The following is a 144,179-nucleotide window of genomic DNA, read 5'->3' as shown; positions in this document are numbered from 1 at the left end:
TTACTCTACTGTTTGTGTCCGTACTCACATGCCATTTCTCCCTATCTATACTCTAATGCACTAGTATTTGACTGAATGGTGGTGCACAAGAGCTACCTAATAGCCCAAACGAATTAACTTTTTGGGATAGGCAGCCCCAGGCTTTGCAGGCCAATGCCCCTCATTGGAAAAAAAAAGAAAACGTGTTGTGGGGCCGCGGATACCTGCTGCAGACACCTGTATCCTTCTATTAAAAAGGAGCTTTTGGGGGACAGGCACCCCCAGCTGTAGGCCCACACCACCTCATTTAATAAAAAACTAATTTGGCAATGGTGGCAGCAAGTGGTCCCTAATGTAGGCATGTGCCCCCTTCCATTAAACAAATGTTCTTTGGTGGCAGGCTGTTCCAACTGCCTTGCCCATCATTAAAAAGTAACACTCTGTTAAAATAGGCATTGGCCAAGCAAAGGTTGGGCTTTTCTGTAGATATGGAATAGGCATTTACTAAGAATTGCTATAATGTTACTTCCTTGTCACAAGATCACAACAGCTGGAAATCGAGTGATTAACTGGGCATATGAAGCCAGGAACTGGACAATCTGTTGGCTTTATCTTCGCTTCTTTTCAACAGGACTTCAGCGCATGGAAGAGCTACAAATCAAGTGGCTGAAGGCCACTGGTTAAGACATTTTTATTACACCAGTAGTCATTTACATCTGCGATTAAGCCATTAACGCTAGCAGAATGCTTATAAAAACACTGGCTGGCTAAAGCTTGATGTGAATGATTGATAGAGTGAGCTCAAAGAGGATGTGTTTATGGTGGGATAATGGGGGTACAGGTAGTGGGTGGGAATGGCCATTGGGATTAGCATAGCCATGGGCAGTCACTGGGTGGGTAACTAACCAAACAATACCCACAAGCTGTGTGTCCCACCTCACCCATCATCACCGTCCTCCTAGCTATACTAAAAATGCAATAGTTTCAGATTATAGGTCCTCTAATTACCTAAACTAAAAATGTGCCTTTTGGGTCAGGTTGTCCCTGATGCAGGACCATTCCACATCCATTAGAAAAATTACCTTTTGGGCACGAGTTTTCCCAACTGCAGGCCTTCTCATTTAAAACAAGTGTTTTGGTGGGCAGATGGTCCCTGCTGAGGTACCTGCCTCCTCATTTAAAAATGTTGCTTTGCGTGGGAAGTGGTCACTGCGGCAGGTCCCTGTCCTTTCTAGCAAGACAATGCACTTCTGGAGATCAGAAGCCCCTGCTGTAGGTGTGAGGAATTCGGCCATCCACACAGCGAGGTGTGCCTTCGCCTGGGCTTTTCGAAATTGTAAATCAAATTGAATAATGGTAGATCAACCTCTGGAAAATGTGTGGGGCTAATCCGCACACATTTTCCTATGCTCAAAACATGACATACACATAGACCTGTGTACTCTGGGTGGACACAATCCACAGGCGCATCCCCCCCCTGTCATATTTAGTTGGGATATGACAGACGGAGTGCACAATGCATCTCCAGAAGGGGGAGGGCCAAATTAACTAACAAAGGCTCCCTGGATCTGCCCCACTGACTGTTGTTATACCGCAGCTTCTAACGCCGTACGAGACGCCTTGACCAGAGCTTCCAAATCGCCACCCAGCACTGAGATGATTCCTGACGCGAGCTGCCATGTAGCCCAGCCTGCAGCCGTCCGTCCAGCTTCGATCGCCGATCTGTTTGCCGCCTAATACCCACAGCTGTCTCCCATCTTGAACTCTGTCGCAGAAGCTGCAAAGCGCCCTGAAACTGCCTTGACTCTATTGAGCACCAAGAACACCTACAAGCACAAGGTATATCGTGGTTCTGTCCCACTGTTCCTTCTGCGAAGGCCCCTAGTGACATTTTATGACTCATTGCTCCCTTTGTGCTGAAACCAAGTATTCTTGAACTGATGTGATTATTTAATATACTGACTACCCTCCTGTCAGTTTCCAGAGTGCATCCCTTTTCCTTCTTTGAAACCGTCTGTCCTCAGCATTCCTTTACAGCGTGTATTGTATTTCGTAGTGTGCTAGAAATGTCTGTTGTGATAATAATAAAGTAGATATTTTTATAAAACCTTGACTGGACCATCCCTTTTCTCATTGGGTAATCATTGTATTTTCGCTGTTATTCAACTAACCAACGATCCACAACCTTTCAGAGATAAGCCTGACATTCCATCCATGTTACCAAATTTGGACTAGGAGGTTTATAACTTGCTTGTGTTTTCAATCTGTTCAGATCCATTCTGGTGTACTAGAGATGTGGGGCTGATTGATGGTTTAGAAACTGATATTCATCGCTGGACCATTGGTGCCCAGGAAGTTGATTCATCACATTGGTGGCAGGTGGTTGGATCTAGTTGGAGCCTTGCGCACAACTTTGTCACCCAGCAATACAAATACTGTTACAGGCAACATTTAGAGACTACTAAGTATTGTGAAATTATGATGTATCTTGACATTGAGACTGTGAAAGAAATGAGCAAAGATGTCCTGCGCATCCTATGTAAAGAGTGAGTTCTTCCCCACACCACTAAGATTAATAAACCTGAGTAGCTGACCAGCATCCACGCTTGGTTTGAAGCAAGGCAGGTAGGGAGAAGACCCCAGGGGACGGGTTACACCCTGTGTACCCGAATGAAGAAGACATTGCAGAGGGGTAGTGGAAGATGACGAGGAAAACAGCATGAGCAGTGTTTCTCACCAACCATCCCGCCAGGGGCAAGCGTGCTTTCTCAACACTCTAAAGAGTCACGGAGGCCAGGGGCCAGTGAGGCATCCCATAGGTTCCAGGCCTCGGCACAGTCTCTAAGTGGCCCAGTAATTGAATCCGACTGTTAACGATGTAGCGGCTAGAAAACTCCTGTTGGAGGAGAGGACACTAGCGCTGCAGGAACAAAAACAGTAGGACAAGGTTGCAATGGAATGGGACAGACTGGAACTCGATGAGAAGGAGGCCAACAGACCCACCTCTAGCAAAAGCAGCGCTGGTGGCTCAAACCAGAGTGCCCGGGATAAACCCTGGTGCCACATCCCCAAAGAATTAGTGCATGCTTACGAGGTGGAGAGGGATATTTTTGACTGCTTTCAAGAAGTCGAGCTAGCTTTTCAGCTACAGGAGGTGGAAGAGGTACTGTAGGCCTGATAAGTCGCTTACAGACACCAGGGACTGATGCAATTCTTCAGTTAACTCCTGAGGAAAGGCCCGTTTATGGGAGCATGAAGGCGGCCCGCCTAAGGCAGTTCTGTAAAACCCCATAACAGTATCCCAAGAGAGTCAGAGAGCTCGGAAAGAAAAGTGGGCACATTTTTTAAGTGTTCACACACTTGTCGTTGAAGGATCTGAGTGGGTTGTGTCGCTGGAAACAAAGTTGACACATTTAAAGTGATGTACAATTTGATGCGGTGTGAGCATGTATTGAAGAATTATGAGGGTGACCTACAGCAGAATCTTGTGGACAAGACTATCATGGCCCCTAGGGATGTTGCAAGGGCTGCCAACAGGTTTATGAGTACTTCAGTCCAGAAAACGGCTCAGGCAAGCACACCCAAACCAGAAGAGAAATCTTCTGACAAAAAAGTTAACAAAGGTCCAACACAATCCTCTTCGAAGTCAGGTCCCCAAAAGAATGAAGGGAAATTCCAAAACTTTAGTTCAGCCGTGTACCCCGAAATGAAGAGCCCAGGCACCGCTAACACTGGGACACCTACATTCTCATCACCCAAAGGTTGTTTCGTGTGTTAGGAGCTGGGCCATAGGAAAGGAGATCCTGCTTGCAAGGGCTTACCCAAGCAAGCCATAGTGAATGTTGGACTCGTGGAGGAGCCCAACATTAGTGTGGGCCACCTAGAGAAGGACTTCCCACCAGACCAAGAAGTTGCCAAATGTGTATTGATTACACTGAGTGTGAATGGTACAGGGTCTCCAGAAAAGATCCCAGTTCCCAGTAATACTCAACTCTATTTAGAACATGTGTATATCAATGGACACAAAACTCATGCGGTCTGAGACACCCCGGCTAGCCTCACTACTGTCACACGGCAGTGGGTATAACCAGGCCAGTGTATTGATGGGCCTGACTGTAGCATCAGTGGTTTTGACGGAAAGAGTAAGTGCCCCTTGGCGATAGTAGAGTTCAGCTGGTGAGGTGAAACGACCCAGCCCTGTGTAGCAGTGAAAGACTCCATCCCTGTCTCCTGTCTGTTGGGTAATGACCTTCCTGATACCGAGATGGTTGCATCGGCTACACAAACCAGGGTCCAAGAGATTGTCTGATTAAACAATCTCAGAGCCCTAGGGCCTGGAGTGCTTCTTGAGGGCTTGTTGGAGGGACCCGTGTGGCTAGAAGTCCCTGGTTGAGTTCCACAGTCTGCTGACTCACCTACTCCTGTGGGAGAGGAGCCAGTGGCTACTGAGGACCCTACATTGGTAGTAGGGGGCTCAGTGGCTTCAGAGTTGCCTGGCACAGCACAGGCGCTTGAGGTGGATGACCAAGTGAGCTCAGATCTGAAGGGCCTGGCCAAGCTGGATGAATTTGCATCAGCTGGGGGCCCAAATCCGACTGACTTCTTCAAAGCCCAGGGAGCTTGTTCCACTCTGGCAGGTCTGTGGGAGCAGGCGGAGGAGCAGGCTAAGCCCAGCTTATTTTATTTTATTTTTTGGATTTGCAGAGCGAACTACAGTCCACAGGCATTGAGGCGCTATTACAGGAGAATGTAGGTAGGCATGATTCAGAGTTACAATGAATGCGGCCCAACCATAAAGTTACTTAGTTCATGTTACTTAGTTACAATTACAGGTGGTTAGGTAAGATTCATACAGACAAAGGTGGTTTGACTATTTAGCATATAACAATTACATACAGCAAAGGTAGTTTGAGTATGTGGCATATAGCAATTACAGGTGGTTGAATAGAGTTCATACAAACATAGGTAATTTAATTATTTTGCATATAACACAATTTCATGAAGGTTTTCATATTCCATAGGGATAACATCGGCCCACTATGCGAAATCATAAGATGCAAAGGGGTATGTACAAGGTGCAGAGTCATACAAATAGCCTAGTCTTAATTTCTTTGTGGAAGGCTACATGAGAGTTAATCATCCTAATATGAGAAGGGAGGGAGTTCCAGTACGAGGCGGCCATGGTAGGAAAACTGGTACCGCCAGTATGAACTCTGCGGGTCTTAGGCATGGAGATTATGTTGGTGTAGGCCATTCTAGGTCATTGAAGTATAGGTTTACCTGCGTCTCTGAGGTCATCCATTTGATTTTTAAGGTCTAACAGTGTCGTTTTGGTACAGTGTTGTGGCATGCTTCACTTTCCGAACGGATACCAGAAGCTGTCTCCCGTCAAGAAATCGGTCACAGAAGCTGCAAAACACCCTGAAACCGACTCGACCCTGTCGAGCACCAAGAACATCTACAAGCACAAGGTACATTGGGCTTCTGTCCCCCTGGTCCTTATCCGAAAGGCCCATAATGACATTTTATGACTCATTGCTCCCTTTGTGCTGAAACCAAGTGTTCTTGAACTGTTGTGATTATTTACTATACCAACTACCCTCCTGTCAGTATCCAGAGTGCATACCTTTTCCTTCTTTGAAACTGTTTGTCCTTTGCATTCCTTTACAGGGTGGGTTGTAATTCGCAGCATGCTAGAACTGTCTGTTGTGGTAATAATAAAGTAGATATTGTTATACAACCTTGACTGGACAGTCCCTTTTATCATTGGGTAATAATTGTATTTTCGCTCTGTTGCAGCTAACCAACGAGCCACGACCTTTTGGAGATAAGCCTGCCGTTCTGTGCACGATACCAAAATTGAATAAGCAGGTGTATAATTTGCTTGTGTTACCAATCTGCTCGAATCCCTTCTTGCGTACTAGAGGTGGGGGGCTGATTGATGGTTTAGAAACCGATATTCATCCCTGGACCACTGGTGCCCCAGAAGTTCATTCGTCACAGCAAGACCCTACCCAACTCCATTAAAAAAAACATAGGTTCTATCAAACAAGTCTGTCTCAAGCCCTGTATTTGAAAATGTGTTAAAGTTAAAGGTGCAAGCTTCTTATGCCCCAATAACATGATGGTGTCTTTTTCAACAAAATATGCCAGAAATGTGTCTGTAAATGTGTTTTGGGGGCAGGTGGTCCTTCTTTTTTCATTAATATGAAGTGTCTTGGGTCAGACATGCCCTAAAAAGATTGATGGCTATCTCACTGATGCAGAGCCCCTTTTCCCCCATTATAATAGTGGGAATTGTTTTGCTTAATTGGCTGGTTGGGAGTGGAAACCTTGTGTGGCGCCAAAGGCTCATGTACGCTATAACTGGGAGTGTAATATTTCTGTGGCGCGTTCTGACTTTCTGTTCCCTCGTTCTCTTCCTTTTTAAAGTTAACAGTCAATAAACGACTGGTCGCACCAATCTACCTGAAAGGGAGCTGGCGAAAGTAGAAAGCAACGTAAGAATTATTTTATAATGGTGCTGCTTAAGAATCTTGGGCGGATATCTTTGTGGTGGCCTGCAATCCGGGCCAATGAGGGTTTTTTCCTTTGGTGTACTTATACCTGTGACTCATCCAAACAAGTATTCATGTTTAGCATGATAATTTACAAACCCTGCTCTACGCCAATGATATGAAGGTAAATCACTGTTAACAATGTTTACATTTTTGTATCTTAGGTCAGGAACCCATTTTGTGATCGATCACTTCTTTTTGCTCAAAAACAGTACTATGAAAAGGAGGGCAGACACAGGCAGCATGTGTGAAAATTCACAGAGCGCCCATCATACTGCCAGACTGCACAAGGATAGTATGGGAAATAAGATAAAGGAGTTATAATACTTCAATGACGAAAATGTCCCCTTGGTTCTATGTGAAAATTTGCCCTGGGAAAAAGTCACCAGGTAGGTGATTTTATTTTTTATTTTGTTTTTCCTGCTTCCTTAAAAGTCCTCCACACATACTCTAGGACGGTTATAATGTACTATTCTAACTCCAGTCCTAGAATATTTCGGTAAAGTGCTTAATTTTCGTGGGAGTGCAAATATATGGAAATGTCACACCCTAGTGACCTTCTCCAGGCCACTTTAGTTCCTTTGGATATAACAACAACATTTTTGCTTTTTACCTGATATATTGGATTTGAAGGACAATGAAGAAACATTGTTATTGGATGCAACCAGAACATCATCAGATGCAACTTCTAAATTGGGATTTAGACAACATGAGAAGCTCAAGACCTTTTATGAAAGAGTGTTTTTGGAAATTGAAGTTTATGAAAATGCTAGCATGCCCTAGGCCTCCTATTCAACAAAAACAAAATTAAGATTCCTCATTGCAAGCTGAGCAACAGAAAGACGTTTTTGAAATCGAAGAGGATACAACATCAAATGTGATCATTTATCAAAAAGTGAAAACTTCAGCAGAGCGGCAAATCAAAAACTTCAAAGGAAGGATCGCTTTCTCCTGAAAGGAAGAAACACACCGAAATAAAAAAAAACAATAAAAGAACATGATCTGGACTCATGCTAGATGAGGATTTGATACAAAATATAGTGAATTAACAACTATCGAGATTTCAGACTACCAATTAAGGCAATTCGGTTTGTTATCAAATAAAGCTTTTATGTGGCATTTGTCAAGATACATTTTGGATAATGCATGGGATTAAAACAAGTTGAGAATATATGAAAGGACACAGTGAGTGATCAACTACTAATTTTGAATCTAACACGTTTAGAAACATTTCTGGCGGTTGAAGCACGTGTTGATTTTGTATAATGGATAGAACATTTGGCCCTGTACCTTCTTGGGCACATTTCGTTTGTGGCTGCATTTATGTACAATACGTTTGAACTACTATTGATTTCACAGTATTACTTATATACAAGTGTATTCATATGTTTTTATAATGTATTGCACATTTGGTCTCTTGCAATGTATACATCCTGTTAGTGGATGAATTGATACACAATCAATTTGCGCAATTATTGCTTTCACTTGGTTATAAAAGTGTTTGAGGTTATTACTTGTAGCAAAGTGCTTCAATATAAGTTTTGACAGTTTAATTTTATGATCACACACCTCAACAACCATGATCAATATTGTTGGTGACTGAACTTAAATCAGGTGCAATAACTATGAATGAATAATAAATCAAGTTCAAATTGTGTTATAAAAGCCAAATGTATTACAAGTGAATACTTTGACCTGCCTGGTAGTGTAACCAGTTGCTTCATGCTTAAGAGATTTACTTAGTAATTCATAGAATTTAGCGCACAAGTGGCGCACGCGGCTGGCGCACAGTGTGCACGTGCAAATCTCTGCGCCAGCCGCGTGCGCTAAAATCCATTTCCGCGCACAGCGTATTCATGTATTTTAGCTACCAAAACCAGCCATGGTGCACAGTGGCGTAGCGACACTGCAGCAGCGCCAGTTACACCCCCAAGAACGCCCCTCGCGCAGGGAAAAGCCATCAAAATCCCCAATCCAGCGCAAAGGGCTGCGCTAACCCTGTACCAGCACGGCAAGCGGGGAACGTGTATTACTGGGGTTCGCGGGAAGTTTGACACGCGAAAGGGCCTGTGCGAGTCGGGTACGTGTATTACTGGGGTTCGCTGGAAGTTTCACACGCGATTGGCCCTGTGCGAGTGGGGTATGTGTATTACTGGGGTTCGCGGGAAGTTTCACACGCGATTGGCCCTGTGCGAGTGGGGTACGTGTATTACTGGGGTTCGCGGGAAGTTTCACATGCGATTGGCCCTGTGCGAGTGGGGTACATGTATTACTGGGGTTCGCGGGAAGTTTCACATGCGATTGGCCCTGTGTGAGTGGGGTACGTGTATTACTGGGGTTCGCGGGAAGTTTGACACGCGAAAGGGCCTGTGCGAGTCGGGTACGTGTATTACTGGGGTTCGCTGGAAGTTTCACACGCGATTGGCCCTGTGCGAGTGGGGTATGTGTATTACTGGGGTTCGCGGGAAGTTTCACACGCGATTGGCCCTGTGCGAGTGGGGTACGTGTATTACTGGGGTTCGCGGGAAGTTTCACATGCGATTGGCCCTGTGCGAGTGGGGTACATGTATCACTGGGGTTCGCGGGAAGTTTCACATGCGATTGGCCCTGTGTGAGTGGGGTACGTGTATTACTGGGGTTCGTGGGAAGTTTCACACGCGATTGGCCCTGTGCGAGTGGGGTACGTGTATTACTGGGGTTCGCGGGAAGTTTCACACGCGATTGGCCCTGTGCGAGTGGGGTACGTGTATTACTGGGGTTCGTGGGAAGTTTCACACGCGATTGGCCCTGTGCGAGTGGGGTACGTGTATTACTGGGGTTGGCGGGAAGTTTCACACGCGAAAGGGCCTGTGCGAGTGGGTACGTGTATTACTAGGGCTCGCGGGAAGTTTCACACGCGATTGGCCCTGTGCGAGTGGGGTACGTGTATTACTGGGGTTTGCGGGAAGTTTCACACGCGATTGCCCCTGTGCGAGTGGGGTACGTGTATTACTGGGGTTCGCGAGAAGTTTCACACGTGATTGGCCCTGTGCGAGTTGGGTACGTGTATTACTGGGGTTCGCGGGAAGTTTCACACGCGAAAGGGCCTGTGCGAGTGGGGTACATGTATTACTGGGGTTCGCGGGAAGTCTCACACGCGATATGAGCAGGTTACGTGTATTTCGGTGGTGCGCGTGGAGTCCTTCACGTGAATTGGCAGTGTGGGTCCTCCCAGGTGTTCCCTCTACACCCTCCACGGCCCCTGCAGGCAGCCCACACCACAGGGGACTACTCTGCACCCCTGGTCATGTCCCGCAGGCAGCCCATCCACCATGGGCATGCCCCCAGCCAAGCCACATGCCAGCTTGCACTACTGAACACCAACTCATGTCCCCCTGCACTCCCACCCCGCAGCAGTGTGGGGCACCTGCCAGCAGGCCCCCACTCATGTCCCCCTGCACCCCCACCCCCCAGCAGTGCAGGGCAAATGCCAGCAGGCCCCACTCATGTCCCACTCATGTCTCCCTGCACCCCCACCCCCCAGCATTGCAGGGCACCTGCTAGCAGGCCACCACTCATGTCCACCTGCACCCCCACCCCCCAGCAGTGCGGGGCACCTGCCAGCAGGCCCCCACTCATGTCCCACTCATGTCCTCCTGCACCCCCACCCCCCAGCAGTGCAGGGCACCTGCCAGCAGGCCCCCACTCATGTCCCCCTGCACTCCCACCCCCCAGCAGTGCAGGGCACCTGCCAGCAGGCCTCCACTCATGTCCCCCTGCACCCCCAACCCCTAGCAGTGCAGGGCACCTGCCAGCAGGGCCCCACTCATGTCCCCCTGCACCCCCATGCCCCAGCAGTGCGGGGCACCTGCCAGCAGGCCCCCACTCATGTCCCCCTGAACCCCCACCCCCAAGCAGTGCAGAGCACCTGCCAGCAGGCCCCCACTCATGTCCCCCTGCACCCCCACTCCCCAGCAGTGCGGGGCACCTGCCAGCAGGCCCCCACTCATGTCCCCCTGCACCCCCACCCCCCAGCAGTGCAGGGCACCTGCCAGCAGGCCCCCACTCATGTCCCACTCTTGTCCCCCTGCATCCCCACCCCCAGCAGTGCAGGGTACCTGCCAGCAGGCCCCCACTCATGTCCCCCTGCACCCCCACCCCCAGCAGTGCGGGGCACCTGCCAGCAGGCCCCCACTCATGTCCCCCTGCACCCCCCCCAGCAATGCGGGGCACCTGCCAGCAGGCCCCCACTCATATCCCCTGCACCCCCACCCTCCAGCAGTGTGGGGCACCTGCCAGCAGGCCCCCACTCATGTCCCCATGCACCCCCACCCCCCAGCAGTGCGTGACACCTGCCAGAAGGCCCCCACTCATGTCCCACTCATGTCCCCCTGCACCCCTACCCCCCAGCAGTGCGGGGCACCTGCCAGCAGGCCCCCACTCATGTCCCCCTGCACGCCCACCCCCCAGCAGTGTGGGGCACCTGCCAGCAGGCCCCCACTCATGTCCCACTCATGTCCCCCTGCATCCCCACCCCCCAGCAATGCAGGGCACCTGCCAGCAGGCCCCCACTCATGTCCCATTCATGTCCCCCTGCACCCCCACCCCCCAGCAATGCAGGGCACCTGCCAGCAGGCCCCCACTCATGTCCCCATGCACCCCCACCCCCCAGCAGTGCGTGACACCTGCCAGAAGGCCCCCACTCATGTCCCACTCATGTCCCCCTGCACCCCTACCCCCCAGCAGTGCGGGGCACCTGCCAGCAGGCCCCCACTCATGTCCCCCTGCACCCCCACCCCCCAGCAGTGTGGGGCACCTGCCAGCAGGCCCCCACTCATGTCCCACTCATGTCCCCCTGCATCCCCACCCCCCAGCAATGCAGGGCACCTGCCAGCAGGCCCCCACTCATGTCCCCCTGCACCCCCACCCCCAGCAGTGCAGGGCACCTGCCAGCAGGCCCCACTCATGTCCCCCTGCACCCCCACCTCCCAGCAGTGCGGGGCACCTGCCAGCAGGCCCCGACTCATGTCCCACTCATGTCCCCCTGCACCCACACCCCCAGCAGTGCAGGGCACCTGCCAGAAGGCCCCCACTCATGTCCCCCTGCACCCCCACCCCCAGCAGTGCAGGTCACCTGCCAGCAGGCCCCCACTCATGTCCCACTCATGTCCCCCTGCCCCCACGTCGTGACGATCCTCACTCATGGCCCTTATGGCCAGCCTCCCCAGCCCAAAGACCCAACCAAGTATTGCATCCACCCACGTAGAAAAGGCAATTACATGATACAACCCCAAAGGCAAGTATGTAAATTAACACATGTCCGTCACACACACACAATGGGTGCAAGTGAATGTGAAAACCCATATCATGACATGCATGAAACCAATGAGATAATACCAAACATCGAAGTATGAAGAAAAAGATGTATTAAACACAACATGAATGTATTTAAAAGAAAACACACAACAATGGGAATAATTAAAGAAATGCTGCATGTCCGTAAAAGAATAAAAAACAAGAAATCATAATCCAAAGAAATCCAAAAGAAATGGTGTCCAAAGTCACAGTCCAACAAAGAAAATCCAAGGGAAAAAATAAAGTGAAATCCATTGCTCCATGGTGAAAATAAAAAAAATGAGAATAATTCAATGGTGAACTATGTAAAAATGAACAATCCAGGGTCCATGAGCCCAACTGATGAAATGAAACCTACCAAATATACTACCTAATAAAAAACTATATACAAAAACGTGGTGCATTTTCCAAGCGCAACCAAAATAAAAAAGAAAAGGAAAGGAAACCTAACACTATCTAACTATGTACAATGTCGGCGGGCAAGTCCTGCGGCTCACTCTGTGGTGTCCCGGGCCAGGGCATCATCGAATTCCATGTCGATGTCCCGGAGGAGGGCCTCTGCCCTGGCCCCGAGGTCTCGCAGGGAGGCACTCATGGCCTGTTCCAACTCCCTGCGAGTCGTCTCGAGGCAGCCTGCCTGCCTCACCGCCCGACGCATGGAGAACACCGCCCTGACCATGGTGAGCCACGCCTCTTCCGCCCACCGCTGCTTCGCATCTCTAGCATGGCCTAACCGCTGCCACACAGAAGACACTTCCAGTCCTGGGTCCTCCTGCCCTCTGGCCGATGCCTGCCCCTCCGATATTGAAGGCCCCGAGCCATCATGGCTCCCACCTTATTGCTGCTGCTGCTGTGCCTCTGCCTGTGCCCTGGCTCTTGCTGCCTGCACATCCTCCTCCGGCTGGGGTGCAGTTGTTGAGGTGGCCACCCCTGCTGGACGTCCGACACCCGACTGTGGCAGGGATGTGTCCTCCACCAGCCTGGCCGCAGGGTCAGAGGCAGCTCCACAGGGTACCCAGGTGATACATGGGTGGGAAGATGGCATGGAGGACGACTGGCACATAGGGGGTTCAGGTGAGGAGGGGGTCGGAACAAGGTCCAGCAAACGGAGGAATTCCGGCCCTGGTGACACGTCCCAGTAAGTCAATGCGGTCAACGAGGCATTCGAGATGACGTGCAGTGTCCTCACGAAAACACTGCAGGTCACCTCGCATGCCCCGTTGACGCAACGCCATCCCACTCAGGACAGGCTCCACCCGGTCCCGGATAGCCACGTCCGCAGGGAGAGGAAGGCCAGTTGTTGTAAGCGGATCCCCTCCCTGAAAACGGGTATGGACGTAGGCATCCCTGCTGGTGCAGGATGATGCAGTTACAGGATCGGGGACAGGATTAACCACAGGCACCTCCGCGGTGGCCTGTGCTGCCTCCTGTCCCTGCCCCTGCACTGCACCACTAGCACCAGTGGAATCCCTACCTCCAGACCCTGTGTCTGTCCCTTGCATGGCCTCCTCCTCCACCAAACCCCCCACCAACCTGGATGACCCCCTACCATCTTCCTCCGTCGGACCCTGTGTGGTCTAAGCTGCCCCTTCTGCTGCCGAGGAGACCAACTCCGACATCCGCCTCTTGGACCTACCCTCGGCAGCTGCAGCCTGGGACGCGGCACCGGACTCCTCACTCCCTGACGAGATGACAACCTGGGAGGGGAGCCAGGCCTTGCGTCTCCGGCTGGCGGTGCGATCCCTGCCGCTGTGCTCCACAGCACCCTCTCCGCCCTCTTCATCAGTTGACGCTGCAGACAGGGAGAGATAGGACACAAGCATCAGGGCACTGTACAATGGACTGATACACACATCACAGTTGCACATGAGTGGCAGTGTCAAACTTCAGACATGGCATCACAATCCCCAACACACATGTAATTTCAACTCACACACATGAGCAATTCCACAGCCATATCACAACAGCCAGCACCATCCATACACATACAAAAGCATGAGCATCCAAAGGTGAGCCAGACATCACATGAAACACAGGGAGTGCAGTAGACATGCACACACGCCACCACACTTACATGCATGTCTACATCTCCTCCAACTGTTGCAGTGATGAGATCGCCATACATGTCAGATCTGCCATTAAGCCTTCTACATATCAGTGTCACATGCACCCATGCTGCATCACAGTTGCACACTTGTCAAATACACACACATGCACACAGTGCAGATACATGCATTAGGAACCACCATCCATGCCACAAACATGCCAATGTACATACACAGAAATTCAAACATGTGTGCTCCCACACCTGCATTTGTCCAGCATGCTTACCAACACATACACCATCAATGTGTCTCACACATGAGAGGACACACATGTGGCAGCCTCACGCCCATGTTCATACACATCCCTACATGGCCCTACAAAAACACATGTGCAACCTGCACATTACTGGCACACCACAACACGCACAGCGTCCAATCACTCTGCATGTACACTTACCGCTCGACTCCAGACGGGTCTGCCTCTCAAGGATCTGGACGTAGAGCGCTGGGCATATGCGTTCCAGGACCCTCATTTGCTGGTCCGACAGCTGGCCCCGGCACCCCTCAGCATCCGCTGCCTTCGCGAGGCGCCGGGCCTTGTTGAGGGTCCTGGACCTGAAGTCCTCCCAGCGCTTCTTGACATGATGTAAGTCGCGGACTGCCACCCCCTCCGCGTTGATGGCAGTCACGATGTCCATCCAGATCTTGGTCCGTCCTTCATTGTCGGCGTGCGAACTTACAGCCTTGGAGGGCATCATACTGCCCCAGGACTTGGTCCACCAGGACACCAACTTCCCTGGCACTGAAGCTGGTGGCCCTCTGCCTCTCTGGCTGGGGGTTGCCAGTGCTGCCAGATGGTTTTGTGCTGGACATGGCAACCCCAGAGGCAGGAGTGGGTGGGCAACTGGGTGCTGGGGCTGGGCTGTGGAGCTATGGAATCCCAGTCGGGAGTCTTCGGTTCCAGCAGGGGTGGTCACAGCAACTGCACCCCTGGCTGACGTGCAGGCAGCAAATGGCAGGGCACGTGGGCAGCAGGCAGTCATGCATCAGCAGGTGGCAGGTGGGAGCGTGCTTGGGGCTCTGGGGGGCAGTAAATCGGCCTTCTGGGCAGGAGCGTGATCTTCCGTGTGTTGTTGCGTGGTCAGCTTGATACGGAGTGATTTGGCACATGAAAATCTTGCACGTCGGTGTGTAATTCGAGGAAAGGCCCTTCGCGCGTAAGCGCCTCAGCACACGTACGCGGTTTCATTGGACCAAAGGCCCTTAGCGTGTAAGCACGTCTGTGATGTATCGCGCATGGGCGTTGCCCTGGCACGGGTTGAAGATCCCACGTGGCTTTCCATTGCTCTCTACATGCTTTTCGTGGGATGCGTGCGTGTGTTTTCCAGCCGTTGGGGTTCACACGATATTACTTCATAGCGGGTGGGTGTTGGCTACGCGTTCTTCTACACACAAGGCAGACGGTGAGTGGTATCCCGCTCGCCCAGGGCCAATTGTGTGTAAAACTTCCCGCGAACCCCAGGAATACACGTACCCCACTCGCACAGGTCCAATCGCGTGTAAAACTTCCCGCGAACCCCAGGAATACACGTACCCCACTCGCAGAGGGCCCTTTCGCATGTAAAACTTCCCGCGAACCCCAGGAATAGACGTACCCCACTCGCATAGGGCCAATCGCGTGTAAAACTTCCCGCGAACCCCAGGAATACACGTACCCCACTCGCACAGGGCACTTTCGCGTGTAAAACTTCCAGCGAACCCCAGGAATAGACGTACCCCACTCGCATAGGGCCAATCGCGTGTAAAACTTCCCGCGAACCCCAGGAATACACGTACCCCACTCGCACGGGGCCCTTTCGCGTGTGAAACTTCCCGCGCACCCCCGAAATACACGCACACGCTATTTTTCACACAGCGGGTGTCCGTGTTTGTCGCGTACCCCTTTTTTTATGGCCATACTGGCCAGCCTATTGATCGCGTACTTTTTTTTGGGCTCCTGGCTGCCACACTGTACTACGTGTGTCATTTTTGCACGCACGTGGGCTCTTTTTCTTCTTTTTATGGGGTGTCTGTGTGTTGCGTGCACGCTATTTATCCTAGGGGGCCACAGTATGGGACATTCATCATAGCTGTATATACGTGCTTTTTGTTTGCGCACACTTTTGTAATGTGCAGGGACGCTACCGCCTGCCTTTGTGTGGCGGACGTGTTTAGGCCTGTGCGTGTCTTTGCCCGTGCACGGGTTTGCCCTATTCGATTCCATGAATACGTGTGGTTTGCGTGCGTGTGGGCGTTCCGTGTACTTCCCAGCAGTACTTCCCCAGTTACGCCTTCTTTTTCACACGTTGTTCCCCATTCCACGTGTTACGCCCCGTGTCCCGCCCCCTTTTTGGTGTGTGCGCGGACGTTGTGCGCTTTCCCTGTGCGTGTCGCGCACAGCGTTTGAGCTGTTGCAATGACGTGTGCGCCCGTGTGCGCCACGCTCGGGTTTGGCGCACATCCCAAGAAAAACACACGCAGGGACTTCCATGAATCGCACGCGTGCGCATGTGCCTGTTTTTTCATGCTTGCGTCTGCTTGCGCCAAGATTTTCGGCGCACGTTTGTTCCATGAATCGGCTCCCTAATGGCATAGAAGTGAATGTCAAAAATGTGTTTATTTATGCCACAAGTCAGAGATTAGTATCAAAGAAAACTTGTCTATATTTGTTATACAAACTTTTGTGCAAAGAAACATTTGCGTTTACCCAATTACTTTCAAAGACACACACAGACATGGGCACAGAAAAAAAACTTGCAAATCTGATGGCACATATTTAGACTTTGGGTTCACTTCCATTCTGGTCAAAATTCGGTGTGGTATGTGGCGCAACTTTGGCAATTGACAGCCTGAAACTAAACAAATGAAGGCGGCAGTTAGAAACAAAACGTTGGACCCCCTCTTGGCAAAACTAGAGCAAGTTGCGAATGATTAGCCAGCAGAAAATGACAGTTAAAAATATGACTTCTACTCCTGCAAGTGCCCTGAAAGCCTCCTGCGACATTGCCTATCTCCTTGCCAAAAACAAGAAAAGTTCAGGAATGCTGAAGAAGGGGTTCGTCCAGCAGCCAGGGTGATGTGCAGGAGACTGGGCGGTAACAGTCGCAGAGAACATGAAAATAATCCCACTGTCAGACGCCATCATCAGCCGGTGTGTGTCAAAACAATCGGAAAATATCAGTGCGCAGAGGTTAATTGTACAACTGGTGCATGGTTTGTTTGCACTGCAGTAAAATGAGGCAACAAACACCCCAAAGAAACATATTTAATAGCCTATGCCAGGTACTGTGGTGCAACAACAATGAAATAGGATTTTTTGGTTTTGCAAACCAATTAAGACATGGGCAACAGCAGCAAAAATATTCGACATTTATCCTGAGAGACCACAAATTGCAGTGGGAAGCACGTGTGGGAATCTGCACAGATGGTGTAACTTCAGTGTGTGCAGATAGGTCAGCCTTGGAGGCCAAAGTGTTGGCAGTTGATCGACATATCGCATCGGCCAACTGCATTATAAGCTGTGAAGCACTTGCTGCCAAGAACACGGACACTGAACTTTCAGCCTTTCTATGTTCTGGTGTGAACATTCTCAGAGCAATCGAAACCCACTCAACAAGGGCACATCTCTTTGCAATTCCGTGTGCAGAAATAGGGACAGGTCATGATGGTTTGCCCTTTCACACAGAAGTGCCATGTCTATCCAGGGAAAGAGGGGTGCAGCATATGTTTGGAATAAGAAAGGAAGTGCAGCAATCCCTTCTGGATTTGGAAGCCAGGAAAGCAAACCAGCTGTTTCACACCCTCTGGCCTGTGCTCTTTGCAAACATTCTAGACATGTTCGACAAACCATGAACACAAAAAGGTTTTGCATTCAGGATGAAGTTGAATCTCTGGAAAAGGTCACTTAAAACTGGGGTCACTGTTCCATATCGTACACAGGCAATTGAGGAGGAGACAGAATAATATCTTTCAGATTTCTTGGTGACAATCAGTAGTTACTTAACTTCATTGAGGGCCTTTTTCGATAAATACGCCCTGAGGAAAAAGCAGCCATACACAACTGGGTAATACAGTCTTTTCGGGCCGGTTGCAATTGGTTATGAATAAGACGCTAAATACCCAGAGATTTCTAAGCACCGACCTGGGGACCGAACCTGGGATGCTCGACGTCGTCTTGTTTCCAAGGCAAGCGCGTTGCCCCTGAGTTAGCCTCCCGACATGACACATCCAGGCCCGTTTCTTGGCCCGGGTGAGGCGGGCGGCTGCAATAGCCCTGGGCGGCGCAATTGCCCCAGTCCCTGGAGCCTCTGGAGGGGATCAAATTCCCCAGTTTGTGAGGCGGCGCATTTCTGTGGGAAAAGTTCTGCAGGTCAGGTGCTGGCGCTGCCCTGACATTACATGAGTCAGAGGCTCACTCTGACCACTTTAGTGCGTTGAGGGCGGCGGGGGGTGGTGGCGGCATAAGCACAACAATGAAAACACTTGAGGTCCCCCTGCAGGTAAGGGCAGCCCCTCCCATCACAATGCCGACAGGAAACTGCTAATAGTGGGACATTAATCACTGTATGGTTTCTTGCTGGCATCGTGATGGGAGGGGGGGTGCAGTGGGCTGTGGGGAGTGGGCATGCCTTGCAGGGACGCACCGGGGGCCCCGACACGGTACAAACGGAGACCCGTTTCGGCCCATGGTGCGTCCCTGCAAGCCCAGAAAATGGCCAAAATAATATTTTAAACCAGCGCTATTTCTTTCATGCTGCTTCTTTGCCAAACTCTATATCAATAAACTCTATATCAATTACACTTTAAACCACTTCCATGGCACTGGTGATGAGTTACTTCATTATGCTGATAATAGTTTTGACCAGTGTTGCTCAGTAAATATTCTTTAAACCACGACCCGGTTTATTTGTTTATTTATGCAATGTTTGTCGGGTACATGGACAAGGATAATTTATTTATTTATACAATGTTTGTCGGATACCTGCATCTGACAAACATTGCATAAATAAATACACAGGTACCCGACAAATATTGCATGAATAAATAAATAATCCGGGTCCATAACAAGTCAGACTTTACTGTATCAAAGCATACACTTGATTCCCATTCAAAGAATTTGAAAGTGATTGTTTATTGGGTTCAGGTGTCTCCTTGTCATTGCCCTTTTGGCTTCGGTTGCCTTCAAACCCCCTTCAGCATCTTTTGGTCTTTGTTGGTTGTATATATTGCATCCTGTGCCATATTCATGGTCTCTTGCTGTGCCAGTCCTCATTATCTGCAGCCTAAGTGGGACTGGGGCATACAATTGTCTTGAGCTCCAATGAAAAAGTGGCCCACAGTTTCAAATGGCAATTCATTCTTTGTGTGACGGACTGTTTGACTTTGGGTAGGAGTTGCTGAACAGTGTAGTTTGGGAGAGGCGCGTGGGGTGCGGTGGAAGTGGCGCGCGCAGTGTGGTGGGAGTGGTGCGCGAGGTGCGGTGGGAGTGGTGTACGGGGTGCAGTGGGAGTGGCGCGCGGAATGTGGTGTGGGTGGGGCACATTCCTAGAGTTTCGCCCTGGGCACCAAATGGACTAGAAACTGCCCTGGACACATCTCCGAGCTGGCATTCGGGAGGAGCTGATTGAGCTTCAGGCAGACAGTTTATTGGAATCAGAATTTAGGATCATGCCAATGGAAAACCTTTGGTTGGAGGTGAACTCAATCACTGGCGAAATGTGCTATCCAACACCTCTCACCGGAGAGGCAGTCTCAAAAATACAGCCACAGATTGACCGTCTTTCTGCATAGCGATAAGGCATCTTCCGCATTAGAAAGGGTAGCTCCACAAAATCGTACGAGCCATTTCCTCATAACAAATCTATTTGCTATGGGGAAATAAAAATTGCCACAGAATAATTTTTTACATTTGTTTTTTGAGTGGAGGAGCGCTAATGAAATGATTGTTTAACCCCCAAAAATTTCACCAATTCTTTATGGCACCATATTCGCAGCATGCAGCACTTTTTCATGTTTTTTCTTTTTGCCACAGTATGTGAATGGGGGGGCAGATAATTTTATTTGCTGTCTGGGGAGAAGGCTTGGTGGCATAAAATGTTTGAAGACCACTGCTCTAGAACAATCCCAGCACTTTTAGACCATATGCTAAACCTAAAATACATAGTTATGTGATTTGTTAGGTCCCCCAACTCTCGATTTCTCTTCTCATCCCACTGAAATCACTGATTGACCTTCTTTGAAATGCCAATACTGTTTATGCAATGTGTAGGTAAGAAAACTACATTTCTGTCTCTGATGAAAGCATTACATATGAGAGATTAAAGGTCCAGGTGATATAATCTTTTAATTTGAGTAAGTGAATTTTCTTTGTTGTTGTGTCCTGGGGGAGTTGTAACTGAACAATGACGTTTTTGGACAGTCCAACAGTCATATTTTATAGTAGTCTTTGTGGGAAAGGACTAAAGCCAAGGCCAGCACTAGGCATGAGAAGTCTGTGCAATCAACCAGGTATCCACGCTGGTGAGTGCCCTGGAGGCAGCAGCTGCAACTTGCATACTAAATGCCCTCTAGAGTGTAGTCTGGAGAGCTACTTCCCACCACCAGGTGCTTCCTACTGCCCTGTGAGGCGCTCCTGACTTTTCCACACCTCTCCATGTGAAGCGTCCTGCAGACAACTCTCCCACACTCTGCCAAATCTCACAGCGGAAAATGAACACTTTATTTATCATGGGCAGAACATTTAAATGGGAAACTGTATATTAGTTACGGTTCATTAGAGTAACCATTGTTTCTGGCAAGATCGGTATACGCTTCTAACTGTGAAAGGTGCATTTTTCTTATCATCGCTTATGAAAGCCCTCAGATAGCTCCAGTTAGCTACCCACATTGGTGCCTCCTTTCAAGACAATTAAAATGTGTTAAAACCCCGTTTAAACCATCTCCCTTATTTTTTTTTAATTGATTTTCATTAAACAAGGTTAAACAATTCTCCCCCCAACTAACCCCCCACCAAAGGGTCCATGCCAAGCGATCTCTTCTTAACACAGTCACATTATGTCCAGAATCCGAATTCTATGCGGGCACCATTGAAGCATATAGACACTTTGTAGATATTCCAACACGTTGTCCCAGTTCCGCTTGAAGGAGGACTTGGTCCCCTTGGAGCGTATGGGTTACCCACTCAAATAAGACATAGACCCATACCTTTTGTAACCAGTTGATGTTAGTTGGCCCCTGTTTCGGTTTCCACTTACACACTAGTACCACCCTCGCTGCTATCAAGAGAGTCATAAAGCTGCGTTTCTGTCTCTTTGATAGTGATTTGTGTTTCTGGTCCCACAATCTACACCTCCATACCTTTGCGTCTAATGAGTGAATGTTGGAGAAAATCCCACCCATTTGTTCCTATATCTCTGCCCAGTATGGTCTAACACTCCCACCAACTATGTCTTCTGTCACCCCTAGCCTTGCACCTCCTCCAACATGAATCTGATACTTTCAGGAACATTGGGTGGAGTCACTCTGGTGTATAATGCCACTGAAACATCATTTTATACCACATTTCCCTCGTTTGAATGGAGCGGGTGAGTTTCGGAACTGATCCCCATAAATATTCCTATTGTTCTCTTGGTATAGTGTCTACAAGTGAGGTCCCCCATTTTTTCATATAGTTCCATTTTACGAGTGTTGTACCGTCGTTTAATAATGTGTACAAGCTTGCAAATAACCTTTCGAGCCAGTATGGGTCATGATATACTTTTAAAAGGGTGTCAACTGTCACGTGGCCACTGCTTTAATCCGTGGCGTTATTAGCCAGTGTCGCAATTAGATATACCGGAATCTATCCCCCTACCCCAACCCCCCAGATCCCTCTTCCACTCCTCAAAAGTTCTGAGATCTTGGCCCTGATACATGTCTCGAATTTCTAAACAGCCCACTTCCCTCCAAGATCTGAAAGTCCAGGGTTCCACGCCTGAGGGAAATTCTGGGTCCTGTAACATAGGAAGAAACGGGGAGGGGGAAGCAGATAGACCCCTTTTTCAACTGCTGAATCGCACGCCTCTACAACAGAACCCACAATTTTGCTGAATTTACGTTAGCTGGTTTGTAGTTCCGATCTAGCCCTAGAAGGTCTCAAAGAGGTATACCCGCCACTGTCCCTATCCTGTCGCACTGATATATTACCCTCCACCCCTGAAAACCATTCCTTAATAACCCGTAATTGTGCAGCTTCATAATATCTATAAACATGTGGAAGTCCCAAAACGCCCCGTTGTTTTGGTGCAGCGAGGGTGGCCATTGCTACCCTGGGCGATTTATTGTGCCATATGTACAATGTTATTAGTTTCGTAAGTGAGTCAAAGAAGGACCTGGGTACTCGAAGTGGGAATGCCTGAAAAGAATATAGAATTCTGGCCAAAAGCATCATTTTTACCACCGTTATTCTTCCTAGCCATGATGTCGCAAGTGGGTTGCATCTTTGTATATCAGCCTTCACCCTTGTAAGTAGTTGTGGGTAATTCGCCCCCTATAGTTGCTCTGGTGAATTTGTTACGACCACCCCCAAGTATGTAATGCCATTCTCCGCTAGAGACAGCTAGTAAGCGTGCGCAAGCGCTCCAAGGTTACCAGGTCAAAAGATACATTTAACATTTCTGACTCTGTCCTGTTTATTTTCAGCCCAGAGACCACACCAAATTCTTCCAATTCCGCCATCAATGCAGGTAATGATATTTCTGGTTCCACGATCGCTATAAGCATGTTATCTGTGAACGTCATTGTTTTGTGTTCTTCGCCTGCCATTGGTATGCCTCTAATCTGATCTGAATTCCAGAGCCGAGCTAAAAGAGGCTCCAGATAGATAGCATATAGGAAAGGGTGTTGGGGGAATCCTTGTTTAGTACCCCGTGTTATCGCAATATTATTCGATAGTGTCCCATTTATAGCTATTCTAATTTGCTGAGAGTAATCATTTGCCTGCAGCATTTGCACAAACCATGTGCCCATCCCATGTGTTGCATAGTCTGAAACAGGAAGGATGATTCAACTCTATTGAATGCCTTCTCGGCATCCAATGATACCAAAACCGCCAGAATGTGTGTTATGGCAGTTTTTTTCCAATAAATGGCAAACTCTACGGGCGTTATCATGTGTCTGTCTCTGTGTAACATATACAAACTGATCCGGGCCTATTATCCTTGGGAGTATTTCCGTTAGGCGGTTTGCCAATACTTGATAATACATTTTGGCATCTATGTTAATTAACGCAATAGGCTTGTATGAACGGGGATGTCGGGCCCTTGCCCATTTTGGGGAACACCACCAATTTAGCTTCATTCATCGAGTTCGTAACTGCACCCTTCGATATAAATGAATTGTAAAGTTTTGTAAGATATGGGGTTAAAGTGTCTCAAAATTGTTTATAGAAATGTGCGGGGTAACCATCTGGTCCTGAGGCCTTATCTTTGGGTAGCAATTGTATCACTTTCGTCACCTCTTCCTCCAGAATTTCCCTTTCCAACCTTTCCCTGTCCTCGTATGTAATGCTTGTCAGGAGTACCTTCTTCAGATATTCTGCCTGTCTTTTTTCATCTGGGTTGTCGGAGGTATATAATGCGGAATAAAAATCTCTAAATATTCCCTGAATCCCTTCATTGGTAGTCTCATGTGGATGGAACGGATGAAATGGATGGAACGGATGAAGTGGATTGAACAGATGAAGTGGATGGAACAGATGAAGTGGATGGAACGGACAAAGTGGATGGAACGGACGGAGTAGATGGAACGGACGGAGTGGATGGAATGGATGGAGCGGATGGAACGGATGGAGAGGATGGAACGGATGGAGTGGATGGAACAGATAGAGTGGATGGAACAGATGGAAGGATGGAACGAATGGAATGGATAAAACAGATGAGTGAATAGAACGGATGGAGTGGATGGAATGGACGGAGTGGGTAGAATGGATAGAATGAATGGAACCAATGGAATGAATTGAACAAATGAAGTAGATGGAACGGATGGAGTAGATGGAAGAGATGGAGTAGATGGAACGGATGAGGTGGATGGAGTGGATAGAGTGGATGGAACGGATCGAACGGATGGAACGGATGGAGTTGATGAAACCTGACGGATGGAGTAGATGGAATGGATGAAGTGGATAGAGTGAATAGAGTGGATGGAACCGATCGAACGGATGGAACGGATGGAGTTGATGAAACCTGATGGAACGAATGAAGTGGATAGAATGGATGAAGTGGATGGAACGGATGAAGTGGATGGGAAGGATTAAACGGGTGGTGGATTGGATGGAGTAGATTGAGTGAATGGAAGAGATGAGTGGACAGAATGGTGGATTGGATGAGGCAGATGATTGAACGGATGAAGTTGATGGAATGGATGAAGTTGATGGAATGGCTGAAGTAGATGGCACGGATGAAGTGGATGGAACGGATAGAGTGGATGGAACAGATAGAGTGGACGATACGAATAGAGTGAATGAGACTGATAGAGTGGATGGTGCGGATAGAGTAGATGGTACGGATAGAGTGGATGGTATGAATAGAGTGGAAGGTATGGATATAGTGGATGGTATGGATAGAGTGGATGGTTCGGATAGAGTGGGTGGTACGGTTAGAGTGGATGGTACACATAGAGTAGATGGAACGCATAAAGTGAATGGAACAGACAAAGTGAAAGGAACAGACCATGAGAATGGAACTGATGAAGAGAATGGAACCCATGTTACCCTATCCATCCTTTTGCTTTATATATGTGCGCTCCCTGTCCTCTCATCCCTGACTGCTAGTGCTTTACTGATAAACCACCATATCATACTACTACTCCTACTCTCTCCTATACACCATCATTCAACTAGAACACAGCTCTGCAATGACACATTCGGCCTAGCTGTTCCCATACTAACATAACCCCACAAACACATCATCATCCTAATAAAACACAGCTAGTTGAGCACATTCAGCTAGCTTTAGGCATCTCCACAGGCCTAACGCAGCCAGAACTCAGCCTGAGTGTCCACCCTCCAGACTGAACACATCCAACTGATTTCCTCAGCACCACACCTATCGCTATGAAGCAGCTACCATGCAACAACCACACCAGCTGCACACATATCTGGTGTGCCCACACACCATACCACACTCTCTCTCTCTACTGACCTGAACTACAGTTCCCAAGGGCATTCAACCTACCAGCACTTTGAGGTCATACCAATGATACATAAGGCGCTATATAAATGGCAAGTAACATAACATAACATAACATATCCCCCTTCTGCACTTTTTAATTTTATAAATTGTGTGGGCACGAGCCCTTTCTTTTAGCTTTCTGGATAGCAGATGATCCGCTTTATCGTCCTTCACATAATAATATTGTTTCATAAACAGCAATGCCTTCTCAGAATGCTTCGTGCAAAACATTTCAAGTTGCCCCTGAATATGTTTCATTGCCCTCTGAAGTTTCCTAGAGGGGCCTTTTGCCACCTCCCCCTGTATATCTCTTAATTTCTTTTCTAATTCCTCCTCCCATAGCCGCCTCTGCCTGTCCCGTTCTGCTTTCATTGCTATCAGATGTCCCCTTGGGGCAGCTTTGAAGGCATCCCATATCGTTTCCGGGGCTAATTCTTGTGTATCATTTTCAATAAAGTAAGTATCCATTTTGTCTTTAATTGAAGTTACTAGGATCGGATCCACCGGAAATTGCCATTTTCAAACCCGTTCTGGGGCACCCCCCACTCTAATCAACATTGAAAGCGGAGCATAATCCGAAAGGGAAATAGTACCCAGATCCAATTCTGACACTCTAGCCACTAGGCACGTGGAGACCCAAATATAGTCAATTCTCGTTAATGATGTGTACACATGGGAATAATAAGAATATCCCTTGGCCAGCCCCTTGATCGCACACCAAATGTCATGGAGGGCCAGCGTGGTAACTTTCTGCTTAAGCGACTTGGAAGTCTTGGAAGTCGCTAATATGTGATGTTTAGCTAATGTGCTCCTATCCTCCTGGGGGACCCACTCCATATTAAAGTCCCCAGCTAGTATGATATCCCACTTAGAGAACCCCTTTAATCGCAAAATCCTTTTTCAAGAACCCATCCTGTCCCGTGTTTGGTGCATATAACATCGCAAACGCATATATGTATGGTCCCAATTTAACGTTAAGAAAAAGAAATCACCCACCCAGATCTAGTCTACTTTCAAGGACCTGTGCTGCTAGCCCATCTTTTATCACTATAAGGACCCTGGCCGTTTTGTCTACAGCATTGGCTTGGTATAGATGGGAATACCCCCTCAATTTAAGCTTCCATTTGTCCTCCTTCCTAATATGCATCTCCTGAGACATCAGAACATCAGAATATTTGGTTTCATCCTTTTAAAAAATTCCTTGAAATTCCTTAAAACACAACTGGAAGTCCTCTTTCTGCATCGCCATAGTCCCTAACTCAGTTTTGGCCAGTCACTGTGTATTCCATTCAGTGCTTCGCTCCAGCGCCCCTGCAATGGTCTGTCGGGGCATCTCTGGGACCACAATTTCTTAATGCTAATGTCTTTTCCCTCCAAGAGTTCTTCTGCGCCGCGGACGGTGTTTTCCCCCTACCCTTGGACATGAGAGAATCTTTACTGGCTTTTGGTCTATGCACCTTCTCTGCTACAATCCCTCACTCCACATCAATGAGGAGTCTCTATATTGAATCGGAAGTAGGCTGGTTGGGGGAACCCTCTAATACATTACCTTATCCTTTTCTTGCCTTCCCCAACCCTAAATTGTCCACTGGTAAGTCTGATGTGTTAGGAGCCTCGCAGATAGTTAGTTGTACACCCCATAGGCACACGGAGTGGGGGGAACCATCCACCCACTCATTGATACTGCTCACCTTCCAGCCCCGCTTTATCCCGTCTGCCAGATTGCCATATATGGGGAAGAAAGAGTCCCCTTGTGCACACTTTTACTTCCTTTTAGTGGTGTCCCTTGTAGAGTTAAAGCACCTGCTTCTCATGCTGCTTAATATGCGCAATGATGTGCCGGATGTGCGGGGGATCCCATCATCATGCGTTGCTCATGCGGGCTGTCCACTTCTCCCTTCATGGCAACAATGGCATCTCCTCCTCTCCTGGTTCCCGCTTGGTGTCTGCCCAATTGTGTGATCAAGACGTCCCTCAATCCAGTCCCTTTCCTCCTTTCGGATCTCCACAGCTTCCCGAAGGTGTCCACCGTCCTCCACGGAGAGTGAGGGGGATGTTCACCCCTGAACTCGTGGGAAATGCTACCCAGACCTTATTCCTCAAGGCACCGGCCAGCCGTGGATCAGGAAATCCTCTGTAGCTTCCAGTGTGCCATTTGCGAGATGCCCGCACTCAAGATTCCCTATCTGTCATTGTGTGCTGCTCTCAACCCCGGTCCAATTACCCTACAGCTGAGTTGTCTCCTTGCTCACAGCAACTCCGCCACCTTGAAACTCACACTTGCCTCACAATCTGTTCATGATGCGGCCCGATGGGGACAGAGCAGGTCAAACATGTCCTGCACCGCCAGCCGCCAATTTGGAATCCCATCTCCATTATTTTGATATGTGCTCTGTTGACCTACCCAAGGGCATTTTCTTTTTTGTGCAATGTCACATTTCTCTCACATCATATAAGCATGTGTCAAACTATGAGCACAACCACATGACCTGTGGGGTGTAATGAAAGGCCCCAAACCAACAGAGTTTAAGGGGTAACTGGGGAAAGGACCTGCCAGCATTCAGAAACATGCACACTGAAAAAGTGCCTATTTTGGCAGACTATGCAGGTTTTTTTCTGCAGTGGAAATCCAGAGAAAGCTAAAACAAAAATGTAATCCGGGTGCAAATCGGAAAAGCATATCACAATGCTGGCTGAGACATGAATGCAGCATTTTCCACTGACACAGTCACCCATCAGAAGAGGGTGCACTGTGACAATTAAGACACACTTTGCAGCAGAAATAATAACTGCAGATAATTAAAAGTGTATTTTATTAAGGACAGAAAGAAACAGCCCTGTACTTTCAGCTGTCATCTTTAAAAAGAAAAGTAATGCTATGTGAAAAGAAAGAAGAAATCCATCGATGCATAAGTAAAGTGAACCCAGATCAGTAAAACGCACAGTATGTCAAAGAATAAAGGCTGATGTTAGAAAATGCAATAGGTGAGTTCCTCTCAGCCAGGGCAAATGGTGGGTGTCAAGGCAAACTTTACAAAGGACTCCCCCACTGAAATTTGGGTTTGTTCATCCAAACTGTTTACAACTGCAATAAAATGTGACCTGCCTGAAAGGTGTTGAAAACCAAGTGTCCCCCAAATTTGGAGTCTCTGAAAGCTCATTTCTGTGCAGGGAAGATGTCCTAGCTGGTGCATGACCGGAATGTAGGTGCGAGGTGTAAAAGACAGGGGCAGCAATAAAGGCTGAACTCTGAAAAGAATACAGGAAAATAGAAGCTTTTGAGATCAAAAGGTGGTACCCTTCAGATAAGAGGACAAGCTGCCAGATGTCTGCAGTGGGGGATCTTTGTGTTCGCCAGTGCCAGCCAGATATTTACGATCTGTAGCCTACAGTTCAAACAACAAAGAGACTAATTAAACACTTCCCCTTAGAGGCAAATGGCGCTGGAGATAAGAGGGCTCCAATTTGCATACCATGAATACATTAAGATTTGCTATTAATTTGAAAGGACTATTGTTATTTAGGCATTTTACTCAGCAACCATAAATTGTACTTCCTTGATTGATGTGTAATTGTTTACAAATTTCCAAGTGATTTTGTTGAAATAAAATTCATCCACCTGCAACTTAGGGAATTGTAATGTCAAGCTAAAAGGCACTTCTGGCTTCTCTGAACCTGTCTTGGATTTAAGAGTTTAGCTGACTAGTGGAGGGTAATATTAGGAATGTGGAGAGTAAATTACATGTTCATAATTATTATGCTTTTGGTGTAAACGGCAGAAGATTGCCACAGAGCCATGCAACATAGCATGGCCTGGCAGTCGTTTTATTAAATTCCCCATGATTAGCAGAAGCGTAATACATATACATTATGGCAGTTACCAGTAAAGTACAAAAGCTTTGCCACATAACTAGTTTTTGACAAAATGTTGACATGGGAACCAAAGGGGATTGCAAATGGGAATTGCTATATGTCTGCTCCATACTCCTAAACCAATCCTTAGAGGGAGGCTGGACTTGGGGGTGGAGAGAAAGGTAACTGTCCAATCCTGGATGCGAGAATTCTTGCAGGGCATCACCGAGTATTGGAATTTTGATGGTGTCATCACTGGTATATAAAGTGAATGCACTAAGCAGAAATGAAGGAACTGCAAAAACGTACCATCTGACAGCTGCCAGGAAACCCCAAAAGGAGATTTTAATGAAATTGCATCTCGTTGTAGTAGTCTATTGCTGGGAAGGCCTAAATGTTGACTGGGTCCTATGATGAAGAGCCGGGGACCATCCTTGAGAGTGGAGGGACCAGACTCCTTCCCTGTCCTCCCAGAGGGTCCTGAAATGCAGCTGGCTTTCCTGAACTTTAAACAAAGGTTTTAAATGTAAGTAGAATTGTGCCATTTGAAACCATATAGCTTGTCATTTACATGGGCAATCTTTCTGGAAGCGGGTCTGAAATTCTAAATTCTCAAATCATCCCAATTTTTACCATCCAGCTTCCCCAACACAGGACTTTAAATGGAGGGGGGTCTGAAATCCAAAATTCTTAAATCATCCCAATGTTACCATCCAGCTTCCCCAACACAGGCCTTTAAGTGAACGTAGGGACTGAAATCCCAATTTCTTAAATCATCCCAATTTATCTGTCCATCTACCCCAACACAGACCAAAGTAGGGTGTGTCTGAAAAACCCACTGCTAAATCACCCTTTGTTTATTTACTGCTAGCCTTTTAAGCGTGCAGGAAAACCGAAATTGTACAGCATTGCAAATGTAAAGTGATTTTATTCAGGGACTAGGGTTGATGATCATTTATGTTGAAATTTGTATAAAGTAAAATATTGCGATTTGAGTTTTCCCAACCAAATTATGTGAGAGATTTATGCAGAGGGAAGTTTATTGTGCTATGCCACGGATTCAGTGGTATGTGACATTTTAGTGCAAATTTCTATTATGTATCGTCCAAATAAATATATTTCCTATACACCGACCTGGTACTTGGCTCATTGGTAGCTCAGGGGGAGGGATCCAAGGGGTGTGATATGCTTCAGAAATATTGCTGAACATAGATCTGACATTAAACCGTTCATTGTGTGACACCTAGATTGGGGAGAGAATAAACTCCCGATGTTGAGGACGGTTACTCAATAAAAAGTTACAGAACTTATCATACTGTATATCTTTTTGTCTGTATTAAAGTCTTGAAAGTACAATTACAAAAGTCCATTATTGACCTCATGATATTTCTTTGCATTCTGGGACTTGAAGTCTTCCATTCAAGATGGGCAAAAAAAAGCTATGTTTATACTCTTTCTGCTGAACATATTTATACAAGGATTTATACATTTGTCAGTGTTTTTTTGTGATTTTTATACTTTTGAGGTGTTCTCTATAAAACCGGGTATTTTGAACATCTAAACAGCACATATTACTATCAACTAAAATTAGAAAGAAAACTGGTCAAGTGCCTTAGTTGCAGACCGGTCTCAGATCCCGGTTTCACCACTTAACAAAAGTGTTTGATAAAGGCAAATCTTTCTATCTCAGTGCCATACCTGCGAAAATTAGAAATCCCTGCAAGTCAATCAGTTCACACTAATAAAAAACTCACTTGTGGTACTGCTAAAAATATAATAGTAGTAGTAATAATAATAACAACAATATTAACAGTGACCATTTATATATTGAATGTGAAATTTAGTTGTCTCTTGGCTTAGTCACAGCAACTTCTTAGAATCCTACTTCTCATGATCCTCTCGTGTATCATTGACAGGGGTCAAGTCCTAAAAAAAGAATTGTGGGGACTCATTAACAAACTCAATTGGACACGATGTCGCCAGAAATTAGCATATCAAGGTGAAATATGCACAAGTCATTGAATTGGCTTTGCATAACCACCAAAATTGCATGGGACAAATGGCATTTTCCTTTCATAAAATCAACACACACACAAAACCGAGGTAGAACTCCATGGCTGAATCAACTACCATTCTCCTCCCGAAACCGGGGAAGGACCCCGAACAGGCGGCCTCATATAGGCCTATAGCACTGATGAATACCGAGGGGAAAATCTATTCCAAGGCACTAGCAGCCAGGCTGGGCAGATTCCTCCCTGAGTTAATACACAATGATCAAACAAACTTTATCCCAGGTAGAGGGACACATGATAATATTATGCGTACACTAAATATTATCAAATCTGTGAACAGGATGAAGACCCCGCTGCTAATAATATCCCTCGACGTGTGCAAAGCGTTTGATCTTGTAAATTGGGATTACATCCGGAGCTCCCTGACTAGCATGGGACTGGGCCATAATTTTATATCCTGGATAATGGCAAAGTACGCATCCCTGTCAACACAACTCCGAGTCAATGGTAGGAAATCAGCGCCCATCCCTATATCCAGAGGGACCCGTCAGGGGTGCCCGCTGTCGCCCCTGGTGTTCGCCCTGTCTATGGAACCGTTTGCCAAGAGGATTCGCCTTAACCCAAACATCAAGGGGGTCACCGTGAGCGGGATAGAGCACAAAGTGGCACTCTATGCGGACGATGTCCTCTTAACCATCACTGACGCGGATACATCACTGCACCCCCTATTTGAAGAACTAGAGTCATTTGGGGCAATCTCTGGGCTCAGAGTGAACTATGATAAGTCTTCAGCCTTACTGATCAACTTACCAAAGCCACAAAGAGGCATTCTGTGCCCCAACCTTCCGATCCCATGGGCCAATGCCACACTGGAATACCTGGGTGTCCAAATTCCCAAAACTAGCGCACTGATCTACAAATACAACTTCCTGCAACTATTTAAAGTGCTCCGAACAGACCTGAAATGGTGGAACAAACAGGAGATTTCCTGGCTGGGTCGAGCGGCGGCGATGAAAATGAACTTACTCCCCAGGGTGTTGTACCACTGCCACGCACTCCCAACCCATGTCCCGGAAAAGGATCTCATCTCCCTACAGCGGGAAGTTATGAAATTCATCTGGGGGGGGGGAAAAGACCTCATATTACAAGGGAAATTATGACCCGGAGTCGTCAGCTGGGTGGACTGGGTGTCCCGGACATCCCCAGATACCGGCGAGCGGCCCAGCTCGCACACACCTTCGCTTGGACACGTACCGCAAATCGCCCATGTTGGCTGCAACTGGAAGAAGCATGGTGCAAGTCACCCCTGCCCTACCTGCCACATATCCAGTCCTGGAGATCCTCCCCTACTCTGAGCCTGCTATCAGCAACTCGCAACACGGTAGATAGCTGGAGAGCGGCAGCTGGGAAATGGGGAACCAAAAGCTCACTGGGCCCACTGACCCCAATCCGGGACAACCCGGGTTTCTCCCCTGGCCTTTGCAACCGCACCTTTGCCAAGTGGAAGGAGGGCGGCCTTCACAGAATTTTGGATTTCCTAGAGGAGGGTCATCCATTCTCATTTGAGGACTGCAAGGCGAGGTTTAACATCCCTGAGGAGGAAAGGTTCCGCTACTCACAGATCCGCCACTGGATTTCTCAGGGCAGCGTCAAAGAGCGCGGCTCCAGGGTCCTAAAGCCTCTATAACTCATACTGACATCTTCCCCCCCGATGGGTAAGATATCTGCCCTCTACAAACTCTTGGAAAAGACTAGCCCAGAGACGAAAGAAAGATACATGCTGAATGCTGAACTGGGAGAGGTACCTGGGGCGTCCCCTGGAGCCGGAGGCATGGAGCAAAATATGGTCAAGACTTCACAAAAGCACCCAGTGTGTTCCCAACAGGGAAGGGGGATATAAGGTGTGCTTTAGGTATTTTATCACACCAGCCCAACTGTACAAAGCGGGTGCAAGCCCATCACCGAACTGCTGGAGAGGCTGCCCGTGTGAGAGGTCGCTATTCCATCTCCTATGGGACTGCCCTAAAGCATCACACTGCTGGAAAGGGGTGCTGAATCATGTCCAGACAATCACAGGTCTCAATATCCCGTGGGACCCCGGAATCATTCTGCTGGGGGACACACGGATGGGGATTTACTGCTGTCAGGGAATGCAGCCCGCCTGTGCACACATTTGTTAACAGCGGCCACGGTAGCCCTCGCCCACCTTTGGAAGCACCCTGAGGGTCCCTCAATCCCACTATGGTGGGCCAAGTGTTGGGACATCGCCATTGCGGAAAGCATCCCTGCACTTCGTATGGGCAATCTCAATCCCTTCCGAAACACTTGGGCCCCATTCATGGATTATGCAGAACGCTATCCAGCCCTCACGCAAAAAACCCCCACCGCCCGTTGGCTGGACTGAACCATAAATCGAGGTATCCTCCCCGACACAGAGCTTTTCTCTGATACCCCTAGTTCCACTGTCAAACAACACTACGAATGAAATATGTGGCAATCTTATCATTATCTTAACATTACAAATAATTGTGCCTTTTTAAGCATGTGCTGATACCGATGTCTACTGTTTATTGTTATTTCTTTGATTAATAATAAATAAAATATCTATTTTGAAAAAAAAACTAGATAGAATATTTGCTTCTAATAGTGTTTTTTGAAAACGTTAAAAGGTGTGCATGTTTTAGAACTCCAAGAACCAATACCCATGTTTTCCCTGGAACATGCGGTACCGAAACAGGAAATATCGCCTTTAGTTGTTTGTTATTTTTCACCAGGTTATATAGTGAAGTGGGGAAGTATCTTCCCTGTGACAGGGCTGTCAGAAGATGTGGTGAGGCCCGGGGCAAAACATTTGGTGAGGCCCCCTTACAATTTTTTGCACTCGGCCAGCAGCGGCACATCCGCAAAGAGGAGACTCGAGAAATCTACCCTTGAGTTTGTGCGCAGGATCCCAAATATGGTTTATTGCTACAACTCCAAATCAACTACAGCAAAGTAAGATTTCTCTACTGAAGAAAGGTTCATGCCAGACTAACTTTTTTATCATATGAATAAATATATATAGGATGGCATAAGCTCTCCACTGTGCCACCTCCAATTATCTGAGGGTCAGTCACTTTTCCAAGCAAAGAGCTGAGGGCAGATCTCTTTCTTTGGCTGGGGCCTCCCTCTGGAAACAGCCTCCCTGCCTCTCTGAAACTTGAGCAGAACCGTCTTGGGTTCCGGAAGCACCTCAAGACCTGTCTCTTTGCTTCTGCCTTCTCTATTCCTCTCCCTTGCTGATCACCTGCCTGATCCATGCACTGGTCACCTGGTCAAGTTCTGAATTCGGGCCCAGGTCCCTGCCTGTCCTGTTGCAATCCCGCACTGCCTCTTGGCTCCCCTGCACTTGTGGTCTGTATCTGTAACCCTACAGTCCCTTGCAGTTATCAGGGTATGATCACACATTGCCACTGTACAAATGACAGGTATTTAAATTGTAGATGGCAGGGTTCTTCTGCTACTTTATAATGCAAGGGATCACCTAAGGTCATGTAGGAGTAGCTCATTCAGTCCTGAGAATGCAACTCTTGCAAGTAGTTTAGGGGATACAATACTGCAGGAACCAGGATTCACAGAAAAAAGGCAAGCCACATGATCTACTCGCATTTACCATGTACATTTAAAAACCTGAGAGCCGTGTGGCTGCAAGTAACATATGCATACATAGGTACACAAAGCTCTCGTAATAATTAAATTGACGATTTTAACTGTATGCATCGTAGGAACTGATTGAAGGCAAATAACTTATCTTGCACAAAAAGAATGCCCATGTATCTGCCAAACATAAAAGGAAAACACAAATAGTTTTTTCCTTTTGCAAAACATATTAAAAATATGCTGAGAAAAACATTAAAGAAAATGTTACAGATGTGGTTAATATGAGCAAACCCATTTCTTTAAAAGATAAGTAATTTTATTGATGCATGTCTGTGATCCATCAAACCTGGCCAGGTAGATATCAGGTCAGGTGCTCGGCTGCAAGCTTGCAGGTTACTAGCCCATGACAGAGAGTCAGCAGCAGGAAGGCGATCCTTCCTTCGTTAGGAGTGACATCTGCCACCAGTGTCAGGACCTAAAGACTGTGGTTTGAGCCCCGAGGTTGGTGTTAATTCATACATTCAAAGCAGCCACTCAAATGTGTCTCATTTTTGCTGGGGGCACTGAGTTCACCCTCTGAAAGAAGTGGGTGGACTCTGTCCACCCGCGTATACCCTCAACTTGAGCCCTGAGTGTCAAGGACTCATGTCACACCTTGTGACTTCATTTTCTGTGATGTTGTAATGAAGTCAATAATTATGCAAACTCGGGGAGCTGCATATCTTTTGCTGCGCAAGGCCTCACTAATCCTAGAACCGGACCTGACTGAAGCTATAGCTGCCTCAACTTGATGGCATTTCCAACAGGGGCGATATTATTTTCCATGTGTGCAGTTGAAAATGTGATTTCTATGCTACACATAAAGAAAAAGTCAAAGTGTTCAAACAGAGTGTCAGAAAACCGCAAAAAGCAGTTAGAAACGAATGTATTCAATTTTAAATATAATCGCACATCATTATATACTTTACAACACATATATGTTCATCATCAAAAACACATGACAAAATAATTGGAATACAGATCCACAACACAGAAGTCTGCAAACATATACACTTTTTTTGTATATATGTATATATAAATATATGTAGAGGAGATGATCCTACGCTCGCAAATAGACCCTTGCATACACTACACCACTACCTCTATCTGACCTAATGTGAATGGTAGAGGTACAGAATGTGTTATAAATAACATGCCTTCAATGCATAAACATATTATGGCATCCACCCTACTTGCTGCATCATGGATTTGAGAACGAAACTTTAATTTAGTATCAAAGATTACTTGATTAACTCACTGTATTCTGGGTGGCCCATAGACACGGCACAGTGGTGGGCAACACATTAGATGTTTAAATTCATATGAATACAATTTCAGATTAGAACGCATTTAGGTGATGTTCTTATGTATCATAAACTCCTGTGTGGCTCTTAGGTAGAGCACAACCAGTTGATTATCTTTGCCAGACGACCCTAGGTTGCATGCATTCTGTGTGTCATCAGGATACAATAAGAAGGTGGGCAAACAAGATTTAATGAGCAAGCCATGAGGTTAAGGTACCCATTAAATAGTCAAAGTGATAAAGCAGTAACACCGAGGGGACAGCACAGTCTAATGTTTGGGTGGGGAGATTCACTCTGCCCTTCTCTGATGTGTGCTCTGCGATGCTGCAGGAATCATTTTAACCAAATTAGACTAAACCTCTATGCCTATAGAGTACCAGATTATCTGTCAAAGATTCTTATGGTCTACACTTCTTTCGGTGTCGACCACTTGTTGTTTATGATATGATATGATAGTTTATTTGTATAGCTCCTATCCACAATGTTTTTCAAAGTGGTTCATGCAACAGAAGGTATTCTTCAATAAAGTTCCAAAATTGTTCTGCTGTAATGTTCTCTGCCATTTTAGTTCTCTAAAAGGAATCATGAAAATCAGACAGTTAGCTGGGTCTGCTAGATCCGTCATCTGCTTCTTCACTAAGATGTAAATCAGTGCAAGATGATTCACTCTGTATTAATCAGGTCTTCGTGGCGATGAGAGGCATGTTGCTGACAGCTCTCTCAAATGGATGGTTCGTTGATCTGTTCTGATTTCTGACATTGTTCTGTAAGTTTTTCGTAGCTTTTGGAAGAATGAGGATAATTCATTCGATACATTTATAGAGAGGTGGGATTATTTAAACAATAATCCCGCGTTCTGTGGACTACACCGGCCAGTAGCAGCCGAGGGCCCAAGTTACAGGCCCGAGCGAAGATGAAAAAAAAAAATACAGCGCTGCTTCATTCACAGCAGCGGCCGGGGAGAGACAGGGTTGGCGTGGAAATGGAAGGTGGGGCTCCACTCAGATCCCCTCTTCCATTTCCATGACAATGAACCAGGAAGCCGTGCGGCCCAGGTGGTGGGAGCCCCTGAGGTACGGACTGTTGGATTTGGGAGGGGGGTGGTGTAGAGGGACTGAATTGGGGGCCAGGGGGCAGGGGAGGAGGGAAAAGGGCAGCACCAGGTGCAGCGACCACTCAGGGTGCTGCAAACCCGGGTCTGCATTGGGAGATCCAGCCCAGGTTTAGAGGAACCTGATTGGCTGCCACGCCCGCTGAGGTATGTAATTGTTAATCTAGATTGTTTGTGCAATTCTTTGAATATTTCAAATGCTTCTGCTAGTTTTTGTGAGCTTCTGAGCTTCTGTTGTATGGTTAAATGAGAACCTGTTTTTCTTTGGACAACGGGGATTGATGTTTACCGTGAAGCAATTCCAAATGAGTTTATCTTCAGGATGAAAACTGTTGTGCCATCACCATTCTCTTATCCTACCCGTGCATTTTAATATACACCACACCATTTGTTAGCTTTCTTATTTATATGTTAGGCTTGGTGTAGCTTGGCCCTTTTATTCTGTTTCTAGACATGGGCCATTCAGTGTGGATCAGGTCCGGCGAACAGTTGGGGTAGGATTTTAAAGGCCTTGAATATTATGGCGAAATTTCTGTGGTTGACCGTTTTCAGGGGTCTGAAGTTTATCATAGTAGCCTCATTATTGAGTGTGCTTGCTGCTCCGCTTGGGAGCCTGGTATACATTTACTAGGAGTTGGTGGTTCATCCTCGGCAATTGTATGAGTGAAGCAGAGCCTACATTAATATTATTACAGAATATGGAATAAAGCGTGTGACCCTTCCTAAGAGTGCAAGATTGCTCACCCAAAATTTGAAAATAAATTAGCCATTGTGCAGAGTAAGTCTTATACTGATTTACTTGATGGATATTCCAGATAGAGTTTAATGTCTCAATAATCATGGTTTTGTCATATGATTGATGAGGTGGTTGAACCATTCCTTAATGAATCATGTATTCCATATGCTGTACGGACCTATTTGACATGTATGTAGACTTTTTAAAGATTTTGTGGGTTTGATTTGCTGGACATAGTGTGCATTCGATTAGTATGAATTAATACCACCTCTCCTCTTATATTACTGATTCTGTTACCTATATTAATCTTTCATCCAAATGGGAGTAAGGTATTCGGTATAGTGACAAAGTTGTCTGTAAACCAGGCTTCTGTGAAACTGAGGATTTTTTTGCAAAATGTCTCTGTGTTGTTCCAGACAGTGGTAGCATTGTACGGATATGATCTAATATTTAAAAGCCCAACCTGCAAGCCATTATTGGATTTTTGAGGATTGGTGGTCTCATGTGACCTTTGCTGCAGTCCTTGTTGGGTGATGTACTCTTAATTAATGTTTTGTGGCCTTTTATTGCAATACCTATGTAAGCGTTCCCTTTCCTAAAACTTGGCATACATTCCTCTTTTGTGTTATTTATATAGTACTTCATTCAATGGGTTGAGTGTCCCTGGACTCTATCGGTATCTGGGCAGGCCAGGTTAGGCTCCTAGGGTGTTAGCATAGTACAGACCATACTGCCCTGTCCAGGACAATCACTTGGACTTTATAAGGTACACCCAGTAGAAACAAGTTAATAATTTTTTTCACTGCTTGAAGTAGTTTGGGTCCAAGGCCATCAAGGATTGTATTAAGAGTCATTATTGACCCACTTGACATATGATAGTGCTGTTGGTCGGATGTGTTTATATTCAGCTCATTGGAATGTGGGTGATTGTCTTTGGCTGTCCGCCCTGCTCTGCCATTTCTTTAGTAATAGTGGAGATGTTGTGCAATGTGAATATGCTTTTATACGGTGCCAAATCACCACTGTAGTAGTGTCAGGGCATCTAGGCTTGTCAGAGAGTTGGCATAGTGTGCCCCCGCCAGAGCTATCCAGACCATAGTCTGCTGGTGGAATATAATTACCATCTCCTCATACTGGTCTATGTAAAATCTTAGCTAGTGAAGTCTTAAGATCTTCCATCAGCTGCACTAGATTCTATGTTCTGAAAAATCTAAATAATTTGTTGTACGGGTGGCAGCAGTAACCCAACTTCAGGATTGTTTGGAGATCATGTACGGTCCGTTTCTTTGTCAGCCCACAGCGCTGCTATAAAAGATTTATCAAACTAACTTCACCAAGATTCTAGTTCAGAGTTTGATTTCCTCTACAGAATTGTGTGCATTTTCCTTAGAACCATTAGCTGACAGAAGACCCACGGGTGAATTCTCTCAGCAATGCTGTGGGCAAACCAAAGAAGCTAAGATGCTTTCTCTTAAAGGGGATCTTGGTGAGGGGCACACCAATGGGTCAGGAAGCCTTTTTGCCTACTGCAGAAAGAGATGTTTTTATTCAGAGGTTTGCCCCGTAAATATTTAAGATTTAATTATTCTTTGTGTGCTCTGCTTATTGTGTCTGACCATGGTAACTGTTATTCAGGATCTATTAAAAGAGCAATCTTAAAAACTCTGGCCAGTCAGGGGAGAGCCATCTGTCAAGCACTTGCACCCATGCACAGTGTTTAAGAGGTACATGTTCAGTATAGAGTCAGTATTCTCGTAAGCACAATTCATGAATAAATGCGAAAAAATATATATACAAAGGTCCAATCACAAGTCATACTCATCGAACATCCTGAAACCCCTCCGTCAAGTCTCATAAAATGTTACTGGGATTAAGGTGTTTTTACAGTACAGATGGCAGATAATCCAGTGCCGAAAAATGACCATGTGCAAGTGTTTGTCTTTCTATCCACCTATTTCCAACCGGATGGCTACAGTAAACAAGGCTCTTTTGGGGGGTGCGGGGTGGGGGTGTGTGTCTGTGTGTGTGTGTGTGTATCTGTGTGTCTGTGTGTCCGTCCCACGGCTCTTCTGATGAAGACATAATGGGGAATTGACTGCTACTCAAAACCACTACACGTGGCATGGTTACCCGTTATTGAAAAGCTGATGTTAATGGGGGATTAAATGCATCTTGGCGCTGCACTCAATCATGAGCCGTATGGGGCCTAGTGGCGTCTCGGTGCTACAACACAGGGCATTGAAAAGCGCAGCCTGGGCTTACTTGAAAGTGAACTTTTGCCTAACCTGGGAACAGAGAAATGGGAACAGGGCAGTCAAAGCAAGTGATGCCTCCCTATAAAGGAAGTCCAGATCATTTATTGTGCACAAGTTATTTACCCAAGACTAGGTGACGCCATGAAACAACTTACCGAGGAAGGTTTATTTCATTTTGATAATATTGCATATTTAAGAGTAACTCTAGAGATCTGGGGATTGAAGGTTCACAGAAGCAGTGGGATTCATTTTTTGATGGGTACGCAGAAGCCATTAAAAGGCAGTTTAAGTAGAGGACCAGAGCTCTGAAAGACACCTAAGAAGAGCTCCAAGAGCAGTTAAAAGAACTGAAAGCAGAACAAGCGCGTTTGGCCGTCCTCAAAAACAGAAAAGCTACAGGAAACCACAAGCAGCTGCATCGACCCCGCCATCTACACTGGGTGGGCAGTTTCCATTCAGTCAATCGACACCAATACGATCCCTGGGGGACTCCACATCGCAATTGCTTTCAGCCATTGATGCGCTGCATGATGGATGGCAGACATCGAATATTTTTGGTGCCTCACATGCATTTAATGCATCTGCAACCTGTGAAGAGTTCCCAATATGCCTCCTCGAAATGACGCTGCAACATACCCTTTGAGACAGCTTCCTGGGGCAGGCAATGCAATAGTGACTGTGCACACACCATGGAGCGCCACTGATATATTTACATTTCAAAGAGAGATAAAGGTTATCACTGGCTGTTACAGTCCCACCTGTTTCGAACTCAATCCGCTGTGCAGAGCTGTCCTTCCTCCCAACACATTCACTTTATTAAAGCAGAAAAACAAATAACCTTTGCAACAAACAGAAACTCAAGAGGCATTCAAATATGTGACTGACATGCTAATCTGCACAATCTCAGCAATCTGCCAAAGAAAACAGACTGGACCAAAATCCATGGGTGCAAACATAACAAAAGGGAGAACCTGGCCGATTTTGTCTAGAGATTAAAACAATGATCTGATCAGTTTTCGGGGTTCCCCAATGTGGTGACTACTGCAACACAAGCAATGGTTTCTGCATTTGTAATGGGGCTGCACCCCAAGATAACTGATGGAATTGAGTACTCATTGGCTGTGCAGGCAAGAACGACAAAAGTGTTATTAGCTGCAAAGCACATTCATGAAAAGGAAGTAAAACTGAAAAAAAACTACCGAGGCTAGATTAATGGCTTTACAAATCCAGCAGCTCCAGCCCTGGAAAGGAAGGGTGGGGTGCCGAGCAAGCGTTCATTTTAGGGGAAGAGGATGGGTCATGGGCAGTGGATCCCCTGTTAATGTGGATCACGAAGGAGCTCAAGATAAACAACATATGCGCCCAATGATCAGTGTAATTATTGAAAAGTGTTTGGACATGGGAAGTGCCTGAACTGTCCAGCTCAGCAGTCAGCATGACCAACACAGCGCTCCCTTGTTTTTCACAGTCATTTACACCATCTCCACTCCCCGTTTTATTTAATACACAACAGGAGAGCCAGGGAGCCAGTCATATTGTTGCACCAATGATGCTACTTGATCCTTGTTAATGGTGCTGTTAGCAGAAAACAAATTATCATCGTGTTGCTATCAGAGCCTCCAGCTCAACTTTGAGAGCACCCTGCTCAGATAAGGAGGTGAATGCAGTAGGTATGGGGGTAGACCAATACCCTATTCAGTTACACAACCTATTTCTGTGCCTTCGAGCTCCATTTCCTAGCATCATGCACTCCTATAGAGACATTCTGTGCCAATGAATGTATTAGGATTGAATTTCTTGTGTAACATCGCTTGTACTCTCTATTATTCCCCTGGTGGTATTTGTTCGGATACACCGATATATACAGAATTCACATTTCTAGCTCTGTTGCAAGAGTCTCCAAATTCAATAAAGGAGTACGGGAATGACACTCTTTTGGTGCAACAGGGACAGTTGGACCGAGTTCCTCTGCAACTGGGTCCACGCATGCAAATGAAGCGAGACCATAATAAATGTGGAATCTGTGTGCAATACTCTGAACCAATCCAAACATCTTCCATGCAACCCACAGAACCCCATTTCAAAAGAAGACAGAGAGTTCAAAACCATAAAGCCTTTTACTGAGTTATCGTTCGAGAAAGGAATGATTGTGCCTATTAGTTTAGTTTAGTTTAGGTTGTTTATTTGTAAAGCGCGGCCAAACCCTCAGGTAGCTGGGCGCATTAAACTTGTGGACAACATAGTTACATAACGTTGCGCGACAAAGGTACATACATTCAATGGTACATAGAAGAATACAGTAAGTGACAGGATGCAGGTACAATAGATAGTGTAGGACCGGGTTACAGAGTGGTCCAGTTCAATTATAAGCTAAATTGTACGGTAATGAGTAGAGGTGTAAAGGAGTCTAGTCTGTGAGTAGGCAGGTAACATTTTGTTAGGCAGAGAGCCACGATTTCACCATGGCTCCGAAGGGCCAGAAGGAGGCTTCCGATCTGATTGATAAAGGGAGTGTGTTCCAATATTGTGCAGTGAAAACTGGGAAGCTAGATCCTCCTGCAGATTTTAGATTGAATTTGGGAATCTTCAGTTGGTGCAGGTACAGTGTTCTGGTGGGTCTGGATGTGCCATGTCTAGAGAATTTGTCAGACAGGTAACATGGGGCAGTCAGTGACAGGCATTTGTGTGTAATTACAAGGGTTCTTAGTTCGATTCTGTCTCGGATGGAGAGCCAGTGGACTTCCTTACTGGCCGTGGAGATATGAGCCTTACGTGGGAGGTTGAGAGCGCATCTAAGAGTGTTATTTTGCAAAATCTGGAGTCTGTTCAGATTTTTGGTACTGGTGCCAAGGAAAAGTGTATTACAATAGTCTAGTTTGGATAATATCAGCGCTCAGGATAAGGTGAGGCAACTCGTAGTGGATAAGAATGGCCTGCAGGCATTAATAAGTTTGTTGGTTTAGGTGGTAGATGAGATGGTGGCATTTGTTTATTTTTTCAGCGATAGGGTGGAGTCGAGGTACACACCTAGTGTTTGGACTTTCTGGAGACTTTTATAATGTTGCCATCAATGGTGAAAGATTGGTACCTGGTGTCCAATTTATTAAGGCGAGCTTGGGAGCCTATAATGAGCAGTTCCGTCTTGTCATCGTTAAGACAGAGGCTGTGCGTGGCCATCCAGGCTTGGATTTTCTAGGTAAATTTCGTTGAGTTTTGCAACATCTTCCTCATAGCGCCCAGTGAGTGTGATGATGACCTGGGTGTCGTCTGCGTAATTCGTGTAGCTGAAGCTTGGTGAAGATGTTGTAAAGTGTAGGAGAGATGCAGGAGCCTTGGGGAACTCCACAATGGATTGGGACAGAGTCAGCAGCCGCTGAGGGGGCGAAGACCCTCGTCGACCTATCAGACAAAAATGACTGAATCCATTTGGTGGCATTCTGGGAGAATGCGGTAGCCGAAAAGAGGTGTTGTGTGAGGATCTGGTGGTCAACCAAGTCGAAGGCAGCAGATAGATCCAACAGGAGCAAAATGGCCAGATTTCCCTTGTCTTTGGCTTCGTCAATTTGGATTTTTAGATCCAGGAGGGCCATTTCGGTCCCGTGTCTGGGTGTAAAGCCGGATTGTCGCAAGCCTAGAAGGTTATTGTCTTCCAAATGTTGTTGTATTTGGGGGGATGCCACTCTATCTAGTATTTTGAGGAGAAAAGGGACTGTTGTGATGGGTCTATAATTCGTGGGAGTGTTGGGGTCTAGATTAGGTTTTTTAACAAGGGGGAGGACCCAGGCTTCTTTTGGGTTGCTGGGAACAACTGAGTTCTTAAAAGACAAATTAATCAATGAAGTGATAAATGGGGCTTGATCTTTGGCTCCATCCTTGATGACTGAGGCCGAGCACTGGTCACCTTTGCAGTTGGAGGGTTTGAGGCTGGCAATTATCTTTATAACTTCATCCTCAGTGACTGGGGAAAAGTGGAAAAGGGGGCAGTCGGGAGTGGTAAGGCTCTTTTTGCTACTAAGGTGATCTTTGGCAGCGAGGTTGGCTTTTTAAGACTCTATTTTGGCTTGTAGAAGGGCAATTGTATTTGATTGGGCTAGTTGGATATTATTGCACCAGGCTTTATCCTTGATGCAGTCCTCAGTGGGTGGCAAAGGTGATTCGAGCTCTTAGTATAGAGAATAGTTCTTACGTACCAGATTTGGCATTGTGTATTGTCAGGTTATAAATCTCTTTTTTGGCATTTAAGACAGCAGATGTGTAGGTGGATGCTGCCGATGAGAATTTATCTTTAGTAGTAAGAGAGGGAGCTTTTCTCCAGTTAGTTTCCGCCGCTCTTTTAATGTTGCGGAGATCCTTTAGTTCTGCTGAGAACCATTTGTTGGTGTGGGCGATAGCTCTGGCCTTTCGTTGTTTGAGAGGAGCTATCTGGTTGAGGGTTTGTTCCAGAGTATTGTTATAAAGATCTACCAAGGCAAATGGGTTGTCATTACGTGTAGGGAGGTTAACCTTAGTGATGGGCATGAGGAGCGGTCTGAGGTTTTCTGTGGTAATGTTACGATTGTTTCTGGAAATTATTTGAGGTGTCCTGGTAGGCAGTGCGGTTTTAGGTGCGGTTTTGGGTATCGAGAAGGTGATGAGATGATTGTCTGTCCACGCACAAGGGGTAATGTCTGTCAATGAGAGGTTGCAATTAGCGTCTGCTAGCCAATCTAAAGATCTTCCTTTAGTATGTGTGGATTTGTTGATGTGTTGAGTTAGGCCTAAATGAGGAATGGTGTCGTTGAGAGACGTAGCATGACTGTCATTTGGGTCATTGAGTCACAGATTGAAGTCACCCATGATGATAATTTGTGATTTGGGTTTGGTGTTGGTGGTGAGCAGAAGAGAGATATCCTCTTCAAAGGTGGACAGGGTGCCTGGAGGTCTATATATAATGTGTAGGAGAATGGTTTGGGTGTTAGATAGAGGAAGTTTGATGGAAAGGAGTTCGGCTGAGGGGAAGGTAATTAGTTGCTTCTCTGATGTTAAGGTTGGATTTAGCAATAAGGGCCACTCCCCCTCCAATTCCAGTTTTTCTGTCCGCGCAGATGATGTTGTAGTTGTCAGGGATGGCTAAGGCTAATGTAGGATCAGCTGCTTGATGGAGCCATGTTTTGGTGATTGTGATGAAGTCTAAGTGGTTGGCAATGATAAGGTCTGCAACGTCGGTGGCGTGGGCTACCAATGAGCGGGCATTGATGAGAGCCCCCTTAATGGAAGTGGAGATTGGGGTAGCATTTGTGGGTGGTGGGTTGTGGGGTGTTGTGTAGTCCTGGTTAACTGGGGATTCGGTGTGTGTTGTCTGCAATGTGTGATTCTTGGTCTGTTTGGTGATCATTGTACAGGACTTGTGCCTCAGACTGGTGTGATAGCTAAGTCTGGCATTCCTCAGATGAGTAGGGAAAGCTATGTCCAGGTTAACAGTAGTAGGTATGTTGAGGCATGAGCCTAAGCATACGTTTCTTAGAGGTGTGGGGCATGGAATGAGAGGTGTAGGCGGACAAGAGAATCTGTTTATCCAATCTACTGGCGATGGGAGTTCAGGGTAACGTGGAAGAGTCATGTTGTTGCAATTCCGCAGTGGGATGTTGTGGAGTAAAGGGAGGAATGTGGCCATGGCAAGTGTTGCCCCATCTTAGAGTAGCCATCGTGGGAGGCTAAAATGCTGGCTAAGGGCTGATGGTGAGGGCTAGAGCCTTTGGTCAAGCAGGTGAATAGCCTTGGATAGCTAGGTCAAGTTATTAATTAGGCAAAGAGTGGCAGTTGGGAGGTGCAATAATGTTAATACTGGATGTAGGGTGCACACGGGAGTGGGTGCGCAAAGGTGAATGGTAAAGGCTGGGCCGGTGTAACAAATATGGGAGTATGTGTTCAACAACAACAATAGGCAATCCCTCAGCAAGATACAGAATAAATATTTCAATGAGAGTGCAGGATGTTTGATCTGCAGCATTTAGAATGCCCCGTTAAAAATGGTGCCGCTTAAGTGCATATGAATGAAAAATAAACAGGAAAAGCCTATCTGTAATAGTGCTAGTTACTGACAAGGTGAGCATGACATGAATATAACGAGCAAATTAGGCAATAATCTATGCAGTAATTGGAAGCAGTAATGTAGCAGCATTAGGTAATGGTACAACGGTTAGCTATTTGACATAGTGAGCGGCAGCCTGGTACAGTGGATAAGCATGTTGGCAGACCGGTATCTATTGTTTGAGAGCGGAGCGATATGATGCCAGCAAAAGATGCTAATAGCATGCGGGCCTAGGCAATTAAGGGACGCTCATGAGGGGCAAATGCGGCAAGGCGATGTAACAACATTAAGCCACACGGAGGGTTAACTTCATGCAGGGTATACATATGGCAGTGGGGGTGCAGTAGGACAATAGACAATGAGGACGTAGTAGGCTAAGCAGTTCAGGCAGCAGTTCCGGTCGCTTACCAGGTAGAATGTTCGATAGTGGTGGTCATAGAAATGGTTGGGCAGCACAGCGAGGCCCTCGGCCCGTACGGCTAAGGACAGGCTCAAGACAGGAGCTGAGCCTTGATGTGTGTGCCTTTGTGGGTGTGCCGGCGTTTGCCTGCCCGTGTGGGATAGGCTGCTAAAAGGCAGATAGGGACCAATCAGGTCACAGGGAGTGCACATGGTGGTGAGTTAGGCCAGGGCAGCCATGGAGATTTGGTGAGTGGCCATCTTTGAATGGCTAGACCTTGTGGCAAACAAAGGAGGCTAGCATTCAAATGGTAGTTCAAAGCAGATTTCACTACGAAAACGAAGCAGTGGCTGGATAGTTGCACTTCGTATGAATTATAAGATAATAATCCAGCTATTGTGGCAATCTCATCTGATGAGGATTCCTTTGCGGAGATACGACTGATGAGGGGCCAGGGGCCTACCTTGCGCTCCAGTGATGCCCCGTTCTCCTCCTGAGTGGAAGCACTGCTCCTGCAGTGTGGAGGGGCTCCAGCTCCTCCTCTGATACCGGCTCAATGCAGGCAGACAGGCAGACACCTATCCTGCAATACTCCTATTTTGCCAATCAAAAAGCCCAGAAAAAAAAATCCTTTGATTTGTAAAATACCTCTGTGCTGTTAAATGAAGCAGTTGTGCCTGCTTTACCCGTTGTTCCCAACCCCAAGACTATTTTATCTTGCATTCTTGCTACCGCAACACACTTCACAGCAGTGGATTTGTGTTCTGAATTCTTTTCCATACCTGTCCAGTGAGTATTTATTCTTCTTTACTTATAAACACCTTCAGTTTTTTTTACTGTGGGTTTGTGGAAAGTCTGACACTCATTTCCCAGATCTTAAAACAAGGTTATGACTCAACAGTGTTCAAAGGGGGGGTCTCATCTTAGATCAGTACGTTGATGATCTTCTATTGTTGTCTCCCTCATTGGAAACTTGTGGACAAGATTCCCTTGATCTATTGAGGGCTCTTGCTCTGAAGGGACTCAAAATCCCTAAAGAAAATCCAACTCCATTACCTGTGTCACAATACTTCCACTGGGGAGAGACACCCATCCAAAGACTGAAACAATATGATTCTACAAGTACCCAGACCCCACACCAGAAAGCAAATGAGAGGATTCCCTGGAAAGGCTGGCTACTGCCGATACTAGAAAGCGGGATATGCTCCACTTACTAAACCCCTGCAAACCTCACGGTTGATTCGGTTCCTCAACCCCTCTACTGGACATTTGAAGTGGAAGAGGCCTTTGTCAGAATCAGGCCACATTTTTTCAAAATCTACAGCCTTAGGTTTTCCAAATTATAAACAATGTTCACTCTGTTTTCTGATGAAGCTGCCTGAAGGCTTTGCTCTGGCTGTGTTGGCTCAAACATACTGTGACAAGCATCACCCAATGGTATATTACAATGCTGCATTAGAACCTGTGGCTGCAGGTTTATAATCCTGTTTATTTGCTGTGGCGGCAGCTGCATTGTAGCAGAGAAAGCTAACATCTCTTTTGAGGGGTGCACTGTCACTGTAGCAGTGCCTTGTGCTGTCCTAGTATGAAACTCCAGAAAGGCAAGGCCCATCACATATCAAATTCCCATTTAATCAAATATGAAAAGCTTCATATTTTCTGCTGCTAATATAACTGTCAACTAATGTTCTATTCTGAATCCTGACTCTTCGCTCCCACGTCCCATCAGATGGCAAACCCGAACTATTGTCTAGTGACGTCCAAACACCTGGGCAAGATTTCATCAGGTTATGCAGTTTGTACAACAGAAGAGGTTGGAGGCATATTAGTCACTAAATGTTAATTCTGCGCAAGTTTTTTAATTGATTGCTCTCACCTGTTCTTGTGCGCTTCCTAAAGTGAAATCAAACAAGATTTTTACTGAATCACTCTGTTCATTATGTGGTTCACAACTTTGACATTTTGTGGAAGCAACATGGCTATCTGACGTCAGCAGGTACTCCTACTGTAATGATGTCTATATGTCAAACCTGTTGGAAGTTCTTTTATTACCTTCCACACTGGTCACTGAGTGGTTGCACACAGCAACTCTCTTGCTTATAGTCCAGCACGCAATGTGGCCCCATAAGGCCCTCTGCCTCTTAACAATGCCCATGTCTGTATATTAGAGGAACAGTCATTGGGCCTCATTACGAGTGCAGCGGTAAGGGGTTAACGGTGGTGGTAAGGATGCCGGTGCCATTAACCCCTCACCGCTGCATTACGAGGTCCCTTAGCGGGTCCCGCTAAGGACGGCTGGTTTTACCAGCCGCCCTTAGCGGGAGCCGCTAAGCGACCAGGGAGCTATTAACGGGCCCATTATTAATGGGCCCGTTATTAGCTCCCTCCCCATTCCCATTGAGCCCAATGGGGGCTCGAATGGGAATGGGGATGGGTATTTTGAATGGGGACTTACCGGGTCCTCCAAGGTTGGAAGAATCCGGTAAATCCCCATTCAAGGAACCCGGACCCAGACAGTTTGGAGGCAGCCATGGCTCTAATAGCACCATGGCTACCTCCAAACTCGTATTGACCCCCATTGATTGCAAATCTTTCTAGTCTGGCTGTACTACAGGACTTGGCACCAAAGTCTGAAAGGAGTAGTTCTTCTAGAAGAATTATCAGTTGTACCCTGGAACTCTTTGGCATTCTATAGATGGCGGTGCCCAGACCTCTTCTCTGTTAGCTCACCACACCAGACTGGTGTATCGTGTAGCTCATTCTGGAAAAGGTGACATTTTAGCCATGGTTAACGAGGACTGGTTAGTGTTGGGAAAGATTTCATTTATCTGTAATTGTCCCTCCATTTGTGGACCCCCTCAAACCTTTTGCTTTTGTTGGCTATCCAATGCTGAACTTGTACAAGTGGAGCCTTCCTTCAGCTGTGCTTCCCTGGGCTTTTGCTCACTTGTTATGGGGAAACTGACACCTCCTTAAGACTGTCAGTACTGGGAAACTATGTTTCCCTTAGTCTTTGACTATGATGCCATTTCTTGGTAAATTTTTAACAATGATATATGATATTATATTTATATTGCGCTCATACACAAGTGTTTCAGAGCGCGACCAAGCAAAGGGAGGAGAACAGGGGAGAACAAAAATACGATCTTACTAGGCCCAGTGACATTTAGAACGTGCAAGTGCATGGAAAAGGGAAAAAGTGTGTGGAAGGGGAGAAGTGGAAAGTGCGGACAGAGGAGAGAACAGAATAAATAATACGTGGATAAATAGATAAATGCAAAGAAAAAGGTAGTGTAGCCAGACAAGTGGCAAGTGCATGATTAGCCAGATAGGGTATATCTGATACGTGCAGAGGAAGAGAGGGGGACTGTATGGGTACAGATACAGAGCCCAGTACCAGGGGTGGCCCCTGAGGCAGTGCAAGAGGGAGGCAGAGTGAGCAGGTACCTGGGCCCGATGGACAGAGGGTGGCCTGATGCATGGTGCCGAGAGAGAGAAATAGATCAGAAGGGGAGAAGAGGGGCAAAGGCAGAAGCGAAGAGGAAGGTCTTGACGTGCACAATGTGCCTTCCAGTACTGTGCGCTGGGGTCATTTTTGTTTTATGGCCCTAGACACTCTCAAAGGATTTTTTGGTGATTGTACGAGTGTGCCTGGGATGAACTGGTGGCAGCAGTTACTTTTAATATTGTTTTACTTCTTTTTACTGAATCACACCGCGTTCTCCACGCTTGGTTCAAGGCTGTGGCCAGGTCCAAAAATGGCCAAGCCACAAAGTCTTTTGTTCTGTCCCATGGCCATTTTGTCATTTGCCTTCACCCAGGTCGAGTAACCTCCGTTTTCCTTATTTGGGCATGTAGCCTCCCGCGAAAACCGATCTCTTTCACAGGCTTCTGCCTGTCACATGTGTGTGCCGAGGAAGCGGGTTGGGACTGTCTGGTCCCAATCCACACTACTGGTGCCAGGATGCCTAGAGTGCCTGAATGACTGAGACCACTGTGGACCATGAATGGACCATGGCTGGGATGCCAGCATGAGAGCAGATCTTCCTCGATTTTGGCGCAAAGCTAATCTTGGATAAGAGAAGGGGCTCTGCATCCATTCCAGGTCGATCACCTGAGCTCTCACCGAGCTACAGAAGGAGCCAAGCCTTCTGCATGAAGAAACAGACTTGTTAAACTGCTGGAGATGCTTTGGAAGGTTTTGGAACTCTTTGCCCTCTGCTGTCCCGTCGGACCCCTGCTTTCTTCTTTGCTCAAGAAGGCCTGCCAAGGTGTTTCGCCCCTTTGGAGTAGTGGGAACAACTACTCTCTGTGCCCCCTGCCTACCCACTGAAGGAGCCCCTTCGGAAGTGTTCCTGGGCCATCCAATGAACTGTCCAGCTATACCCCAGATTATTCCGCAGAACACTGGATAGTGGTCCTGTGCATTCTCTCGCCAAATTCTGCAGGCCTAGCTCCTCTAGGTCCCAAATAAGGAGAGTGCGTAATGCTGCCTGTATCTGTAATTTCCGCGTCACTACTTGTTGGTGACGGCCGCTGTAGTTGCCTTGCTCTTTTGCTCTCCAGTGCCCTGAAGCCTGCTGCACCAGAATTTTCTTCATACCTCCTTCAGATGCTGAGAAAAGGCAACTGTCCCATCTCGGATGATTGTTCTCCCCTGCAGCTACTAAGAGCCGGAGTACTGCCAAACTGCAGGAATCGAACCTACTAGCGACCTCGACTAAACTGGCAAAGTTTGGTCCAAACTGTGCCGAGGGTCGGTGAGTACTTGAATCACTTACCGATGGCCCCCAGGCAAAAACCAATCCCTTTTATGCACGAATATCCCCTAAAGGTATTCGTTTTTGGCTGGGTTAGCCTGTGCTCCCTAGCTATTCTCACCTTTTGAAAACTGCTCTGCCACCAAGGGCAGATCCTGCTCGAATAGTGGGAACCAATTCTTCATCGCCTCGAGCCCCTTCCTGACTTGCTACAGCCCTCCATAGAAGACCCGCTTTTTGCTTCACCTGCACGATCGTGCACTTTTACGCACAACTGTACTGTTGAGCGCAAGACTCCCCACTTCTTAGGGCTGGACTCAAAAGTTAGGGAACGACTCAGAAGAATTGTCTAATGCTCCTAGTGTGTTAACCCACCCTTCTCTTTACAGGTTGTGGGTGTGTTTTCCTCATTTGTCGCATTAGGAAAAATATTGTATGTATGCTGTATAGTAGAGTATTGTGTGTGGTAATTGTTTTTGCATAACTAAAGTTTACTTGTCTCTATTGGTCCGGCCGACAATAAATGTATAGGTAATGTTTATGTACACTTGTATAAGAGTAATTTGTGGTTTGTTGCTGTGTGTGCTCATTGTGGGCTTCCGATCACTCTCACCCCTCCTGAGACTTAGTCTTGCACCTTGACCACCTGCCAAGCTACCTAGATTGGTCTGGCTTGTCCAGCAGGTTCCCCTGTTTCACTAAACCTAGGCTGGCCTCCAAAACTTCTGTGCACCAGATCAGAGTTTAGAAATCCATCTTAACAGATAGCATCATATTTCCCCACAGTGTCCAGACATATCTGCCCTGTCTGTTTGGCCCACAATGTGGGTAAAGCTGTAAAGGCTTTAACTTCTGCGTACCCAGCACTCAAATGGCCTTTCCTTAATACCCAGATAGATTGTATGCAGCTTCTCAAATGTCTTATTTATGAGTTTTGTGTGTTTGTTTGTTTGTTTATTTTATTTCTATAGCGCTCCGGACCCAGAAGTATAGGGGCGCTAGTACAAGGTTACAAGTCACAGTACATGGTTATAAACAGTGATGCTAGAACAATTTAAATAGCAGTTATATGCAGGCAGTGGGGGTGATAGCACCCAATAGTCACATAGGTGAGGCATGGACAGACAATGCAGTATATAGCTAGGTCTGACTTCAAAGTTGGCTATTTGTCAGAAGCCACCCAATGACAAGTTTCCTGAATGACTGGAAGGAATTGGATGATTTGATGCTCAGTGGCAGGGTGTTCCAGAGTTGGGGGGCGAGGACAGTAAAGCTCGAACCACCGGCTCTTTTAGAGTTAAATCTGGGTACTGTTAGGCATAAGGTGTTGGAGGATCTCGTGGTTCTAACAGAGGGTTTCATGGTGAGTTTGTTAGTCAGGTATGGGGGTGCTAAATTGTTGAGAGCTTTGTACGTCAGGCAGAGTGTTTTTAGGTCGATTTTATGTTGGATGGTGAGCCATCTGCATGTGGTTCTGGTGGCCGTGATGTGCTCACGTCTGGGGATATTTAGCGCTGCCCGTAGCGCATTATTTTGAAGGACTTGGAGCTTATTAATTATCGCTTGGTTGGCACCTAAGTAGAGACTGTTGCAATAATCTAGTTTGGATTGTATAAGGGCTCTGGCTAGTGTGAGGCAACTGTTAGGGGAGAGAAATGGTCGACGGGCTCTAATGAGTTTTCCGGTATATGCAGTGGCAGAAGCGGTTGCGTTAATTTGTTTAGTGAAGTTAACATTGGCATCAAGATAGAAGCCGAGTGTTTTCACATTTTTGGCGACCGGGATGGTGTTGCCATCGATTATGATGTTAGAGTAATTGGGACTTAGTTTTTGTAGGTTGTTCGGCGAGCCAACAATGAGCAGTTCGGTCTTCTCGTCATTGAGGCAGAGGCCATGTGTGGCCATCCATGCCTGAATGACGGAGAAGATTTCATTGATCCTGGCTACATCATTATCGTAGTTGCCCGAGATAGTGAGGAGTATCTGGGTGTCGTCCGCATAGTTTGTATAGGTGACACCCAGGCGGTCCAGTTTATCAAAGAGGGGCTTTGTAAAGATATTGTAAAGGGTAGGTGAAACACATGATCGTTGTGGGACACCACAGGAGATCGGGATTGGGTCTGCTGCTTCCTCCAGAGAGAAGACCCTCATGGTTCTGTTGGCTAGGAAGGACTGTATCCACGTGACAGCAGAGGGGGAAAAGTGGGCGGCAGAGGAGAGGTGGTTACAGAGCATTTTATGGTCAACCAGGTCGAAGGCAGCTGAGAGATCTAAGAGGAGTAGGATGGCAGCCTTGCCCTTATCTTTAAATTTCATCAATCTGACTTTTAAGGTCAACAAGGACAGTTTCTGTTCCATGCTGAGGCCGGAAGCCAGACTGACGCAATCCGAGTAATTGGTTAGACTCTAGGTAATGCTGAATTTGCAGGTAAGCGACTCTATCAAGAATTTCTATCAGGAAGGGAACAGTTGTGATGGGCCTGTAATTTGTGGGGATGGAGGGGTCCAGAGTCTGTTTTTTTAGTAGCGGGAGGACCCATGATTGTTTCAGATTGTTGGGTACCGAATTGGTGGAGAAAGAAGCGTTTATGAGCTTGGAGATGAAGGGGGCGAGGTCTCTTGCTGCATCTTTTATGATCTGTGCAGGGCAGCTGTCCCCTTTGCAGTTCGATGGTTTGAGGAATGCTATAATTTTTTGCCCTTCTAGTGCGGTTACGTTTTTGAAGGTGAAGCCCTGGTTGGTGTTAGGGGTGGTAGGTGGGCTGGGCATGAGGGGGCTAAGGGTGGGGCTACTATTGGAGAGTTGAAGTCTTTTGTTTTCGATTTTTGTTTGTAGGCCAGTAATTTTGTTTGCCAGGGCATCTTGGATACTTGTGCACCAAGATTGGTCCTTCACAGACGAATCCATAGGTGGATTGGGGTTTTCTAGCTCCTTCAAGATAGTGAATAGTTCTTTGGTACTGGAGCTAGCATTACTTATTCTTGTGTTGTAGGCTTCCTTTTTTGTGCGAATAATTTCTTTTTTATAAAGGGAGGATGCATTTATAAGATTGACTTTATGTTCCGCTGATGGATTCTTTTTCCAAAGGGTTTCCATTTTGGACTTATTTTTTCTTAATATTTTGAGTTCTGGAGTATACCAGGAATTGAGGTGTGCTTTAGATTTACTTTTACGTAATTTTAGTGGGGCAACACGGTCAATGGCATTGGGCATGGCATTATTGTAGGTGTCTACTAGTAGGTTAGGGTCTGATGTGTTAGGGATCATGTTTAAGGGTGGGTAGAACCAGTGGGATGAGGGCTTCAGCAGTGATGTTCCGTTTGTTTCTTGTCAGGCATCCTGGTGCAGGTGGGTGTTGTCTGTGGAGGGGGCTATTAGTACTGATGTCAAATGAGAGTAGGAGGTGGTCGGTCCATATCAGTGGTTGTGGGTCCCCACAGATGATGTTGCAGTTATGTGCAGCGAGCCAGTCTAGGGTTCTGCCTTTTTGATGTGTGGGTAAGGTGTTAAGTTGAGTGTAGTTGTGTTCACCAAGTACATTGGCAAGGGAAGATGCTGGAGTGTCATGGGGGTCATTGTAACCCAGGTTAAAGTCACCGAGAATAATATTCTGCGATAGAGGTTTGGAATTTTCAGCTATGAGGGAGGTTATGTCTTCCTCGAATGAACCTATGGGCCCAGGGGGTCTGTATAATAGATTCAAGGTGATGGAGTTCTTGGGGGAGGTTTGAATTTTAATGGATAGATATTCGCAGGACTTTAAAGGAGGGGAGGTCACAGATCTAATGTCAAGCGAGGATTTGAAAATGAGAGCTACACCTCCTCCACGGGCATCCGGTCTGTCGGCCCTGAGGATGGAGTAGTTGTCTAGAACTGCAAGAGATAGAGAGGGGCCTGCTGCAGTATGGAGCCAGGTTTCTGTGGTGGCGAGGAAATCCAGGTCTGCTGAGCAGATGTTGTCTGCAATTTCCGTAGGGTGGGCCACAAGAGATCTAACATTGAGTAATGCTCCTTTAAGTGGCACAGAGTTTGCAATGGTGTTTTTATTGGTGATTTTAGTAATATGATTTGTGGTCATTTTGCTAAGTAGGGTAGGGAGTCTACAACCTAGTCTATCGTTACGGGTCATGAGGTTGGGGTAGGCTGCAGGGTAGTGTTCAATCTAACTGCGCAAGTTCTGGATGTTGTCAGAGTGGTCATCTGTAGCGAGGTTGAGTGGGGTGTTACCTAAAGTAACGCTCATTTTAGTACTATGGTCTGAGGATGCGCTGTTGGGGAAAGGAGGTAGGGAAGGTAGGAAGGGTGTTGGGCAGGGAATGGGGTGATGTCTAGGACAGCCAAGCTTAGCGAGTCCATTGCTGAATGGGATATAGCTATTTCTGCTACAAGGTGTGCAGTCGGGCATAATGCAGAAGGGGAACATGATGAGTATTAGCCAGGCTGGCATAGTTTGAGTATGGATTTGGGTAGGATCTGGCTAACAACCAGGGGCACAACACAATCAAAGTGGTCTAGTAGCGACCAAAGGCACAACACAGTGAGTATGGTCTGTTAGCGACCAAGAGGTACAACACAATCAATATGGTCTAGTAGCGACCAAAGGCACAACACAGTGAGTGTGGTCTGTTAGCGACCAAGAGGTACAACACAATCAATATGGTCTAGTAGCGACCAAGGCACAACACAGTGAGTGTGGTCTGTTAGCGACCAAGAGGTACAACACAATCAATATGGTCTAGTAGTGACCAAGGCACAACACAGTGAGTGTGGTCTGTTAGCGACCAAGAGGTACAGCACAATCAATATGGTCTAGTAGCGACCAAGGCACAACACAGTGAGTGTGTTCTGTTAGCGACCAAGAGGTACAACACAATCAATATGGTCTAGTAGCGACCAAGGCACAACACAGTGAGTGTGGTCTGTTAGCGACCAAGAGGTACAACACAATCAATATGGTCTAGTAGCGACCAAGGCACAACACAGTGAGTGTGGTCTGTTAGCGACCAAGAGGTACAACACAATCAAGGTGCACGAGCCGGAGGGATAGAGTGGTAGCGGCCACTTTGATGGTGAGCATGTTTTCAGGGTGGGTAGAGTCCTATCTGTGTCAAAGGGCTCACTCCGTCACTCTTTGCAAAAGTCTTCTCGCTAAATGTTTACCTCTATTTGGTCTTCTTTCAGTTATTGATAAAGATAGAGGTACACACTTTGCTGGGAAGGTGCTTAGAGATATCTGTAAAGCCCTGAATTTCTTTCAGCATTTTCAGTGTTCCTATCTTCTCCATTCTAGTGGAGTGGTAGAACTTTACTATGCAAAGAGACTGGCATCAGCTGGCGAGGCTCATCCACTGGTATTGCTACACATGCAAAATAGCCCAAACAGAAAGCATGGGATGCAACCATATGGGATTTCGACTGGACGCCCTATGTACACACCTACAGCCCCTCTGACACCACAATGGGGCTTCATTACGAGTACAATGGTATCTCAGCGGTAAATCCGCTGAGATACCACTAAACTGTAATACCTCTACCGCCACTTGGTCTGGTGGTATTACCGCCAAATTACAAGTGGTGGTGGTGTTAGTCCCCATTTAATTGGAGTCCATAGGACTCCATGGGTGATTTCAGCAGAATTACTGCAAGGGTAATTCTGCCAAAATATGGGGGAAAGGTGGTGGATTTACCTCCAGCTCTGAGCTGGAGGTGAATCCTCCAATCTTCTGCCAAACATATAGTTGTGCGGTAATGCAGCGATAATGGTATTACCACCACATTTTACCCACACCGCTGAACTCATAATGAGGCCCAATGTTTGGGATATGACTATTATGAACTACTGTACGTCCCATGTGAGGGCTTTTATCTCTCTATTCGCAGGTCAAGGAAGCACTGCCGGAACCAGCTGCAGGACCCTGCCATTCCTTGGACCCAGGAGTGGCTCTACTTAGGAGTGCATAAGAGGAAGCTAGTGCTACAGCCATGGTGGCATGGGCCCTTACAGGACCTTCTCACTACGCAAACCAAAATCAAGTGAGAGGGGTACCAGACGTTGGTATATGCCTCCAAATTCCAGAGGATACAGCTGCCACCTGGGGCAACCGAGTTGACTGCCGTGGTTCCAGAGCCCTCGGCTTCAATCGATACTGGAGGTGGTGCACCAGCAAGATCCCCCCCACCCAAATGTCCTTATGTATGCAGCACTGCTGAGATCGGTGGCATGTCCTCAATGCCTGTTCAGAGTAATATTGCTAAAAGAAAAACTAATATCACCTCAGAACCCACTGAGATGACAACCTGGTCACTCTAAATGAGGAGATTATCCTCTTCATCAAAATCTAATAGTGTGTGAAGATACTATACAAAAATGTACTGATGAAATCAAAAAGTACAATATTTTTCAGACAAAACAATTAAGTTATTAATAATAGCCACCTATAATCTTAACTGTGTACATCCAAAATAAATCAGAGTGCCGAATTCAACACAATACACGTTTACTTTTCATGACCGGTGTATTTAGGAAAAAATATGTATATTTATTTTCATAATTTGTTCAAAAACATAAATAAAATATAACACAATCAAGTACCAACCCTATGTTGATCTAACGATATTTTCTTCATATTGTTCATAAAGAAGTCGATCAACACTTCATACGATGCGTTTCGGGGTCCTATGTCCCCTTCCTCAGGTATGGATGTTACTGTTAAATTCCCCTTTTTGTTAAAAAAATGATAAAGTATATTGAGTATATAGAGTAATATTGTTGCCACGCAGGCAGTTTAAGGAGTTAGTCCAGTCTCCTTATCAATAAATACTGACCTAGACACAGGAGGAGAGAAGTCACGAGCTGCTCCTGCTTACCAAGGTCCTGATTCTACCACTCCAGGGATATATAATATCTGCCAACACAGAGAATGGAACAGTGAGTGAACAACACGTGGATGGGAAAATGATATAAACTTCATTCAGGATGTTGCAGGAGGAATTATGTTCTTTTTGTATTATTATTTATTTATTGCAGTTTGTTTCAAAGTAACACACTCATCTGCACATCAATACAATATGGCCGAGTATCCGGTCAACAGTTATATAACCGATGACAACTACCCCGCCCGCCCAATCCCCAACACCCTCCCTCTCACCCTCCCTGTTGTATGTCTGATTTCCAACCGCCTGCTTAATCTCAACCATCATTACATTCGCTGTCTCCTCTCTATCGCGTCTAGCAGGTACGGTATGCAGCATCTAAGTGTCCTGTGGGTCATCTTTAAGTCTATGTTCATGTATGTGTGTAACTCGTCATGGTGGCTTATCATCCGAGGGGTAAAACACTGACTGCATCAGTACATGCCAGGCCAATATCATGTCTCCCCCTCTCCTCTATCTCTGCTTCGGAGCCTGAATGAAGGTTCGGCTAATGCCCACTTTTTGAGCTCTGCCAGCTATCTATCAAACTTAGGGCCCTCTCTATCGTTCCATGATAGTGCTATTCTATGTTTAGCAAAATCAACACATTTCAATACATGTTTCTGCACTTTAGGGCCTTGTCTGGGGTACCCTGCCGAGAGGCATAACTGTGGAGTGTGTGTGCAATGGTCGATATCTTCCGCTCTGTGTGCTTGTATATCGCCATGCTGTACCCCCTGTCCTATCAGGCAGCCCCAAAATACATGTTGGAGCCCTGTGTTCTCATATAGGCATCTATAACACCTAGCAGGCTGATCTGGGAATATTCGTGCCAGTGTCACAGGGGTCATGTATGCCCTATGTAAGAATTTATACTGAAACAATTTGAATCTGGCGTTTCTGGATACTTTCCTAGGGTATGCAAGGATTCTACTCCATTTTCCCTCGTCAAATGTAATATCTAGGCCATTCTAGTTTAATGCAGAGTTCACTCCCACCACGCAGGGCAAGCAATGCTCCATAAGAGGTAAACAACATCCCCACTCTACTTGGTAATTCACACATTCTAGTCAGTAATGCGTCAGTTTCCGGCTCTGCCGGAAAGGTTGGCCAATAATGCCTGGCTCCATTTGTTAATGTCGCATATCTAACAAACTGTCCCGGTGCTAGGCCATATCTTTCTACCATTTCCGGAAATGGCACCAGTTTCACTCCCTCGAACATGTTCCCCCATGATGAAATTCCTGTGTCTTCCCATTTTAGCAAATGTGGTCTTTATCTGTTTATCCAGGCTTGACAAGTGCTGCGTGAATGGGATATTGGGCAAATGCAGGTGTTTTACCCCTAATGTGCAAAGCGTGTGGGCCCATATCGATCTATCCAGTGTCAGTAGCATATGCCATTGCCGCTGCCTTCCCCGGTCTATCCACAGTATTTCCTTCATATAATGTGAGTGAATCAAAGATGAGATCAAATTCGTCTCCAGATTCTCATTGTCAGCTAGCCAGTTGGACACATATTGTAGTTTTGCCGCATAATAATATGATTCAAATTCAAGGACCTTTAGTCAACCACACCCCCACCTATAATGAGCGCTTAGAGGCCCATGGTGTAAAGCGCTATACAAAAAGTAACTAGATAGATAGATAGATAGATAGATAGATAGATAGATAGATAGATAGATAGATAGATAGATAGCCTCTGCAGTGTAGTGAAAGCTATCTTCCTTCTAGAGTTTACTCAGATCAAGTCTCTGACCTTAGCATGTAGTACCACAAAATGTTTATGCGGCACCTCGAAAAACACGTTTACATATAAGTAGAGCATCCATGACAGGAGCATCATCTTCATCAAGGCGATCCTTCTCATCAGAGAGAGAGGCCGTTTTTTCCAGAGTTCAGCATGGAGTCCAGTCTGTGCAGCATCCTATCTGTGTTTTGGAGGTACGTATCCCACATCTAATGATGTATTTCAATTCCCATCTAATGATGTATTTCAATTCCCAGGTACCTGAAGGAGTCTTTTGCCCTGCATAACATCATTGCTGTCCCTACTAAACTCGCTTTGTGGTGCAGTCCAGCTAACGTAAACAAGCACAATATCACCCAATTAATGTTGATGTCTGACAGCTCACCAAAATTCTCGACCACCTCCAAAATGTATTGTAAATTCACCTCCGTGTTGCTGACATATGCAAGGACATTGTCTGCATACATTGAAATCAAGTGGTGACTCTCACCTATTGTGATAGCTGCAGACTTGAATTCTGGTCTCAAATATACTGCGAGTGCCTCTATGGCCAGCACAAACAGCAAAGGTGAGAGTGGGCCACCCTGGCATGTCCCCTACACAATGTCCCACTCCTTCAAGATATTATGTCCTGTCCTAGCCCACGCCACCGTGTTGGTGTATAATAGACGGACCCACTTAAGAAACCCATTGCACAGGCCAAATTTCTGCAGCACTGCAAATAGCCATTCCCACCCCTCCAAATCAAATGCCTTAATTGCATCCAATGACTCCAGGGCATACTCTTAATTTTGATTGGCCATCGAGGAAATCACCTGCTCAAGTCTCCTCATATTATGAGATGTATTTCTGTTCTGTATGAACCCCGTCTGGTCAGGGTGTGTTAACTCCGGGAGTACAGTCTGTAGTAGCCCTGCTAATATCAAACATAGGATCGCAGTAACTACATTTAACATTGAAAGGGGTCTATAAGACCCATGCTGTCTGGTCTTTTACGGCCTTCAGGATTGGCACAATTACTGCTTCTCTCATGTATCTCAGGAGTTGTCCCGCCTCATAGGAGGCATTCAGGGTTTGTAGCAATTTGTCAGCCGGGATTGCCTTATATGTTTTATAAAACTCTGCCAGGAGCCCATTAGTGCCTGAAGATTTTTGCATAGCCAGCTGGTATATGGCTACCAATATCTCCCACTCTGTCAATTGTGCGTTCAGGTCCTCTCTCTGATATTCTGATATTGCAGGGAGGTCAATATTTTGATGAGTGTATTCCAGATCGTTCGATTGGACTTGCTTCGCCCTCCTATACAGCTTTTTGTAATATTCAGTAAAGACAATATTAATCTCAGTGTTTGCCATCCGCATCTCCCAACAATCATCTTTTATTTCCACAATGTTCGTCCTCTAGTTTTCATGCTTCACAAGCCAAGCCAGCAGTCTACCAGGCTTGTCCCCCTGCTCATGTAGTTTTTGGGAGTACACTGAATAATTGTGTTTCCCCAATGTATCCCAAACCTTGGTGCATTCCTGTCTCAAGGACACCAGGCCAGGTTCACTACCTGTTCCAATCATCAGTGCTTTTTCCACCTCCTCAATCTTTCTCTCAATGCTCTCAAGGGATTCGGACAGCTTGGCCCCACACCGAGACCGCTATGCATTCCCCCTGAATCACACCTTAAACTTATCCCATACCACCTTGCTATCTGGAACATTGTGCTCATTCTCCTGAAAGTATCCCCCATGCATTTCCTATATACCAGATCAGTCAGGGCCTTTGCCCGTAGCTTCTAGGTGGGTATGGGTGGCCTACTCTCTCCCCAGAAAAGCATACCAATCAATAATGTGTGGTCAGATATGGTTCTCCCTAAGTACTGTGGGCTAACAAACTTATTCGAGTGTTGCTCTCCTGCGAATAAAAAATCAATCCTCAAATGTACTTTGTGTAGGGGGAAAAGAAAGAAAACCCCATAGAAGATGGGTTATGGTCCCTCCATATCGCCCTCAAATTAAGTGTCTCTTGTCAGTGTTCATAGCGCCCATGTTGCCATTGATACTCTCCCAGTTCCCCCATCTAATTTATTTCTCTGTGGGTCCAGCGTGCAATTAAAATCCCCCTCCCCAAATCCACAGTGTGTCTCTGTAGTGACATATATCTTCCAATATTGATCCGAAAAACTGTGATGTGTCTTACTTAGGTGCATATGTATCAATTGTGCAAATCGGTTTCCCTTCATTACCCCCTTTACCAAGATCAGCCTACCTTCCTGTGCTCAGATTACCCTTTCCATCTGAAAAGGTATTCCACTTACTTTCCATATGAGTACCCCCCTCGACCTACGTCGAATAGGTTTCTGCATATCCCATTCATCTCCACCTCCTAAGCGTAGCCTCCTGCCTGCTCTTATCTAGATGCGTTTCCAGCAGCAGTGCAACACTAATCCTCTTCCATTTGAGGTAATTATGTACTGTATTCCTCTAAACATACCAATTTAGACGTCTAACATTGCATGTTATAACCTTAAGTTTAACCCCCAACCCTCTGTTGGTCATGAATGTTCACAAGGTCATGTTCGCTCCTCCCTTCACTCATCCCCCACCACATATCGAGCTTCCAGCGGTTTCTGCAACAGCCTCTCATCCGCAGCAGTATCTGTAATGTACTCCTTCCCCAGTATACCAGACATAACTAATCTTCCCCTTCCCTAATTTAACAGCTTAACCAAAACAATAAATTCCATCTCAATAGCAGCTCGCTATTCGAGATCACAGCAGTGTGTAGCCCTGGACCTTGCAGCAGTGGCATAAACATCCCGCTGCTGACACCAAGATCTCACCCACAGTGCCAGACCGGGTCCTCAGCCAGTGTACCACCCTTGTGCTCATTGTAGTACTGCGTCTCAGCAGTGAACCATGTTCAGAGAGGAACACTCACACAGTAGAAGGCAATTCCCTGGCCCGGGATGCCAGATAAACAGGCGTTCACCCAGCGGTCTACTATCAAGTTCCTGCACCTTTTCCTGAGGTTTAAGATATTCAGCAGCCACCAACTGTTAAAGGGCCATTTCTCCATTACCCAGTCATTTATCTCAGGCACTCCAGCAAGAGTCCTCATAATCTATTTCGCCACGCTCAGCATCCTCCAGTGGCATTTGAGGATTCTGCTGATCCATTCAGTTATGTGCCATTTCGGGAGTGCCAAAGAACCACGACTTCCCTTTATCCAGGACTTTCAGCTTTGCAGGGTATATCAGAATACATTGTAGCTGTTGTTGAGGAAGCGTGGTTTTAATTGAGTCATACTGTCTGTGCAGCTTCTGCACTTGTGTAATGTAGTCCGGATAAATGTCCAGGGTCAAGTTTCCTCTCTTGAGCCTCTCTCCTTGTCTTAAGAATTGCTTTATGCTCTCCTTGTTTTTTTAATTAAATATCTCAGAAATCATTGTTTTTGGCTACATGCCAGGAGGGCATCTACTGCTCAATGCTCTGTGTGCTCGCTCAACTGGGAACCCCTGTGAGAACTTCCCAGGGCCTACCACTTGCAGCAGCAGAATGTCTTAAAAGGCTGTTGGATCCTGTCCTTCCTCGCCTTCCTGCACCCAAGGATCCTAATGTTATTCCTTCTCACTCACCCTTCCGCGTCCTGAACTCTATTTTCCAACAACACCGTCTTCTGCAGCAAGCACTCAAATTGGTCTATATGCTGGCCCGTTAACAAAGCTGTTTCCTCAATTTTTACCTCTGGCACTCTCCCCTTCTCAGCCAGTGTACGTAGATCCTACCACAATAGGGAATTATCTACCTTCTCCTCGCCAATAATATGTTCAAGCGAAGACCTGAGATTCCCTATAACCCCTAGATTTTGGTCGCACTTTGTGATGTCTCCTGCTGCTCTGTCCCACATCCCCCTGCTTCTGCTGGGGATTTGGGTGTGTGCATCTACCTGTGTTGAGTGTAGGGCTCCATCTTAGCCTGTTTTGAATGCACGTGTGGTGTGGCATCTTTCTTATATAGGCAAGTATCAAGTGCTCACTCTTTGAGTGCATTAGTCAGTGTTCCCAGGCAGTCTGTTATGTGTGGCAGTCTCCTGTCTATTCCTCTGGCAGCCCATCATAGCAGGGGCACTTCCCAGTCCGCAAGCAGCAAGACACAGATACAACCACATCACCCCAGCCATCATCAACGTTCACTGGCTCCCACTGCACACACAAATCACCTTCATGTCTTGCTGCATCATCTATAAGGCAGTCACCCTCAGGTCACCCAGCTACCTCGCAGAGAAAATCAGCATCTCCGGCGGACAGCACACCACCAGAAGCCAGGGCACATTCAGACTTGAAATCCACTGCTGCAAAAAAGAAAGGACCAGAAAACAATTCTTGTGAGAAGAATATGGAATTGGGAAAAGCTTACTCAAATGTGCCAACCTTATGTGTAAAATGGTTCACAGGTGAGTCAAAGTCTTCAATAATATTTTTCAAATCTTCTTTAATTTCCAAACTTCAATTTAATTGTATAAACAAATCATATAGTGTTCTTCACACCTCGTATATGCTCTTCAATCCAAATATACAAATCATATTTTGCCTGTGTTAGATTCACACCTTATGTCAAATGAGTCTTTGTTATATTTAGATTGTGGTATAGTACTGTTTCTGTTTGGTTTCCTATTGCTTGTTTAACTCTGATTTCAGTACCTTAGCTGTAGTTGCAATTTGATTTTCAAACAGTTCCTAGCTCTACAGTTCCTAGCTCGACACCTGTCTCCCCATTGATAGTTCCAATGGTTCTTCAGGAGATGGAACTTAATCTAACAACAAAAGAAATAAAAAGAAAATAGGACTAAGAATGATTTCTTGTCAGAAGTGCATGAAAAAAGATATACATTTTGAGCTTTTTGTAATTCAAATTATATTATTTGACAATATCTATGTGCATATAGAATGAGATAATTAGACTCACCCTGATTATTTATTTTTATTTCCAATACATGAAAATAATTGTACTTGGTATCTTGTTCTTATTTTGAAAAAGTTTTTCTTTATGACTGTTGTTTAAACTCTCAGGCTATTAGTGTGCCAAAAAGTTACTAAAGGAAGAGAAAAAACGAAATTTTACTGTTTTATTTGAAAACAGCTGATGGTGGACTTGAAGAAATGTTAAAGTTAATGTTTTGAGGCTTGGAGCTAAGCTTAATGCTTATTTACCATCTAAATACAAAAGTTTCTTACCTTTTTTGGGGTCTTTCCAATTTGTAGAGTCCTACACTGTCATGATAACCTTGTAGGAGGTTGTCAAACCGAAGATTCATATAGATGTGATTGCGCGCGCTATTTTTATAGTTAGCAATGCGCGATGACGTCATCTGCCACACCTCACGTGATCTCGCGCAGCACGATGACGTCATCGCATAGAGCCGCGTAGTTATCGGCCATCTTGAAATTGGGATTGCGTTACTGAATTGCTATTTGAGAAAATGAAAGTTAAATAATGTATTCAACTAAGAAATCTGCTTGGCTAAATTATCCAAAAGAATATATATGGGTATTTGGTTTTAGAAAATTTAGGAAAGAATAGTTTCTGAATTTAATATGATTTCTCCTAAACTAAAAATGTTTATCATCATATCATGACGTGTAAACGTCATCACATGGAACTGCAAGGTGGTCAGTCAATTAAGATAGTGATGCCCAGTTAAGGGCTTGCTATAACAATCTTATTTTCCTGCATAGATATGAGAAAATGTTTTTCTATTTAGTCAAAAGTTTTTGAGGATGTAAAAAGTCTATATTAAGGTGCAAATATTTTGTCCTTAATTTTATAACAATATTTCCGATGTAGATCTCTTTTTTTGCTAATTTACAAGTTGGTCCTGCTCTAACCATAGATGTTTATTCGTACAATCTTACGGGGGTGTCCATCAAACATTATTAATTTGTTCAAAAATTATTATTTTACTCGTTAGTTCAAAATCAAATTATAGATTATTTTCAACACTCAAAACACAATGGGCCTCATTACGACCCTGGCGGAGTGGGTTTACGCCAGCGGTATTCGCGGCGGACCCGTCCGCCCTACTACGAGTTCCCGTAGCGCCATGGAGCGTTTTCCGCCTGGTTTTTCCGGGCGGAGAAATCCATGGCGCTACGGGACCTTGTTGTTAATTACGCCACCGTATTTTACGGTGGCGTAATTAACGCCTTCCCCACTCCCATTATACCCTATGGGGCAAAAATGGGAATGGGGAAGGGTAAAATGGGGAATGGGGATTTACCGCCCCACCAAGGTCGGAATGGGGCGGTAAATCCGCCAACCCCCATGGCGGTATCGGCAGCTTTCCGCCGTGCTCCATGGTGCATATTGCACCACGATTTCCGCCAGGGCCGTAATGAGGCCCAATATACCACTCATGCAATTATGTTACACATATAGATTTACAACCAGTTATACATCTCTGTATCATAATTTAGCCCTGACACATATGTGTCCATGATGCAGATCCATTTACTTTCTCGTTTACGTAGTAATTCTTCCTTGTTCCCTCCCCGCGTGGGTAGCACAACTTTCTCCAAGCCAAAATTTTTGAGTTTTGTCAAATCAAATGTTGGCTGATTTGTGATTATATGAACTGAAATGGGCGATCGTAGGGTCTTTGTTGCATATAGCTCGTAAATGTTCAAAGATTCTCACCTTTAATTTCCTGATTGTACTCCCAATATAGAGTTTCCCACATGTACATTCAATTCCATATATTGTATATGTTGAATTACAATTAATCATTTGATCAATTTGTTTAATCTTTCCGTTTGGAAGAAGAATGTCCTTTTTTCCTTGATGTATATATGGACATAATTTGCAATGTCCGCATTTATAGGTGCCTTTGATAACAGTTTGAAAAAACATTTTTCTTTCGTTTGATATTGGTCTAAAAAAACTCGGACTAACTAAATTTCTGATGGTTGGTGCTCTCCGGAAACAGATACTTGGGAAGTTGTCCAGATGTTGTTGTAGACTTGAATCCGTGAGGAGTATGTTCCAATGGTTTGTTAGTATGCATTTGATTTTTTTAGCTTCTGTGCTGTAAGTCGTGATAAACTGAGTTTTGGGTTTAGAAATTCCAGTTTTTGGTTTATCGATGAGTAAAGAATCTCTTGAAACTTGCTCTGCTTTTTTGATGGCAGTTTTGATGATCTTTGATCCATAGCCTCTCTGTTTACATTTTTGAAAGATGTGCTTGAGGTTATCTTCATAGGTGAGAAGTGTACTGCACTTCCTTTTAATTCTAAGGATCTCCCCATATGGGATATAGTTGATGGTATGTTTTGGATGGTGTGATGTGGTGAAAAGGAGACTATTTCCCACCAATGTTTTGGTGAATAGTTTAGTTTGGATTTGCGCATTTTCCACAAATAATTCAAATAAGTCCAGAAATTCAATATTGGTTGCACTGACTGTTTTCGTAAAAGATAAATTGTATGAATTATTGTTGAAATAAGTAACATATGTATCCAAATCTAGAGTATTACCTTCCCACATGATCAGAATGTCGTCTATGAATCGACCCCAAAATTTGATGTTACTTTGAAATAGAGGATGTTTCCAAGCATGTTTTATTTCCAAAAAACCCATAAACAAGTTTGCATATGACGGGACAAATGTGGACCCCATAGCGGTGCCTTGAAGTTGTTTGTATGTGTTATTGTCAAAAATTAAAATGTTGTTGTGAAGACAAAAGTGAAGCATATCGATAATCATTTTATTTTGCTCAAGAAAAGATACTGATCTTGTTTTAAGAAAAAACATTGTGCTTTACAAACCTTTGTCGTGTTGAATACTGGTGTAAAGTTGAACAACATCTAGAGTAACAAATAGGTAGTTATGTTCCCATGGAATGTGATTGATCTGTTGAAGGATATGCATGGAGTCAACAAATGAGGCTAAACTTGCTGCCAATGGTTGCAGATGTGAGTCGATATATTGGGAAGTTTTCTCTGTTCTTTTTTTGACGGAGTTTCCTCAAAGTGTTTTTTCAACTTTAATTTTCTACACAATCTGTAGAGATCCAATTGTGTCTGGAAATAGTCTCCTTTGTTGGTGGGGCGGAAGGACAGCCCTTTGCTGACTGCTGAAATTAACTGTGGTGTAACTTCATAATCTGAAAGGTTAATGATAAAATGTATCTTCTCTTCCCTTGTCTCTGAGCTCCTGTCTCTACTCATTGGTTTTCTTCTCTGCGTTTTGCTTCTTCCTCTCTTACCTCTGTAGCATTTCGGTGAGAGGTATTTTGAGATTTTTGTTGTTTTAGTGGTGTACCAAGATAAATTGGATTGATAATTCTTGAACTTTTTCTGTGTCTCAAAACTTCCTCCAAAAAATGCTTGGGTTTTAGGATATGGATTATTATCATCAGATGTTAAATCCTGGGTTGGGGTTTTAGTGACTGGAGCTGGTTCTATTATGGATGTTTCTTTATCACTTGATGTTTTTATATCTGAAGAGGATGGTGTAGAGAGATTGCTTGCAGTTGTAGGAGTTTGACTTTTTTTCGGTTATTGATTCGTGTTGACATCATATTTTCTTTGAAATGTAAAAATCCTATTATTAATATAATCATCCTCATCCCTGATAAAAGTTCTTTGTTCTTTAATTTTGAGTTCTTTTTCATAGTTGCCAAGGTAATCATCAAGGATCTGATAATTTTTAAAGGTTATCTCTGGACATTCCAAATCTTTAATTGCATCTTTAGTGTCTTCGATATCTTTCATAATCCTTTTGTGTGACAATGCTGCTTGATTTATTAATCGTATCATCATTTCTTTTGATGTGTTGTTGAGTAAATCTACCCAATCATTTAGGGCTGTTGTGTCATCCTCTTCAAATGATGGGAAGATACAAATGCGGAGGCCTCTTGGGATTCGATTGACCTCTAAATACATTGTAAGGGTTCTGATCTCCCACCATTTATTCAATTCTTGTTTAATAAGATTTTCCAATTGTTCAAACAAATGTCTCAGTGAGTAGTTATTTTTTTGTGCTGAGGTGGAGGGGCCAGTTTGGCGATGCCTAAGAAAAAGTTAATTGGCTTGTGCTTCCCTCAAATTGAACACTTCTTCCATTGTAAATTTAAAGATGGAGTTTGCTGACGGCCTAGGCGCTTTATGGAGAAAATACTGAAAAAAGAGGTCACAGCCAAAAAAGCACTCCCTTGTCGACCGCTTTTTATAATTTCTAAATAATGAACTAGTATTGAGAAACTTTTTACAAGCTATCTGCAACAAAGACCTCCGATCCCCCATTTCGGTTCATATCATCACAAATCATCCAACATTTGATTTGACAAAACTAAACATTTTTGGCTTGGAGAAAGTTGTGCTACCCCCGTGGGGAGGGAACAAGGAAGAATTACTATGTAAACATGAAAGTAAATGGATCTGCATCATGGACACATGTGTGTCAGGGCTAAATTGTGATACAGAGATGTATAACTGGTTGTAAATCTATATGTGTAACATAATTGCATGAGTGGTATATTGTGTTTTGAGTGTTGAAAATAATCTATAATTCAATTTTGAACTAAGGAGTAAAATAATAATTTTTGAACAAATTAATAATGTTTGATGGACACCTCCGTAGGATTGTACTAATAAACATCTATGGTTAGAGCAAGACCAACTTGTAAATTAGCAAAAAGAGATCAGAAATATTGTTATAAAATTAAGGACAAAATAATTGCACCTTTAATATAGACTTTTCACATCCTCAAAAACTTTTTGACTAAATAGAAAAACATTTTCTCATATCTATGCAGGAAAATAAGATTGTTATAGCGAGCCCTTAACTGGGCATCACTATCGTAATTGGACTGACCACCTTGCAGTTTCATGTGATGACGTTTGCACATCAGGATATGATGGTAAACATTTTTAGCTTAGGAGCAATCATATTAAATTCAGAAACTATTCTTTCCTAAATTTTCTAAAACCAAATACACATATATATTCTTTTGGATAATTTAGCCAAGCAGATTTCTTAGTTGAATACATTATTTAACTTTCATTTTCTCAAATAGCAATTCAGTAACGCAATCCCAATTTCAAGATGGCCGATAACTACACAGCTCTGCGCGATGATGTAATCGCGCTGCGCGAGATCACGTGAGGCGCGGCAGATGACGTCATCGCGCATCGCTAACTATAAAAATAGTGCGTGCAATCACATCTATATGATTCTTCGGTTTGACAACCTCGAACAAGCTTATCATTGCAGTGTAGGACTCTACAAATTGGAAAGACCCCAAAAAAGGTAAGAAACTTTTGTATTTAGATGGTAAATAAGCATTAAGATTAGCTCCAAGCCTCAAAACTTTAAGTTTAACATTTCTTCAATTCCACCATCAGCTGTTTTCAAATAAAACAGTAAAATTTCGTTTTTCTCTTCCTTTAGTAACTTTTTGGCACACTAATAGCCTGAGAGTTTAAACAACAGTCATAAAGAAAACCTTTTTCAAAATAAGAAGAACAGGATACCTGTCACATCGCGGCAGGGATGGCAGGTATGGAATCGCTGGCGCAGGATCGCTGGCGAGACAGTCCGTCATTGATTTTCTTCCTCTGCGATCCCTGTGCCGTCCTAGACGTTGCGCGTGTACGCGGCGGAAGTATAAAGACCACCACTTCCGGGTTGCGTGCGCGTTGCAACGTTCCGGGTTCCTTCCTGTGTTGCTGCTGCTCCCCTGTTTTGTTCCCGCTAGCAAGTTTCTCGACTATCTTGCCTTGCTGGGGTTATTCTGCCACTCCCTTGTTTCCAGTTAGTATTTCCTTCATTCCCTCCTCCTTCTGTTTCGCTGCCTACCTTTCCTATCCTCTTTCCTCCTCCTTTTTCTGCCCACTGCTGCTCTAGTCCCCTTTTCCTTATTTTTTCCTCCTCGCCTGTTTCCTTCTATTCTTCTTTGTTTTCTTTCTTCTGTGGTCTGCTTCCGGATTGCCTTTGATGCTACCTAGTTCCTTGTTGGATCTGCTGGTTTACTGACCCGTGCCTTCTCACCGGACTGCATTTGCTACTCCCTTGTACCTTGTTGGATCTGCTGGTTTACTGACCCGTGCCTTCTCACCGGACTGCCTTTGCTACTCCCTTGTACCTTGTTGGATCTGCTGCTACCAGTCCCGTGCTTACCTACCGAACTGCCTTGGTGTGCCCCTGGTACCTCGCTGTTCTTCTGGTTCCAACCTGTGCCGGTTGGTTGGTCTACTCTTCCATCACCTACCATTCTCCAGCGCTTAAGTCTGCTTCGCCAATTCTACCAGAAGGAAGTCTTTAGGGGTTTTTTGTGCCTTAGGCTTTTTCCCCTGGGTGGCGCTCCCGGTGGGAACGCCCCCGTTGCCCCTATCTTAGTGGCACGGTGGCATCCTATCGAGGGCGTCCTTATCTTCATAAAAAAAAGGAGAAGCCTTCAAGACACAAGGAAGGAAAACTCAAGAAGAAAGTGGAAGGTGAGGAGTTGGGGGAAGGAGGTGAATCTGCTTTCTCATCTGAAGAAGAGGATATAACCGACGTTAGTGACAATACCAAGTACAATTATTTTCATGTATTGGAAATAAAAATAAATAATCAAGGTGAGTCTAATTATCTCATTCTATATGCACATAGAAATTGTGAAATAATATAATTTGAATTACAAAAAGCTCAAAATGTATATCTTTTTTCATGCACTTCTGACAAGAAATCATTCTTAGTCCTATTTTCTTTTTATTTCTTTTGTTGTTAGATTAAGTTCCATCTCCTGAAGAACCATTGGAACTATCAATGGGGAGACACGTGTCGAGCTAGGAACTGTAGAGCTAGGAACTGTTTGAAAATCAAATTGCAACTACAGCTAAGGTACTGAAATCAGAGTTAAACAAGCAATAGGAAACCAAACAGAAACAGTACTATACCACAATCTAAATATAACAAAGACTCATTTGACATAAGGTGTGAATCTAACACAGGCAAAATATGATTTGTATATTTGGATTGAAGAGCATATACGAGGTGTGAAGAACACTATATGATTTGTTTATACAATTAAATTGAAGTTTGGAAAATAAAGAAGATTTGAAAAATATTATTGAAGACTTTGACTCACCTGTGAACCATTTTACACATAAAGTTGGCGCATTTGAGTAAGCTTTTCCCAATTCCTTGTTCTTCTCATAGCGATTTTGTGTAGCAGCCGCACAACCATTGGGATTACTCATGCTGACAACAACAGTTTCTCAATACTGGTTCATTATTTTGAAATTATAACAAGCGGTCGCCAAGGGAGTGCTTTTTTGGCTGTGACCTCTTTTTTCAGAAAACAATTCTTCTCTGCCTATTCTCCAAGACCACGCTCATACAATTCAGAAAAGAAGTCAAGAATCACCACTTCAAGGAATCTCTCTTCCTCAACACCTAGGCCAATACATCGCCCCTTGCACCACCTGACTCGCTAGATGTCACCTCCCCGTCTCCTCCCTGCCACCCGGTACAGCTGTACGCCACCTCTTTGCCCCTCTGTATCCTACCCCCGCTGTATATCTGTTCTGTTGTTATCTTATAAAAGCACTCCTTTATGCAACTGTAAAGTTGTACACCTCTGTAAAGCACTTTGTTATGTATCTGTATTTGTATGTACCTCTGTAAAGTGCTCTGTTGCTTCTCTAAGCTAGATCATTGCTCAATGAATACAATAATAATAATAATAATAATAATAATAATAATAATAATAATAATAATAATAATAATAATAATAATAATAATAAACAACAAAGAATATTGGGGAGGGGGCAGGAGGCTGGAGCAGGGCCCAGCAATTTCCCATGAGTGTTGGGGTGTGCACCCTTTTTACTCAGATATCCGGCGCTAAGCCAGCCCATGTCTCCTTTACCCCATTGTCGCATAATTCAATCAAGCCTTCCTTCCCCAGTCATCCCTGGGCACCTGGGTCTGTAATCCCATTGGGGGGGAGGAGGACCCACTCCTCAGGCCCTCTGCACCGGTACATGGGGACAGGGGGCCAGCAGTGTTTCTTGCCTTGCGGCTGACCACATTCCTAACCTTCTTAGCCGCCACTGATCCCCAGCTCCCTGCCAGTTTCTTCTGCCTGCACAGCGCACATGGCGCATCTGCGTCTCTGCAAGACTTCTCAGCGGAGCCTGAACACCTCATGGTTCCACTCCTCATTGGGCTGCCTTCAACATCCTTTGCCGCCGTTTCCAGGACCAGGATCTCGGTGTACTCTGTGCTCCAGAAGCAACGTTGCCATCTTGCGAGTCGCCTTTATCTGATCGCAGAGAGTATTTCACTATGTTCCAGGACCAATCTGCCCACACAGTGGAGGCCACATATTCCAGCATGCCTTACACCTCCAGAAACCGCTTTCAGAATGCTTTAACAGCAGGATTTTGATGTATTTCCGGGCTCCCACGCAGGAGCTTACCCGTTCACGTCCTCACTGTATCTGTGCTGGCCACGCCCCTCCACCCCCAGGAATTCTATTCTTAGAACTAATACTAGTCCCCAGCTTCAACAAGAAACTGCAAGTAGGATACTCTTTTTCAGTTTTGGCCACACAACTGTGTAACACACCACCCACAACTCCTCAACTGGAAGTGAACCACCTGACTTTCAGGAAATAGCTCAAGACTTGCCTTTTCAACCAATCATTTTGAAGAAATGAAAAATAATAGCAACCGACTAAAGACTGTGCACCAAAACCTGGGCTAAGTGACAGTAATTTTCAAAGCTATTGGCACTACCATCTGTGTGAAACCATTATGATTCATGGAACCTCTGCTGCAGGACACTGGTTTGCACCCTAACCTCAATCAAATCCTCAAACAAGAAGCGACAACACGCCAACTCCTCCCCTCCTTTCTACCCCCGTCATCCCTCCACTAAATCCTTGCTACTAAAATCTTGTATCCTTATTCCTCAAACACTCCTTCAGATGACCTCCAGGTCTAGTGTACTTAACAGATTCAGACCCTATCCATCTGTCATTTCTTGCACTCCACAATCCGGGGGCTGCCCATATGGACAGCCTGCCTTGTCGGTACCCACCACAACCACATAGAGATTTCCATATCCACACACAGGAAACCAGTACTTCAGACCTGCATCCATCAACACCAAAGGTTTCTGCATCTGACTTCCGGCTATTTGACTAACACACTCTGCCCTCTTTTCTTACAGAGCCATGTGCAACAAGGCCACCATTATTGGCAGAAGGGTGCTCTATAAGACCACTTTACATTACATGTTTGATTACGTGTGGAGGACAATGTTGCAACCACCACCCCACAGGACTGTCTTGTCTTTCAACACGATTTACTCATGGTTTGCTGGCAAGTTGTGATCTCCAGAAGTGATGTGCCACATTGATGTCTAACTGTGAACCTGGTGAGGAAGTGGCACTCTTGTGCCCATTTGTGCCCCTCTATGGCCTGGGATGACAAGTTATCAGGAGCAGCAGCATAATGGAGCAATGGTTTCTTCTTTTTGTGTCTCTGTCCATGGTCATGGCATGGTGTGGCTGGGCAGTGCAGGGCCGTTGGTGCACCAAGTCCAAGGGCCCACTTGCTGGTGCTGGATTATGGGACTGCATGGGAGATGAAAATGTGTAGTTCTAAAGAGGACTGCTGGTGCATGTAGTCCCTCTTGTTTCTTGCGATTGTCAAGTACTGGAGCTGCACCAGTGAGGTACTGTTGGTGTTGGACCGTGTCATCTACCAAGATTGTGGTACTGACAGTTATTTGTGGGTGCCGTGCATTCCAGCTGGGTGTTTGCGGGAACGCAAGGCTCAGCTGTAATCATTCATTCATTTCCTTGCAGCCCTGAGTGATCCAACGATGTGGTGGTGAGGTCACTCCCTTTCTTCATGATTGCTGCAGAATGTTCTTAGTGTTGTGTCCAGGCAGGGAGTACCACCATCTTTCTTCCTATTTTGGGGTGACGCAGTACACAATGCAGGAAGTGCACCGCTCTGCTGGTGTTCCGCAGGGTTGTTTATCCTAGTGCCTCCTCTCTACAGCACCGGCAGACACAGTGAATATGCCCTCTTCAGGATTTTGGGCTTGTGTGATGTTGCCCATTGCCTCCTTATGGATCCCGGTGTGCCTGTGACATGCAGCATTTCCTTTCTTTGCATGGACAGTCCACTGAGCATGGGATTACATGCTACATTTGCAGGCTGTAATTAGAATGTGCATCTGGTTTCCTCTGACGAGGGGATGGCAGCATGTTAGCCACAATTGACATGAATGTGCTGTTCAAGTGGCAAGTACTGAGCTTGGTTTACCAATGGCATCTATGTTTTACTAGCATGCCAAGTCATGGATGATTCCTTTACAGCAGGGGTCCGCCACTTGTGGTTCTGCAGATGTTTTAAACTAGGATTCCCGTGATCCCTCACCATTAACTATGCAAGCTCCTACTGATGAGAGTTGTTGTCCAAAACTTCTCGAAAGCCAAAGGTTGCAGACCCTTGCTCTACAGACACATCTTTAACTGCTTGCTTTGATGAACTATGTTCACCGTGGGTGTGCATCTATTTAGGTATTTGTGTCCCAGTAATTAGTAACACGTTTCACCGCTGAGGCTGCCTTGTGTCGCTCACACTAAAGACAACCATGCGCCTCCCCTAACACTACTAGCCTAAAGATCACCGCCTATTCTTACTACCTACAAAGACCTTCTTCTTGCCCTCACTATCACTCTTTACTCTGCTAAATTGCCCCACTAGACTGATCTCATACCCTCTCTCCATTTGCATTGTCAAACTATCCGTGACCCTCAATGCCATGCCCCCTCCAAAATAAGTGCTCCTTAGACTTCTCGTTCTGCACTGATGAATTTGCCTTTTGCTTCAACTTCAGAATCACCAGAATGAGTGACACCCTGTATGTACTGCTATCCCTAACACCCCATGGCTTATTCTCTGATTGAACCCCCACTTTCTTCGGTATCCCACTTGTATCCCATCTCCCCACTGAACTAACTCATACCCATCCCCTTCAGCCAATCCCTCCTTTGCTGCTATCAATCCTTTCACAGCCCAAGTGATGAAATGGCTTGCATCTGTCACCTCGTGTTACCTCTACTCACCCTCTTTCTCGGAACAGGTGCATTGATAGCCCATTTCAAATCTGCCACTGTCATACCTGTACCAAAGAAATCCACTGAAGCGCCTAATAATCCCTAATTCTACAGACCTGTCTCCTCATTCCTCAGCACTCCAAATCCAATCCAAATATTTAACAGCATCGACAATTACCTTTGGGGTACACGCAGTAGGCAACCCCCTTCATTCCAGATTTCAGAGCAAACACTCCACCGAAACCTGCTCTCACCTATTGCCCCAACCTTCTTATCTATGCCTACCGCTCCACCTCGTCTATAACCTTATTCCACTAGATATCTCCATTGCCTTCAACATCTTTCCAGTCCATATTTCCATTGCCTTCGACATCATTCAACTCGATATCTCCGTTGCCTTCAACATCATTCCTCTCTATTCCAAAACAGTTGCTTGAGTCACGGCCTATCTCACCGACTATTCCTTCTCCATCTCTTGAAACTCTAACATCTCCTCCTCTACACTCATTCAAGGGGTGTCCCTCAAGGACCCCTTCTCTTCACACTCTGCATCTCCTCCTTGGTATTGTCCTTTGGCTTTCAATACCAACCCTTGCCTGATGAAACGCGGATCTTGTTCTCCTTCACACTTGCCATATCAGACCACAGAACCAGCTGCTTCACTGCCATCCATCACTGGATGGGTCTATGCTGCCTGACAGTGGGGTAACGCAAAATGATGAGGGCAACCCCGTGATGGGTCACCAAGAGCCCCCCTCCAAATGTGTATGTACTTGTAATCAGCCAAATATAGACACAACCTTAATGATAGTTTGTACATTTCTACAGACCTGTCTCCCTCATTCCTCAGCGCTCCAAATCCAATCCAAATATTTAACATTGATGTTTAATAAAATATATCTATTTTTAACACTCATGTTTATGAACATAAATGAAAACAACAAAAATGAATGCTATTAAAATGACAAGTGGACTTTGTGTTGTAAATCCCTTTCAATTAAAAATATGTCTCTCAAAGAAAGAAAGGAATGGGCTTTCTGATTCAGGTTTTGGTGTTATGAGGTGGGTAGCTGTAGAGGGGGGAGTGGGTTCTAATTGATTCAAGGTGTTTTGTAGTCCCTGAGCATTTTCAGTGGAGGGCTATAAACATCTTCCCAAATTCATTCAAACCACCAAATTTAGCGAGGCAGGCTAAAATAATGTCAGTGAATTCGAGCGGGGTGCTAAATAATATGTTCAAATGGTGCATTTTTTGGGCCTCATCACGACTTCAGCAGTAATGCGGCGGATTATCCGCCGGACGTAAATAGCACTAACGCCAAGGCCCCCGGCGGACAATCCGCCAAATCACGCGTCATCATGCACGCGCCCCGGTCCATGGCGTTATTGCGAATAGCGCGAACCTTTAAATCTGGCGTACCGTGCGCTACCGCTATATCGCGCTCATAGCGCACGCTATGGGCACGTGCTATGATCGCGCGCATTGAGCGCGCGGGAAACGTGTCACCGCCGGAACGGGAAACAAAGCGGCGGCCATCTTGGAAGTCACAATCCGTCGGATATCACAGCCCCTTGAAGCCATCCACGCCATCCAACCCCAAAACATGTCTCAGGATCGCACTAGGGGCAAGTCTGCCCTGGAGAGGGTGAGAAAGCCCAAATTCAGTGACCAGGAGCTAGCTGTACTGGTCGAGGAGGCCGAGATACACCATGAGGAGCTTCAGCAGCGCAAAACAAGTGGGCAGCGCAGAGCACAAATTTGGCGAACCATCAGCCAAAGGGTCACTGCTGTGGGGCGCGTGCCCCGGGATGGGGAGGATTGCACCCCAACCACGCATGCAATCTTGTCACCCCAACATTCCCATGCAGTGTACCTCCATACCCACTCACAACAAGCACCACATGGCGACTGAACAGAATGCAAGTTGAATGCGTGATTGATACTGACTTCACTCACACTTGTTGGCATGAACTGCATCACACAAATATATGTAGCATTGAACTCAAACCACACCCTATGTACCCCACAGGCACACGTCGATCCCAACAGGACGAAGATGATGGGGAGGAGGCCACACCAACACAGCGCCCACGGCAGCGCACCTCCACCAGCACCACCACCCCACAAAGAGGCCGCATGGAAGGGAGACGACCTAGGCCAACCCCCACTTCACCCCAACGCAGCCCTACCAAACAGCAGCAGCAGCCACATGCCTGCAGGGAGGCCACCGCCAGCTCGCCCCAAGCCACCAGTCACAGCCCCGATGCTGAGGGACAGAGGTGTGGATCAGAGCCCGACGTGGGAGCAACACCTCCACGTGCTCATCATTCCGGAGGACAGCACTCTCCCAGAAGCAGTGATGCCGAAGAGATGGTCACACCCCAGGGAAGCCCAAGGCCAGGCACAGAGCATGCACAAAGTCCACATGTGCCTGTGCGTCGTGTCCGCACACCATAGCCGGACGTGGACACGCCATCACATGGCAGCCCAGAAGACCGCCACTCTGAACCAGGCAGCCCAATCCAAGCTGGCGCCATGTCCCATGCAGCCCCCCCGACAGCACACAAGTTGCAGGCCAGCACATGACACACCAGGGGTGCCCTTCATCACAGGGGCAGCAGTGATGGGCCAACTTGACATTAATAAGGCCAAACAGGCCAGGGTGGAATCAATGGCCAAGGTGCAGAGCCGGCACATCAAGGCTGTCAGTGCATCTATACGGCATCGATGCAAATACATAGTGCGTGACAATGCGTGCACACGCAGAGTCATAGAAAAAAGTACCGCTGCCCTGACAGGGTTTGGCCAACAAGTGAGGGAGTTGAGCGAGGCAGTCTCAGCACTTGCTGAGCAAACAAGGGAGAGTAACAACCTCATGCGACAGCACATGCAGGCCACTGGGTCAGTCCCTTCAACATCAACCACAGCCACGGAGGGTTCCCTCGAGCCATCTCCTAGGCGCCGGTCTATGCGCCACCTGAGGGCACGCACACTAGAGGGGCCTGGAAAAGGAAAGCGCCCACGATCATCCTAGTGGTGCATGGCATTGTTGTTGGTGCCCTGATAAGACACATGGACCTATCCGCAAAGTTGAGGGTAGTTCACTGGGGGCAGGGGGGATTGTGTGCTGGGAGTTCACTGGGGGCAGGGGGGAATTGTGTGCTGGGAGTTCACTGGGGGAGGGGGATTTGTTGGATTAAAAATAAAGCACGTTTGAAAAATCACAAGGCATGGACAGTACTGATTGTTTACGAATGCAATTTAATGTTGAAGTGACATCTGTTCAATTTACTCATCACCCGTGTTAGAAAAATGCATCAAACAATCCCTGTCTGGCTAACCTCCCCTCCCTCAGCCCAACCCTTTGTGCACGTGCAACACCTTCAGGCACGTCATCACCCTCACTCCCATCCTCAGGTGGCTGCACATGAGCATCAGTGGGCAGTGGCACATTTCTTCGACAGCAGATGTTGTGCAGCATGGCACATGTCAGTACAATTTTGCTGACTTTTTCTGGGGCATACATCATTGCCCCTCCCGTGCGGTCGAGGCACCGGAAGCATGCCCTTAGCAGTCCAAATGCCCTCTCCACGCAGATCCGTGTACGAGCAAGGGCAAGGTTGTATGCCCGCTCCGCTGCCGTGTGTGGATGATGCACGGGGTCATGAGCCACGTGTACTGGGGATATCCAGAGTCACCTGCAGGGGAGAGAAATCCGGTATGGGGACAAGGTAAGTCCAGTGGGTGTACAGAGCTCTGTCATCAGTGTCATTTTGGCATACTTTTCATTAGGTCTACAAAATTGTGGAGTGTGCTGTTCTATGGGCACAGTTGAATCAACGAGGTACTCTCAACTTGGTACGCCTGTGTTTCTGGATGTAACAGTACTCATTCACTTGTCGCTGGGTAAGGGGATCCTTCTATCTACTTCTGCATGACAGAAGTGGATGCCTCATGTGTCATTGCAATTCCATTTGGCTGCAGTTGCATTAGCTGGTCGTCACTATTCTGTATTGTTCTACATGCATTTGCCTGGCCATTCTGGGGACAGTGTTCGTCGGATGTACATTGCCATTACTTAGGCTACTTATGTGTGGTGCATTTGTGGATGTGCCAGCTAATGGGTTGGAATTTCATTACTGTCGGGTGGAAAGGGTGGTATTTCTGTGCTGTGTGAGTGTTGGGAGCCATGGTGCTACTCACACAGGAGGCTTTATGGTGGTGGGGCTTCCATATGTCACTGTGCCGCCACATGTCTTTTACATCCTGCATGGGTGTATTCTGCTGTGTTGGACATGTCCAAGGTTTGTTGTGCAAGCTGCTTGAAAGTGAATGCTGCAGTAATGGTGCTGCCTATTGGGAATAATGGATTCTGTGACAGGCACCATCAGTTGTGGATTGACATGATTTATGGTATACATTTGTACTCACCCAGCAGCCATGTGTTTTGGCCTTGGTGCCTTTCCATGTACGCTGGCAGGGTACTGTTGCGCAGGACCATGGAGTCGAGGGTGGATCCTGAGTAGCGGGCACAGCAGTGGCTGAAGGTGAGGTCAGGACCACATGTCATCTGCACATTGAGGGAATGGTACTGTTTCCAGTTTCTGTAGGCTGCCTCATGTGCCTGGGGTGGTACGAGTGCCACATGTGTGCAGTCCAGGGCTGCTATTACATTTGGGACTTGGGCAATGGCATGGAATTGACCATTCAGCTGGTGCACCTGTGCCTGTGTGGCTGGCAATGCAATGTGCTTGTTGATAAGATTCAACAGTGCATCGAGCACCTGTCCCAGCATGGCACTGAATGTGGACTGGGCCATTCCATCCATCATAGCAACGGTATGTTGGTAGCTGCCAGTCCCAAGGAATTGAAGCACAGACACGAGCTTCACTAGGGGAGGTACTGCTGTGCTGGTGGCTATGCTGCTGCCAATGTCGCCCTGGATTGTGTCCAGAAACTGGGTGATGGTTGCTCTGTCAAGCTGATATTCTGTCACCAACTGGCCATCAGTCAGGGCCCAGAGTGTTGGCCTGACCCTGGGGATGGCTGGCCGCCTTGCTGGTGCTGCTCCCCTCCTCCTTCTCCTCATCCCCACTGCCCCCTGCACTCCCAGGGACCTGGCCTGGTTGACTGGCCTCTGTAGCTCCAGACGCAGCTGGTAGAAGTCGATATCAAGGCTCCCGGCTCCAAATGGCAGCATGGTGTTGGGGAGGGTGTGTTGTGCATGGGTGGCTCCTTTGTAGGCCTCTGATTTGCATTGTTTTCACCTGGGACCTTATTGCTGTCTCCTCCCTGCTCCTGCTGGTGTAATGGTGTTGGGGAGGGTGTGTTGTGCATTGGTGAATCCTTTGTAGGCCTCTGATTTGCATTGTTTTCACCTGGGACCTTATTGCTGTGGCCTGTGTTCTGTTACCTCCAGCTTTTTGCTGGAGGTATTTTCTGCGGATTATCCGCCACTTTTTTGGGGCTAATTGCCCCTAGGCCGGACTCGTGATTGCTGATGTTTTAGCGCGAATGGTTACTGGCACTTTTACAGCCGACGCTTGAACAGCCGGCTGTACTTGCGTCGGCTGTAATGGCGCCAGCGGTATTTGGACTCGTGATCCGACGGACCCTTAAAATCGGCACTGTTAGCGTTACCGCCGATTTTAAGGGTTACCACCAAAGTCGTGATGAGGCCCAATGTTTGAAATAAAACGGTTAAAAAGTCATACAATTTACAATTAGCTATCTAGGCTAACACATGAAAAAATCCAATACATGTATGTCACCAACAGTACACAATCGCATTTTAAATATTTTGCGGATGCCTGTGTCCAAACTATTGCAATGTAAATATCATGAAGTTGAGCCAAAGTATATACCAACATTGCCACTGTAAATCACCTTCATGAGGCTGCACCCATAATATATGCCAGCAATGCTAGGGTAAAACTTTTTATGAATATGCACCCACAATATATGCCAACAATCAGAGGCGTTGCTAAGGAGGGGCTGGTGGGCTATAGCCCTGGGTCTTTTATTTGTAGCCCCGGATAGAAGTTCAGGTACTACAACCAAAAGGCTAGCTAGCCCCGAGTCTTGCCAGTCCCGACATTACTGTAGCCCCGGATCTTTTCCAAACCTAGCAACACCCCTGTCAACAATCATGCTATAAATCACTTTGACGATGTCATTCCCACAGTAAATGCCAGCATTGTTATGGTTTTTTACTTTCACTATGCTGCTGTGGCCCCTCTCTCTCTCCAAACAAAGCTCATTCACCAATTACACTTTAACATACACACTCACAGAAGCACATATGCAAACGCGAGTCTGCTCTTTCATCAAAACTCTCAAAAATCCCGACCCAAATTGCATATCATTCAAAACACATATGCACACACGCACACATAATCAACTTCTAATTCACCTTAATACGCATAATCAGCTGTTTCAGGCATCAAGTTCGTGGTTCTGGAGGGGCACAGAGCAGAGCACCAAATATCACGCTGCAAGATCGGAAACCTGAAGACACGACACATTTGATGTGTGGGACAGGTGGGGTCCTCTTGGTTACCCAACTACAGGAATGAATGCACTGCAGCATCTGCTTAGCAGTTCATGTACAGGCACAGTGTTGTTTAATACATTATTTAAGTATTGGCAACGCAAGCTATTTGGTCAACGGGGGCAGATAGGGATGGAGGAGGCTCCAAAAGTGTGCTTGCCCTCTGCCCTGTTCTCTGGCTCCATCACTGAGGCTGAGGGGACCCCCCACATCTTCACAGTTGTGCAGGGGTCTGTGGAGCTGTATTTAAGCCTCTGCTTTCACGAGTGAATTCCATTTGAACTAATTTGGGAGTCCTTAGACCCACCTCCTTCACACCTTACATCCTCACCCCATTACCTCTGGATCAAAACCTGTCATGGGCTGGGCTCTTTGGTGAACTGAAAACCCTCTTCCCAATCTACCAGCCAGGCAGGACAATATAAGCAGCCTGCAGTGGCCAGAGGACTGGGCAAAAGGAATGAAAGGAGGCACCACGCCTCCAGGCTTTCACTTCCAGGCTGAAAAGGAAACAAGGGAGAAGTTAACTTCTGGAAAACATACAGTGTACGCAACTAGAGCACGTGCCATAATCATTTACCTGATAACAGATAAGCAATCCACTGTGGAGGAGGTAGAGAGACAGGGGAAACCCGAACCAACGAAAAGTGATAGCAGAAAAAGATATGGGAAGTCCCACTGTTGCAAAAAGGAGAGCACGAAAGGAGTAGACCCGAATGGCATCAAGGCAGGATACAAAAAGAGTCCAAAATGGAGATGCAGGACTCCATGCAATCATGAAAATGTCCTCCAGAAGAGTTCCAATAGTCAAGGTCCAAAGAGCCAAAGATGAGATGGGATAATCCAAGAGCAAACCAAAGAAACCAAATCCGAAATCCAGGTAAACCAGTTTATCCAATCCGAGGGTGCAGGGGAAAGTTCAGTTGTCAGAAAAGACGTCTGTGAAGATTAACCAGAAGCCAAGTAAACCAGAGCCAATGCCAAAAAGCCAGAAAATCAATAAGAAGAGTGCCTGATAACTCTACTCAGGAACCAAACAGTTTTGAGAAGCGGTATGCAGCGATATGGCAGGGATTAAATCCTTGTGGCTATGGTGCGGCTTTCACATCTTGTGATAGATCTGGCAGGTAGCATGTCATGTGACATGGCTGTGTGGGTAGTGTAGTTCCTGGCATAGGAACAGGTCCCCAAGTCACCAAGGACAGTACCACGCACGAGGGTTCCCCATTGACACCTTAGTCCAGTGCCTGACAAAACAACCTCAGTGTCATCTCTGCTAGAGAAATTAAACTCTATCAGTTCCTCACTGCCACTGCAACCAGGATTAACCTTCTCAACATGAACAACGTCCGCCCCCCTCCTCATTCATCGCTTGGAAAAAACCTTGGTCTTCCCCTCTACTCCTTCACCGCCCTAAACAAAGTCATCAACTTTGCTACATGCACTCTCTACAACCATCCATATCTTCTCCCACTTCAACCCACCAACACCACTCTGGGTCACTCCACACGCACAATCGCCCTCTCCTTCCCTGTGACTTCCTACTGCTTATCTTTCCATTCATCCTTGGTTTTACCCACATTACCTTTGCCAATATCTCCCTTCTCGGACTCGGAAATCCTCATCTGTGCCCTGCGCGCCCGCTCTTCTTCCCCATCCTCATCTCTACTTGCCCCATGCATTGAACCCCTCTCTCTCCAGCCGTCAAAACCTGTCCAAATCAGGAAATATTGAAGACCCAGCTCACGCTTTACCTGTTAGCCGGTGAAAGGGTGTCTTCACCCATATGCCGCCCCTCCTCAACAAACAGCCCCTCCTGTCTTTCACTGGTATATCAAATATATATATGTAATTATGTAAAGTGTACCCCAGCAAATACTGGCCATAGACTCGGAATGTCTTTCACTGGAATGTCACATACATATGGAATTATGTAAAATGTACCCCAGTAAATATGATATGATATGATTGTTTATTTATATAGCGCCTATACACAATGGGCTTCATTCTGACTCAGGCGTTATGGGGTTTACGGTGCCGTAAACGGCGCCGACCCATAACGCCTGATTACAAGGTTCCCTTTGCGGGATGGCTGTTTAACGGCTGCTTTTTGCAGCCGTTAAAATCCATGCCGCAAAGGGACCTTGGCAATAATTATCGCCTTTCCCCATTCCCATTATGCCCTATGGGGCAAAAATGGGAATGGGCAAGGGGCCATTGGTGAATGGGGAATTACCGCCCCACTCACCTTGGAATGGGGCGGTAATTCCGCCATCCACCATGGCGGAATTGCAACCTTAGCGGCATGGACCATGGTGCTAACAGCACCATGGTCCTCCGCCAAGGTTGTAATGAGGGCCAATGTGTTTCAAAGCGCTTCAAGGCAAGGGAGGGAACAAGGGAAAATACAACCACATTCTTACAGGCCATGAACAGTAAGGATGTGAAATTAACTATCGTACTCAGGCTGACAACATTTCAGATAGTGCAAGAGCTAAGACATAGATAAGGAAGGGTGGGGGAGAGTGGGAAGGAAATGGAAACAGACAGACGACTACCGTACTAGGCCTGACGACATTTCTGGTAGAGCCGGACAAAAACAAAAGGTGAGGGAGAGGGGTGCAGAAAGGGAGGGGAGGAACAAAACAAGCGACTATCAAATTAGGCATGACGACATTTCAGATAGTGCTGGAAGGGTGGTGGGGAGGAAAAAAACAGTAATGGGAGGGTGGAGGAAACAGACGAGGTTGCTATCATATTAGGTCCAGGGACAATTCTGAAAGAGTAAGTGCATAGAAGAAAGTAAGGGGAGGAGATAGGAAAAGGGAGAAGGGAAAGGAGGAGAGAACAGAGAGTAAGCAGTCAAAAAGAGTGGAGAAGCAAATACTGGCCATAGGCCCCGAATGTCCTTCACTGGAATGTCACATACATATGGAATTATGTAAAATGTACCCCAGTAAATACTGGCCATAGGCCCCGAATGTTTTTCCCTGAAATGTCAAATATATATGTAACTATGTAAAGTGTACCCCTTTAAATACTGGCCATAGGCCCCGAATGTCTTTCCCTGGAATGTCACATATATATGTAACTATGTAAAGTGTACCCCAGAAAATAGTGGCCATAGGCCCCGAATGTCTTTCACTTGAATGTCACATATATATGTTTTTATGTAAAGTGTACCCCAGTAAATACTGGCCATAGGCCCGGACTGTTTTTTTATTAATGTTCTGCTCCTGTTTCACTGTTCCCGGTCTATGTTCCTCTAGATTACAGTCAGATCGCAGCAGCAAGCGCTTCTCCCGCTGGGCTATCTGTCCAGCTACATGTGTCTCCAGGGTGTAACAATGTAAATGGTTTCAGCTAGGCTCTTTCCTCAAATGTCCATATCCATTATCGGTTAGCTCTGAGCCTACATCTAACCCTCTACTGCTGATAGTGTGTATGTTGCGTGCTCTTTCTCCTTACGGCCTTCACCGTGCTACGAAGGTGAACTACTCCTTCTGAATGCATTTAGCACTCACTGTACTCATCACGATAGCACATGCATGTAGCAGCAAAGAGGTTAACTGCTACCTAGACTCTTTCTCGAAATCTGCAAACCTTATCACACAACAACGGATCTATCTCCCTGCCCCACTTCCCCTCCTCCCACTCCTGCTCTCTACAAACACCCCCCCTCTAACCCCTAGTACGGGAACACTCTCCTCCGGGCCATCAAGCCTGTGTAAGGGTTCCAGACCTGGTTCAAGATGTACCTGTTAGCGGCGGAAGGGGCATATCGAACCCTATGCCATCCATCCTCAAGGAGCTGCCCAACCTGCCTTGCCTGGTAATGCCACAGATACATGTCCATAGGCAAACTGTACCTCTGTAAATACTGGCCTTAGGCCCCCAATGTCTAGCCAACTTCTGTTCTATCCCCCCCCTAAACTGTCCCGGATCTAGGTTCTTTTATATCACTCCTCCACCACCTGCGCTACACACACACACAGGAACCATTGTAGACTGGAAAAGCGCCCTACCCAGTGACTGCCTGAACAATATATGCATTATCTATACATCATTCCTGTTATAAATTAACTCCTTAATAGCAGATGAATAGAAATATTAAATACGTGCTCGAACATCATACAAATGTAATGATGACCAGCTCAGCTTTTCCAACAGATTTCCGGACCTATCATCATTTTGTTCCGTGTCTGCCTCGACCCCTCTCCTGCTCGGACCCTTCTTGTCACATCCTCGTTCCGAGCAATGCCTTCCCAGTGCTAAGAACATGACATACTATACTCGCTCTGAATGCGTTTGCTGCCAACTGTGCTTAGAACCTCAGAATAAATGCTTGCAGCAGTGAAGGGGTTAAATTACAGATCAAAACTGTACCCACACCTCCTTCTACTAAAGAGTGACGTTGCCAAATCTTTAGAGATTTGGTTAATTGCAAACCTAATTCTACATCGTGTGTCTTCCAAATTCCAACACATTAACTGGCCGATTCATGGAATTAATGTGCGCCGAAAATTTCGGCGCAAGCGTGCGAAAACGTGCGATTCGCAGTGAAAGAGCGAAAATCGCAGTGCAAGTGCGAATATCGCAGGGAAACCAGCGCACATCGATTCATGGAAGTCCGTGCGTGAGTAAAATCAGGGATGTGCACTGAAAAAGTGCACGGCGCACGCCGGCGCATAGGTCATCTAACGGCGTGCGCTAAGGCCACAGCGAAAGCGCACATAGCCCGGCGCACATAACAAAAGTAGGCGGAACACGGGGCGTAACACTCGGAATGGGGAACAACTCGTGAAAATGTGGGCGTCACGGGGGAAGTACAGGAGGCAAGTGCGCGGAACGCCCACACGGTCGCCTACAACACGTATTCATGGAATCGAATAGGGCAAACCAGCGCACGGGCAAAGATGCGCACTGACCCAAACCCGTCCGCCACACGAAGGCAGGCGGTAGAGTCCCTGCACTGGAAAAAAATGTGTGCCAAAATGTGTGCTAACAAAAAGCACGAATATACAGCTCTAATGAATGTCCCATACTGTGGCCCCCTAGGACAAATGACGTGCAAAGGGGTACGCAATAAACAGCGACACCCGCTGTGTGAAAAATTAGCTTGTGCGTGTATTTCGTGTGTGCGCGGGAAGTTTTACACGCGATCGGGCTTGGGGGAGCGGGGTATGTGTATTTCAGGGGTGCGCGTGAATTTCTACACACGATCGTGCCTGGGGGAGCGGGATACGTGTATTCCAGGGGTTAGTGGGAAGTTTCAAACGTGATAGGCCCTGTGAGAGTGGGGTGCGAGTATTCCTGGTGTTCGCGTGAAGTTGCACACACAATTGGCCTGGGTACGTGTGAATCTCGGGTTCACGGGAAGTCTCACACACGATAGGCCCTGTGCGAGTGGGGTGCATGTATTCCTGGGGTTCGCGTGAAGTTTCACACGTGATTGGGCTGGGTACGTGTAAATCTGGGCTGCGCAGAAAGTTTAAGGGAAAGTGTAGTTCCCATTGGTAATAGGAACTCCCGTCCCCTGCACACCATTCAATTATGGAAAGATAGTTTTCCAAACAAATCTTACTAGTGTTTCGTGATTATTAAATAGTTAATCTATCATGCAAACTTAAAGACAGTTTTTTTTAACCACATTCAACATCAACGTGTTTCTAAACAATTCAATCCCCAGTTTTTACACTTTTCGAATGATTTGATATTTAGTAAATTTTTCAATTTATACTCAAAATATATCTAACATAAATTTATTATTTACTTTTGAGTTCACTTTGCTCAAATAACTTTAGTTATACAAGTAACAAAACAAAAATTAGTTGTTTTCACCAATGCCACAAATTTAAGAACAAAAGTTAGTTGTTTCACCAATGCCACAAAATTAAAAAAGTAGCTCAACGCGTTTCGAGAGATTTGACTCTCTTCTTCAGGAGCAATAACACTTTTTTCTCAGACTCTAATCTTTCATTTTTTGATTCTTCATGATATTGTCCAAACAATAATTTAATGATTATAGAAAGCGAACTTCATCTCTCTTTAGTAAACGAACACTCCTTCGTCAGTTTCCGTTACAACTATTCCATTGTGAAATGATGGAAACGTCATCCTTCTAAGTTTCCCAATTCGTGTTTGATTATCTGTAAACGATAGGATATGTTTTTGTGTTAATTAATGTCCTTAGTATTGTCAAATGCTGTGTAAATCTACTTCAAACTGTGTGATATCCAATCATACCTGTGTGTTCCTATCGGAACGGATGACACCTCTTCCCAGATTTCAAATGCCAGTTATGTTTCTTCGCACAATTCCGACTTGGTATTCTGCTGAATGTTCTATCGACTTCACGGTGCTTATCCCTCTCTCTTCGTGTGTGAACGTTCCATCCCTGTGTTATAACCATAATTTTCGTCAATATATTATCTAGCTTGCCCGTATTTGCATGTGTTACAAAAAATAATTAATTTAAGGAACTTCCTCTGTTTACCTGAACCAGTAGCAAAATGCCGCCGTGAACGTTCCTTTACTCAACACTCCTATTCTCTCCTTTCGCTGTGTCTCCGTGAATGTCTCTATCTGTTGAGGATGTTCACTGTTAGTATTGTTTAAACATCTCGTCCATTTAACACTTAATAAGCCTACATTTCGATACCGAATCGTTTTAATTTTACCTGAACAGACTGTTCCACCGTCCCCGCACTGCTTCTTCTTGTTTCAAAGTTAGCCCGGTTGCCTGGCAACTGGTGCCTTTGTACTCATGTGATCATGTCACCTGATTCTTTAGAATTATGGGAATCGTAGTCTACATGGGATACGAGTTCAAATGTGGTGAATGGTGAGCGTTATGGGAGAAATAAACGTTCTAAGTGCATGTATTGACTGTTTCCGTTGAGTTTTACTCAAGACATGTGACACTACGGTCGTGAAGATCTATGGTGCTGATCCTTATTGTCGTTCGTATTTACGTGATCGACTCACATGATTCTATGGAATTACGGGAATCGTAGTTTTTTAAGTTCAATCTGTTTGTACATAATAATGCATCATGGAACTCGAGGTCCCTATGAGTAGTTCTCTTTTATACCTATGTTGCAGAGTCTCCTCCCCCAAGTGCACTTATTGTAACATTAGTTGATAATTTTACCTTTTCTCCCCAATTTTCCGGATCATTTTTCCATCAGATCACAATGTAATGTACATTTTTATTACTCCTCTTTTCAAACACATTTATCTATTTCTCCAACTTTTTGTAGTACCGCCCCCATTTCTAGTTGTAATTTATAGGGCTACTCAATGTCCTATTCTTGTACATATTTTTCATAAAAACGAGCTTAAGCTGTATTCCTCATTCATTCCTTTCGGTTCCAGGGCATCTAACTTGTGAATCCAGAACATTTCTCTGCGTGTTAATATTTGTTCTAGATTTCCACCTCTGGGTGGTCTCATGATTGTTTCCAGGATTACAAATTTTAATTGTGAAATTGTGTGATCCTGCTCTTTGAAATGTCTTGCCACAGGTGATTTTATATTGCCAGTTCTGATATTTGATTTATGTTCTGAGATACGGTCTTTGACACGTCTGATAGTTTGCCCCACGTAATATTTGCCACATGGACAGATTAATCCATATATGATACATTTACTTTCACATGTTGCATAATGTTGTAGGTTTATTTTTTGACCTGTGTATGGATGTCTTATTATCGGACCCTTTTGTACATTGTTACATTGACTGCAATTTAAGCAGGGGAACGTACCCTTCTTTGGTTTCCCAAGAAATCTTTGTTGTATCTTACTAACTCTTTCTGCTTTAACTAGTGAATCTCGTAGGTTCTTTCCTCTGGTATATGCCATTAGTGGTGGTTCTGGAAAGAGACCACTAATTTGTGGGTCTAACCTTGTGATTTTCCAGTTTTTTTGTAGCATCCTTTTGATGTGTGCACTCTTTGTTGAATATTTTGTGAGGTAGATCAATGGAGGATTACTTCTATGTTCCTTCCGTTGTTGTTTTAGGAGTTCTGTCCTTTTCTTCAGTTTACATTTCTCTTTGGCTTGAGATAAAATAATTTCTGGAAATCCCCTCTCTTTGAATCTCTCTATCTGTTCCTTCTCAGTATCTTCATATGTATCTTCTTTTGAAATAATCCGTTTTATTCTTTGAAGTTGGCTTAGTGGTAAATTCTTTTTTAAATGATGTGGATGATGACTTGTAAAAAACAAGCTGTTATTCACATCTGTAGGTTTCCTGAACACTGTTGTATGTAATTTTCTTTGTTCTGGGAATATTTTTACATCCAAAAAGTGAATTGCTGGATCGCCTACCGCTAGGGTAAACTTAATTCGGTTATTGCATGTATTCAGATATTCGAAAAATGATTCTAGCTCCTGCTTGGTACCTTTCCAGATGGCAAATATGTCATCTATATACCGTCTCCACGTGGCCAAATGTATTGACCATGTGGGGTGTTCCAGTATATATTGAGTTTCAAAGTGAAACATGAAAATGTTAGCATAAGCTGGGGCCATTGCTGACCCCATTGATGTACCAGATGTTTGTAGGTAGTATTTACCTTGAAACCTGAAGTAGTTGTTGTTTAGTACTATTTTTGCTAATTCTATAGCAAATACTTAATTCCCTGGAAAAAACTCTTGTTTGAGTAATATCCATTCTAAGGCTTCCAGTCCTTCTTCATGTGGGATCGATGTGTATAGTGATTGAACATCTAATGTAAATAGGATCCAATCATCCTCAATTTGGTTAATGTCGTTCAAGACGTTCAAGAAATGTGTCGTGTCTCTCAAGTATGTTGAAGTAGTTTGTACAATTGGTTGGAGTAGTTTGTCTAAATATCTTGATAATGGATCAAACACGCTCTCTGTGGCTGCCACAATTGGCCTGAATGGAGGATTCTCAAGATTTTTATGAACTTTTGGAAGGCCATAGAAAACTGGCAAAATTGGATTCTTATTAATCAAAAAGTCTTTTGTTTTTTCTGTTATCCATTCCTCTGTGGCAGCCTTGTTCACTATCTCTTCTACCATTCGTTGAATTTCCGATGTAGGATCATTATCTAAGATCATATATGTATTGCTATCTTCAAGAAGGGTCAAGCATCCTTGTTTATATAGGTTTGCATCCATTATTACGATTGCTCCACCTTTATCTGCGGGTTTAATTTCAATTGTCCTGTCATTCGATAATTCCCTCAGGATTCTCAGTTGATGTTTCCGAAGATTTTGGCCTCTAATATCCATATATTTGATAGATTTAAGATCCTTTTTCATCTTCATTTCAAAAAGGTCCAATGTAGTATTTTTAACATTTGGAATGAATGTACTTTTGGATTTCATTTCCAGGCTGTCGAAAGTTACTGATCTTTCCTGTATTGGTGGAATAGAGTCAAAAAATAACTTCAATTTCATCTTTCTGACGAACTTAAACAGATTTACCTCTTCGTTAAAAAGATTTGTTTGATTCGTTGGTACAAATGATAAACCTAGTTCTAGTAGATCCAATTGTTGTTTTGAAAATGTTTTGCTTGAAATGTTTAAAATTAGCTTTAGGTTTTCTTTCTGCTTCTTAGATTTCTTCCTCCCTCTTCGCGCTCGGCGTCTTCTAAAAAAAGGGCCGGTAAGTTACTCTGATTTTCTGGTATTGGAGTAATAGGTACTGTTGTGATCCCCGATGTTGAGGGTACTCCTGTTGTTGGTTGAGTAGGCCTATTTTCCCTTCCTTCACTCGATGCGTCACTCGATGGATCTGTACTTTTACTTCCTCTTCTTGGTTTATTTTGAAAGGGTGCTTGTTTATCTTTGTTTTGAAATTGTTGATTCTGTTGATGGTAATATTCTTGCCAAGTATATACTATGTCTCTCGCATAATCTAGAGTATCTCTACGATATTTTCGAATCTTTCTTTGTTCAATGTCTTTCTTATAAGAATCCAACTTTTGATTGGTTGAGGCTAGGATGTTCGTGAGCTCCTCCACAGACGTTAATGTAATCAGTTGTTCTTTTAGTTCTGTTATTTCCGTGTCTAGTTTTGTTAATGATGATGCAAGTTCTTCTATTGTTAAAAGAATTAGGTCTAATGAGCATTTGTTAAGGATACGTTCCCATCTCGCTACAAAGTCATTGTTCTCTTTACAGAGAGTCGGTTTCAAGTATATTCTTAAACCTCTCGGAATTTTTTGGGATTTGTAGTATTCAGTTAGGGTGGTGGCATGTAGTTTTTGGGCTATTTCTCGTCTGATTAATCTTTCTAAGTTGTTGATTATTTTCTCTGGATTATCTTGAGTAGTTGTTGGTTTTCCTGTACTTTTGATTAAGCCCAATATTCGGCTTGCTTCTTCCTGTGAGAAAGCTAGCGTCTTTGCATATTTTGTAGTTAATGTATTAATTTTTGAAAAAGACATATTATGCAAGTATCTTCTATTCTGTTCTTATTCTAGTTTGGGGTGCTAACCTCTATATGATACCACACCAAATTAATGGGATTACCTAGAACAAGAAAACACTAGAATGAGGAAAGCACACCCTATCTTCTGTGTGATTTATTGTGGAAAATTTACGTGTTTTTTAACTCTTATACTGGACAGTTTTTTCTGGGTGCCGGGGAGAAAAAATATGACTCTGGTATCTAAAAGTCAAGAAAGAATAAGGGAAAGTGTAGTTCCCATTGGTAATAGGAACTCCCGTCCCCTGCACACCATTCAATTATGGAAAGATAGTTTTCCAAACAAATCTTACTAGTGTTTCGTGATTATTAAATAGTTAATCTATCATGCAAACTTAAAGACAGTTTTTTTTAACCACATTCAACATCAACGTGTTTCTAAACAATTCAATCCCCAGTTTTTACACTTTTCGAATGATTTGATATTTAGTAAATTTTTCAATTTATACTCAAAATATATCTAACATAAATTTATTATTTACTTTTGAGTTCACTTTGCTCAAATAACTTTAGTTATACAAGTAACAAAACAAAAATTAGTTGTTTTCACCAATGCCACAAATTTAAGAACAAAAGTTAGTTGTTTCACCAATGCCACAAAATTAAAAAAGTAGCTCAACGCGTTTCGAGAGATTTGACTCTCTTCTTCAGGAGCAATAACACTTTTTTCTCAGACTCTAATCTTTCATTTTTTGATTCTTCATGATAATGTCCAAACAATAATTTAATGATTATAGAAAGCGAACTTCATCTCTCTTTAGTAAACGAACACTCCTTCGTCAGTTTCCGTTACAACTATTCCATTGTGAAATGATGGAAACGTCATCCTTCTAAGTTTCCCAATTCGTGTTTGATTATCTGTAAATGATAGGATATGTTTTTGTGTTAATTAATGTCCTTAGTATTGTCAAATGCTGTGTAAATCTACTTCAAACTGTGTGATATCCAATCATACCTGTGTGTTCCTATCGGAACGGATGACACCTCTTCCCAGATTTCAAATGCCAGTTATGTTTCTTCGCACAATTCCGACTTGGTATTCTGCTGAATGTTCTATCGACTTCACGGTGCTTATCCCTCTCTCTTCGTGTGTGAACGTTCCATCCCTGTGTTATAACCATAATTTTCGTCAATATATTATCTAGCTTGCCCGTATTTGCATGTGTTACAAAAAATAATTAATTTAAGGAACTTCCTCTGTTTACCTGAACCAGTAGCAAAATGCCGCCGTGAACGTTCCTTTACTCAACACTCCTATTCTCTCCTTTCGCTGTGTCTCCGTGAATGTCTCTATCTGTTGAGGATGTTCACTGTTAGTATTGTTTAAACATCTCGTCCATTTAACACTTAATAAGCCTACATTTCGATACCGAATCGTTTTAATTTTACCTGAACAGACTGTTCCACCGTCCCCGCACTGCTTCTTCTTGTTTCCAAGTTAGCCCGGTTGCCTGGCAACTGGTGCCTTTGTACTCATGTGATCATGTCACCTGATTCTTTAGAATTATGGGAATCGTAGTCTACATGGGATACGAGTTCAAATGTGGTGAATGGTGAGCGTTATGGGAGAAATAAACGTTCTAAGTGCATGTATTGACTGTTTCCGTTGAGTTTTACTCAAGACATGTGACACTACGGTCGTGAAGATCTATGGTGCTGATCCTTATTGTCGTTCGTATTTACGTGATCGACTCACATGATTCTATGGAATTACGGGAATCGTAGTTTTTTAAGTTCAATCTGTTTGTACATAATAATGCATCATGGAACTCGAGGTCCCTATGAGTAGTTCTCTTTTATACCTATGTTGCAGAGTCTCCTCCCCCAAGTGCACTTATTGTAACATTAGTTGATAATTTTACCTTTTCTCCCCAATTTTCCGGATCATTTTTCCATCAGATCACAATGTAATGTACATTTTTATTACTCCTCTTTTCAAACACATTTATCTATTCCTCCAACTTTTTGTAGTACCGCCCCCATTTCTAGTTGTAATTTATAGGGCTACTCAATGTCCTATTCTTGTACATATTTTTCATAAAAACGAGCTTAAGCTGTATTCCTCATTCATTCCTTTCGGTTCCAGGGCATCTAACTTGTGAATCCAGAACATTTCTCTGCGTGTTAATATTTGTTCTAGATTTCCACCTCTGGGTGGTCTCATGATTGTTTCCAGGATTACAAATTTTAATTGTGAAATTGTGTGATCCTGCTCTTTGAAATGTCTTGCCACAGGTGATTTTATATTGCCAGTTCTGATATTTGATTTATGTTCTGAGATACGGTCTTTGACACGTCTGATAGTTTGCCCCACGTAATATTTGCCACATGGACAGATTAATCCATATATGATACATTTACTTTCACATGTTGCATAATGTTGTAGGTTTATTTTTTGACCTGTGTATGGATGTCTTATTATCGGACCCTTTTGTACATTGTTACATTGACTGCAATTTAAGCAGGGGAACGTACCCTTCTTTGGTTTCCCAAGAAATCTTTGTTGTATCTTACTAACTCTTTCTGCTTTAACTAGTGAATCTCGTAGGTTCTTTCCTCTGGTATATGCCATTAGTGGTGGTTCTGGAAAGAGACCACTAATTTGTGGGTCTAACCTTGTGATTTTCCAGTTTTTTTGTAGCATCCTTTTGATGTGTGCACTCTTTGTTGAATATTTTGTGAGGTAGATCAATGGAGGATTACTTCTATGTTCCTTCCGTTGTTGTTTTAGGAGTTCTGTCCTTTTCTTCAGTTTACATTTCTCTTTGGCTTGAGGTAAAATAATTTCTGGAAATCCCCTCTCTTTGAATCTCTCTATCTGTTCCTTCTCAGTATCTTCATATGTATCTTCTTTTGAAATAATCCGTTTTATTCTTTGAAGTTGGCTTAGTGGTAAATTCTTTTTTAAATGATGTGGATGATGACTTGTAAAAAACAAGCTGTTATTCACATCTGTAGGTTTCCTGAACACTGTTGTATGTAATTTTCTTTGTTCTGGGAATATTTTTACATCCAAAAAGTGAATTGCTGGATCGCCTACCGCTAGGGTAAACTTAATTCGGTTATTGCATGTATTCAGATATTCGAAAAATGATTCTAGCTCCTGCTTGGTACCTTTTCGGAAATTCAACGAATGGTAGAAGAGATAGTGAACAAGGCTGCCACAGAGGAATGGATAACAGAAAAAACAAAAGACTTTTTGATTAATAAGAATCCAATTTTGCCAGTTTTCTATGGCCTTCCAAAAGTTCATAAAAATCTTGAGAATCCTCCATTCAGGCCAATTGTGGCAGCCACAGAGAGCGTGTTTGATCCATTATCAAGATATTTAGACAAACTACTCCAACCAATTGTACAAACTACTTCAACATACTTGAGAGACACGACACATTTCTTGAACGTCTTGAACGACATTAACCAAATTGAGGATGATTGGATCCTATTTACATTAGATGTTCAATCACTATACACATCGATCCCACATGAAGAAGGACTGGAAGCCTTAGAATGGATATTACTCAAACAAGAGTTTTTTCCAGGGAATTAAGTATTTGCTATAGAATTAGCAAAAATAGTACTAAACAACAACTACTTCAGGTTTCAAGGTAAATACTACCTACAAACATCTGGTACATCAATGGGGTCAGCAATGGCCCCAGCTTATGCTAACATTTTCATGTTTCACTTTGAAACTCAATATATACTGGAACACCCCACATGGTCAATACATTTGGCCACGTGGAGACGGTATATAGATGACATATTTGCCATCTGGAAAGGTACCAAGCAGGAGCTAGAATCATTTTTCGAATATCTGAATACATGCAATAACCGAATTAAGTTTACCCTAGCGGTAGGCGATCCAGCAATTCACTTTTTGGATGTAAAAATATTCCCAGAACAAAGAAAATTACATACAACAGTGTTCAGGAAACCTACAGATGTGAATAACAGCTTGTTTTTTACAAGTCATCATCCACATCATTTAAAAAAGAATTTACCACTAAGCCAACTTCAAAGAATAAAACAGATTATTTCAAAAGAAGATACATATGAAGATACTGAGAAGGAACAGATAGAGAGATTCAAAGAGAGGGGATTTCCAGAAATTATTTTATCTCAAGCCAAAGAGAAATGTAAACTGAAGAAAAGGACAGAACTCCTAAAACAACAACGGAAGGAACATAGAAGTAATCCTCCATTGATCTACCTCACAAAATATTCAACAAAGAGTGCACACATCAAAAGGATGCTACAAAAAAACTGGAAAATCACAAGGTTAGACCCACAAATTAGTGGTCTCTTTCCAGAACCACCACTAATGGCATATACCAGAGGAAAGAACCTACGAGATTCACTAGTTAAAGCAGAAAGAGTTAGTAAGATACAACAAAGATTTCTTGGGAAACCAAAGAAGGGTACGTTCCCCTGCTTAAATTGCAGTCAATGTAACAATGTACAAAAGGGTCCGATAATAAGACATCCATACACAGGTCAAAAAATAAACCTACAACATTATGCAACATGTGAAAGTAAATGTATCATATATGGATTAATCTGTCCATGTGGCAAATATTACGTGGGGCAAACTATCAGACGTGTCAAAGACCGTATCTCAGAACATAAATCAAATATCAGAACTGGCAATATAAAATCACCTGTGGCAAGACATTTCAAAGAGCAGGATCACACAATTTCACAATTAAAATTTGTAATCCTGGAAACAATCATGAGACCACCCAGAGGTGGAAATCTAGAACAAATATTAACACGCAGAGAAATGTTCTGGATTCACAAGTTAGATGCCCTGGAACCGAAAGGAATGAATGAGGAATACAGCTTAAGCTCGTTTTTATGAAAAATATGTACAAGAATAGGACATTGAGTAGCCCTATAAATTACAACTAGAAATGGGGGCGGTACTACAAAAAGTTGGAGAAATAGATAAATGTGTTTGAAAAGAGGAGTAATAAAAATGTACATTACATTGTGATCTGATGGAAAAATGATCCGGAAAATTGGGGAGAAAAGGTAAAATTATCAACTAATGTTACAATAAGTGCACTTGGGGGAGGAGACTCTGCAACATAGGTATAAAAGAGAACTACTCATAGGGACCTCGAGTTCCATGATGCATTATTATGTACAAACAGATTGAACTTAAAAAACTACGATTCCCGTAATTCCATAGAATCATGTGAGTCGATCACGTAAATACGAACGACAATAAGGATCAGCACCATAGATCTTCACGACCGTAGTGTCACATGTCTTGAGTAAAACTCAACGGAAACAGTCAATACATGCACTTAGAACGTTTATTTCTCCCATAACGCTCACCATTCACCACATTTGAACTCGTATCCCATGTAGACTACGATTCCCATAATTCTAAAGAATCAGGTGACATGATCACATGAGTACAAAGGCACCAGTTGCCAGGCAACCGGGCTAACTTGGAAACAAGAAGAAGCAGTGCGGGGACGGTGGAACAGTCTGTTCAGGTAAAATTAAAACGATTCGGTATCGAAATGTAGGCTTATTAAGTGTTAAATGGACGAGATGTTTAAACAATACTAACAGTGAACATCCTCAACAGATAGAGACATTCACGGAGACACAGCGAAAGGAGAGAATAGGAGTGTTGAGTAAAGGAACGTTCACGGCGGCATTTTGCTACTGGTTCAGGTAAACAGAGGAAGTTCCTTAAATTAATTATTTTTTGTAACACATGCAAATACGGGCAAGCTAGATAATATATTGACGAAAATTATGGTTATAACACAGGGATGGAACGTTCACACACGAAGAGAGAGGGATAAGCACCGTGAAGTCGATAGAACATTCAGCAGAATACCAAGTCGGAATTGTGCGAAGAAACATAACTGGCATTTGAAATCTGGGAAGAGGTGTCATCCGTTCCGATAGGAACACACAGGTATGATTGGATATCACACAGTTTGAAGTAGATTTACACAGCATTTGACAATACTAAGGACATTAATTAACACAAAAACATATCCTATCGTTTACAGATAATCAAACACGAATTGGGAAACTTAGAAGGATGACGTTTCCATCATTTCACAATGGAATAGTTGTAACGGAAACTGACGAAGGAGTGTTCGTTTACTAAAGAGAGATGAAGTTCGCTTTCTATAATCATTAAATTATTGTTTGGACATTATCATGAAGAATCAAAAAATGAAAGATTAGAGTCTGAGAAAAAAGTGTTATTGCTCCTGAAGAAGAGAGTCAAATCTCTCGAAACGCGTTGAGCTACTTTTTTAATTTTGTGGCATTGGTGAAACAACTAACTTTTGTTCTTAAATTTGTGGCATTGGTGAAAACAACTAATTTTTGTTTTGTTACTTGTATAACTAAAGTTATTTGAGCAAAGTGAACTCAAAAGTAAATAATAAATTTATGTTAGATATATTTTGAGTATAAATTGAAAAATTTACTAAATATCAAATCATTCGAAAAGTGTAAAAACTGGGGATTGAATTGTTTAGAAACACGTTGATGTTGAATGTGGTTAAAAAAAACTGTCTTTAAGTTTGCATGATAGATTAACTATTTAATAATCACGAAACACTAGTAAGATTTGTTTGGAAAACTATCTTTCCATAATTGAATGGTGTGCAGGGGACGGGAGTTCCTATTACCAATGGGAACTACACTTTCCCTTATTCTTTCTTGACTTTTAGATACCAGAGTCATATTTTTTCTCCCCGGCACCCAGAAAAAACTGTCCAGTATAAGAGTTAAAAAACACGTAAATTTTCCACAATAAATCACACAGAAGATAGGGTGTGCTTTCCTCATTCTAGTGTTTTCTTGTGCGCAGAAAGTTTCACATGCGATTGGCCTTGGTCGAGCGGGGTACATGTATTTTGGGGGTGCGCGGGAATTATCACACGCGACAGGCCCTGTGCGAGTGGGGTACGTGTATATCTGGGGTGCAGGGAGTCCTACACTTGAATTGGCAGTGTGGGTCCTCCCAGGTGTTCCCTCTACACCCTCCACGGCCCCTGCAGGTAGCCCACACCACAGGGTACTTCATGTCCCGCAGGCAGCCCATCCACCATGGGCATGCCCCCCAGACAAGCCACATGTCAGCTTGCACTACTGATCACCAACACATGACCCCCTCCACCCCCACCCCCCAGCAGTGCAGGGCACCTGCCAGCAGGCCCCCACTCATGTCCCACTCATGTCCCCTTGCACCCCCACCCCCCAGCAGTGTAGGGCACCTGCCAGCAGGCCCCCACTCATGTCCCCTTGCACACCCACCCCCCAGAAGTGTAGGGCACCTGCCAGCAGGCCCCCACTCATGTCCCCTTGCACACCCACCCCCCAGCAGTGAAGGGCACCTGCCAGCAGGCCCCCACTCATGACCCCTTGCACCCCAACCCTCCAGCAGTGCGGGGCACCTGCCAGCAGGCCCCCACTCATGTCCCCTTGCACTCCCACCCCCCCAGCAGTGCGGGGCACCTGCCAGCAGGCCCCCACTCATGTCACCTTACACACCCACCCCCCAGCAGTGCGGGGCACATGCCAGCAGGCCCCCACTCATGTCCCCTTGCACCCCCACCCCCCAGCAGTGCAGGGCACCTGCCAGCAGGCCCACACTCATGTCCCCTTGCACCCCCACCCCCCAGGAGTGCAGGGCACCTGCCAGCAGGCCCCACACGTGTCCCACTCATGTCCCCTTGCACCCCCACCCCCCAGCAGTGCAGGGCACCTGCCAGCAGGCCCCCACTCATGTCCCCCTACACCCCCACCCCCCAGCAGTGCAGGGCACCTGCCAACAGGCCGCCACTCATGTCCCCTTGCACCCCCACCGCCCAGCAGTGCAGGGCACCTGCCAGCAGGCCCCCACTCATGTCCCCTTGCACACCCACCCCCCAGCAGTGCGGGGCACCTGCCAACAGGCCACCACTCATGTTCCCTTGCACACCCACCCCCCAGCAGTGCGGGGCACCTGCCAGCAGGCCCCCACTCATGTCCCCTTGCACACCCACCCCCCCAGCAGTGCGGGGCACCTGCCAGCAGGCCCCCACCCTTTTCCGCTTGCACCCCCACCCCCCAGCAGTGCAGGCCACCTGCCATCAGGCCCCCGTTCATGTCCCCTTGCACACCCACCGCCCAGCAGTGCGGGACACCTGCCAGCAGGCCCCCACACTCATGTCCCCTTGTACCCCCACCCCCCAGCCGTACCCCCACCCCCCAGCAGTGCGGGGCACCTGCCAGCAGGCCAACACACATGTCCCACTCATGTCCCCTTGCACCCCCACCCCCAACAGTGCAGAGCACCTGCCAGCAGGCCCCCACTCATGTCCCCTTGCACTCCCACCCCCCCAGCAGTGCGGGGCACCTGCCAGCAGGCCCCACTCATGTCCCCTTGCACACCCACCCCCCAGCAGTGCGGGGCACCTACCAGCAGGCCCCCACTCATGTCCCCTTGCACACCCACACCCCAGCAGTGCGGGGCACCTGCCAGCAGGCCCTCACTCAGGTCCCCTTGAACCCCCACCCCCCAGCAGTGCAGGGCACCTGCCAGCAGGCCCCCACTCATGTCCCACTCATGTCCCCTTGCACCCACCCCCCCCACAGCAGTGCAGGCCCCCACTCATGTCCCCTTCCACACCCACCCCCCAGCAGTGCGGGGCAACTGCCAGCAGGCCCACACTCATGTCCCCTTGCACACCCACCCCCCAGCAGTGCGGGGCACCTGCCAGCGGGCCCCCACTCATGTCCCCTTGCACACCCACCCCCCAGCAGTGCAGGGCACCTTCCAGCAGGCCCCCACTTATGTCCCACTCATGTCCGCCTGCACCCCACCCACTAGCAGTGCAGGGCACCTGCCAGCAGGCCCCCACTCATGTCCCACTCATGTCCCCTTGCACCTCCACCCCCCAGCAGTGCAGGGCACCTGCCAGCAGGCCCCCACTCATGTCCCACTCATGTCCCCTTGCACCCCACCCCCCAGCAGTGCAGGGCACCTGCCAGCAGGCCCCCACTCATGTCCCACTCATGTCCCCTTGCAACCCCACCCCCCCAGCAGTGCAGGGCACCTGCCAATAGGCCCCCACTCATGTCCCCTTGCACACCCACCCCCCAGCAGTGCGGGGCACCTGCCAGCAGGCCCACACTCATGTCCTCTTGCACACCCACCCCCCAGCAGTGCGGGGGCACCTGCCAGGAGGCCCCCACTCATGTCCCCTTGCACCCCCACCCCCAGCAGTTCAGGGCACCTGCCAGCATGCCCCCACTCATGTCCCACTCATGTCCCCTTGCACCCCCACCCCCCAGCAGTGCAGGGCACCTGCCAGCAGGCCCCCACTCATGTCCCCCTGCACCGCCACCCCCCAGCAGTGCAGGACTCCTGACAGCACGCCCCAACTCATGTCCCACTCATGTCCCCTTGCACCCCCACACCCCAGCAGTGCAGGGCACCTGCCAGCAGGCCCCCACTCATGTCCCCCTGCACCCCCACCCCCAGCAGTGCAGGGCACCTTCCAGCAGGCCCCCACTCAGGTCCCACTCATGTCCCATTGCACCCCCACCCCTCCAGCAGTGTAGGGACCCTGCCAGCAGGCCCCCACTCATGTCCCCTTGCACACCCACCCCCCAGCAGTACGGGGCACCTGCCAGCAGGCCACCACTCATGTCCCCTTGCACACCCACCCCCCAGCAGTGCGGGGCACCTGCCAGCAGGCCCCCACTCATGTCCCCTTGTACCCCCACCACCCAGCCGTACCCCCAACCCCCAGCAGTGCGGGGCACCTGCCAGCAGGCCAACACTCATGTTCCACTCATGTCCCCTTGCACCCCCAACAGTGCAGAGCACCTGCCAGCAGGCCCCCACTCATGTCCCCTTGCACTCCCACCCCCCCAGCAGTGCAGGGCACCTGCCAGCAGGCCCCCACTCATGTCCCCTTGCACACCGACCCCCCAGCAGTGCGGGGCACCTGCCAGCAGGCCCCACTCATGTCCCCTTGCACACCCACTCCCCAGCAGTGCGGGGCACCTGCCAGCAGGCCCCCACTCATGTCCCCTTGCACACCCACCCCCCAGCAGTGCGGGGCACCTGCCAGCAGGCCCCCACTCATGTCCCCTTGCACCCCCACAACCCAGCAGTGCATGGCACGTGCCAGCAGGCCCCCACTCATGTCCCATTCATGTCTCCTTGCACCCCCACCCCCCAGCAGTGCAGGGCACCTGCCAGAAGGCCCCCACTCATGTCCCCTTCCACACCCACCCCCCAGCAGTGCGGGGCACCTGCCAGCAGGCCCCCACTCATGTCCCCTTGCACACCCACCCCCCAGCAGTGCGGCGTACCTGCCAGCGGGCCCCCACTCATGTCCCCTTGCACACCCACCCCCCAGCAGTGCAGGGCACCTGCCAGCAGGCCCCCACCATGTCACACTCATGTCCCCTTGCACCCCCACCCCCCAGCAGTGCAGGGCACCTGCCAGCAGGCCCCCACTCATGTCCCCTTGCACACCCACCCCCCAGCAGTGCGGGGCACCTGCCAGCAGGCCCCCACTCATGTCCCCTTGCACCCCCACAACCCAGCAGTGCATGGCACGTGCCAGCAGGCCCCCACTCATGTCCCATTCATGTCTCCTTGCACCCCCACCCCCAGCAGTGCGGGACACCTGCCAGCAGGCCCCCACTCATGTCCCCTTCTACACCCACCCCCCAGCAGTGCGGGGCACCTGCCAGCAGGCCCCCACTCATGTCCCCTTGCACACCCACCCCCCAGCAGTGCGGGGTACCTGCCAGCGGGCCCCCACTCATGTCCCCTTGCACACCCACCCCCCAGCAGTGCAGGGCACCTGCCAGCAGGCCCCCACATGTCCCACTCATGTCCCCTTGCACCCCCACCCCCCAGCAGTGCAGGGCACCTGCCAGCAGGCCCCCACTCATGTCCCCCTGCACCCCACCACCTAGCAGTGCAGGGCACCTGCCAGCAGTCCCCCACTCATGTCCCACTCATGTCCCCTTGCACCCCCACCCCCCAGCAGTGCAGGGCACCTGCCAGCAGGCCCCCACTCATGTCCCTTGCACCCCCACCCCCCAGCAGGGCAGTGCACCTGCCAGCAGGCCGCCACTCATCTCCCCTTGCACACCCACCCCCAGCAGTGCGGGGCACCGGTCAGCAGGCCCCCACTCATGTCCCCTTGCACCCCAGCAGTGCGGGGCACTTGCCAGCAGGCCCCCACTCATGTCCCCTTGCACACCCACCCCCAGCAGTGCGGGGCACCTGCCAGCAGAACCCCACTCATGTCCCCTTGCAACCGCACCCCCCAGCAGTGCGGGGCACCTGCCAGCAGGCCCACACTCATGTCCCACTCATGTCTCCTTGCACCCCCAACGCCCCAGCAGTGCAGGGCACCTGCCAGCAGGCCCCCACTCATGTCCCCTTGCACCCCCACCCCCCAGCAGTGCAGGGCACCTGCCAGCAGGCCCCCACTCATGTCCCCTTGAACGCCCACCCCCAGCAGTGCGGGACACCTGCCACCAGGCCCCCACTCATGTCCCCTTGCACACCCACCCCCCAGCAGTGCGGGGTACCTGCCAGCGGGCCCCCACTCATGTCCCCTTGCACACCCACCCCCCAGCAGTGCGGGGTACCTGCCAGCGGGCCCCCACTCATGTCCCCTTGCACACCCACCCCCCAGCAGTGCAGGGCACCTGCCAGCAGGCCCCCACTCATGTCCCACTCATGTCCCCTTGCACCCCCACCCCCCAGCAGTGCAGGGCACCTGCCAGCAGGCCCCCACTCATGTCCCCCTGCACCCCACCACCTAGCAGTGCAGGGCACCTGCCAGCAGTCCCCCACTCATGTCCCTTGCACCCCCACCCCCCAGCAGGGCAGTGCACCTGCCAGCAGGCCCCCACTCATGTCCCCTTGCACACCCACCCCCAGCAGTGTGGGGCACCGGCCAGCAGGCCCCCACTCATGTCCCCTTGCACCCCACCCCCCAGCAGTGCGGGGCACCTGCCAGCAGGCCCCCACTCATGTCCCCTTGCACACCCACCCCCAGCAGTGCGGGGCACCTGCCAGCAGAACCCCACTCATGTCCCCTTGCACCCCCACCCCCCAGCAGTGTGGGGCACCTACCAGCAGGCCCACACACATGTCCCACTCATGTCCCCTTGCACCCCCACCGCCCCAGCAGTGCAGGGCACCTGCCAACAGGCCCCCACTCATGTCCCCTTACACACCCACCCCCCAGAAGTGCGGGGCACCTGCCAGCAGGCCCCCACTCATGTCCTCTTGCACACCCACCCCCCAGCAGTGCGGGGCACTTGCCAGCAGGCCCCCGCTCATGTCCCCTTGCACACCCACCCCCCAGCAGTGCGGGGCACCTGCCAGCAGGCCCCCACTCATGTCCCCTTGCACCCCCACCCCCCAGCAGTTCAGGGCACCTGTCAGCAGGTCCCCACTCATGTTCCCCTGCACCGCCACCCCCAGCAGTGCAGGGCACCTGCCAGCACGCCCCCACTCATGTCCCACTCATGTCCCCTTGCACCCCCACAACCCAGCAGTGCAGGGCACCTGCCAGCAGGCCCCCACTCAAGTTCCCCTGCACCGCCACCCCCCCAGCAGTGCAGGGCACCTGCCAGCACGCCCCCACTCATGTCCCACTCATGTCCCCTTGCACCCCCACACCCCAGCAGTGCAGGTCACCTGCCAGCAGGCCCCCACTCATTTCCCCCTGCACCCCCACCCCCAGCAGTGCAGGGCACCTGCCAGCAGGCCCCCACACATGTCCCACTCATGTCCCATTGCACCCCACCCCCCAGCAGTGCAGGGCACCTGCCAGCAGGCCCCCACTCATGTCCCCCTGCACCCCCACCCCCCAGCAGTGCAGGGCACCTGCCAGCAGGCCCCCACTCATATCCCCTTGCACACCCACCCCCCAGCAGTGTGGGGCACCTGCAGCAGGCCACCACTCATGTCCCCTTGCACACCCACCCCCCAGCAGTGCAGGGCACCTGCCAGCAGGCCCCCACTCATGTCCCCTTGTACCCCCACCCCCAGCCGTACCCCCACCCCCCAGCAGTGTGGGGCACCTGCCAGCAGGCCAACACTCATGTCCCACTCATGTCCCCTTGCACCCCCACCCCCCAACAGTGCGGAGCACCTGCCAGCAGACCCCCACTCATGCCCCCTTGCACTCCCACCCCCCCAGCAGTGCAGGGCACCTGCCAGCAGGCCCCCACTCATGTCCCCTTGCACACCCACCCCCCAGCAGTGCGGGGCACCTGCCGGCAGGCCCCACTCATGTCCCCTTGCACACCCACTCCCCAGCAGTGCGGGGCACCTGCCAGCAGGCCCCCACTCATGTCCCCTTGCACACCCACCCCCCAGCAGTGCGGGGCACCTGCCAGCAGGCCCCCACTCATGTCCCCTTGCACCCCCACCTCCCAGCAGTGCATGGCACCTGCCAGCAGGCCCCCACTCATGTCCCATTCATGTCTCCTTGCACCCCCACCCCCCAGCAGTGCAGGGCACCTGCCAGCAGGCCCCCACTCATGTCCCCCTGCACCCCACCCCCCAGCAGTGCAGGGCACCTGCCAGCAGGCCCCCACTCATGTCCCCTTGCACCCCCACCCCCCAGCAGTGAAGGGCACCTGCCAGCAGGCCCCCACTCATGTCCCCTTGAACCCCCACCCCCAGCAGTGCGGGACACCTGCCAGCAGGCCCCCACTCATGTCCCCTTCCACACCCACCCCCCAGCAGTGCGGGGAACCTGCCAGCAGGCCCCCACTCATGTCCCCTTGCACACCCACCCCCCAGCAGTGCGGGGTACCTGCCAGCGGGCCCCCACTCATGTCCCCTTGCACACCCACCCCCCAGCAGTGCAGGGCACCTGCCAGCAGGCCCCCACTCATGTCCCACTCATGTCGCCTTGCACCCCCACCCCCCAGCAGAGCAGGGCACCTGCCAGCAGGCCCCCACTCATGTCCCCCTGCACCCCACCACCTAGCAGTGCAGGGCACCTGCCAGCAGTCCCCCACTCATGTCCCACTCATGTCCCCTTGCACTCCGACCCCCCAGCAGCGCAGGGCACCTGCCAGCAGGCCCCCACTCATGTCCCTTGCACCCCCACCCCCCAGCAGGGCAGTGCACCTGCCAGCAGGCCCCCACTCATGTCCTCTTGCACACCCACCCCCCAGCAGTGCGGGGCACATGCCAGCAGGCCCCCGCTCATGTCCCCTTGCACACCCACCCCCCAGGAGTGCGGGGCACCTGCCAGCAGGCCCCCACTCATGTCTCCTTGCACCCCCACCCCCCAGCAGTTCAGGGCACCTGTCAGCAGGTCCCCACTCATGTTCCCCTGCACCGCCACCCCCAGCAGTGCAGGGCACCTGCCAGCACGCCCCCACTCATGTCCCACTCATGTCCCCTTGCACCCCCACAACCCAGCAGTGCAGGGCACCTGCCAGCAGGCTCCCACTCAAGTTCCCCTGCACCGCCACCCCCCCAGCAGTGCAGGGCACCTGCCAGCACGCCCCCATCCATGTCCCACTCATGTCCCCTTGCACCCCCACACCCCAGCAGTGCAGGTCACCTGCCAGCAGGCCCCCACTCATGTCCCCCTGCACCCCCACCCCCAGCAGTGCAGGGCACCTGCCAGCAGGCCCCCACACATGTCCCACTCATGTCCCATTGCACCCCCACCCCCCAGCAGTGCAGGGCACCTGCCAGCAGGCCCCCTCTCATGTCCCCCTGCACCCCCACCCCCCAGCAGGGCAGGGCACCTGCCAGCAGGCCCCCACTCATATCCCCTTGCACACCCACCCCCCAGCAGTGTGGGGCACCTGCCAGCAGGCCACCACTCATGTCCCCTTGCACACCCACCCCCCAGCAGTGCAGGGCACCTGCCAGCAGGCCCCCACTCATGTCCCCCTGCACCCCCACCCCCCAGCAGTGCAGGGCACCTGCCAGCAGGCCCCCACTCATATCCCCTTGCACACCCACCCCCCAGCAGTGTGGGGCACCTGCCAGCAGGCCACCACTCATGTCTCCTTGCACCCCCACCCCCCAGCAGTTCAGGGCACCTGTCAGCAGGTCCCCACTCATGTTCCCCTGCACCGACACTCCCAGCAGTGCAGGGCACCTGCCAGCACGCCCCCACTCATGTCCCACTCATGTCCCCTTGCACCCCCACAACCCAGCAGTGCAGGGCACCTGCCAGCAGGCCCCCACTCAGGTTCCCCTGCACCGCCACCCCCCCAGCAGTGCAGGGCACCTGCCAGCACGCCCCCATCCATGTCCCACTCATGTCCCCTTGCACCCCCACACCCCAGCAGTGCAGGTCACCTGCCAGCAGGCCCCCACTCATGTCCCCCTGCACCCCCACCCCCAGCAGTGCAGGGCACCTGCCAGCAGGCCCCCACACATGTCCCACTCATGTCCCATTGCACCCCCACCCCCCAGCAGTGCAGGGCACCTGCCAGCAGGCCCCCACTCATGTCCCCCTGCACCCCCACCCCCCAGCAGTGTGGGGCACCTGCCAGCAGGCCACCACTCATGTCCCCTTGCACACCCACCCCCAGCAGTGCAGGGCACCTGCCAGCAGGACCCCACTCATGTCCCCTTGTACCCCCACCCCCCAGCCGTACCCCCACCCCCCAGCAGTGCGGGGCACCTGCCAGCAGGCCAACACTCATATCCCACTCATGTCCCCTTGCACCCCCACCCCCCAACAGTGCGGAGCACCTGCCAGCAGGCCCCCACTCATGTCCCCTTGCACTCCCACCCCCCCACCAGTGCAGGGCACCTGCCAGCAGGCCCCCACTCATGTCCCCTTGCACACCCACCCCCCAGCAGTGCGGGGCACCTGCCAGCAGGCCCCACTCATGTCCCCTTGCACACCCACTCCCCAGCAGTGCGGGGCACCTGCCAGCAGGCCCCCACTCATGTCCCCTTGCACACCCAACCCCCAGCAGTGCGGGGCACCTGCCAGCAGGCCCCCACTCATGTCCCCTTGCACACCCACCCCCAGCAGTGCATGGCACCGGCCAGCAGGCCCCCACTCATGTCCCCTTGCACCCCACCCCCCAGCAGTGCGGTGCACCTGCCAGCAGGCCCCCACTCATGTCCCCTTGCACACCCACCCCCAGCAGTGCGGGGCACCTGCCAGCAGAACCCCACTCATGTCCCCTTGCACCCGCACCCCCCAGCAGTGCGGGGCACTTGCCAGCAGGCCCACACTCATGTCCCACTCATGTCCCCTTGCACCCCCACCGCCCCAGCAGTGCAGGGCACCTGCCAGCAGGCCCCCACTCATGTCCCCTTGCACCCCCACCCCCCAGCAGTGCAGGGGACAAGCCAGCAGGCCCGCACTCATGTCCCCTTGAACGCCCACCCCCCAGCAGTGCAGGGCACCTGCCAGCAGGCCCCCACTCATGTCCCACTCGTGTCCCCTTGCACCCCCACCCCCCAGCAGTGCAGGGCACCTGCCAGCAGGCCCCCACTCATGTGCCCCTGCACCCCACCACCTAGCAGTGCAGGGCAACTGCCAGCAGTCCCCCACTCATGTCCCACTCATGTCCCCTTGCACCCCCACCCCGAAGCAGTGCAGGGCACCTGCCAGCAGGCCCCCACTCATGTCCCTTGCACCCCCACCCCCCAGCAGGGCAGTGCACCTGCCAGCAGGCCCCCACTCATATATCCTTGCACACCCACCCCCAGCAGTGCGGGGCACCGGTCAGCAGGCCCCCACTCATGTCCCCTTGCACACCCACCCCCAGCAGTGTGGGGCACCTGCCAGCAGAACCCCACTCATGTCCCCTTGCACACCCACCCCCCCAGCAGTGCGGGGCACCTGCCAGCACGCCCACACACATGTCCCACTCATGTCCCCTTGCACCCCCACCGCCCCAGCAGTGCAGGGCACCTGCCAACAGGCCCCCACACATGTCCCCTTGCACACCCACCCCCCAGAAGTGCGGGGCACCTGCCAGCAGGCCCCCACTAATGTCCTCTTGCACACCCACCCCCAAGCAGTGCGGGGCACTTGCCAGCAGGCCCCCGCTCATGTCCCCTTGCACACCCACCCCCCAGCAGTGCGGGGCACCTGCCAGCAGGCCCCCACTCATGTCCCCTTGCACCCCCACCCCCCAGCAGTTCAGGGCACCTGTCAGCAGGTCCCCACTCATGTTCCCCTGCACCGCCACCCCCAGCAGTGCAGGGCACCTGCCAGCACGCCCCCACTCATGTCCCACTCATGTCCCCTTGCACCCCCACAACCCAGCAGTGCAGGGCACCTGCCAGCAGGCCCCCACTCAAGTTCCCCTGCACCGCCACCCCCCCCAGCAGTGCAGGGCACCTGCCAGCACGCCCCCACTCATGTCCCACTCATGTCCCCTTGCACCCCCACACCCCAGCAGTGCAGGTCACCTGCCAGCAGGCCCCCACTCATGTCCCCCTGCACCCCCACCCCCAGCAGTGCAGGGCACCTGCCAGCAGGCCCCCACACATGTCCCACTCATGTCCCATTGCACCCCCACCCCCCAGCAGTGCAGGGCACCTGCCAGCAGGCCCCCACTCATGTCCCCCTGCACCCCCACCCCCGAGCAGTGCAGGGCACCTGCCAGCAGGCCCCCACTCATATCCCCTTGCACACCCACCCCCCAGCAGTGTGGGGCACCTGCCAGCAGGCCACCACTCATGTCCCCTTGCACACCCACCCCCCAGCAGTGCAGGGCACCTGCCAGCAGGCCCCCACTCATGTCCCCTTGTACCCCCAGCTGTACCCCCACCCCCCAGCAGTGCGGGGCACCTGCCAGCAGGCCAACACTCATGTCCCCTTGCACTCCCACCCCCCCAGCAGTGCAGGGCACCTGCCAGCAGGCACCCACTCATGTCCCCTTGCACACCCACCCCCCAGCAGTGCGGGGCACCTGCCAGCAGGCCCCACTCATGTCCCCTTGCACCCCCACCACCCAACAGTGCGGAGCACCTGCCAGCAGGCCCCCACTCATGTCCCCTTGCACTCCCACCCCCCAGCAGTGCAGGGCACCTGCCAGCAGGCACCCACTCATGTCCCCTTGCACACCCACCCCCCAGCAGTGCGGGGCACCTGCCAGCAGGCCCCCACTCATGTCCCCTTGCACACCCACTCCCCAGCAGTGCGGGGCACCTGCCAGCAGGCCCCCACTCATGTCCCCTTGCACACCCACCCCCCAGCAATGCGGGGCACCTGCCAGCAGGCCCCCACTCATGTCCCCTTGCACCCCCACCTCCCAGCAGTGCATGGCACCTGCCAGCAGGCCCCCACTCATGTCCCATTCATGTCTCCTTGCACCCCCACCACCCAGCAGTGCAGGGCACCTGCCAACAGGCCCCCACTCATGTCCCCCTGCACCCCACCGCCCAGCAGTGCAGGGCACCTGCCAGCAGGCCCCCACTCATGTCCCCTTGCACCCCCACCCCCCAGCAGTGCAGGGCACCTGCCAACAGGCCCCCACTCATGTCCCCTTGAACCCCCACCCCCAGCAGTGCGGGACACCTGCCAGCAGGCCCCCACTCATGTCCCCTTCCACACCCACCCCCAGCAGTGCGGGGCACCTGCCAGCAGGCCCCCACTCATGTCCCCTTGCACACCCACCCCCGAGCAGTGCGGGGTACCTGCCAGCGGGCCCCCACTCATGTCCCCTTGCACACCCACCCCCCAGCAGTGCAGGGCACCTGCCAGCAGGCCCCCACTCATGTCCCACTCATGTCGCCTTGCACCCCCACCCCCCAGCAGTGCAGGGCACCTGCCAGCAGGCCCCCACTCATGTCCCCCTGCACCCCACCACCTAGCAGTGCGGGGCACCTGCCAGCAGGCCCCCACTCATGTCCTCTTGCACACCCACCCCCCAGCAGTGCGGGGCACTTGAAAGCAGGCCCCCGCTCATGTCCCCTTGCACACCCACCCCCCAGCAGTGCGGGGCACCTGCCAGCAGGCCCCCACTCATGTCCCCTTGCACCCCCACCCCCCAGCAGTTCAGGGCACCTGTCAGCAGGTCCCCACTCATGTTCCCCTGCACCGCCACCCCCAGCAGTGCAGGGCACCTGCCAGCACGCCCCTACTCATGTCCCACTCATGTCCCCTTGCACCCCCACAACCCAGCAGTTCAGGGCACCTGCCAGCAGGCCCCCACTCAAGTTCCCCTGCACCGCCACCCCCCCAGCAGTGCAGGGCACCTGCCAGCGCGCCCCCACTCATGTCCCACTCATGTCCCTTGCACCCCCACACCTCAGCAGTGCAGGTCACCTGCCAGCAGGCCCCCACTCATGTCCCCCTGCACCCCCACCCCCCAGCAGTGCAGGGCACCTGCCAGCAGGCCCCCACACATGTCCCACTCATGTCCCATTGCACCCCCACCCCCCAGCAGTGCAGGGCACCTGCCAGCAGGCCCCCACTCATGTCCCCCTGCACCCCCACCCCCCAGCAGTGCAGGGCACCTGCCAGCAGGCCCCCACTCATATCCCCTTGCACACACCCACCCCCCAGCAGTGTGGGGCACCTGCCAGCAGGCCACCACTCATGTCCCTTGCACACCCACCCCCCAGCAGTGCAGGGCACCTGCCAGCAGGCCCCCACTCATGTCCCCTTGCACTCCCACCCCCCCAGCAGTGCAGGGCACCTGCCACCAGGCCCCCACTCATGTCCCCTTGCACACCCACCCCCCAGCAGTGCGGGGCACCTGCCAGCAGGCCCCACTCATGTCCCCTTGCACACCCACTCCCCAGCAGTGCGGGGCACCTGCCAGCAGGCCCCCACTCATGTCCCCTTGCACACCCACCCCCCAGCAGTGCAGGGCACCTGCCAGCAGGCCCCCACTCATGTCCCCTTGTACCCCCACCCCCCAGCCATACCCCCACCCCCCAGCAGTGCGGGGCACCTGCCAGCAGGACAACACTCATGTCCCCTTGCACTCCCACCCCCCCCAGCAGTGCAGGGCACCTGCCAGCAGGCACCCACTCATGTCCCCTTGCACACCCACCCCCCAGCAGTGCGGGGCATCTGCCAGCAGGCCCCACTCATGTCCCCTTGCACCCCCACCCCCCAACAGTGCGGAGCACCTGCCAGCAGGCCCCCACTCATGACCCTTGCACTCCCACCCCCCCAGCAGTGCAGGGCACCTGCCAGCAGGCACCCACTCATGTCCCCTTGCACACCCACCCCCCAGCAGTGCGGGGCACCTGCCAGCAGGCCCCACTCATGTCCCCTTGCACACCCACTCCCCAGCAGTGCGGGGCACCTGCCAGCAGGCCCCCACTCATGTCCCCTTGCACACCCACCCCCCAGCAGTGCGGGGCACCTGCCAGCAGGCCCCCACTCATGTCCCCTTGCACCCCCACCTCCCAGCAGTGCATGGCACCTGCCAGCAGGCCCCCACTCATGTCCCATTCATGTCTCCTTGCACCCCCACCACCCAGCAGTGCAGGGCACCTGCCAGCAGGCCCCCACTCATGTCCCCCTGCACCCCACCCCCCAGCAGTGCAGGGCACCTGCCAGCAGGCCCCCACTCATGTCCCCTTCCACACCCACCCCCCAGCAGTGCGGGGCACCTGCCAGCAGGCCCCCACTCATGTCCCCTTGCATACCCACCCCCCCCCAGCAGTGCGGGGTACCTGCCAGCGGGCCCCCACTCATGTCCCCTTGCACACCCACCCCCCAGCAGTGCGGGGCACCTGCCAGCAGGCCCCCACTCATGTCCCCTTGCACACCCACCCCCCAGCAATGCGGGGCACCTGCCAGCAGGCCCCCACTCATGTCCCCTTGCACCCCCACCTCCCAGCAGTGCATGGCACCTGCCAGCAGGCCCCCACTCATGTCCCATTCATGTCTCCTTGCACCCCCACCACCCAGCAGTGCAGGGCACCTGCCAGCAGGCCCCCACTCATGTCCCCCTGCACCCCACCGCCCAGCAGTGCAGGGCACCTGCCAGCAAGCCCCCACTCATGTCCCCTTGCACCCCCACCCCCCAGCAGTGCAGGGCACCTGCCAACAGGCCCCCACTCATGTCCCCTTGAACCCCCACCCCCAGCAGTGCGGGACACCTGCCAGCAGGCCCCCACTCATGTCCCCTTCCACACCCACCCCCCAGCAGTGCGGGGCACCTGCCAGCAGGCCCCCACTCATGTCCCCTTGCACACCCACCCCCGAGCAGTGCGGGGTACCTGCCAGCGGGCCCCCACTCATGTCCCCTTGCACACCCACCCCCCAGCAGTGCAGGGCACCTGCCAGCAGGCCCCCACTCATGTCCCACTCATGTCGCCTTGCACCCCCACCCCCCAGCAGTGCAGGGCACCTGCCAGCAGGCCCCCACTCATGTCCCCCTGCACCCCACCACCTAGCAGTGCGGGGCACCTGCCAGCAGGCCCCCACTCATGTCCTCTTGCACACCCACCCCCCAGCAGTGCGGGGCACTTGAAAGCAGGCCCCCGCTCATGTCCCCTTGCACACCCACCACCCAGCAGTGCGGGGCACCTGCCAGCAGGCCCCCACTCATGTCCCCTTGCACCCCCACCCCCCAGCAGTTCAGGGCACCTGTCAGCAGGTCCCCACTCATGTTCCCCTGCACCGCCACCCCCAGCAGTGCAGGGCACCTGCCAGCACGCCCCTACTCATGTCCCACTCATGTCCCCTTGCACCCCCACAACCCAGCAGTGCAGGGCACCTGCCAGCAGGCCCCCACTCAAGTTCCCCTGCACCGCCACCCCCCCAGCAGTGCAGGGCACCTGCCAGCGCGCCCCCACTCATGTCCCACTCATGTCCCCTTGCACCCCCACACCTCAGCAGTGCAGGTCACCTGCCAGCAGGCCCCCACTCATGTCCCCCTGCACCCCCACCCCCAGCAGTGCAGGGCACCTGCCAGCAGGCCCCCACACATGTCCCACTCATGTCCCATTGCACCCCCACCCCCCAGCAGTGCAGGGCACCTGCCAGCAGGCCCCCACTCATGTCCCCCTGCACCCCCACCCCCCAGCAGTGCAGGGCACCTGCCAGCAGGCCCCCACTCATATCCCCTTGCACACCCACCCCCCAGCAGTGTGGGGCACCTGCCAGCAGGCCACCACTCATGTCCCCTTGCACACCCACCCCCCAGCAGTGCAGGGCACCTGCCAGCAGGCCCCCACTCATGTCCCCTTGCACTCCCACCCCCCCAGCAGTGCAGGGCACCTGCCAGCAGGCCCCCACTCATGTCCCCTTGCACACCCACTCCCCAGCAGTGCGGGGCACCTGCCAGCAGGCCCCCACTCATGTCCCCTTGCACACCCACCCCCCAGCAGTGCAGGGCACCTGCCAGCAGGCCCCCACTCATGTCCCCTTGTACCCCCACCCCCCAGCCATACCCCCACCCCCCAGCAGTGCGGGGCACCTGCCAGCAGGCCAACACTCATGTCCCCTTGCACTCCCACCCCCCCCAGCAGTGCAGGGCACCTGCCAGCAGGCACCCACTCATGTCCCCTTGCACACCCACCCCCCAGCAGTGCGGGGCACCTGCCAGCAGGCCCCACTCATGTCCCCTTGCACCCCCACCCCCCAACAGTGCGGAGCACCTGCCAGCAGGCCCCCACTCATGACCCTTGCACTCCCACCCCCCCAGCAGTGCAGGGCACCTGCCAGCAGGCACCCACTCATGTCCCCTTGCACACCCACCCCCCAGCAGTGCGGGGCACCTGCCAGCAGGCCCCACTCATGTCCCCTTGCACACCCACTCCCCAGCAGTGCGGGGCACCTGCCAGCAGGCCCCCACTCATGTCCCCTTGCACACCCACCCCCCAGCAGTGCGGGGCACCTGCCAGCAGGCCCCCACTCATGTCCCCTTGCACCCCCACCTCCCAGCAGTGCATGGCACCTGCCAGCAGGCCCCCACTCATGTCCCATTCATGTCTCCTTGCACCCCCACCACCCAGCAGTGCAGGGCACCTGCCAGCAGGCCCCCACTCATGTCCCCTTCCACACCCACCCCCCAGCAGTGCGGGGCACCTGCCAGCAGGCCCCCACTCATGTCCCCTTCCACACCCACCCCCCAGCAGTGCGGGGCACCTGCCAGCAGGCCCCCACTCATGTCCCCTTGCACACCCACCCCCCCAGCAGTGCGGGGTACCTGCCAGCGGGCCCCCACTCATGTCCCCTTGCACACCCACCCCCCAGCAGTGCAGGGCACCTGCCAGCAGGCCCCCACTCATGTCCCACTCATGTCGCCTTGCACCCCCACCCCCCAGCAGTGCAGGGCACCTGCCAGCAGGCCCCCACTCATGTCCCCCTGCACCCCACCACCTAGCAGTGCGGGGCACCTGCCAGCAGGCCCCCACTCATGTCCTCTTGCACACCCACCCCCCAGCAGTGCGGGGCACTTGAAAGCAGGCCCCCGCTCATGTCCCCTTGCACACCCACCCCCCAGCAGTGCGGGGCACCTGCCAGCAGGCCCCCACTCATGTCCCCTTGCACCCCCACCCCCCAGCAGTTCAGGGCACCTGTCAGCAGGTCCCCACTCATGTTCCCCTGCACCGCCACCCCCAGCAGTACAGGGCACCTGCCAGCACGCCCCCACTCATGTCCCACTCATGTCCCCTTGCACCCCCACAACCCAGCAGTGCAGGGCACCTGCCAGCAGGCCCCCACTCAAGTTCCCCTGCACCGCCACCCCCCCAGCAGTGCAGGGCACCTGCCAGCGCGCCCCCACTCATGTCCCACTCATGTCCCCTTGCACCCCCACACCTCAGCAGTGCAGGTCACCTGCCAGCAGGCCCCCACTCATGTCCCCCTGCACCCCCACCCCCAGCAGTGCAGGGCACGTGCCAGCAGGCCCCCACACATGTCCCACTCATGTCCCATTGCACCCCAACCCCCCAGCAGTGCAGGGCACATGCCAGCAGGCCCCCACTCATGTCCCCCTGCACCCCCACCCCCCAGCAGTGCAGGGCACCTGCCAGCAGGCCCCCACTCATATCCCCTTGCACACCCACCCCCCAGCAGTGTGGGGCACCTGCCAGCAGGCCACCACTCATGTCCCCTTGCACACCCATCCCCCAGCAGTGCAGGGCACCTGCCAGCAGGCCCCCACTCATGTCCCCTTGCACTCCCACCCCCCCAGCAGTGCAGGGCACCTGCCAGCAGGCCCCCACTCATGTCCCCTTGCACACCCACCCCCCAGCAGTGCGGGGCACCTGCCAGCAGGCCCCACTCATGTCCCCTTGCACACCCACTCCTCAGCAGTGCGGGGCACCTGCCAGCAGGCCCCCACTCATGTCCCCTTGCACACCCACCCCCCAGCAGTGCGGGGCACCTGCCAGCAGGCCCCCACTCATGTCCCCTTGCACCCCCACCTCCCAGCAGTGCATGGCACCTGCCAGCAGGCCCCCACTCATGTCCAATTCATGTCTCCTTGCACCCACACCCCCCAGCAGTGCAGGGCACCTGCCAGCAGGCCCCCACTCATGTCCCCCTGCACCCCACCCCCCAGCAGTGCAGGGCACCTGCCAGCAGGCCCCCACTCATGTCCCCTTGCACCCCCACCCCCCAGCAGTGCAGTGCACCTGCCAGCAGGCCCCCACTCATGTCCCCTTGAACCCCCACCCCCAGCAGTGCGGGACACCTGCCAGCAGGACCCCAGTCATGTCCCCTTCCACACCCAACCCCCAGCAGTGCGGGGCACCTGCCAGCAGGCCCCCACTCATGTCCCCTTGCACACCCACCCCCCAGCAGTGCGGGGTACCTGCCAGCGGGCCCCCACTCATGTCCCCTTGCACACCCACCCCCCAGCAGTGCAGGGCACCTGCCAGCAGGCCCCCACTCATGTCCCACTCATGTCGCCTTGCACCCCCACCCCCCAGCAGTGCAGGGCACCTGCCAGCAGGCCCCCACTCATGTCCCCCTGCACCCCACCACCTAGCAGTGCAGGGCACCTGCCAGCAGTCCCCCACTCATGTCCCACTCATGTCCCCTTGCACCCCCACCCCCCAGCAGTGCAGGGCACCTGCCAGCAGGCCCCCACTCATGTCCCTTGCACCCCCAGCCCCCAGCAGGGCAGTGCACCTGCCAGCAGGCCCCCACTCATGTCCCCTTGCACACCCACCCCCAGCAGTGCGGGGCACCGGCCAGCAGGCCACCACCCATGTCCCCTTGCACCATACCCCCAGCAGTGCGGGGCCCCTGCGAGCAGGCCCCCACCCATGTCCCCTTGCACACCCACCCCCAGCAGTGCGGGGCACCTGCCAGCAGGCCCCCACTCATATCCCCTTGCACACCCACCCCCCAGCAGTGCGGGGCACCTGCCAGCAGGCCCACACTCATGTCCCCTTGCACCCCCACCGCCCCAGCAGTGCAGGGCACCTGCCAGCAGGCCCCCACTCATGTCCCACTCATGTCCCCTTGCAACCCCACCCCCCCCAGCAGTGCAGGGCACCTGCCTACAGGCCCCCACTCATGTCCCCTTGCACACCCACCCCCCAGAAGTGCGGGGCACCTGCCAGCAGGCCCCCACTCATGTCCTCTTGCACACCCACCCCCCAGCAGTGCGGGGCACTTGCCAGCAGGCCCCCGCTCATGTCCCCTTGCACACCCACCCCCCAGCAGTGCGGGGCACCTGCCAGCAGGCCCCCACTCATTTCCCCTTGCACCCCCACCCCCAGCAGTTCAGGGCACCTGTCAGCAGGTCCCCACTCATGTTCCCCTGCACCGCCACCCCCCAGCAGTGCAGGGCACCTGCCAGCACGCCCCCACTCATGTCCCACTCATGTCCCCTTGTACCCCCACACCCCAGCAGTGCAGGGCACCTGCCAGCAGGCCCCCACTCATGTTCCCCTGCACCGACACCCCACCAGCAGTGCAGGGCACCTGCCAGCACGCCCCCACTCATGTCCCACTCATGTCCCCTTGCACTCCCACACCCCAGCAGTGCAGGTCACCTGCCAGCAGGCCCCCATTCATGTCCCCCTGCACCCCCACCCCCAGCAGTGCAGGGCACCTGCCAGCAGGCCCCCACTCATGTCCCACTCATGTCCCCTTGCACCCCCACCCCCAGCAGTGCAGGGCACCTGCCAGCAGGCCCCCACTCATGTCCCTTGCACCCCCACCCCCCAGCAGGGCAGTGCACCTGCCAGCAGGCCCCCACTCATGTCCCCTTGCACACCCACCCCCAGCAGTGCGGGGCACCGGCCAGCAGGCCACCACTCATGTCCCCTTGCACCCCACCCCCCAGCAGTGCGGGGCCCCTGCCAGCAGGCCCCCACTCATGTCCCCTTGCACACCCACCCCCAGCAGTGCGGGGCACCTGCCAGCAGAACCCCACTCATGTCCCCTTGCACCCCCACCCCCCAGCAGTGCGGGGCACCTGCCAGCAGGCCCACACTCATGTCCCACTCATGTCCCCTTGCACCCCCACCGCCCCAGCAGTGCAGGGCACCTGCCAGCAGGCCCCCACTCATGTCCCACTCATGTCCCCTTGCAACCCCACCCCCCCAGCAGTGCAGGGCACCTGCCAACAGGCCCCCACTCATGTCCCCTTGCACACCCACCCCCCAGAAGTGCGGGGCACCTGCCAGCAGGCCCCCACTCATGTCCTCTTGCACACCCACCCCCCAGCAGTGCGGGGCACTTGCCAGCAGGCCCCCGCTCATGTCCCCTTGCACACCCACCCCCCAGCAGTGCGGGGCACCTGCCAGCAGGCCCCCACTCATGTCCCCTTGCACCCCCACCCCCCAGCAGTTCAGGGCACCTGTAAGCAGGTCCCCACTCATGTTCCCCTGCACCGCCACCCCCCAGCAGTGCAGGGCACCTGCCAGCACGCCCCCACTCATGTCCCACTCATGTCCCCTTGCACACCCACACCCCAGCAGTGCAGGTCACCTGCCATCAGGCCCCCACTCATGTCCCCCTGAACCCCCACTCCCAGCAGTGCAGGGCACCTGCCAGCAGGCCCCCACTCATGTCCCACTCATGTCCCATTGCACCCCCACCCCCCAGCAGTGCAGGGCACCTGCCAGCAGGCCCCCACTCATGTCCCCCTGCGCCCCCACCCCCCAGCAGTGCAGGGCACCTGCCAGCAGGCCCCCACTCATATCCCCTTGCACACCCACCCCCCAGCAGTGTGGGGCACCTGCCAGCAGGCCCCCACTCATGTCCCCTTGCACACCCACCCCCCAGCAGTGCAGGGCACCTGCCAGCAGGCCCCCACTCATGTCCCACTCATGTCCCCTTGCACCCCCACCCCCCAGCATTGCAGGGCACCTACCAGCAGGCCCCCACTCATGTCCCTTGCACCCCCACCCCCCAGCAGTTCAGGGCAACTGCCAGCAGGCCCCCACTCATGTCCCCTTGCACCCCCACCCCCAGCAGTGCGGGGCACCTGCCAGCAGGCCCCCACTCATGTCCCACTCAAGTCCCCTTGCACCCCCATCCCCCACCAGTGCAGGGCACCTGCCAGCAGGCCCCCACTCATGTCCCCTTGCACACCCACCCCCCAGCAGTGCAGGGCACCTGCCAGCAGGGCCCCACTCATGTCCCCTTGCACACCCACCCCCTAGCAGTGCGGGGCACCTGCCAGCAGGCCCCCATTCATGTCCCCTTGCACACCGACCCCCCAGCAGTGCGGGGCACCTGCCAGCAGGCCCCCACTCATGTCCCCTTGCACCCCCACCCCCCAGCAGTGCAGGGCACCTGCCAGCAGGCCCCCACTTATGTCCCACTCATGTCCCCTTGCACCCCCACCCCCCAGCAGTGCAGGGCACCTGCCAGCAGGCCCCCACTCATGTCCCCCTGCACCCCCACCCCCAGCAGTGCCTGGCACCTGCCAGCAGGCCCCCACTCATGTCCCCTTGCACCCCCACCCCCCAGCAGTGTGGGGCACCTGCTAGCAGGCCCACACTCATGTCCCACTCATGTCCCCTTGCACCCCACCTCCCCAGCAGTGCAGGACACCTGCCAGCAGGTCCCCACTCATGTCCCACTCAAGTCCCCTTGCACCCCCATCCCCCACCAGTGCAGGGCACCTGCCAGCAGGCCCCCACTCATGTCCCCTTGCACCCCCACCCCCCGGCAGTGCAGGGCACCTGCCAGCAGGCCCAAACTCATGTCCCCCTTCACCCCCACCCCCCAGCAGTGCAGGGCACCTGTCAGCAGCCCCCCACTCATGTGCTCTTGCACACCCACCCCCCAGCAGTGCAGGGCACCTGCCAGCAGGCCCCCACTCATGTCCCCCTGCACCCCCACCCCCCAGCAGTGCAGGGCACCTGCCAGCAGGCCCCCACTCATGTCCCACTCATGTCCCCTTGCACCTCCACCCCACAGCAGTGAAGGGCACCTGCCAGTAGGCCCCCACTCATGTACCCCTGCACCCCCCCCAGCAGTGCAGGGCACCTGCCAGCAGGCCCCCAATCATGTCCCCTTGCACACCCACCCCCCAGCAATGAAATGACGATCCCACGACACAAACCAAAAGTCAACTATGTACATCAACACATGTCCGCCACACAAAGGCAGGCGGTAGCTTCCCTGCGCATTAAAAAAATGTGCGCTAACAAAAAGCCATATATACAGCTCTGATGAATGTCCCATACTGTGGCCCTCTAGGACAAATGACGTGCAAAGGGGTACGCAACAAACACGGATACCCGCTGTGTCAAAAATAGCGTGTATTTCGGGGGTGCGCAGGAAGTTTCACACGTGATTGTGCCTGGGCGAGCGGGGTACGTATAATTCAGGGGCTTGCGGGAAGTCTTACACGTAATTGGGCCTGGGCGAGCGGGGTACATGTATTACTGTGGTGGGCGTGGAAGTACAGGAGGCAAATGCGCGGAACGCCCACACGCCAAAAAAGACGCGCTATTCCGGAAACACGTACGTAAGCAGGAGGCAGGCGTACGTCGACCCGCGTCGACAAGCTCAGACTCCAGGATGAATATACCGTTCCTAGCAGCAGTGGCCGTGGGATACCGCAGGAGGATAGTCAGGGCCAGAATTTTTACACCCAGGACCAGCCTTTTTGGGATGCCTGATGACCACGTGTATGGGAGGTACAGGTTTCCACCTCACATAATACTCAACCTGGTCAGTGAGTGGGAGGATGACCTCACATCACCCACCCTCTGCTCCCAAGCACTCAGCCCCCTTGAGAAGGTCCTTAATGTACTGCACTTCTTTGCCACTGGATCATTTCAGCGGACAAGTGCCATAGTGGGCGGGTGTCACAGGCCACGCAGTCACGCTGCCTACACCAGGTCTTGGCCATCATGACTGTACGCCCATCAGTACGCAAGCACATATACCTGCCCAGAACACCTGCAGAATGGCAGGCTGTCGCCCAGGATTTTTACGGGGTGGCTCACTTCCCCAAAGTGCTAATTGCAATTGACTGCACCGATGTGGCACTACGTCCCCCCAGGGCATCTGAGCACATCTATAGCAACCCCAAGCACTGGCATTCCATCAACATCCAGGTAGTATGTGATGCCAAGGGAATCATCACCTCAGTATATGCCAACTATACAGGGTCCACCCACGACAGTTTCATTTACAGAATGTCTACCTTAAACCGGGACCTTGAAGCTGGTCGGCATGGCGATACATGGCTGATTGGTGAGTATAAATGCCAAAGCACATGCATGCATGTCAGATACTGAGTAATGTTACAACCCCACTAATGATACCCATCACCACCTCCCCAGGGGACAGTGCCTACCCTCTCAGCACCCACATGATGACACCAATTCGGAACCCCACCACACCACCCGAGGTAAGATACAACACAGCCCATATTGCAACCTGGGGCATAGTGGAGCGCACATTCGGAGTGCTCAAGTCACGCTTTCGGTCCCTTGACCGTTCTGGCGGGCAGCAGTTATGCGCTCCCCCAGTAGTGTGCAGGATCATAGTGGCAGCATGTGTCCTGCACAACGTTGCAACACGCCGGGGCCTGCCCGTGGACATGGTGGTGCCCCCACATCCCCAACCACATTCACGCCCGCTGCGCATGGGAGGGGAAAGGGCACGGGATGAGGCAGCCCGTACGCAGCTAGTGGCTAATTACTTCATCTAAAATCACACCCATGTGGAGTGCACACAGCCCTGGCACATACCAGCTGACTATCAATGATGATGAGTCAAGTGACAGTCAACTGTCACAACCATACCAGCCTGAGATTGTTCACCTGGTAGTGTTCCATTGTGTGCATCCCTACCTACACAAACACCACCAATGCTGTGTCATCAAAAGACACACTTCTATGCTGCTAAAATCATTACCCCCTTGCAAGATACAACATGACAACAGTGCCATGTCACCCAACACCTCCCCAGCACCGCCACCCAACACACCATGGCATGTCATGCTATGTGAGAGCAAACAAAGGAATCCCCAAAACATGACACACGTGTCACAAAGTACAGTGTCCCGAATGGAAAATGGCCACACACAATATGCTCCCATTAATGTAGAACTGACAACACACATGACCAATGACTTACCACAATACAATGCAGCTAGCCACCCCAAACATAGCATTCACATGACAGTACTAAGTTAAAGGATACATAGTCTTACAACCTGGTGATGCTAGCACATCGACCACTTCCAACTGTACAGTGTTGGTGCCACGCAAATCTGGAAGTGCACTGCTTACAAAATGAACTCCATCTCCAAAGTAGTGAAGACATGAGGAATGAACCTGCAAATTAGGAGGGAGACATGGATGCACAAGCACACATCAATACACCATGCAGTGTACAATACTACAACAATATACACTAGGAATGTATACACAGTATTGACTACAGACTGGCCACACATGTCATGGGAGTCCAACATCACTGTGTAAGTTACTGTCACTTGGGCACACCCTTTGCAAGCCCATGGTAACGGGAAGCAGGAGGGGTGTGTGTCTCACGAACCCAAGCATCTAACCCAAACTCAGGACAAGCCTGCATGTGCCCAGCCGGAATACAGTGGATGCCCACGGGAGCCACACAAGGCAACATACTGTAATGTAAGAGGATTCAATTCAGCACTACAGCCAAGTCAACGCCTAGTCTAGAATACTGAATGAAAACCCTTATTGATATATCTTTATGTCCAGTTCATGCGTTCTGGATGACTACCCCTATATAACACTCCTCTCTTGGAATCCTCCTGACCCCACTGAGCCAAGAAGTAGTTCTGTTTTGCAAGTTAAAAGGTTTAATTGATAATTTAAACAATAGATATATATATCACACTTTAGAATAAATTAATAATTGAATAGCACACTTAATCTGATATGATAAAGATTAACAACGGAGAATCTGGCACTAGCACACCTCTTTATAATCGCTAAGGAGTTGACATGAAATGGATAAGGTAGCACACTGGTAAATAGGGACAGAAGAATAATGTGATAGAGAATGCTTTATAGAGTTCAAATGGATGCAATGTTGAATGAAAGGCAGTACAGAAAATACTCAATATGATTTCAACAAAACAATGTAATCACTTTTCTCTGGCAATCCACTCCCCCCCTTTATGCAATGCAAGGAAATGGAAGGAAGCACACAGTTCTCAGAAATGCAATCAAATGTGATTCAGTTCACCCCAGCAAGCTTGGACTACAGAAGTTTAAAACACAGGCCCAAAATGCTTTTATATGTGCTGGCAATGAAGTGAAAAATATGCTAAAATGCTTTTAATTCCCTCTAGAGGTTTAGGGTGAGTGGTATATGCTTTGAATAAGTTCAGGATCACTTTAGCAATGCTCTATAATTGTTGTCAGGTTGCAAACGAATTTTTGCAACGGAAGGCAAGCAGCAGCAGATTTTTACACGTGGAGAAATTTGCAAATCGCGGTAAAATTCGCGAGTGCGCCGGACACGATTACAGAGGAACTACAAGGACATCACTATCGTTTTGGGGTCCTAGGACAGCCTAGGATATCAGCTTCCAGATGAAAGTTACTGCAAGTCTCTAAGACAAACGGTCGCGGAGATATGAGCGATTTTGTAAAGGTCGTTTTTCAGATTTGAAATTTTAAAGTTCAAAGTGACAAGTGACAGTTTTGCAAAATGACAAGGTACAACTTCTAGGAGACAGTTCTGGTTAGATTAAAATAGATTGAATTATATTACTTTAACTAAGAGATTGGTTCTGCACAGTTCTACTATGTACTCACATTATATTTAGAAATATGCCTCGCCACGGATCTGGTCAGGTTTTGGACTGGACTCCGGTTCAGCTCTCTGGTTCTGCTAACAGCGGTCTGGATCAGCTCTGCTCGTCTGGTCTGGGTCTCTAGTTCTGGATAGATTGAAGTCTCTAGTTTGGCTCTCTGGAGGTTTGATGGAGGTAAAGTATGGATTTTTCCGGCAGAGCGTCCAGCAGCAGATGGAAATGAATGTCCCTATCTGTCCTGTCTGTCTGCTTTTATCTGTTTTTAAAATGGGTGTGTGTGCAGCATCACTAGACCCTACCCCTCTCCACTTGCCATTGGCCCAATTCTCCCCTCTCCCATGATTGGGGAAGGAACTGTGAGTCAGAGTGATGTCATTTTATGGCTTGCAGAGAGGACACTCCCCTGTCAAATTGCACACAATCTATATTTGATAAAAAAAGACATATTTGTACAGGTACACATTTGTTTAAAATTACATGCACCCCTCACATATCACAGGAGGTATCCCCTGTTCAAACTCTGCTCTTCCTGGGGGCTTGCATTCAGAAATGGCACATATTTCACTTTTTAACTGATTTTGCAATATCGCACATTAACCCAAATTTACACACATGTGCGCAAGGAGTATGGACATTAATTGATGAAGTGTCAGATTTTTAACATGCATACATTTAGAGTAATATCCTCTTTTCCGCTAAAACCCCCCTGAACATACCACCGGTTCTAAAAACCTCTTAAAATGTGGGCAGAAAAATCACAAGAATTATGGTATCATTTATAAAATTTTCACATGTCCGCTCTATGAATGATCCATCTTTTTAGAGTTATGTTCTGGCCCCAAAGGGGTGTGGTTTCCCCCCAGCACAAGGTTGAATTTCTGGTTTTTCCAGTTCTGCCAAGCCAGCTTGCTCTCACAGGCAGTGCCCCTCCCCTTTCCTTCCAGGAGGAAGCTCCATTTACGACTCCCGCCAATAAAACATTTGCCTGAGTCAGGACAGGGCTTTGTTCAGAGCTCCTGTATTCTGTGGGGGCTCCCCTTAATTCAATTATCAGAGAGATGGCATATCCTTAGTGTGGCCAGCAAAAGGCAGATAGGCCTGGGAATACAGCTGTGACTCAAGTTTCACTCCTGATGGGGGGTAGTTGCCAGGCAAAATTGGAATCTCTTTAAGCCAGTTTTTAGCTACATGTCATTTCTGTTCCCCAGTTTTCTGCATTCAAATACAACTAACAATTTTACATATGCAGCTAGAATGCTGATTCTAAGTTTAAAACTATGACATTTAAACAATTGCAACCTATGTGACACTCAGAAATAGGTCACTCATTTCTTTTAAACATTTAGATTTTTAGTGTCTTTCAGTCCACATTTACTTAAACTGCTGAAATCCACAGCTCAGCCAGTCTTGTTATAAACATTGTTTTGGGCTCTTCATCTTCCCAGATTTAGTATGCACACAAAATTTCCTTCTGCCAAATGTCTGCTGGTGTTCAGTGAACATTTTGCATATGTGCAATGTTTAAAAGGGGCATTTGAAGCTTGCATTCAGGGAAATCAGGGTGGTTTTTGAAGCGCTGTTTTGATCTAACCGGCGCTACTGTTTTTCCTTTGGCAACCCATTTTGGTGTGCGCACAACTGCGCAGCTCTCCTGGATTCTGGGATGAAATGATGGGCGGCGACAGCGCATCCCCATCTTTACCCACTCCAATGATTTATTTTTGTTCTGGGGTAAAATGATGGGCAGCGACAGCTTAATCCCCACATTTACCCCGTCTAATGATTCCACATGGGTCAAAACCCTCCACAGTAACAAAAACTCAAAAATCAAAAACCAAAAATCAAAAATCATAAATGGCCATGTGGGGACCAGGGGGGTGGGGGAGGCCACCCAGGAGGTCCGAGGACAAGGTGCACACCAACATCCACCTGTGTGGATGTTGCGAAAAAAAAAACACCTCCATGGGCTCATGGCCTGCACGGCTACGCTATCGTGAGAGATTCAGAATCGCTGTGGTCGCTCTCATCACCCTGTGCTGCTGCCGCCACAGGAGGTGGTGGTGCTATGGGAGGCAGCCCACACAAAGCCCTAGTCTGGTCCTCCATGGCAGCAAGCATGCGGGTGTGGAAGGTCTTGTTCTGGAGGAATATGGTGCGGAGATCCCCATTCACCACCTGACGTGATGCCCGGACCTCCTCCCGAGTTGCCTGCATCTCTGCTGAGAGCGTACATGTGACCCGCTCTAGCAGCTGTTCTGTCTTCGTGACAGTGGAAGCCTCAAGCTCCACAAGAGTCTGCCTGAGGTGACGGACTTCTACCCTCAGGGCTTCCCTCTGGCCATGGGACTCTAAAGAAATGGCTTCCCGCAGAGTGTCCAGGGCTGTCCGTCTGTCCCTGTTGGATGCCAATATGTCCTCCCTGAGTGATTGGCAAATGGAGTCTGTTGCCTGTTGTAGTTGCTCCATCTGCCTTTCTGGGGGGACAATGGAAGTGGCCACCCTCTCCATAGCTTGAGCCATCATCTCAGATGCTGCTGCCTATTGGTTTGCCATACCGTATATGAATTTCTCCCATGCGGTATTGCCTGGTGGCATACGGCCACCGCATTGGCGGGCACCACCCCTGTCTGGGGCAAGGCGAACTGTGCCTTGCTGTGTTGGCACTGCCTGAGGCTGCAGGACTGCATTCCCCCTCTGATCTGCTGGCCCAGGAACAGGATCAGAGGTTGCAGAGTGTGGCCCTGCATCCGTAACCACCAAAGGCGGACCTACCAACACTGACATCCCCATAGTGGGCTGTACCCCTGGTGCAGGTGGGTCGGACAGAACAGAATCCCTCCCAGAAACACCTACCTGCGAAGCCACATAGGTCTCATCATCCGAATCAACACCTGAAAAAAGGTCTGGGGAGGTGCACCCAGAGACACCCCTGGAGAGAACGGTCTGCAGCAAGAGTAGGTTCTCACCCACCACCACACCCCGTCCCCCACTGTTGCTCGGTCGTGCCTGAGATCCCTCCTGGGTCTGCACCATCTCCTCACCCTCAACAGCATCAAGTGCGTCATCCCCTGCAGAAACATGAAAGACAAAAAATTGAAACAGGCATTAGCACCATGGCACACAATTAGGCCTCACAAGCTACAGAACCAGTACTTGATTGACACATGTCCCACATGACTATAACCCTCCCATGCATGCACTGTCACTGAGTTTGAAGGGAAGGAAAATGTCAGACACTGATGACACCAAGATGGAAGAGCAACACATTAGCTGAATGCTGGCTAGCAGAGCCATCACACATTGGCCTGTGAGTGGCATGTCAATCCACATACATGACATATGCCATCACACAGATGGCATGTACCATAGGCATGTCAAATATCGTTTGACAATAGGGCTAAGAAATGCGTAGTGAAAGTGGGGGGATCGAAACAATCAGCCTGAATGAACAATAAGAAATACGGAACAATGTTGTTGCAAGATGCCACTTCAAGGGCAACTGGCGTGATCTTGCACAAAAAGTGTACTGTGGGCAGAAAGGATACTGTAATACCCAAATCCAGGGGCGCAGAATGTTTTGGATGAAGCACATGGGTGACCCAAACCACTCAGGCACACACACCCTCACCTGGCACTCAATCAGAACCCCTCACACACACAACATACACATGGATCATACACACATGCATGTGCACTCACCGGACAATGCCTCGTAGTCTGGCAGATCTCCCACACCTTGGATCTGTTCCTCTGTGACGTAAGTCCCAGCAACAGACTCATGTACAGTGAGTTCAATGTCTCTTGTGGAGCCCACCTCCAGTCACCAGATTAGCGGCATGACTTGAGGCCAGCTTTTTCTTTGCCCTGCGCTTAAGGTAATTCCAGCGCTTGTAGCACTCACCAGCTGTGCGCCTCACTTATGATGTCCGCGACAGTCTGCCAGTGTGCCTGACGTTGAACAGGTGTGGTCTTGCACCCTGAAGTGATCAACATTTCGCTGTCATGTGCGGACACATACTGCACAAGTGCATCACGTTCGGCATCATTGAAGCTAAGCTTCTTTTGCGTGCCGGACTGCGTAGCCGTGTCTGGGGTATCAGCCTGTAGTGGACAAGCACTCTTCCTCTTTTTTTTGGAAGGTGGTGGGGATCCTGAGTGGCCTACGCCGCTCTGGCCACTAGGGGCAGGAGCACCGGTGGACTGGGTAGTTGGAGTGTGGGAATGCACACTGAGCATGGGACTTGGTGCAGGCATTGGCTAAAGTGTTACGTAGTCAGGGGGAACGTTAGCAAGATGGACTGGGACCAACACTGCCCTGGCTGGGAGAGTCAGAGCTGGGGTGGATGGAGCTGCAGCTGCCCCTGCAGCCTCCCCACCCTGCCTACTCGGGGCAGCAGATGACATAGCTGCCCCTGATCCACGTGGCCTGGTGACACCAACTTGCACCGCCACACGTGGACTAGACTTGGCGACCTGGAAGTCAGCCTGGGAGTCACCCTCTGCCAGGTCAGGTGCCACAATGGGCCGGTCCAACAAGGGCTGAGCAGAGATGGTGTCAGCCACGTTTCCCTCAACTGTGGGGGGGGCATGGGTGTCCCTGACTGGTCCTCCACACCGCCAGCTGGAGACGCAAGGCCCGGCTCCCCTCCCAGGTTGTCATCTCGTCGGGGAGTGAGGAGTCTGGTGCCGCATCCCAGGTCGCAGATGCCGAGGGGAGGTCCAAGAGGCGGAGGTTGGAGTTGGACTCCTCGGCAGCTGAAGGGGCAGCTGAGACCCCACAGGGCCCAACGGAGGAAGATGGCATGGAGTCATCCAGGTTGGTGGGGGGTTTGGTGGAGGAGGAGGCCGTGCAAGGGACAGAGACGGGGTCTGGAGGTGGGATTCCACTGGTGCTAGTGGTGCAAAGCAGGGGCAGGGACAGGAGGCAGCACAGGCCGCCGCGGAGGTGCCTGTGTGTAATCCTGTCCCCGATCCTGTGACTGCATCATCTTGCACCAGCAGGGATACCTACGTCCAGACCCGTTCTCAGGGAGGGGATTGGCTTACACCAACTGGCCTTCCTCTCCCTGCAGATGTGGCTATCTGGCACTGGGTTGAGCCTGTCCTGGGTGGGGTGGCGTTGCATCAACGTGCCATGGGAGCTGACCTGCAGTCTTTACATGAGGAGACTGCACGTCTTCTCGCATGGCTCGTTGACCGCGTTGACCCACTGGGACAGCTCACCATGGCCGGATTCCTCCGTTTTGTGGACCTTGTTCCGACCCCCTCCTCAACTGAACCCCCTATGCGCCAGTCGTCCTTCGTGCCATCTTCCCACCCATGTGTCACCTGGGTGCCCTGTGGAGCTGCCTCTGACCCTGCGGCCAGGCTGGTGGAGGACACATCCCTGCCACAGTCAGGAGTCGGATGTCCAGCAGGGGTGGGCACCTCAACAACTGCACCCCAGCTGGAGGAGGATGTGCAGGCAGCAGGAGCCAGGGCACAGGCAGCGGCACAGCAGCAGCAGCAACAAGGTGGGAGCCATGATGGCTCGGGGCCTTCAACATCGGAGGGGCAGGCATCGGCCGGAGGGCAGGAGGACCCTGGACTGGAAGTGTCTTCCGTGTGGCAGCGGTTGGGCCATGCGATAGATGCAGAGCGGCAGCGAGCGGAAGAGGCACGGCTCACGATGGTCAGGGCGGAGAACTCCATGCGTAGGGCCCTGAGGCGGGCCGAGTGCCTCGAGGCCATTCGCAGGGACCTGGAGTTCCAGATGTCATCGTCCCTGCGAACCCTCGGGGCCATGGAAGAGGACCGCCTCCAGGACATCGAACAGGAGTTCGATGATGCCCTGGCCCGGAACATCAACATGTGAGCCGTTGGACTTGCCCGCTGCCCTTGTAAATAGTTAGATAGTGTTAGGTTTCCTTTGTTTTTTTCTTTATTTTGGTTGCGCTTGGACAATGCACCACCTTTCTGTATATAGTTTTTCATTAGGTAGTATTTTTGATAGGTTTTACTTCTTCAGTTGGGATCATGGACCCTGGATTGTTCTTCTACATAGTTCACTATTGGATTCATCTTTTTTATTATTTCATTTCCCCATGGAGCAATGGTTTTCACTTTTGTTTTTCCCTTGGATTTCATTTTTTTAACTGTGACTTTGGACTCCTTTCCTTTGGATTATGATTTGTTGTTTTTCATTATTTTACGGACATGCAGCTTTTCGTTTTTGATTTCCTTTTTTCGTTTGTTTGTTTTTTATTCCATTCATGTTGCTTTTAATACATTTTTTTGTTCATACTTCGATGTGTGGTATTATCTCATTGGTTTCATGCGTGTCATGATATGGGTTTTGACATTCACTTGCACCCATTGTTTGTGTGTGACGGACATGTGTTCATTTACATACTTGCCATTGGGGTTGCATCATGAAATTGGCATTTCTTTGTGGGTGGATGCAATACTTGGGTCGGTCTTTGGCATGTGGAGGCTGGCCATAAGGGCCAGAGATCTAGATTGTGATGACGTGTTGGCTGGGGGACATGAGTGGGGGCCTGCTGGCAGGTGACCTGCACTGCTGGGGGGTGGGGGTGCTGGGGGACAAGAGTGGGGGGCCTGCTGGCAGGTGCCCTGCACTGCTGAGGAGTGGGGGTGCAAGGGGACATGGGAGGGACATGAGTGGGGGCCTGCTGGCAGGTGCCCCACACTGCTGGGGGGTGGGTGTGCGAGGGGACATGAGTGGGGGCCTGCTGGCAGGTGCCCTGCACTGCTGGGGGGTGGCGGTGCAGGGGGACATGAGCGGGACATGAGTGGGGGCCTGCTGGCAGGTGCCCCGCACTGCTGGGGGGTGGGGGTGCAAGGGGACATGAATGGTGGCCTGCTGGCAGGTGTCCCGCACTGCTGGGGGGTGGGAGTGCAGGGGGACATGAGTGGGAGATGAGTGGGGGCCTGCTGGCAGGTGCCCCGCACTGCTGGGGGGTGGGTGTGCAGGGGGACATGAGTGGGACATGAGTGGGGGCCTGCTGGCAGGTGCCCTGCACTGCTGGGAGGTGGGGGTGCAGGGGGACATGAGTGGGACATGAGTGGTGGCCTGCTGGCAGGTGCCCCGCACTGCTGGGGGGTTGGGGTACAGGGGGACATGAGTGGGACATCAGTGGGGGCCTGCTGGCAGGTGCCCCTCAGTTCTGGGGGTGCAAGGGGACATGAGTGGGGGCCTGCTGGCAGGTGACCCTCAGTGCTGGGGGGTGGGGGTGCAAGGGGACATGAGTGGGGGCCTGCTGGCAGGTGCCCTGCACTGCTGGGGGTGGGGATGCAAGAGGACATGGGTGGGACATGAGTGGGGGACTGCTGGCAGGTGCCCCACACTGCAGGGGGGTGGGGGGCAGGGGGACATGAGAGGGACATGAGTGGGGGCCTGCTGGCAGGTGCCCCGCACGGCTGGAGGGTGGGTGTGCAAGGGGACATGAGTGGGGGCCTGCTGGGAGGTGCCCCTCAGTGCTGGGGGTGGGGGTGTAAGGGGACATGAGTGGGGGCCTGCTGGCAGGTGCCCCTCAGTGCTGGGGGTGCAAGGGGACATGAGTGGGGGCCTGTTGGCAGGTGCCCCACACTGCTGGGGGGTGGGTGTGCAAGGGAACATGAGTGGGGGCCTGCTGGCAGGTGCCCCACACTGCTGGGGGGTGGGGGTGCAAGGGGACATGAGTTGGGGCCTGCTGGCAGGTGCCCCGCACTGCTGGGGGGTGGGTGTGCAAGGGGACATGAGTGGGGGCCTGCTGGCAGGTGCCCCTCAGTGCTGGGGGGTGGGGGTGCAAGGGGACATGAGTGGGGGCCTGCTGGCCAGTGCCCCTCCGTGCTGGGGGTGCAAGGGGACATGAGTGGGGGCCTGTTGGCAGGTGCCCCACACTGCTGGGGGGTGGGTGTGCAAGGGAACATGAGTGGGGACCTGCTGGCAGGTGCCCTGCACTGCTGGGGGGTGGGGGTGCAGGGGGACATGAGTGGTACATGAGTGGGGGCCTGCTGGCAGGTGCCCTGCACTGCTGGGGGGTGGGTGTGCAAGGGGACATGAATGCGGGTCTGCTGGCAGGTGCCCTGCACTGCTGGGGGTGGGGATGCAAGAGGACATGGGTGGGACATGAGTGGGGGACTGCTGGCAGGTGCCCCACACTGCAGGGGGGTGGGGGGCAGGGGGACATGAGAGGGACATGAGTGGGGGCCTGCTGGCAGGTGCCCCGCACGGCTGGAGGGTGGGTGTGCAAGGGGACATGAGTGGGGGCCTGCTGGGAGGTGCCCCTCAGTGCTGGGGGTGGGGGTGTAAGGGGACATGAGTGGGGGCCTGCTGGCAGGTGCCCCTCAGTGCTGGGGGTGCAAGGGGACATGAGTGGGGGCCTGTTGGCAGGTGCCCCACACTGCTGGGGGGTGGGTGTGCAAGGGAACATGAGTGGGGGCCTGCTGGCAGGTGCCCCACACTGCTGGGGGGTGGGGGTGCAAGGGGACATGAGTTGGGGCCTGCTGGCAGGTGTCCCGCACTGCTGGGGGGTGGGTGTGCAAGGGGACATGAGTGGGGGCCTGCTGGCAGGTGCCCCTCAGTGCTGGGGGGTGGGGGTGCAAGGGGACATGAGTGGGGGCCTGCTGGCCAGTGCCCCTCCGTGCTGGGGGTGCAAGGGGACATGAGTGGGGGCCTGTTGGCAGGTGCCCCACACTGCTGGGGGGTGGGTGTGCAAGGGAACATGAGTGGGGACCTGCTGGCAGGTGCCCTGCACTGCTGGGGGGTGGGGGTGCAGGGGGACATGAGTGGTACATGAGTGGGGGCCTGCTGGCAGGTGCCCTGCACTGCTGGGGGGTGGGTGTGCAAGGGGACATGAATGCGGGTCTGCTGGCAGGTGCCCTGCACTGCTGGGGGGTGGGGGTGCAAGGGGACATGGGTGGGACATGAGTGGGGGCCTGCTGGCAGGTGCCCCACACTGCTGGGGGGTGGGGGTGCTGGGGGAGATGAGTGTGTGCCTGCTGGCAGGTGCCCTGTGTGGTGGGGGTACAAGGGGGTAATGCTTTGGTGATCACTAGTGCAAGGTGACATGTGGCCTGGCTGGGGGGGCAAGCCCATGTGGATGGGCTGCCTGCAGGACATGACCAGGGGTGCAGGGTAGTCCCCTGTGGTGTGGTCTACCTGCAGGGGCCGTGGAGGGTGTAGACGTAACACCTGGGAGGACCCACACTGCCAATTCACATGTAGGACTCCCTTGCACCTCCAAAATATACATACCCCACTCGCACAGGGCCTATCGCGTGTGAAACTTGCCCGCACCCCAGTAATACACGTACCCTGCTGTAATCGCGTGTGGAACTTCCCGCGCACCCCAGTAATACAGGTACCCTGCTGAAATTGCGTGTGAAACTTCCCCGCACCCCAGAAATACACGTACCCTGCTGGAATCGCGTGTGGGACTTCCCCACACCCCAGAAATGCACGTATCCTGCTGAAATCGCGTGTGTAACTTCTCGCGCACACCAGTAAGACACCTATCCTCCTGAAATCGCGTGTTAAACTTCCCCGCACCCCAGAAATACACGTACCCTGCTGAAATTGCGTGTGTAGCTTCTCACGCACACCAGTAAGACACCTACCCTGCTGAAATCGCGTGTTAAACTTCCCCGCACCCCAGAAATACACGTACCCTGCTGAAATTGCGTGTGTAACTTCCCGGGCACCCCAGTAATACAGGTACCCTGCTGAAATTGCGTGTAAAAGTTCCCCGCACCCCAGAAATACATGTACCCTGCTGAAATCGCATGTGGAACTTCCCGTGCACCCGAGTAATACTGGTACCCTGCTGGAATCAGATGTAAAAATTCCCCGCACCCCAGAAATACACGTACCCTGCTGGAATCGCGTGTGGAACTTCATGCGCACCCCTGTAATAGACGTACCTTGCTGTAATCGCGTGTTGAACTTCCCCGCACCCCAGAAATACATGTACCCTGCTGAAATCGCGTGTGGAACTTCCCGCGCACCCCAGTAATACACGTTCCCCGCTCGCCGTTTGCTGTTTGGCAGCCCTGTATACTGGTCCAGGGTTAGCACAGCCCTTTGCGATGAATTGTGAATTTTGATGGCTTTTCCTTGCGTGAGGGCGTTCTTGGGGGCGTAACTGGCACAGCTGCAGGGTCGCTGCGCCACTCTGCGCCACGGCTGGTTTTGGAGGCTGAAATCCATGAATACACTGTGCACGGATATCGATTTTAGCGCACGCGGCTGGCGCAGACATTCGCACGCGCACACTGCGCCAGCCGCGTGCGCCACTTCTGTGCGAAATTCTATGAATTACCTTGTAAATGCCTCTCTTATATGGTACAGCAACCGTCTCCCTTGGTTTCCTTTTCCTTCTGGCGTGAAAGCAAATAATATAATCAAAGCAGTACATTAGGGAACGCCCACCTTTTGGATTTGAGGCCTGAATTCCCAGGGTTGACCTTTGAGAACAATGGCGGTATACTTGCCCTAAATAAGTTATAGATGGCCTTTCTGGGCCTGGGTCTGGTGTGGTACTCCAGTGCAGGTCTACACAGACGAGTCACATATCTTTATACGTGATTCAACCTCAGTCATTAGCAAGCAAAAACGACTTTTCTGCAAGAGTACAATTTAGGAGTGAAATCTCACCAAACTCATTTCTAATTTGAGTGCCAGTTGTACAAAGTGAAATGTGCCTTCCCTTTTTGGCGTACTTCAGTGCTGCCACCTGTGAGATATGAAATGACGCTTTTTGAATTCTTAAATGTAGGTTTATGGACGACAGGTTCTGTTGGCATCAGTGTGTTCATGATAGTCAGCTTAGAACAAAATGGCGGATATGAAATGCATAGGGATAAATAATGTGTGCTCACTGTTAAAAGGGTTAAACACACCCAATAGAGGGGACTAATAGAAAGGTTGAAAAGATGGGAGGGGCATAAGGGTGTGCCTGTACAAAAAAAACAATAAAAGGAATGCTGCAAAAAGATGTGTTTTTACGGCCAGAATTTTAAAAGTGGAAGCATCACATTGTATTTTGTATTTTATTTATATCTATAGAGCGCTTTATGCCAAAGTGCTGAGCATAATGAAAACAGTGCAAAAAAGTGTCAACATGGAGAAAATACAGAAAGGACTAGGAAAGTAAGAAGTGTTCTTTGAGCTGGGTTCGGAACAGAGAGTAGGACGAAAGTGAGCGTAGAGCGAGTGGAAGCGCATTCCAATGAAGCAGGGCAAGTAAAATAAGAGAATGGAAATGGGACTGAGCACAGGGGGGACGAGGAACCGTGAGGAGAAATAGAGATTGATATCCAAGAGCTCGAGTAGGAGAATAAAAAGAAACAAGTGAGGAGAGATAGGGAGGAGCAAGATTATGAACGGATTTAAAGACAAGACACAGGAAATACAATTTAAGTTGAGAATGAAAAGAGAGCCAACTCAGAGAGAAGTGCAGGATAACAGAATCACAAGCAGATAAAGGAAATAGAAAATGAAATGAAGAATTATAAATAGATTGGAGTGGATATAAATGAGAAGCAGGAATCCCAAGAGTAATGAGGAACAATGGGAAAGTTAAGAGAAAATAGGAGAAGAAATAAGAAATCTAGTGGCATGTAAAAAATGTAAGGTCTGGCCTTACGTATATTGAAAAGATGGACACTACAAAAACGAGTGGAAAAGGAAATGTGATTAGAGAATGAGAGATAAGAATCCAGGTAAATTCCCAGGTTAGGAGCGAGACAAGAAAGTGGAAAAACAGAGGGGGGGGGGAATAGAAGGAGGGGTCCAGGGAGGGGAAATGGTAAGAGCAGAAAAGAAAAAAACCTCGGTTTTAGAAGAATTTAGTATAAGGTGGTGATCTGCCACCCAAAATTAAATGGCCAAAAGACAAGACGAAATAGTAGTGTGAATTTCAGGTGAAAAAGAAAAAAAGGAGAGAAAATGTTGAGTGTCGTCTGTGTAGAGGTGGTGGGACAGCCCAAAAGAAGAGATGATAACAGCAAGAGGACAGGTGTAAAGAGAAAAGAGGAGGGGTGCAAGTATAAAGCATTGAGTAACTCTGTGAGAAAGAAAGATAAAAGTAGAAACATTGCTAGCCCAAGAAACATAATAAGTGTGGTTGGTTAAGCAAGATTTAAACCATGTTAAGAAAAGAGGTGGTAAAACCAAAGGGAGAAAGAGAAGAAGAGAGTGATCAACTGTGTCAAATGAAGCAGATATATCAAGAAGGATTAAGCGGGAGGAATGTCTAAATAGGGTGCAGAAAGAAGAGAGTTACAGGCAGCGACTAGAGCAGTCTCGGTGGAGTGGTGCTGACGGAAAGCAGATTGAAAAGAGGGAAGAAGAGGGTTGGAGGATATAAAGGCCGAGACTTGACAATACACGGCACATTCCAGAAGCTTAGAGAGCTATGGAAGAAGGGGAAATAGTGCAGAAATTAAAGGGAAGAGAGGGATCCAAAATCCATATAAACGTGTGGCTTCATCTGTAAAAGTAACACAGGGTTGTGAAAAGGTCAATACAACACTCATAAATACATTTTCCAGGGTTCACATTTTACTTAAAACAAAATCCACTTGTAATTTTGGACTCCCATGTTTTTAATTGTATTCCTTTGGTCAACTAATTTCTTCCCCTCTTTCTCATTTATTGTATAATCTCCCATCGTGTTGGTTTTTGTCTGTTTTCACTCTTACCTCTGTATTTTTATTTTCCTCAATTTGTGTGTTCATCTTTATGACTTTCTTATTCCCTCCATATTATGGTCATATACTTTGTGACAACAAAGACCCCTGCTTGTGCCGTGGGATGGAGGGAGGGTTGGTTCAGAGGCTCAGGAGCTTCCATCTATGCTTAGATTCTGGGCCACAGAACGTACTGTGGGAGGCCCCATATCACTTTTCCATACCCCAGGACGTAGGGAGCAAACTTTAACGGGTGGCATGCCATTGATTCTCCATTTCATTTAAGAGACTGTCATTTGTCTTTATAGCATCTTTTCCCTTACTAGGACTTTACATTATACCCCCTTTGTGGAGGTCTTACTAGTGGAAAACCTCTGTAAGGCATATAGGAATTTTTGAACTCTGTTGCGGTTTGCTGGTTTCATCCAAGGAAGAGCTTTCGCAGCCACTGCTGGATCCCGATGGAGAGCAGAGAGCGATCTGCCAGGGTCATCCAGAGCAGAACATGCACAGCTTCTGTCCATTCACATTAGGGTGTGAAGGGGATCCACTTTCAAACATCTGGGAAGCACACCTAATTCCCAAGATTGCGGCAGAGTCTAAAGTCTACTTGGTCTACATCTCTGTACACTGAGTCAGAATTCCTTTTAATACAGGTGAGATTATATTCAGGGAATCAACGCTCCAAGTTCATTGGAGTTGTAACCAAAACACAAATGTGTCCAAACTCATGAATTGATTGGCCCTACCTTAAAAAGGGAATGGGTAGTTGGACAGGGTTTGGGTGAAAGGAGTTGGGAGTATGAGATGCTGAATTGGCCAGAATCATAGAGCTATGGAGGCGTGGAGGAGAAGTGAAGAGGAGGCTTCGGTGGAGCGGAAGGAGATGGTGGAGGAAAGAGTAAAGAGGAAGCCAATGTCGAGCTGAAGGGGTAGGCTGGAGGTAGAAAATAAGTGAAGGGAGGAGAGGACAGTATCACAGAGATTGCATAAAACATTAAAAAGAGAGAGTGTTGGAAGGAAACCCCAGGAAAAGGTTGGAGGAGATCTGAGAAAGAGAGGAAAATTGGGAATGAAAACACTTGAGGATGTCAGTGGGAAGATGAGAGAAACTAAGTAGACTGGAAGGAAAGACCAAAAAGAGGTTAAAGGAGTTATTTGAGAGACGAAGAAGATTGTAAAGAGACATCAAGTGGGGGAGTCAAAAATTGTGAGATTGTGGGGGATCAGAAGGTAGGTAAACTGATACTAAAAAGGTTGAACCTTGAAGGATGGAGATATGAGCATGTGGCAGAACTTTGATGAGGTGTACTTGAAGCGACAGGCTTGAGGGGATAGGACAGGTGCTGCAAGAGAGATTCCCACTGGCACAAGAGTGTGGCGGTCCATCGAAGTGAGGATGGAACATTGGTAGAATGCCAGAACCCTTGCACACGGAGGTGATGAGGAAACAAGAGTAAAGCATCCAGACTCACTCAGCCTATTGACCTTTTCAAGAGAGTTCTGGGGATTCTGCACTACTACCCTACCCTACCGTCTACAATTGATCAGGCCTAGTGGGTGCACATAGGCTCAGAGACCCTTGAAGAGGAAACTCCTCCATAACAGAGCATGAGAAGCAGAGGAACTGAGATGGTGGAACACGTAGACAAGAAAGAAATGTGGGGGACACTTAACCCACCCCCCAGCACCCAGCAGGACTGTGAATGACTGTAACATCAGGAAGAGAAAGGCCATCCTGTTTTCACAAAAGTTTATATTGCATTGTTAATGATTTGGCCCAAATCTGTAACTACTTTTGTTGAACTCTAACTTTTTGTTTCTGGCTTGTGCTGATCCTATTTGGCTTTGTGTGATAGTTTGAGGTGTTTTATTTGGTGTAGCTGGCTCGGGAGGCCCTGGTTGCATTTTATACTTAATTTCTTTTTTATAGTGGTACTTTTCTACATGTGATATGCTTGTTGTTATTTAAATTCCAAAATCTGCTTTTTTTGCTGCTGTCAGTCTTTAATCATATTTCATTTCGGCTGCCATTTTATCTATTCTCCTGAATGTTTTTTTCTTTAACTCTTATGTCTGACTCTTGTTTGACTGTTACTACTTTCTTTGTTGGTGGTCTTTTCTTTTATTCGGTCACATCCATTCCATATACATTTTTTGTCTTTTAGTTACTCTTGTTTGTCGACATCCTTACTAAATGTTGTTTCTAATATTTGCAGTTTTCCTCTCGTTATTTTGCCTGATCCTTCTAAAGTTTCATATCCTATTTCTGTTTGCTCAAAGCCATGTTTAACCCTTGCCTGGTTGCCTGTTGTTTAATAGATTTTTTTCTGACTCTTGTATTCTTATTTTTTTTATGCCAACTCAGAGTTCATTTTACTCTTTTATTATTTTTCAACTGCCTGCTCTTTTTTTGCAGTACTTATTTATTATTTGACCCTATCAATTTGTCCATCTTCTTTGTTTTAATGTCCCTGTAACTTGTCCCCAATTTTGCCCATCTTTTGTTCTCCTTACTGTTTCCACCTGATCCATTCATTCTATTCCTTTCTGTATTTTTGACAGCCATCATACTTTGCCCCTGTGCTCATCACTCGTGTCTGATTCATGACTTCTCTTCTGAACAAGAGTGCCAACAGCAACCCCAGACACATGTTTCGGCCTGGCTGACCCTCATCAGTGAGGTGGAGCTGTGCTTGATATGTTGTGGATGTTTCTCTTCTGTGAGAGGGATATAGTAAGCTAAAAAATCTGGTTGAGACTACCCTCGACTGAGGCCGGTAGAGAGACTCCCAGAGACCCTCTGTTTTGCATATTAAAAAGTAACTTTGGGTCTCACCCTAAATTACTAGGGTAATCCAGACATGGACCCCTTGCTCATTGTTCTTAGAGAGGCCCAGCTCCACCTCAGTGATGCGACCCAGCCAGGCCAAAACACGTGTCTGGGGTTGCTGTTGGTACTCTTGTTCAGAAGAGAATTGCCTAGCATTTCCATGCTGGACTGCCCTTGGGCAGGACACAGACAGATATGTTTTGGATATTTCTCTTCTGTGAAAGGGATAGTGAGCTGCAAAATTTCGATGAGACTCCCCCGTGACTGAGGCCGGTAGAGAGACTCCCGGAACCCCCCTGTTTAAAATAACTTTGGGTCTCATCCTAAATTAGTAGGGTAAACCAGACATTGACCCCTTGCTCACTGTTCTTAGAGAGGCCCAGCTCCACCTCACTAATGAGACCCAGCCAGGCCAACACACATGTGTAGGGTTGCTGTTGGTACTCTTGTTCAGAAGAGAATTACCTAGCATTTTGTTGCTGGACTGCCCTTGTCCAGGACAAAGACTGATATGTTGTGGATATTTCTCTTCTGTGATAGAGATAGTGAGCTAATAAATCTGGTTGAGGCTCCCCGCGACTGAGGCCAGTAGAGAGACCCCAGAACTTCCCTGTTTTGCATAATTCATGCATCAGCGCCCCTTCAGGGGGCCGATGCTTGTTGTCCGACCTGCTTGTGGTACAGTCTCCGGTATGTTTTCTGTAGGGGGTGAACTTTCTGGGGTCATAGTCGGCATGGTGAGAAAGTCGGCCTAGCATGTCTTGTCTGTCTGCAGACCTCTCCACTTACTGACTGCTTAGGGTCGGAACTGGAGTGAGCTCGAGAAAATGCAGGTACCACTTTGACTTCCATTTCTACTACAAATTACCCCTGCCTCTCCAGGACCGCCATTTGATTTCGAATCATATTTGGTAGTGTCAGCATGTTTAAATAAGAGAGGAGGCAGCGGGCATCAGCGCACCAGTCATCAGGCAGGAGAAGCAAAGTGCTCCCCGAGGCTGGGGATGGGTCATCATCTGGCTGTCAATGCTGGAGCACGGAGTTCAAAGCTCACATGGTATTGGCCACCTGCAGGTTATCTCTCGGCTAGACTTGCCTGCAGGCGGTGCACCTGCATCTGAGACTGACAAGTGACAGATGCTATGGCTTATTTCTTATCACTTCACCAGCTTCCCCCTCCCCGCCAACCCCTAACGGTCAACGCTGAGGACAAACTCCCATTCCGGAAGCAGTGTTGGAGGACTGAAGAAAGGTTTGTTTTCCATTTCTTTTTCTACAGCCCTTAGCATCTGCGTGTACTCGTGGGTGCTGATGGTACTGTCACCCTTGGCGTTGGGCCGACACTGTCTGTAACGGCACTGCCGCCCACCTCAAGGGGCCCATGCTTCACTCAGGCCCTTAACTTGGGTGCCAGGCTGTTACCAACAGGCTGGGCCCGCCGCCTCGGGTCATATCACCTCAGTATGACACTGGCAATGAGCTGTTCCTATGGACCATGTGGTGTGGAATGAAGAAAAGAAGAGAAGCAGCCACTGAACACTAGAGTGGCCATGTGCCGGCCCAACAACACCACCCCTCGGTTGAGGTGTGCAGGATGCTGTGCCAGAGGACTTCAGGAGTAAAATGTATACACGGTTAACGTCTGCCAGAATGGTGAACTGCGCAGGGTGAAGTCTCAAAAGGGGCCTAGGCAGAACAAGGTATTTTAGGGTTATATGTTCCAAGAATTAGTGTTTGTTTAAGGTGATTTAGCAGCCTCTTCACTGAAGTGTTCTTTGGCAACAGCCTGAGCCTCTCATGAATGGATCAATATTTTGCTTAAAAAAAAAAGGAGGAACGATCAAAAATTGTGTGTGCTTGCTTACCTTTCGAAACTCTCCAACCCCTGGGGCCATTTCCAGCAGCGGTCAAATCAGGCAATGGTCCAGGGCACCGAAGGGGGCCCGGGCTGAAACAGGGACAGCCTGCAAATCATGGGCGGTCATTTGTACAATCAATAACAGGCAGCAGCAACACGTGGACAGGGGAAGAGGACAAAAGCCTGCCCTGCCCTGCCCATATCCACCCCCCCCCAATAATGCAGCCAAAGACTTAATTTTCTGTTTAGTCTTTGAGTGTGGCTCCCAACACCCACAATAGCATCTCTTTGTGAAACAACATTCTAAAACTGCCTCATAACTAGGACAATGTGACAACTGCTGCATAACACTTCGAATTATGAATATTAGCATGTCCATACTTAGATAGAATTGTGAACATTAGCCTGCGTCGCATCTAGATAGAATTGTGAATATTAGCATGTCCACACTTGGATAGAATTGTGAACATTAGCCTGCGTCGCATCCAGATAGAATTGTGAATTTTAGCATGTGCACACTTAGATAGAATTGTGAACATTAGCCTGCGTCGCATCTAGATAGAATTGTGAACATTAGCATGTCCACACTTAGATAGAATTGTGAATATTAGCATGTCCACACTTAGATAGAATTGTGAACATTAGCCTGCGTTGCATCTAGATAGAATTGTGAATATTAGCATGTCCCACTTAAATAGAATTGTGAACATTAGCCTGCGTCGCATCTAGATAGAATTGTGAATATTAGCATGTCCACACTTAGATAGAATTGTGAATATTAGCATGTCCACACTTAGACAGAATTGTGAACATTAGCCTGCGTCGCGTCCGGACAGAATCGTGAATGTTAGCATGTCCGCTCTTAGATAGAACTGGTAAATATTAGCATGTGCACACTTAGATAGAATTGTGAATATTAGCATGTCCACACTTAGATAGAATTGTGAACATTAGCCTGTGTCGCATCTAGATAGGATCTTGACTGAAGGATAGCATGCCCGCACCTACATGAAACTTGAATGTTAGCATGTGCCACACCCGGAACTGTGAGCACCAGCCTGCACCGCATCTAGATAAGGCTGTGAATGTTAGCATGCCCACACCAAGATAGAATTCGGAATATTGGACTGCGCCGCATCTAGATAAGATTGTGAAGGCCAACAAGTGCCACACTTAGACAATACTGTGAATGTTAGCATGCAAAAGGTCAGGTAACCCACTAACCAATATAACCTCAAACTCTGCATACTTATCTCACTCAAAAACTCACACAACCATCTCTCGCACCACAAGCCGCACGCACTTCACAACACTGCAACAACACATAAGCTGGAGCAACAGCACACGCGGACTGACACCGATCCAATACCCGCACCAAAGCTCAGCACCCAGTGTCTACCGAGTTGAAGCTGCCAACAGAACACCACTCCTCTCACTATCCTACTCCTTCTTCACCTTACTAACCCTTCCCCCCTTATCGTTTGCAGATCCGCCAGAGCGCCTGGGGACCAATTCCGTTGGT

This window comes from Ambystoma mexicanum, chromosome 7p (assembly GCF_040938575.1).
Source record: "Ambystoma mexicanum isolate Mex_15411 chromosome 7p, UKY_AmexF1_1, whole genome shotgun sequence".
NCBI classification, from domain to species: domain Eukaryota; kingdom Metazoa; phylum Chordata; class Amphibia; order Caudata; family Ambystomatidae; genus Ambystoma; species Ambystoma mexicanum.
Note: the sequence above shows the minus strand (reverse complement) of the source record.